The following is a 144,179-nucleotide window of genomic DNA, read 5'->3' as shown; positions in this document are numbered from 1 at the left end:
GCGGCCATCTTTTTATGTTTTTGTGTCGTTTATATGCTCGGAGGGGTTCGGTCGGGAAGAGCGCACTGAGATATTCATTCTCGCTTATCAAGTTCCAGTTCTTTACAAAAGCCATACTTCTTTCTGCTTTCAGCTCAATAGAAAAGGTCTTCACCCGCTCATTTTGCACTTTGCTACTTTGCCGGGAGTGATATATTCTTTGGCTGATTTAGTTTTATGATTTTTTTGGCTTCTTTAAAGTCTCCGCGCCATGCTCAAGCAGACTCTATAATTATGGTCGTGTATAGTCAGTGTTAGCTGAGCGAGTTCTGCAAGAGAGCGTGGAAATTGTGGTCCGGCTGAATTCCGTTGTGTTTATTGGGAAGGGGCGTAATCATACATGCCGCTACTACATCAAAAAATAAAATGGGAAGGAGAATGGTCACCACCATGAATTCTTATTAATCACAGACTTTAATTCTTTGAGAAGTGATTTTATGGCTGAGAAAATAGCAAGGAAAACCGGTCAGTGCAAGCAACGTTCAGGGAATAAATCGTCGATATTAATTTGTTGTAGGATAATTCCAAGATTATTCCAAGAGAGTTGCTGCCGTGAATCAGAGTTTATAAAGGAGAGGGAAAGTGGGACTCGCTATCAGCACCATCATGGCCGTTCTTCATTTCTTTACATTTCGTGGGATGCAAACGATTACGAGGACGGGAGGCTCTGTGAGCTGATGCATTTTTTGAAGAGGTATTTTTTCCTTCCGACTAGCATGCAGAGAAGAGTTCCGTTAGGCACACAAGTGAGCTGCCCAGAGTGTATGAGTTAAGTTTTTTTTTCTTTTTCAGTATATCATACACATCTAGGAAGTCACTTAAGGCTCTCCTGCAGGGCTGCGGTACTGGGTGGGTAAGGCTTGTTGTAACGGTCGGCACTCGCACCCACAGGGTTACTTTCATCGTCGTCATTTCAATCCTAAATTTCAGTTGTACCGTCATTAGGGGGGGGGGGGGGGGGTTCGCAAGTGTGCTGAATGGATCGAGGTCTAATGAAGTCAAATAAATCAAGCACAAAACGCAAGGGTCTCGACTGAAGCGTTTAGGGTCATTGTTCTCATGGTACTTCTTGGATATCACAGACACAATGATCCAAACTAGGTTCGCAAATTTCAAAAAGCTCCTAAAGCTCTTCAAACTCAAAGCTCCTAATGGACTCTAGAAGAAAGGCTCCTCAAAGTTCCCGAAATGCTCCCATAATGCTTCCATAATGCTCCGTGAAAACTGTATAGTAACAAAGAACAAAGTTACAAAAGCATTAAGTTCATGTAAACTAACACTAACAGTAATTAATAAACATACACAATTACAGGGTCATGTATCTCCACATGTGCGTACAATTTAGGGCAGGTTTTCCCAAGCAAAACACAAATAAAGACACCAAATTTCCCATTTCCAAACTAGTATGACAATAAGAATAGTTAGGTAGATTACCTCCTTGCGTGCACTGGATTTGTAGTTGACGAAAGTTGGTAATTTCGGACGACTTGTTACGCTTCTATCGCTAATAAAACAAAATGTTGCTTAAGATGGCGACCTCCATGGAAATTTAGACCATGCCGTTGGTGTTTGAGAGAGGGCGCTATAACAACTTAGTGGCAAGTTACATTTACACTTGTCAACACGTAACTCGCCCGCGGGCCCATTAGGTTAGAAATTCCCAGAGAGCGGGAATTTCAAAACTCTTCCCTGAACGTTGCTTGCACTGACCGTTTTTCCTTGCTATTTTCTCAGCCATAAAATCACTTCTCAAAGAATTAAAGTCTGTGATTAAAAGAATTCATGGTGGCGGCCATATAGTCCTTTCCATTTAATTTTAGATGTAGTGGCGGCATGTATGATTACGCCCCTTCCCAATAAACACGACTGAGTTGAAGAGAACTCACAAATCGAGAAATGGATCGTTCTATTAGACAGTTGCAACGCTTTCGACTGAGGAGGTTAGGCTGTGGATTTCATGTAAGGAACGTAACACAGGCGAAGACTTTGGATATAGAATAAGAAAGAAAGAAATTAACTTTAAAAAGGGGGGGGGTAAGGGAGAGACTCTAAACAAAGGAGAAGTGTTATTGTTCAGATGCACAGTTCTAAGCTCTTCTATATGAACATTTGGTGGCTCTGAAAAGAGCCGTTTGGTTTGTTTCGTTTGAATACAGAACTATTTGATGTCGGAAACAAACCCTCTTTCTGCCCTGCAGGCTGATTCTGCGATGATGTGGAAGACTGTCCACAGGGCAACTCATCATCGCTATCGCTAAGCATCATGAGGTCTTGTTCGGCTTCTTGGTTTCTTGAGCTGGGGGTGGGTGGGCAAATGAGTTCTAGGTTCTAAGTTAATTTCTTTCTTTCTTATTCTATATCCAAACTCTGGGCAGCTCAATTGTGTGCCTACACTGGTATACACACCGGTGAACTCATGGGTGTCGCCAGGATTTTTTTCTAGAGGGGGACAAAACATATTTTCCCCCAAAAAATCTTGTATTTCTGAACAAATTCTCGATTTCTCAGTTTTAGACGGGGGCAGGGACATTTTGCCCCCCCCAACTCATTAAATTTACACCACTATGACTTCGCACCTCTTTTTCTTTCCTTTTTTTCTCTTTTTTTCCCTTCCTTTTTTGATATTTTTTATTTTGGCTTTTCCAGGGGGGGGGGGGAAAGCTCCCCCTTGCCCCCCCCCCTCGCAACGCCCATGGGTGAACTAAGTCTCAAATTAACGTAGCTCTTCTCTGCATGCTAGTCGGAAGGAAAAAACCTCTTCACAAAAAATGCATCAGCTCACAGAGCCTCCCGTTCTCGTGATTTATTTGACTTCATTAGACCTCGATCCATTCAGCACACTTGCGAACACCCCCCCCCCCCCTAACGACGGTACAACTGAAATTTAGGATTGAAATGACGACGATGAAAGTAACCCTGTGGGTGCGAGTGCCGACCGTTACAACAAGCCTTACCCACCCAGTACCGCAGCCCTGCAGGAGAGCCTTAAGTGACTTCCTAGATGTGTATGATATACTGAAAAAGAAAAAAAAACTTAACTCATACACTCTGGGCAGCTCACTTGTGTGCCTACACACCGGTGAACTAAAGCTCAAATTAACGGAACTCTTCTCTGCATGCTAGTCGGAAGGAAAAAATACCTCTTCAAAAAATGCATCAGCTCACAGAGCCTCCCGTCCTCGTAATTGTTTGCATCCCACGAAATGTAAAGAAATGAGGAACTGCCCTGATGGTGCCGATAGCGAGTCCCTCTCCTTTATAAACTCTGATTCACGGCAGCAACTCTCTTGGAATAATCTTGGAATTATCCTACAACAAATTAATATCGACGATTTATTCCCTGAACGTTGCTTGCACTGACCGGTTTTCCTTGGCCTTGCTATTTTCTCAGCCATAAAATCACTTCTCAAAGAATTAAAGTCTGTGATTAATACGAATTCCTGGTGGCGGCCATTCTCCTCCCATTTAAATTTTTGATGTAGTAGCGGCATGTATGATTACGCCCCTTCCCAATAAACCCGTGGCGCTTTTGCTTTCGCCGTGTCGCTTTTGCTTTCGCAGTGGCGCTTTTGCGCTTGCCGCGGCGCTTTTGCGCTTGCCGCGGCGCTTTTGCGCTTGCCGCAGCGCTTTTGCGCTTGCCGTGACAGTTGTGGGCCACCGTAACCAGGCAACAAAAACGACACGAACTCATGAACACGATAAACACAACGGGGAACACAACATTATCAACCTTGTCCCCAGTGCATATTTCAAACCTCGTTTCCAATAGTAAGAGAGGGCAGGTAGAGGTGGGCGCGTACTGCTTAACACTCTGGGGACGAACGAGGTTGACACATTATTCGCTCGTACCCCCCGCCCTGCAAACAGGACGCTGGGATACTCTGGAATTCATGCTCTGATTGGTTGGATTTTACGTAACCTGTGACCTGCGCGTCATCACGGTTATGCCTCGGCAAGGTTTGAAACGGCCGTTAAGACTGATCCATTACTATTTTATTCCAGTTTAGAGATGGTTTTTTATCGTTGAAAAGCGTAATAATATAAGAAATTCTGTATAACTTATCTGTGTTGTAAATTTACAATTCCCGTGACTTGCTCAGGCTCCGTTTCGAACCACGAACGGTCGGATTGCATTATGCGACGCTCAAAATTTTGTCCACATGGTCCGCAATGAAACAGAAATCACATCCGGTATGGAACGCGTGCACTTATATGTCAGTTTTCGGATAGCATTTGCGTACATTGTCTAACTGCGGTGTTGAACAGCTGCAGCCAGATGTTTTATACATAGGTCATAGGCCATTTCCTTCACAAGATTCTGTGAAGCTCATCAGAGTATCCCAGCGCCCTGTTTGCAGGGCGGGGGGTACGAGCGAAGACACATTATTGCTTCGTATTAACGGCGCCCTCATGTGACGGGGAAAAAGGCCTGGCATTCGATGAACATTGAAGAACTCAATCGTGCACCGGTGCATGTACTAGTGACTACTGAATATTATTAATCTAAATTTAAGTCCCTTAAAAACGGTTAGCCCATGCAGATTGCTGAATATTAAGTTTGCTGGTATTGAAAACGAAGGCAAGAGAATAAGGCAGTTACATTTCGAGTTTACTGAGTCATCAATCAGTCATGGCAGAAGGTGGTGGTGATTCTAGAGATTCCCCGATGGACGGTCATGATGGTAAGCAGGATATAGGCATCTTTATGTACATTTTTGGGGAGCCTAACTTAACTGTTTGTTCTGTTTTTAACACTACTTCCAAACTAGCTTACTGAGTCATCAATCAGTTATAGAACAGACTTTGACTTCCGATTTTATAAACGGTAATATGGATTCAATTTTAGTTAATTGCAGACATCGGTGCCCGCAGCCAAACTCCACCACCCCGTGACATTGCTCTAGTAAAGGCATTATGTGAAAAGTTAAGGGGTAACCTCAAACAAATTGCAACAGAAACCATTTTAAAAGGTTATTCCTCAGAAAAATCTCCTCTATAACATATTAAAAGTCTTAAGAAATCCGAGTGGTGGAAAGTAGTTTTCTAATGTGTTTCAATATCCACACCCAGTACCACTTTTTTTGCTACTTTATAATGGAATATTTAGTGATGCTGCAACAATATATTTAATACTAAACTCAGAGAGTTGATCTTGTTTTATTATTGAGATGCCCATTGACTTCAGAAAAGATCTGTAGATGACTTATATTCATTTATTATGCTGTAATATATATATACTATCTGCAATATGATATATATATGAATCTATATATATATGTGTATAGTTAAATATCAAAATAGCGCGTTTACATCACTTTTAAAATTACATAGCAAGTTTCGTGACTATCTAATTGGCACTAATCGATGTTTGCACTGATGAACATCAACTTAAACATAATCAAATTACTTAACATATATATGTCACTTCCAAATATTACAAGTGAAATGTTACTTTAACAGTGACGAAGACAGTAAATTAAAAAATAGTACACTGATGTTACTTTTATAGTGAAGCTGCTTAGGTCCATTTTTTGGCCCAAATCGTGCACTTTGTGGTAAAAGCATGAAATTTGGCAAATGGGGTCAAAATGGGCTAGAATTCATTTTAAGATCGGGACCCATCCTGGATCTTGCCCATTTTGGGGGCGGAGCTTGATTTTTTTTAAAAGGGGGTGCAAACAATACAAACTCATAAAAACTGTATTTAACATCCATTTTCCTTGTTTTTCTATGGTTTGAAATAAACTTAAACATAAAATATAACATTCTAGCATTCTAACACCAGTTAATTTCCACCCATTTTGTGGGCGTGGCCTAAATGTACAAAAGAGGCAGTATATATCAGCAGTTTGGTTCTAATATGGAAAACATTTTTCGGTTGGGTAGTAAAATCCTGAAAATTGGCAGGTCCAGTTAAAATGGGCTGAAAATAATTTTAAGAGGTGAACACATCTTGGATCTTGCACAATTTTGGGGGGCGGAGCTTGATTTTTCAAAAAGGGGAGTGCAAAAAATAAAAAACTCAGAAAAACTGTATTTAACATCCATTTTCCTTTGTTCTTCATGCTTGAAATAAACTTAGACGTGAGAAATAACTTTATGAGAAATAACACGTTAAAATAGTGCAGCAGCAGGATTCCAGTCGAACCAGTGAGTTTGGTGGTTTGAGACATCATCTTACATTGAAAGACATCATCTTACATTGCCAACGCGCATGGCTATGGCGACGCGCGCGCATACCAGAAACCAGAGCCTTTTTTGGGCCAAATAATCGTTTACTTCGTTTCGTATGAATAAAAAGGAGTAAATGCTTCAGATTTCAAATATGCACTTGTCATTTACAAGGCTGGGTTGGGGCAACCTTGAAATCATAAAGCAAAATAATTCTGCGCATAAACTACTGTATTCATAAAGTTCATAAAGTACAAATGATACCATATGTTTGTATGAATAAAACATGGCATTTGCTTTTGCTACCACTTTGAAGCATTTACTCGCATCTGTATGAATGACAATTAAGCAAACACTTTTACTAAAAACCGTTTGCTAAATGCTGAAAATAATTACTTTTTACCTTTAAGCTTTTGCCACACTATAAGCGTTTACTTCGTTTCTTATGAATAAAAAGGAATAAATGCTTCCGATTTCAAATATTTATTTGTCATATTTCAAGGTTGGGTTGGGGCTACCTTGAAAATATAAAAGTACATAATTCTGCGCAAAAATTACTGCATTTATTAATGTTAATCGCGAAAAAGTACAAATAATACCATACGGTAGTTCGTATGAATAAAAACTGGCATTTGCATTACTCCCATCTGTATGAATAAAAATTAAGCAAAGGCTTTTACTGAAAACCATTTGCTCTTGAGTAAATGGCCTGCAAAATGTAAAGCTTTACACGTTTATAGGTTTGCAGAAAATAAAACTATCGTAACCGAAACGGAAAGCGGCACAGGGGAGGGTCACGTGCTGGAGGACCGATACAAAAAAAGCGCATCAAAAGTGACGAACGCAATGCCGTTTACGTGCACAATGCGCTGTGCATCGGCACCCATGGTCTACACGTGGATTGGGTTTTCAGTCCCTACCTGATTCCGTGGGTTTTCCCCAGACTATTCTTCTGGGGTTTTCCTCCCACCTCTAAAACTGTAAATTTTTGCTGGTAAAAACACAACTTTTCCATCGGTTAACTATGTTTACCATACACTGTAAAGATAAGTTTAAACGGTTGCAAGACTAATTGTTGCCCTTTAGGGGTGGAGCTACATTTTTAGGTAGGCGGCTATAAAAAAAATCATATCTAAATTGGTATGATTGTCTACAAGTAACTTACACAGGGTGAATCAAAAAAAGGAAACCCAAATGGCAGGACACATTTTTTTAATGAAGTTCTGCATGAAGCACTATCAAAATCAAGATATGAAAGCCCAATTTATAAGCTTTGTTTTAGTACAAGAATCATTCAAATCACTTATGTACTTTTCAAGTTACAGAATTTTAAACACAAACACCGTCTTCAAAGTTCTGTCAGCAAAACGAAAACACTTCACATATAGGGGGATGCGCTGGAATTGTTTTCGTTTTGCTGAAAGAACACACACCATTTTTTGTGATACGTGGACAGAACTTTGAAACAGTGGTTGTGTTTAAAATTCCGTAACTTGAAAAGTACATAATGAGTGATTTGAATGATTCTTGTACTAAAAGAAAGCTTATGAATCGGCTTTCATATCCTAGATTTTGAAAGTACTACATGCAAAACGTTATTACAAAATAACATTTTGCACATAATATAAAAAATGAAGACCCTCGATAATTCTATCATATCCCACGAAAATCATATTGATTTTATATTGATTTTTTTTATATTGATTTTTAAAGATCAAATCTATTAATCTCTAACGAGACGTCACGTAACCCATTATGACGTCATCATGAGTCACTTCAATTTTCATCTATAACACATCCCGGTCTAGGTACATACCAACTTTCAACCCAATCGGACCAGTGGTTCTGTAGATATTGGCCTTCAAAATATGCAATTTTAATATGGCGTCACATGTCACGTGACGTCATATTAAAAAAAAAAAGATGAAACACCATGTCTGTTTGCAAACAGAACACAGGGCTTTTGGCATTTTACAAATGTTTATGTTTCGTTGGTCCTTTTGCAGTCACTTGTCATAGTGCTTCATGCAGTTAAAGGTTGTTCAAATGCTTAGAATAATTCCTAAAATATACTGTTATCACATGACGTCACATGCCCTGCAATGACGTCATCTGTAAAACCCTTCTCAATACACATTTTGTCATTGTGGTCTTGGTTTGAACCAAGTTTAATGGTTATCCGATGAAAGAAAGAGTGCAATTTTGGAAGCAGAATAAAATCATAAATATTTAAAAATCATTAAAAAAAATCAAATGATGACGTCATCGTGACGTCACTTCGGACTTTGCATACTAGTACCATTATCTACCTACCCAAGTTTTTCAAAAATGTTGTGCAAATACCTATTACCTAACAAACCAAATACAAAAAAGAATTTTTAACTTTGCATGTTGCGTTCGTGAGATATGGCTAAACGGTCCAAAAATTCAAATATTCATAAAAAATCTCAGGATGGTGTCATCATGACGTCACTTCATTTTTTTTTACCTATAACACATCCCGGTCTGGCCACATACCAAGTTTCAACCCAATCGGACTTACAGTTCTGTAGATAAAGAACTTCAGAAATATGACAAGTAAATATTTGAAATCTGAAGCATTAATTCTTTTATATTCATACTAGTAAACGCTTATAGTGTAGCAAAACCTAAAAGGTAAAAACTAATTATTTTCAGATTTTAGCAAATGGTTTTGAGTAAAAGTGTTTGCTTAATTTTCATTCATACAGATGCGAGTAAACTGCTTCAAAATTGGAAGTAAAAGCAAATGCCATGTTTTATTCATACGAACATGGTATCATTTGTACCCTATGAACTTAGTTAATATTAATTTTACGCGATTAACATATAATTATTTGCTTTATAATTTCAAGGTTGCCCCAACCCAGCCTTGTGAATGACAAGTGCATATTTGAAATCTGAAGCATTTACTCCTTTTTATTCATACGAAACGAAGTATAAACGTTAAATAATTTTTTTCTGGTAATGAAACCAAGGATTTCTCAAAAGTGCATGCCCCAGGCACTGTAGCTCGCAACCCCCCCCCCAAAAAAAAAAACCCTATAGAGAAGACAATGAGAAGAAAGATGATTTTCCCTCGTTTGAATCAAGCTGCTCTAATGTACCGCCTCTTTACATATTTAGGCCACGCCCGCAAAGGGTGAAAATAACACGTGTTAGAATGTTAGAATTTACATCCACTTTGTTTCAAAGCATGAGAAACAAAGTGGATGTAAAATACAGTTTTCTGAGTTTTCTATTTTTGCACTCCCCTTTTGAAAAATCAAGCTCCGCCCCCCAAATGGGCAAGATCCAAGATGCGTTCACCTCTAAAAATTATGTTCAGCCCATTTCAATTGGACATGCCAATTTTTAGAATTTTACCACCAAACTGAATGATGTTTTCCATATTAGAACCAAACTGCTAAGATATACCGCCTCTTTTACCATTTAGACCACGCCCACAAAATGGGTGGAAAATAACAGGTGTTAGAATGCTAGAATGTCTTATTTTATGTTTAAGTTTATTTCAAAGCGTAAAAAAAACAAGGAAATTTGATGTTAAATACAGTTTTCATGAGTTTGTATTGTTTGCACCCCCTTTTTTTGAAAAATCAAGCTCCGCCCCAAAAATGGGCAAGATCCAGGATGGGTCCCAATCTTAAAATGATTTTTAGCCCATTTTGACCCCACATGCCAAATTTCATGCTTTTACCACAAAGTGCACGATTTTTCGCTTAGCAGCTCCACTATTAAGCAGCTTTCTTGTGAAGCCCTTACACAGCTGCTGAAACAACTTGAAGGGAAAAAAAAATGAAAATTACATAATTATAAACAAACAACTGGTAATGAATAAGTTTCATAATGCATAACCCAATTTATTGAAAATAGCAATGTTCAGTGGTTTGCTATACTACTTAGGTGGGAGGTAGTACAGGCAAAATACTTCATTTTTTGAGTGAACGTCAAACAAATTGCAACAGAATTTATTTTTTTCACCACAGTGCATTTCTATAAGGTCCCTAAATTGACATACTAAAAGTCTTTAAAAATCCAGGTGGTGGAAATATGCCTAATTTGCATAAATCCAAAATGGCCGCATATTTTAGGACTTTCGCACTGATTTGGTCATATTTCATTTACTAGGTAGCTTTTTGAGGTATTTTAAACAATAATTTTAGTCCTTTTACATTGATTTACTCATTATTCTAGACCTTGGTAAGTTTCAATATCCCTATGTTTCCCAAATTTGCGATATGCCGATAATAATTTGCATAAATGCCATTTATTAATTTGCATAGATTAAAGTTAAGATTATGGCTGTCATGTGTGGACATGTCACAATTATATTTTCCCTGATAATCCAATTTCAGTCATGTACATAAATTATTTTCACACCATGGTGCATTGCTATAAGGTTCCTTAAAAAAGGAAAGAAATCCAAGTGGTGGAAATGTGCCTAATTTGCATAAATTCAAAATGGCCACTAATTAAATGATTTTTGTTTTGTCCATAACTCTTGTCCTGCATTGCTTTTTGGAGTACTTTGAACAACAATTTGTCCTTTGACATTGATTGCATCATCATTCCAGTCCGAGGTACCTTTTGAGATCCTATGTTTCCTATGGGGTATAACATTTTTTGTTAGGTTTCTAGCTCTTGTCAAAGTTGGTATCCCTCAGACCAAAAATCATAGGAATAACTCATAGAAAAGAGGATTCAACACAGGAGTTACAAATCACAAAAATTAAATTATATATTACGGGAAATAAATAAACCAAAAACCGCAAAACTCAATCCGAAAATACGTGGGCGAGGGTTTTATACCCCTCCCACATGAGTGCAAGCTCGGAATTGGTATGCAACAAAGGAAAAAGGAATTACGATTTGCATAATTTACCTAGCACCCACCTCCGAAGTTACATAACACTTCACGGCCGTAAAAAAAATAGTGATTGATAAATCAACTCAGAAAATAAAAGGAATAATATTTTAACAGTCTTGTGACACCCTGTACATTAACACATTTCAGGGACAAAAATCCCTACTTTTAATCCACTAGTACACTGCAAAGGGATATCACATTTTGCAACACGTATGCCAAATTTGAGATGAGCCAAAAACCGAACAAAATATATTGTTCCCAATTGTTTGATATTTTGTAGCGAACATCTTGGGGTTTAATTTTCATCCAAGTTTGTCTCAATGTCGGGTGATCCACTAGGCTAAATTCAAGGTCAAATTAAAGGTCAAAATGTCATTATACTTCAAATAACCCCGACATGAAAAAAAATGGTAAATTTGGATTTCTCATGATGTAAACTTTCAAAAGAAATTAAGATTAACAAATTTGGCTCACAGATTATAGAAATATGGTCATTTAAAATGGCAGCACTGTCCATTTTGATTAAAATTGCCTGGGCGGTAGCACGAAAACTGTTTGTCCGATGGTGCTAAAACTTAAAATTTCGGCTTTACAGCCGAAATTACCCCATAAACTAAATATGATCCAATTTGAAGAGGTTGGGGTTTCAAATTTAAAAGGTTTTTTTTTTTTTTGGGGGGGGGGGATTTCACACTGAATGGTCTCAATGTCAAATGACAAAATGTTGTTTAAAGTACCCCGAAAAGCAACTTAGGACGAGAGTTATTACTAGATAGCATTTTATGTCGTATTTTTGGCCACTGCATTTTTCTTTGTTAAAGAAGGAATTTTTCTCATATTTGGATAGACTTTACCTTCCTAAGCTGGAAATCTGTTGGTAACATTTTTTTCTATCTACCATGTGGCGGTCATCTTGGAATTCAAAATGGCCGCCATTTCGGGCCTAATTTGTATCTAACTTCGGACCTGATTGTCATAAGAAGTTCAGTTTGGTGGCAAACCCCATGTTTTTGATACCAAGGAACCCAAGAAAATCATTGTAGATGGGATATACTCCCAGTGGAGTACCCCATCAAAAATGATTAACTTGGGTTCCTTGGTATCAAGAACATATGCAGTTTGCCACCAAAATGGACTTCATACGACATTCAGGTGCCACCTTATTATTTAAATGAAATCCAAGATGGCTGCCATCCATTTGGAATGCCTTCATGTGCTAATTGGATTCCTTGGTATCAAATTTATGGGATTTGCCACCAATAGTGACTTCATACGACATTCAAGTCCAAAATTAATATGCAAATAGTTCAGAATGGCGGCAATTATGAAATATCGAAGATGGCTGCCATCAACTGTAAGTACCCCGTCCACAGTGATTTACTTGAGTTCATTCAAATACATGGACTTCATAGGACATTCAGGTGCAATGTTATTATAAATGAAATCCAAGATGGCGGCTATTTTGAAAAAAAATCCAAGATGGCTGCCATCCATCTGGGATACATCATCAGCAATGGGTCAATAAGATTACTTGGTATCAAATGTATGGGGTTTGCACCGAAATTGACTTTGTACGCAATTCGAGTCCAAATTTATTATGCAAATAAGCCGAAAATGGCGGCCATATATTTGAAATATCCGAGATGGCTGCCATCCATTTGGAGTGCACCATAAACAATAATGTACTCAGGTTCCTTGGTATCAAAACATGGGGTTTGCCATCAAAATAAATCACATGTGACAATCAAGTCCGAAGTTACGATACAAATTAGGCTCGAAATGGCGGCCATTTTGAAATCCAAGATGGCCACCACATGGTAGCTGGGAAAAAATGCATTTCCGGCTTAGGGAGGTAAACTCTTTCCAAATATGGCAAAAATTCCTTCTTAAACAAAAAAAGCAAAAGTACATAACGGCTTTTATACTATTATGGCCGCAAATCATATGAACATCATGTAATTAGCGGCCTTTTGAATTTATGCAAATTAGGCATATTTCCACCACTTGGATTTTTAACAACTTTTTAGGGACCTTATAGCAATGCACTGTGTTGTGAAATTTGACTTGGATCACCAGGGAAAATTCAATTGGTACATGTCCATACATGGCATCCATTATTTTAACTTTAATTTAGGGAAATTGATATACGGCATTTATGCAAATTATATGGCATTTGGAAAATTTCGGAAACATAGGGATCTTGGAATTTACCTAGGACTAGAATAGTGAGTAAATCAATGTAAGAAGACTAAAACTGTTGTTTAAATTACTTCCAAAATTTACCTAGTATGAGAAATATGACCAAATCAATGCGAAAGTCCTAACATATGCGACCATTTTGGATTTATGCAAATTAGGCATATTTCCACCACCTCGATTTCTTAAGACTTTTAGTATGTCATTTTAGGGACCTTATGGAAATGCACTGTGGTGAAAAAAATTCTGTTGCAATTTGTTTGAGGTCAAACCTTATATTGCCTGTACTAAAACACAAAGCATTGTCCTCGAGAGTATATTAAAACAAGAGTGTGTACATGTACTATGTGCACATACTATCATTTGCTCACCTGTAGCTGAATATACATGGTATTTATATGATGATAGAGGTCATGATGTATGTGCGTTTCCAAGATGGCTTCCATGCTCTCTGCGATTTATCTGGATGTCGTCATCCTACTCTCAGGATGTCGTTATCCCCTAATAAATTATCTCAGGATGTCGTCATCCTACTCTCAGGATGTCGTCATCCCATAATAAATTATCTCAGGATGTCGTCATCCTACTTTCAGGATGTCGTCATCCCATAATAAATTATCTCAGGATGTCGTCATCCTACTCTCAGGATGTCGTCATCCCATAATAAATTATCTCAGGATGTCGTCATCCTACTTTCAGGATGTCGTCATCTCCTAATAAATTATCTCAGGATGTCATCATTTTATTTTCAGGATGTCGTCATCCCGTAATAAATTATCTCAGGATGTCGTCATTTTATTTTCAGGATGTCGTCATCCTCTAAGAAATGATCTCAGGATGCCGTCATCCTACTTTCATGATGTCGCCATCCCCTCATAAATTATTTCAGGATGTCGTCATCTTGCCTGTAATATTTCGTCAACCTGAGATAATAAAAGTCAGTATCTGAACAAGTCGGATGGCTCTTCCAGAGCTTCGTACATTTCAGTGTACAGTACTTGTCAACATTTGGTTACATATTTGTTTGGAAGTTTCTTGGAAATGTAACTTTGGCTTTCGCAATGAACGATACTTCTGTTATTCTGTTTAGAGTTTCCTGGTTTGTATATTTGTGTTTAGTTTCCAATTAACATTTACTCTGTCAGGTTTTTTTCACAACCAAAATCAAACGGCATGTGAATACGTTAACTTGAATTATCTTTTAATGTGCAAAATCTGTACAAGTTATTCTATAAGTTGAAATTTATCTGGACTGGAATAACTTTCTGGGGAACTTTTGCAAATATTAAACAAAGGAGTGAACATATCACTGCTGCATGGTGCATTGTACGCGTAGTACATGCATTTCTCACCAAAAACACAAGTTTACTCGTAAGAAATTCGGCAAAACTCCATTACAGTGAACATACATCTAAAAGGGAAAAGAATAGTGATATTATTCATAGTTGAATTTCTCTCCATGTTACTCTTTGTGTCAGCGTTTTAATATATATACATGTACATCACATACTTTTTACACTATGTTTACTCACTGGTCTTGTCTTTCTATTCACATTTCTTATTCATGATCTGTTAACGTTCCCTCACTCTTTTAAATCACATACAAAAACAGTTATTCTAGGGTCATAAAGGTATCAATACAGTATAACCTAAAGAAGACGACAATGATGTAAATGAACGTTTCCTGTGACACAGGTAAGTTGATATTGAAAAGGGTTATGGTGTCATGGTCAAGGTTGCGGGGCATTTATGCGTATTTAAAATAAAAGACAGTATCCCGTGTCTCTTCAGCGAGAACCCCCCTCCCTCAAAAAAGAAGAAGGAAATGAAATAAGAAAACCGTAGAAAACATTTTCAAAAGAAAGAGAAGGAAATATCACTCTTCGTGTGCCAGTCTATTTTGCATGTTGTTGAATGTTTTTAATATTGCATGTATTGCATGTTTTTAATACTCTATGCATTATATGTAGATAATGGAATGCGTCAGAGCCAGCGCCAGCACCCTGATTTCGGTGACCAAACCACTGAGATACTAAGTGTTTTCTTGAATGATCAGTTTAAGAGAGATTCAATCCGGGGTGCTCCTAAACTGGATGGGCATGTAGGCTCTCTCTCACCTGAACAGATAGAGCAGTGCAGGGAAGTGGCATCCTACCTGAGAAAAATTTGGGACACCGTGAATCAGGACCTGGACGTGAGGTTTAAGAGGTACATATGACATAAATTTGCCTCTAATCTTTTAAAATCAACCAGGCACTTTTGGAGGATGTTGTGGGATTGAGGCTTATATAAAGACCGTTCAGTGCCTGTTGATTTCGGTGCCCAACTCGACCGTTGTAATACTCTTCCGTTGCCCAACCTGACTTGACACGTCCGATCAACTCGACCGCCCCGTTAATTACCAACTCGACCGTTTTACCAACCCGTCCGATAAAGTCTTTAAATTGCTATATTCGGGACAGTTACTAGAAGGGCTCAAGAACTGTTTCAAGAGGTTTTTTGTGTAATCATCATCAAAGTGGGTTGATCTTGCGGTGGTCCTGAGAGACATGTCGCTTCTCTATGGAATTCGTAGCTTAGGAGTGATTAGGCCTGCAGGCTTCGCGCGTGAAAAAAAATAATCACGCGATCAAATCAATTTTTCGACAAGAACCGCCCCAAACGAAGCAGATTTCTGATAAAGTAGCATTAAGTTTTTAGAGAACATATACAGTTATTTAAGGGAACTGAGTGAACAATAAAATAAAGACAACTTGCGAAAAGCGCGACTGCACAAACATTCAAGGACAGCACTCACCGAATGGACTGACTTTTGACCCATCACAGTAACGCCACATAAAATCGATTGTCGTGCGTATTGTTGGGTGGGTGTCATAATCATGAAAATCCGACTCCTATGATTTTCAGGACTCGGACTGGACCCAAGTGACTCGAGACTCGGACTGGACCCAAGTGACTCGAGACTCGGACTCGACCCAAGTGACTCGAGACTCGGACTCGGACTCGGACCTGACCAAGTGACTCGAGACTTGGACTTGGACTCGACCCAAGTGACTCAAGACTCGGACTCGGACTTGACCGAGTGACTCGAGACTCGGATCTCGAACTCGATCTAAATTACTCGAGACTCGGACTCTGACTCGACACAAGTAACTCGAGACTCGGACTGGACTAGATTGACTCGATTACAACACTACATGTCTATACAAGTGAACAGTTATATGTTTCCCCGGCTATTTTAAAACATTCATCATTCAGATTCACCAACTCTAACATTCTTTTAACAAAACCAATTTAGTCATTTACTGTTCGTCATAACAGATCAAATCTGTCTATAAGCTGTTGCCGAATGGCAGCATTCCGAGATCAAATTCGTCTTTTATAAATCAATTAGACGAATTTGATTTCTGAATAACACGATTCGGCGTAGTCGAGACGAGATCGAATACACCGGGTCGAAAACGTGTGTTCATTGTTTGAATTTGTTTGGAAAAAAATTGGAAATTGTCTGACAAAAGACGCAATTAAACATTGAAAATGCACTAAATCGATGTTCCTGGACGAAATTGAATATAAGAATCGGTGAATTCGAACGAAACATGATTTGAAATAGCCGGGAAAACCTATATTAAGAGAAACAAAAAATAGTAAATGAAGGTCACTGCGAACGCAACTTTAATATACAGGGTGAGTCAAAAAAACCGAGACCCAAATGTCGGGACCATTGTTTAAATGAAGTTCTGCATGTAGCACTTTGAAAATCTGGGATACAAAAGCCCAATTCATAGGCTTTCTTTTTGACAAGAATCATTGAAATCACTCATGTACTTGTTGGGGTTTTAAGTTAATTTTAAACACAACCACCGTTTTAAAGTTCTGTCCACGGATCACACGAAGGTAAGTGTTCTTTTACCAAAATGAATTTAGAATTCCGTAACTTAAAAAGTACATGAATAATTTCAATGATTTTTGTACTAAAATATGAATTGGGCTTTTTTATCCTAGATTTTCAAAGTGCTACATGCAGAGCCTCACTAAAACAAAAGTCCCGACATTTGGGTGTCACCCCTCAATCCTATACTTATTAATATCGGTATATTTTATTTACTTCATTTTGGGCCAGACACGTCATTGATGAGTTCTAACAAACGTTTGTCTTGAGCAGGACAACTTGTTTTTATGTTGTCCCAAATATATTATAGGTTTTCCCGGCTAATTTGAAACGCTTATCAATCGAATTCACCGTTTTCTAATTTTCAAATTCGTCCATCAACATCGATTTAATGCACTTCCAATGTTTAATTGCGTCTATTTTCAGAAAATTTCATGATTCCGTTCAAGCACACATTCAAACAAAGAACACATGTTTTTGTCCTGAGTATTGATTTCGTCTCGTCCACTCCAAACTATTCAGAAATCAAATTCGTCTATATAATTGATTTGTATAAGACGAATTCCATCTCCGAATGCTGCCATTTTCGGCAACAACTGAGACGAATTTGATCTGCAATGACGAATATTCTCGACCCGGGGACTAAAGAGGGTGACCAAACTTTGAAATTGAATGGCAAATGACTAAAACAAAATTTTTTTAAAGTTTCTCAGACGAAATGGATTGTTAGAGTTGGTGAATTTGAATGAAAAATGTTTTACAATAGCCGGGAAGACCTATATTAAGCCAGTGGCGCACCCCGAATTAGGCTGGGGGCTCACAATATTTTTTTTTTCTATTTTTTTTTTTAGAATGTAGATTTTTTCCCCAAAAATGTTGCCCAAAATTGTTGCCGCATTTTTTTTTTGGGGGGGGGGGGGGAGAGGTTGATTTGGACTATTTTGGCGTCGCCATTTGCACCCCTGTTATACTACTGGAAAAATGTATCGCCCACGTACATATCACCCCGGTCAAATCGTGGGACAACAAAAACAAATTACCCCCAGCGACACACATGCCGGTTGTGCACGGAGTCCATACACTCCATGTTGTACTCTCCGCAGGTTTATAGATTCAGTAACCCCAGATGAACCCATGAAGGCTATCATTGCTGTAGCTGAAGTGGTATTTGCTGATGGTGAGATAAACTGGGGACGGATTATCAGCCTGTTCTACTTTGTCTACAAGATAGTATGTGTCAAGGTGAGACAAGATGAAACAAATTACAATTGTATCATTTTTACAAGGAATCGATTTTCATTCCCGAGGAATTGAAAGAACAAATCGCCGGGTGCCCGGCAAAAGGGCATATGAGCGTTCTGACGCAAAAATCATTTACAAGAAAATTGCACTGAAAGGCATTGTTCGCCCGCGTGTATCATGAATCCAATGCTCCCCCACACGTAATATAAATCTTACGAATTTGAAATTTGTCACACGTATGAATCAATTAGTTTTGGAACAACTTGTATTAATTTTTGACGAACATTATTAAATGTCATTAAAATAATGGCAGTTTGCTGCATATGCCATTTTGCTGGGAACATTTTGGTAATTAAGCGATATTGCATAAGGGTATACGTACATATGCCCTTCTGCCGGGCACACGACGCAATATGGGAGTATGTTGATAATTTATTTTTCTTCATATTGACTTCCTGCAGCACGAATAAATACATCCCGCGATTCAAGAATATAATTATTTTTCATGCTAATTACGGTTTTCATTTTCTCTTAAGTCCATGCTCTCACATAGTCGGGGTGCGTGCGTGTGTGTGTGCATTATGTATGTAACACAGGTACCGAAAGCAGCCAACGTCGTACGTTGTGTTGTGGAGTCGCGTATATTAACCATTCATCAATCAAATTGTGTGTGCAAAACAAATCTATACGGCAATAAACTGGCTGTAGTCTTTGCAAACAGAAGGATAACAGCGCGACTCCACAACACAACGGTTTCGCTGTACGTGTTCGATGCCTTATGTACCTGTGTTGCATGATGCACAGTCCCGACAGACTGACTCTGTGAGAGCATGGACAAGAGCATGCAATGAAAATGAAATATGCGGGTAATTAGCATGAAAAATACATGATAGTAGTTGAGGTAGACTGTCTGGTACACTTTGACCTTTTCTAAAGAAATATGTAAAGGTCACATGAATATAATATGTATATATAAATATGAATTAATGGGGTTAGGAAATTCTGGCATAGTTTGACCCCTAATGAATGGATGGGATGAATAGGAAATAGGTGTGGGTAAGGAACCGAGTACAGTTTGACCTATTCTATGGGAAAGATTGCATAAGGTATGGGAAAAATATCAATTTGTATGGTACATTTGGATCTTAGCCCGAATATGAGTTTCATATGTTAGTCCCGGTGAACGAACAGCTGGTCGGATCTTTAGTAATCCCCCAACAATAGACGGGAGAGGGCGCGTGCCAAGTCAGCGCACTAGTATTGTTATCGATACAAAAAGTAATTGGATTTCCGAATGCTCGAAAGCAGAAAGCAGTGATAGATGGCAAAAATGAATTTTGCGTTGATCAGACCGAAACGAATACGATTGTCTATTTGAAGAATTATTTTAAGGTCATTTTTATTGGGTTTATGGGTATTGTGCACGTTGCGTTATAAACAAACACTCACCGCAGCATACTTGCAGGGTACAACCTGTGTCGGCCATGCGGGTAAATGATAAATCCACGATCCATAATCCACGCGTCTGTACGGAACCGGTGGTCGATCACCCCTCGATGATCGCACCGATCATGGAGCAAATAACTCCGTCCGTGCGCCTATATTCCTCTTGTTAATCGATACAATACCAATGGCACTCTTCTACACTGCCACCAGAATCATCCAAGTAAAAATATATGTCTGTGCGCGGTGATCGTAGAAAAGGGAAGGTTTTGGCATCAGCCAGAGCAAATGCTAGTACACATGCACACTACTGTATACATTACGGCCGTCCGATCAGATAGCGCTCAAGTTTTTATAATCCGTAACGGGTAAATTATCGATTAGGCTCTATAGTATGCAGATGCGCGTACAATAAGGAGTGGATTCAGTGGTTTAAAGCCATAACAAAACGTGCGGGCATGTGGTTTTTAAAGGGGAGCTGCTAAGCGAAAAATCGTGCACTTTGTGGTAAAAGCATGAAATTTGGCATGTGTGGTCAAAATGGGCTAAAAATCATTTTAAGATCGGGACCCATCCTGGATCTTGCCCATTTTGGGGGCAGAGCTTGATTTTTCAAAAAAGGGGGTGCAAACAATACAAACTCATGAAAACTGTATTTAACATCAAATTTCCTTGTTTTTTTACGCTTTGAAATAAACTTAAACATGAAATAAGACATTCTAGCATTCTAACACCTGTTAATTTTCCACCCATTTTGTGGGCGTGGTCTAAATGGTAAAAGAGGCGGTATATATTAGCAGTTTGGTTCTAATATGGAAAACGTCATTCAGTTTGGTGGTAAAATTCTGAAAATTGGCATGTCCAATTGAAATGGGCGAACATAATTTTTGAGGTGAACGCATCTTGGATCTTGCCCATTTGGGGGCGGAGCTTGATTTTTCAAAAAGGGGAGTGCAAAAAAAGAAAACTCAGAAAACTGTATTTTACATTCACTTTGTAAATTCTAACATTCTAACGTGTTATTTTCACCCTTTTGCGGGCGTGGCCTAAATATGTAAAGAGGCGGTACATTAGAGCAGCTTGATTCAAACGAGGGAAAATCATCATTTTTGCTGGTAAAAACACAACTTTTCTATCGGTTAACTATGTTTACCATACACTGTAAAGATAAGTTTAAACGGTTGCAAGACTAATTGTTGCCCTTTAGGGGTGGAGCTACATTTTAAAGTAGGCGGCTATAAAAAAAATCATATCTAAATTGGTATGATTGTCTACAAGTAACTTACACAGGGTGAGTCAAAAAAAGGAAACCCAAATGGCAGGACAATTTTTTTAATGAAGTTCTGCATGTAGCACTTTCAAAATCAAGATATGAAAGCCCAATTTATAAGCTTTGTTTTAGTACAAGAGTCATTCAAATCACTTATGTACTTTGCAAGTTACAGAATTTTAAACACAAACACCGTCTTAAAAGTTCTGTCAGCAAAACGAAAACAATTCACATATAGGGGGATGCGCTGGAATTGTTTTCGTTTTGCTGAAAGAACACACACCATTTTTTGTGATACGTGGACAGAACTTTAAAACAGTGGTTGTGTTTAAAATTCCGTAACTTGAAAAGTACATATGAGTGATTTGAATGATTCTTGTACTAAAAGAAAGCTTATGAATCGGCTTTCATATCCTAGATTTTGAAAGTACTACATGCAAAACGTTATTAAGAAAATGGTCCCGCCATTTGGGTTTCCTTTTTTGTTCACTCACCCTGTATACTTACAATGGCGGCATTTCCTAATTGTGCATGTATTATAAACACTATGGGGATCACAAGGAGAGGGAGGGGAATTAGGGGCGGCCCAATGAAGGATTTCTTGAAAGTGCTCTTCTAATATGTTTAATATATATATAGGCATATAAACATAAAAATGTGCACAGAATATACGTCCATTCAGGCGCGGTTCTAGAACCAATTTTTTTTTGTTTGGGGGGGGGGGGGCTAGCACGGTGGATCCAGAATTTTTTCAGGGAGGCGTGCTGAAATGTTGACCGGTTATTTTTTCCAGACACTTAGGCCTCCGAAAATCGATAGGTGGGGAGGGGGGGGGGGGGGTTCATGCCATATTTTCAATGGGGAGCGCCAATAAAATCCTAAAATCATTCACGCTATATTAACTAATGTACCCTTGTCACAGCTATTTCTTCTTTAGGGGGAGACCGTTCGCATGTACATCACAATCCTTCTTTATGCTAATGCATTTTTTTTTTTACGGAATTTATTTTTGGGGGGCTAGACAAAATTTTGGGGGGGCTACAGCCCCCCTAGCCCCCCCCCCCAGCCCCCCTAGCCCCCCCCCCCCCCCCCCCCGTAGAACTGCGCCTGCTTCCATTCCTTGCAGTGTGTACTGTTGGATTTATATTAGATGGATGTTGGGACTTGGGGGAGTAATGTGTTACTGACTGAAAAGGAGGGAATAATGTTGGGTTTTTTCGAGAAATTATGTAACTTCTTAAATAATGCATTAGCAATGTCACGAAGCCTCACGAAGTCATTATGTTTTTCTATATAATATCTAAGGGTAAGTTTGGTAAAATTTGGATGAATGGTTTTTAAATTAAAAATAGTCTAACTTTCTTGGAAGTGCTAGGGGGTGCCCTTTCAGGCGTTTTTATGCCCCGCGGCGAAGCCGAAGGGGCATACTGTTTCCGCCTTGTCCTTCCGTGGGTGGGTGGGTGTGTGAGTTTGTCTTACATTACCCATGTGGACTTGTGAACAAAAGATGTCCACATAATGCAGGTTGTGTTAACGTTATGTGGACTAAGCCGTGTCCACATAACGTTTTGCCCTTTCTGGAAAACAGGTTTAGAGGCATTTTTGGGTTAGGTTTATCCGTAGCAGAATGAAGAGAAACACTATAGGGAATCATAGAAAAAAAATTGGGTTGAAAGAGTTTTCACAGTTTAAGTAAAGTTATTTTTTGTACCGAGTTTTCTTAACTACACGAAAACAAAGGAATGTCCACACAAGGTATGTAACGTAAACCTGGGTGTGTGTGTGTGTCCGGACAAATCTTGTCAGCGGGATAACTTGAGAAATACTTAAACATATGAACTTCAAATTTGGTTCGTGTATTGTTCTTGGTAATCCTAAGAAGCCTATTGCATTTGGGACCAAAAGGTCAAGGGTCAATGTCACAGTGGCTGAAACAATAGAAATTTTGTCAGCGCGATAACTTAAGAAATACTTTACATATGAACTTCAAATTTGGTTTGTGGATTGTCCTTGGCAAACCTAAGAAGCCTTTTGCATTTGGGCCAAAAGGTCAAGGGTCAAGGTCACAGTGGCTAAAACAAAAGAAATTTTGTCAGCGTGATAACTTGAGATATACTTTACATATGAACTTCAAATTTGGTTTGTGGATTGTCCTTGGCAATCCTAAGAAGCCTTTTGCATTTGGGGCCAAAAGGTCAAGGGTCAAGGTCACAGTGGCTAAAACAAAAGACATTTTGTCAGCGTGATAACTTGAGAAATACTTTACATATGAACTTCAAATTTGGTTTGCGTATTTTTCTTGGTAATCCTAAGAAGCCTATTGCATTTGGGGCCGAAAGGTCAAGGGTCAAGGTCACAGTGGCTAAAACAACAGAAATTTTGTCAGCGTGATAACTTGAGATATACTTTACATATGAACTTCAAATTTGGTTTGTAGATTGTCCTTGGCAATCCTGTGAAGCCTTTTGCATTTGGGGCCAAAAGGTCACGGGTCAAGGTCACAGTGGCTAAAACAAAATAATTTTTTTCAGCGCGATAACTTGAGAAATACTTTACATGTGAACTTCAAATTTGGTTTGTGGATCGTTCTTGGTCATAGGCCTATCGCATTGGGGGTCGAAAGGTCAAGGGTCAAGGTCACAGTGGCTAAAACAATAGAAATCTTGTATTTATTCTGAGATCATAGGGTTTAGGGAAACCTACACGAACGTGTTTGCTTAATTTTCATTCATACAGATGCGAGTAAATGCTTCAAAATTGGAAGTACCAGTAAAAGCAAATGCCATGTTTTATTCATACGAACATGGTATCATTTGTACTTTATGAACTTTGTTAATATTAATTTTTCGCGATTAACATATAATAAATGCTGTAGCTTTTGCGCAGAATTATTTGCTTTATAATTTCAAGGTTGCCCCAACCCAGCCTTGTGAATGACAAGTGCATATTTGAAATCTGAAGCATTTACTCCTTTATATTCATACGAAACGTACAGATGGGAGTAATGCAAATGCCAGTTTTTATTTATACGAACTACTGTATGGTATTATTTGTACTTTTTCGCGATTAACATTAATAAATGCAGTAATTGTTGCGCATAATTATGTGCTTTTATATTTTCAAGGTAGCCCCAACCCAACCTTGAAATATGACAAGTAAATATTAAAAATTTGTAGCATTTACTTCCTTTATTCATAAGAAACGAAGTAAACGCTTATAGTGTAGCAAAAGCTTAAGGTAAAAGTAATTATTTTCAGAATTTAGCAAACGGTTTTTAGTAAAAGTGTTTGCTTAATTTTCATTCATACAGATGCGAGTAAATGCTTCAAAATGGTAGCAAAAGCAAATGCCATGTTTTATTCATACGAACATGGTATCATTTGTACTTAATGAACTTTAATAAATGCAGTAATTTTTGCGCACAAGTATTTTACTTTATAATTTCAAGGTTGCCCCAACCCAGCCTTGTATATGACAAGTGCATATTTGAAATCTGAAGCATTTACTCCTTTTTATTCATACAAAACGAAGAAAACGATTATTAGGCCAAAAAAGGTTCTGGTTTCTGGTATGCGCGCGCGTCGCCATAGCCATGCGCGTCGGCAATGTAAGATGATGTCTTTCAATGTAAGATGATGTCTCAAACCACCAAACTCACTGGTTCGACTGGAATCCTGCTGCTGCACAATTTTAACGTGTTATTTCTCATAAAGTTATTTCTCATGTCTAAGTTTATTTCAAGCATGAAGAACAAAGGAAAATGGATGTTAAATACAGTTTTTCTGAGTTTTTTATTTTTTGCACTCCCCTTTTTGAAAAATCAAGCTCCGCCCCCCAAAATTGTGCAAGATCCAAGATGTGTTCACCTCTTAAAATTATTTCAGCCCATTTTTAACTAGACCTGCCAATTTTCAGGATTTTACTACCAAACCGAATAATGTTTTCTATATTAGAACCAAACTGCTAATATATACCGCCTCTTTTGTACATTAAGGCCACGCCTACAAAATGGGTGGACATTAACTGGTGTTCGAAAGCTAGAATGTTATATTTTATGTTTAAGTTTATTTCAAACCATAGAAAAACAAGGAAAATGGATGTTAAATACAGTTTTCATGAGTTTGTATTGTTTGCACCCCCTTTTAAAAAAAATCAAGCTCCGCCCCCAAAATGGGCAAGATCCAGGATGGGTCCCGATCTTAAAATGAATTCTAGCCCATTGGGACCCCACCTGCCAAATTTCATGCTTTTACCACAAAGTGCACGATTTGGGCCAAAAATGGACCTAAGCAGCTCCACTAGGCCTGGAAAGTGCCCGATTGAGTGTATCGGAATAACACAACCATCCAGTTCCTTTACAACTGTGCATTTTGTAATATTTCGTACTAGAACGACCCCAAAACCAAGCTTATAGCCTATCCATAGTTAAAAATTCAGTCGTAAAGTGGTCGTCTTTTTGCGGACGTGTGAGAAACCACTTTTTGGGGGTTGAGGGGGTGGGGGGGATTGGCGTTCGACGGGAAAAACGATGCCCCTTTAACGCTGTCTGTACAGGAATGCACCGAACCCTAGTTGTACCTCCGTGCCGGATTTGTTTACAAAATCGAGGATGACTGGGTTTCATTTACGACCATTTTTATGTCCAAGCACTAATTGTATGACTGAGAGTAGGCTTTTCCGATTGATAAGACAACACAAACAAAGAAAAATACAACTGCAGAAAGTATATACGTTATGACATTATTGCTTTATTGACGTCATTTCTCGTTGAAACACTCGTGTTTTTATTTGTCTATCCCAAGATGTCGTGCTCATCCTACTCCATTCCGTGCTCATCCTAACTCCATTTCGTGCTCATCCTACTCCATTTCGTGCTCATCCTACTCCATTCCGTGCTCATTCTACTCCATTCCGTGCTCGGCCTACTCCATTCCGTGCTCAGCCTACTCCATCCCGTTAATGTAAACTAGTTTGGACTTAAAAAAAAATAGAAAAAGAAAATGGTGTCCCATCTCAAACATGTTATTATTGCAAATACTTCAGCGTGTATACATTAAAGGTTGCAGAGAATAAGTGAATTATCAGAAATGAGCACGGAATGGAGTAGGCCGAGCACGAAATGGAGTAGGATGAGCACGAAATGGAGTAGGATGAGCACGGAATGGAGTAGGATGAGCACGGAATGGAGTAGGATGAGCACGGAATGGAGTAGGATGAGCACGGAACGGAGTAGGATGAGCACGGAACGGAGTAGGATGAGCACGGAATGGAGTAGGATGAGCACGGAATGGAGTAGGATGAGCACGGAACGGAGTAGGATGAGCACGGAATGGAGTAGGATGAGCACGACATTAAGAGTGCACAGGCACACAGAGAGCATGCGCAGGGGGGAATGTGGAAATGAGCTCAAACAGACAGGTCTCGGCACAATATATATTAAACCAATTCATCCGTTTCTTGTCATTCGTGAATCAGCCTTTATATCTTCAAAATGAATACTCTTTCTGCAGTCAAACCCCATGCTTGTAACCAGTGTGATAAAAGTTTTGGACGGAGATATAATCTCTGGAGACATACCGAAAACGCTCATGCTGAAGATGAATCTAAAATGAATGGGGTTAACGATGATTCTGAAATTGAGGTTATTCAATCTGATCATCCGGACGTGGATAAATCAGGCTCGGAAACGGACTCGGAGGTAGAAGATGACGATGAAGATGAGTCTAGTTCTGAATTAGAAGACAATGCTACCTTCCAAGACTGGTTGGAAGAGTCTAAAGAAGCGACTCGTGAAATGTGGAGCGAAAAACATGAAAAGTACATCAACGAGGGTATGGGTGAAGATCAGGCCAAGGAAAAGGCCGATAGGAAGACCCTCTGGGCAGTCAAGCAAATCTTTTTTGACTAGTACAAGGATTTTCTGTCAAGCTACCTACATCTGAAAGATAACGATATTCATCAAGATATTGTGGACAATCTCGAAGAAAAAATGTATAAAGGCATTAGCGTACAAAAGGCTCTCAGCAGAATTATGCCTAAACACCAGATGAAATTTGACGGACTGTTCCATCAAGATGACGAAGACGTCAGCGAGGAAGACAGTGATGATTAAAGACTAGTCAACATTACAATGAGACAAATAAAAACACGAGTGTTTCAACGAGAAATGACGTCAATAAAGCAATAATGTCATAACGTATATACCTTCTGCAGTTGTATTTTTCTTTGTTTGTGTTGTCTTATCAATCGGAAAAGCCTACTCTCAGTCATAAAATTAGTGATTGGACACGCCCTCTAAATAACCCCCGTAAAATGGTCGTAAATGAAACCCAGACATCCTCGATTTTGTAAACAAATCCGGCACGGAGGTACAACTAGGGTTCGGTGCATTCCTGTACAGACAGCGTTAAAGGGGCACCGTTTTTCCCGTCGAACGCCAATCCCCCCCCCCCACCCCCTCAACCCCCCAAAAAGTGGTTTCTCACACGTCCGCAAAAAGACGACCACTTTACGACTGAATTTTTAACTATGGATAGGCTATAGCTTGGTTTTGGGGTCGTTCTAGTACGAAATATTACAAAATGCACAGTTGTAAAGGAACTGGATGGTTGTGTTATTCCGATACACTCAATCGGGCACTTTCCAGGCCGTAGTTCCCTTTAAAAACCACATGCCTGCACGTTTTGTTATGGCTTTAAACCACTGAATCCATTCCTTATTGTACGCGCATCTGCAGACTATAGAGCCTAATCGATAATTTACCCGTTACGGATTAAAAAAACTTGAGCGCTATCTGAACGGACGGCCGTAATGTATACAGTAGTGTGCATGTGTACTAGCATTTGCTCTGGCTGATGCCAAAACCTTCCCTTTTCTACGATCACCGCGCACAGACATATATTTTTACTTGGATGATTCTGGTGGCAGTGTAGAAGAGTGCCATTGGTATTGTATCGATTAACAAGAGGAATATAGGCGCACGGACGGAGTTATTTGCTCCATGATCGGTGCGATCATCGAGGGGTGATCGACCACCGGTTCCGTACAGACGCGTGGATTATGGATCGTGGATTTATCATATACCCCCCATGGCCGACACAGGTTGTACCCTGCAAGTATGCTGCGGTGAGTGTTTGTTTATAACGCAACGTGCACAATACCCATAAACCCAATAAAAATGACCTTAAAATAATTCTTCAAATAGACAATCGTATTCGTTTCAGTCTGATCAACGCAAAATTCATTTTTGCCATCTATCACTGCTTTCTGCTTTCGAGCATTCGGAAATCCAATTACTTTTTGTATCGATCGGATTAACTTTGTAACAATACTAGTGCGCTGACTTGGCACGCGCCCTCTCCCGTCTATTGTTGGGGGATTACTAAAGATCCGACCAGCTGTTCGTTCACAGGGACTAACATATGAAACTCATATTCGGGCTAAGATCCAAATGTACCATACAAATTGATATTTTTCCCATACCTTATGCAATCTTTCCCATAGAATAGGTCAAACTGTACTCGGTTCCTTACCCACACCTATTTCCTATTCATCCCATCCATTCATTAGGGGTCAAACTGTGCCAGAATTTCCTAACCCCATTAATTCATATTTATATATACGTATTTACATATTTATGTGACCTTTACATATTTCTTTAGAAAAGGTCAGAGGGTACCAGACAGTCTACCTCAACTACTCATGATGGTCACAGGTTTACCACACCAGAATAGTCTACGATATGTAGAAGGCTGCATGTCGTGAGCTAAAACTCTCGAAGTTCAAACTTTCCTTCAAAAATGGGTACGAGTTCTACCAATCCCCACGAACGTCAAAGTCTATTTTTTTACCACACCAGAATAGTCTACGATATGTAGAAGGCTGCATGTCGTGAGCTAAAACTCTCGAAGTTCAAACTTTCCTTCAAAAATGGGTACGAGTTCTACCAATCCCCACGAACGTCAAAGTCTATTTTTGTCCCTCAGCAAAATTAGAAATAGCAGCGAAAAAAACATAAACAATAAGGGAGAAAAATATTGTTTTGCATATTTTTGAAAAACATTTGAGTAAAATGTAACGCAACATATGTTTAAAGTTTTACTCCATATGGAGTGGGCAAGGCTTAATCAACATAATGAGTAAACGAAAATATTACTCAATTTGGGTGTACTTTTTTTAAACATGTTTTTTGGAGTAAAAGTTTACGTCTTTTCTGCGAAAAATGGTTACACAGTGCAGGATTAAAATTTGACACAACAGAAGCTGTGTCAAGTTTACCCCCATAACGACCGTGTTCCCGTCTAACTGCCATAAAGAGTACGATTTTACCCAATATTGCTTATTTTTCCTTAGAGTGCAGACTGTTTCATATTGTAAAGTCATAGTTAACAGTCCGTGGTGCATTTTGTGGCGGTGGGAAGGGGTGTGGAGGAGGACGTGCTGGAAGGAGTTTTACTCCCGTGGTTATCGGAATAATGCGTGGTGTAATTCCTGGCGTGACCCTGACACCCCCCCCCCCCCCATCTACTGCGATTCAGTGTTTTATAGCTCCATTGTGGGGCTTAAAGAGTTGCAAGCAAAAGTGGCCCTGTACAATTTCAAGGAGGACATTTCACAGTGGATACAGGAAGAAGTTGCAGATATGTTGAATGAAATTGGACTTCGGCGCGTTCTTCAATAGCCAATATTCACAAATTCTGTCGTGAGCAGGACATAAATGTTAGGAGGGCAATTTCCCAGGCAGTGAATCGATCCCAAGGACACATTAACATTCCAAGGTGCATTGCTTAGTTGCCAAACCTGAATCCAAAAATGGTCGACTAGACTCTTTTAATCGTTTTGTCATTGTCATGTTTTTGCAAAATAACACTCTAAAAATAAAGCAGTTAAGCGTTTATCGCTCTTTACAATTTAAAAAAAAAAAAAAAAAACGTATTTTTTTGGTGACTTGGGCTTTGTGGATTGGGCCAGAAACACAAAAAAATTGACCACGACATGAAGCAGAAATAATTAAAAGTTGAAGGAAATGAAAAGCCTAATAACCCTAAACCAAACCGACTGCTAAATTGAATGATCACTGAAACCCAAGGGCGGATCCGGGGGGAGGGGGGGCACAGGGGGCCATGCCCCCCCCCCAAAAAAAAACCCACGAAACCAATTTTAAAAACAATTTATGTGACATCGCAATAAAGGCAGGCAATGAGTACACCACCATCTTATCCTCAAAAAAACATTGGTTAAAGTGGTCAGAAATTACCTCAGATCGCATCACAGAGCATCTAGAATCCAAAAATGTTGACCCACTTTTTGGGGGGCCAACATTTTTTTTGGCCCCCCAAAAATTGTGCTCTGGATCCGCCCTTGCTGAAACCGAATGACAAAACTTCAATTCAGGATTTGTTACATATAAAAAATGTCAGGTCTTAAAACGAATTTGAACACCTGAAATCTAATATGAACCACGGGAATGACAGCAGGGCGCTACTTCGCTTCAAATTGGCCACTATCAAGTTGAATTCGAATGCAATTGTTGCGAAATTGGCCGGGAAAACCTATAATTGCCCAATAGATGTTCATGTTGACTATTTAACCAACGTTGGGCAATAAAATGGGCATTTTGTTTTTGCCCAACGTTCTAACAGTGTAACCTTTTCCTCAGTTAAACATGCTTCATTTCAGTAATATGTACTCTTTTTTTGGCCATAAAACGTGATCAGTACGGTCATTTTGTGGTTGCTGCTTTGTAGCCGAATCTAGTGGGAAACATTTAGTTTTATGTATTTTGAAATTAGAACAAAGAAACAAAGAACAAAGTCGAACAAAGTAATTACATGAACTGGTTTCGAATTCCTTTGCTCACACTTCACAAATGATTATTAATGGTAAAATCGAATTCCCACACTGACGTAATGTAAAGCTCATGCGAATTTTCAATTTGAATGCATTATCTTTGAAATTGAATTGTTGAAAAGTACAATGGCATGCTTTACTCTTATTGAACGATGTTCTTAGTTAAATGAATGTTAATCTGAACGTGCATCCAAATTCGTGCGAAAATGGGTGATTCGTCATCAATTTGGCTGCCAAACCTATTAAATTGAGAGGGAAAACCTATAATAAATATTAAAAAAATACTTATACATAAGATTAGATTCAATGCTAATAATGTTAAAACAAATACACAATAGCAGGTTTTATAGTATTCCTCAGTTCTTTTCGTAGTTTTTACTTAATTTTCTATTTTTGTTTTACCTTGCTCCTACTTTTTTCTTGAAATTCCTACGATTTTGTCCCACAACTCCGAAAAGTGAAATCTCATTGACTGTTCATAACAGGGCCTGCCTCATTATTATGCGCTCTCATGGGAGACCTTACGGCGACCAAAAATATAGGTTTTCCCGGCTATTTTAAAACATTTTTCGTTCGAATTCACCGATTCTTTTATTCAATTTCGTCCAGCAACATCGATTAAGTGCACTTTCAATGTTTAATTTCGTCTTTTGTCAGATAATTTCAAATTTGGTCCAAACAAATTCAAACAATGAACACACGTTTTCGACCCGGTGTATTCGATTTCGTCTCGTCTACACCGAATCGAAGTTATTCAAAAATCAAATTCGTCTAATTGATTTATATAAGACGAATTTGATCTATGAATGCTGCCATTCGGCAACAGCTTAGACAGATTAGACCTGTGATGACGAATATTTTCTACATGATATGTGGCCAAACTTTGAAATGTAATGGTAAATAACTACATTGGTTTTGTTAATAGCATGTGGCATTTTTCTCAGAGGAAATTGAATGTTGAAATTGGAAATCTGAATGGAAAATGTTTTAAAATAGCCGGGAAAACCTCTATTAAATAAATTTAACAATCGCAGCGATTGTCTCAAGTGGCCAGAACGGTAGCTCAAGCTACACTCATACTGCGCTCATCTTGCGCTTAAGTACGATGCGCTCAACTCGCTCTCTATGCACCCCTGTCAACTTAAGCCCAATTACTCGATCTAGTCGCCACCGCTGCGCTGTCACTGCGCCCACACTATGCTCTGTTGCTCTTAAAGCGTCCTAGTAGCTCGCGTCGCACTCACTGTCCGACCAAAATATGCTCACGTGACGTCACTTGCGCTGTATAAATGCCACGACAAAACGGTCAATCCAAAGTCCAGTTTCAAATATATTCTACAAGTTCATCGCAGTCGAGTTACTTTCTCATGGAGACTACATCGACTGCCTTGCGCGTAGGCTGCCTCAATGCCACTTAAATGTCGCACGATTCACGCTCGCACAGCGCCCGAGTTGCGTCATTACGGCGCCCTGGCCAGAGCGCAGAGGTGTGGTGATTGTTTTGAGCATGTTTAAAAACTTTGGCGCTCATCATCGGAGACCATTAAGACCCTCCAGCGTCCATCAGGCGACCTATGTAGTTCTCGCTGCGAGCTAGTAGTTGTTGTTGCACGCCAGCCATTTTTCAAGGACGCAGTAGGGGTGCAAATTATGATCGCAGACAGTCTGACAGGGGCTTTACACACTATCATAATGTAAATCACACAATGAAGGGCTTTGGAGCAGGTGTGTTGCAACTGTACATCCTAGAGCTTAGTTGAGGATGGAGCACAAGTGTCGTGAGCGCAGAGCATACGGTATATGCCAAACGAGGCTTATGATGATATGAACATTCGCGGGTATGTTTTTTATTTATTATTTCTTTCTGGTAATGAAACCAAGAATTCCCCAAAAGTACTCTAAGCACTGTAGCTCGAAAGTCTGAAGAAACCCCTAGAGAGAAAACAATGAGAAGAAATTTCAGTTTTAGAGGTGGGAGGAAAAGCCCAGAGGAATATTCTGAGGAAAACCCACGGAATCAGGTAGGGACTGAAAACCCAATCCACATTATTGGCCCAGGTGGGATTCGAACCCGGGTCACAGCGGTGGAAGGCGAGGAAAGTACCGCTACGCCAACCTGACTCCCCCTGATATCAACGAATACTACTCCTCAAAGCCCGCGACAGTCCTACTAATATCCGGATTTAGTCCTCCAAAGTTTTACTTTTGTCCCGTGCCTTTGTTGTTTTATATTGTTATCCTACCGTTTTCCTACTTGGTCTCCTGGGGCTGCTTGAAAGCCTGCATAATATAGGTTTTCCCGGCTATTTAAAAAAAAATCATTCAACTTCACCAACTCTAAAATTCAATTTCTGAGAACAGAATTCACATGCTATTTACACGCTTTTACCAAAGCAATTTAGTCATTCATCGATCAATTTCAAAGTTAGGTCACCACATGTAAACACAGTGTCCATTATATTCGTCATTGCAGATCAAATTCGTCTGAGCTGTTGCTGAATGGCAGCATTCAGAGATTACATTAAGTCCCTATATTCGCCAGTTCCTAGATTTTCAAACTATAATCATAACCCTAACCCTAAGGATTGGGAAACATAGGGACTGCAGTGAACATTGGGTGGACCCCGTTTTGACAACTTGTGTAAAGCAGGTGCAGGAAATCAACGTTTTGGATTTCCTTAACTCCTAAAGGGGCCGGGCGGAACGCCCCCCCCCCTCAACTTTTTCCGCGATAGCTTGAAAAAAAAAATTTTTTCGCGATCCGAGCTGTTCGGAATTTTCAGCCTCGAGCCTTGCGCATCTTTTGTAACCAAAAACATAAAAATCGGACCACTTCTCCGGCGCAAAACTAAATTTCCCCATATACGTAGTGTACACAGAGCAGATTTACCATTCATGCATATGAATAATTAATTAGCCATAATTCCAAAACCCTTTGACCTATAGTCATGAAATTTCTTGGGTAGGTTTATGAAGAGTTTTTCCATGCATGTACCGAGTTTCAACATTTTTCGTTACTTAATGGCCGAGATCTTAGGAGGAGCCCCCCCCCCCCCCCCCCCCCCCCCCGGCTGAGAGATGATCAAAATAGCCCGGCCCTGTTAGGGTTAATGAATCAGTCTATTGACTTGTAATTGACTCGATTACATTTCAGTGTATAGGTTTTCCCGGCTACTTTAAAACATATTTCGTTCGAATTCACCGATTCTTATATTCAATTTCGTCTGGCAACATCGATTTAGTGCACTTCCCATGTTTAATTTCGTCTTTTGTCAAACAATTTCAAATTTAGTCCGAACAAATTTAAACAATGAGCACAAGTTTTCGACCAGGAGAATTCGATTTCGTCTCGTCTACGCCGAATCGTGTTATTGAGAAATCAAATTCGTCTAGTGCTACACAATTTAAAAATAATTTGTTCAATTTCGTCATACTCCATTGCGATATCTTCAAAGGCATACATGCATCTTAAGAATAAGTCTTTACTACTTATTTATTTCCTTACTTCTTCATAAATGTGTCATTTCTTTTGATTGTATCTTCGTAAAATATGTTAGACTCAATATTTTAGGCATAATATGACACGGGTATTTATGGGTTATTGATTTGTGGCTTTTGACGTTTCCTTTTTTGCATTCTAAGACTTTTTCTTTTCTTTTGTTTATTTTAAATAATGTTGTATTGTTGATCTTGGTAATTTTTACTTTTTTGTAACTCTTCTTTGAGATCAGTACTCTGCTTTGGTTCGAAAAAAAATGCCGGCGAATGTGCCAAATTGTGCTTGGGGACAGAAGAAAAATTCTCTAGAACACACCTGACTAATTTACTTTATACAAGTTTTGAATTGATTGATAACAGACGAATTTGATCTCTGAATGCTGCCATTCCACAACAGCCTGGACGAATTTGATATGTAATGACGAATATTCTCGACACGGTACACTAAAGAGGTTGACCAAACTTTGAAACTGAATGATAAATGAATAAATTGATTGTGGTAAAAGCCTGTGTTTTTTTCTCGGACGAAATTGAATGTCAGAGTTGGTGAATTTGAATGAATTTTTTTTTTAAATAGCCGGGGAAACCTATATTAAAAGAATCGGACTCTATTTAAATTGAACTCGAAGCCACAGACACAACTTGGGGAAATTAATTGGTAAGACTCTGTTATTGTCATGTTTTTGTTTTTGTTTATTTCGTGTTTAGGTCTTGAAGCATCTGCCGAATGTTTCTAGCTGGGTCAAACAGCTCATCAAAGATATAGTCAAGTTACTGGTCACCAAGGCTGCTGACTGGATAATCAACAAGGGAGGCTGGGTAAAGACCAATTTTATAAAGCTACAAATTAAACAGAGAATGTTGCTCACAATTTTATTTGCGTAGCAAGCATCAGCTGGGAACCAGTCACAAACAATATGTATTGCATGACATTTGGACTGGTAGCCTGCTTTTGCTAGGCAAATATTTTCTGATTTTGAATTTAGCCAACGATATTTTTCAACCTGCGGTGGTAAGTGTACCGTCTGCCGCTTGGGGGTGTCATCGCCATAGGGTGGAATACAGGGCAGTCAGCCCTGTATCAGCTTTTCGCTGATTTCGCACCTGAGAGTGAAGCCCAGTGATATTAATTTGAAGCCTAAGACCAGACTGGTACATATCCAACTTTTTGAGAAGATTGAGCCTTCGGTAGTCTGATGGCATATGACTATGGAAATGTGTAAAGATAGAGACTGGGTATACCAGATTTTTTTTTTTGACACAGACAGTTGATTGATGCAGTACAGTTGATTCATACGCCAGTTTTGTTTTCGTGTTATTGCAAATGAGTTGTAGCAAGCCCATATGGGTGGCATATGGGCCCCATCGGGGCCAAGATATGGGTCCCATATGGGAGGACCCATATGGGACCCAGATAATTTTGCACCTAAGATTCTTATGGGACCCATATGGGCCAGCCCAGATAAACCCATATGGGTTATGTCTGGGGCCCATCTGGGCAAACATCTGGGTAAAATATGGGGAAGCTTTAATGGGTCCCATCTGGGCCAAGATATGGGTCCCATGTGGGCGGACCCTTATGGGCCCCAGATAATTTTGCACCCAAGATCTTTATGGGACCCATATGGGCCAGCCCAAATAACCCATATGGGTTAGCTGTGGGGCCCAGCTGGGTAAAATGTGGATTGTCCAAAATATGTTAATCCTAATCTTACCTTATTACATTCTCATCCACCATAATGTCCAAATCACATTATATTTCTATTAAATCATTTGCATACCCTAGTCACATTCTTCGCTAATACATCTCACAATGCTCCATCCAACTTTCCAACTTTACTTCTCCTAATTAATTCCTTAATCCTCCCAAATAACATCTACAACCATAATATACCCCGTAATCACATCCCCCATAATCATCCCTCCCTCCCTCTATGTCCTTTATAATTACATCTTTTGTGTGCACACTTCCTATATATATGCCCAATAATTTCCATTTTCTAAATCACAGTAAGCAAATTTTCAAGCTCCTCCCACAGCTTTGTTTCACAAGTGAGCATGCTCAGTTACGTAATAAATATTCATGACTATTTGCATACCAACTCTTAATGATCAACAAGACATTTTCTAAACAACTTCTTTAGCTTATAACTCTTGACTAACACCGTCGATCTTGTGAATACTTTCCCATTCCATAGACAATTCACTGAACATCAACTTGGCAGTGTACACGACCTCGTTTGACCTTAACTTCCGGCTCTACCGGATGTTCGAAATATGATCAATTATTTCTCTTATAACTGTTCAACAATATCACCAATCGTGTTCATACTTTGCAATGCGATGCTACATTCATGGATCAACATGTGCGAACTGTACATGACCTCCTTCGACATTTACTTCCGGATCGACCGGAAGTTCAAACTTAGATCAGCTTTTCCCCATGTAACACCCATATGGGCCGGCCCATATTCTGCCCACATAAGTTTGCCTAGGTTTTTCCAATGTGACACCCACATGAGCCCACCCGTATTCAACCCACATTGGATTGCCGCTTTTCCCCATATGACACCCATAATGGGCCAGGCGGTGTTCTGCCCACTTGGTTTTGCCCACAGTTTTCCCATGTGATACCCTTATAGGCCAGCCAGTATTCCGCGAACATGGGTTTGCCCAGCTTTTTCCCTAACGACACCCATGGGCCAGCCCGTATTTTGCCCACACACCCGGTTTTTACCATTTACCCCCATATGGGTCAGTCTGTATTCTGCCTACATGGAGTTGCCCAGTATTATGACACCCATACGGGCCATCCCGTATTTTGCCCACACATGCTTGCCCAGGTTTTTTCCATTATGACACCCACATGGGCCAGCCAGTACTAGTATTCCGCCTACATGGGTTTGCCCAGGTTTTCCCCAATGACACCCATATGGGCCAGCCCATATTTTGCCCATTATGAGCGTGCCCAGGTTTATCCCATATGACGCCCTCATGGGTCAGCCCGTATTTTCCCCATAATTATGGGTTTGCCCAGGTTTTTTCCCAATGACACCCATATCGGCCAGCCTGTATTTTGCCCATAATGAGCGTGCCCAGGTTTATCCCATATGACGCCCACGTGGGTCAGCCCGTATTTTCCCCACATGGGCTTGCCCAGCTTTTCCCCTTATGACACCCATATGGGCCAGCCCATATTTTGCCCATATGAGCGTGCCCGGGTTTATCCCATATGACGCCCACATGGATCAGCCCGTATTTTCCCCACATGGGCTTGCCCAGCTTTTTCCCTAATGACACCCGTATGGGCCATCCCATATTTTGCCCATATGAGCGTGCCCGGGTTTATCCCATATGACGCCCACATGGATCAGCCCGTATTTTCCTCACATGGGCTTGCCCAGCTTTTTCCCTAATGACACCGGTATGGGCCATCCCATATTTTGCCCATATGAGCGTGCCCGGGTTTATCCCATATGACGCCCACATGGATCAGCCCGTATTTTCCCCACATGGGCTTGCCCAGCTTTTTCCCTAATGACACCCGTATGGGCCTGCCCATATTTTACCCATATGAGCGTGCCCGGGTTTATCCCATATGACGCCCACATGGGTCAGCCCGTATTTTCCCCACATGGGCTTGCCCAGCTTTTTCCCTAATGACACCCACATGGGCCAGCCCATATTCTGCCCGAATGGGCTTGCCCAGTTTCTTCCCATATGACACCCATATTGGTCAACCCATTTCCTAGCCCATATGGGTTTGCCCAGTTTTCCTACATATTTTGCCCATATGAGCGTGCCCAGGTTTATCCCATATGACGCCCACATGGGTCAGCCCGTATTTTCCCCGAATGGGCTTGCCCGGCTTTTTCCCTAATGACACCGGTATGGGCCAGCCCATATTTTGCCCACATAAGCGTGCCCAGGTTTATCCCATATGACGCCCACATGGATCAGCCCGTATATTCCCCACATGGGCTTGCCCAGCTTTTTCCCTAATGGCACCCGTATGGGCCATCCCATATTTTGCCCATATGAGCGTGCCCGGGTTTATCCCATATGACGCCCACATGGGTCAGCCCGTATTTTCCCCACATGGGCTTGCCCGGCTTTTTCCCTAATGACACCGGTATGGGCCAGCCCATATTTTGCCCACATAAGCGTGCCCAGGTTTATCCCATATGACGCCCACATGGATCAGCCCGTATTTTCCCCACATGGGCTTGCCCAGCTTTTTCCCTAATGACACCCACATGGGCCAGCCCATATTCTGCCCGAATGGGCTTGCCCAGTTTCTTCCCATATGACACCCATATGGGTCAACCCATTTCCTAGCCCATATGGGTTTGCCCAGTTTTCCTACATATGACACCCATATGGGAAAGCCCAGGTAGACCCCCATATGGGATAACCCATATGGGTCCCATATGGAATACATAGAGGTTTGCCCATACCCAGGTTGCCCAGATACTTCCCATATGGGCCCCATATGGGCTTGCTACCTGGAATGTTAATTTCAACAAAAACTCTAGAAAACGGCCAGTTTTGCATTGAGTCAATGTAAATTTACAAAATTTAACTTTTGCCGTTTGGCATTCTTTCTTTGCTTCCTAGGCGGCTATAAAGGACTACTGGGAAGCGAATAAAGACATTGTAAATCAGGGTTTTTATATATCGTTTGGCCTGACGCTTCTCTGGGTATGCTACGTATTCTTTAAAGTCAACAAAGAGTAGCAGGTAAGATATGATGACAAAATAAACCAATAAATGAGAATACAGAGTGAGAAAAAAAGGAAACCCAAATGGCGCCCCCTATTGTGTAAAGAATCTAGGATGTGAAAGCCCAATTGATAAGCTTTCTTTTAGTACAAGAATCATTCAAATCACTGGTACTTTTTGAGTTATAAAATTTTGAACACAAACACAGTTTTATAATTTCGCCCATAAATCACTGTCAAGGTACGTAATATTTCAGTAAAATGAAGCCATGTCGTTTCATGAAAACCGTATTATCAGAATAATCGCACAAGTCTCCTGAGTGGCCGAGTACAAGGCAGGGCAAGACTATAAACTTTTGACCTCATAAAGCATGTTGTTTAAACATAGGAAGCAGACGGTGTTGAAATAAAGGTTATGGTAAGTGCCAGTTATCATTGTTATGAGAGTGTTCTAATGTGTTTTTGATACATTAAATGTTTTTGTTTTGCTGGAAGATCACTTACCTTTATTGTGATCCGTGGACTAGATTATAAAACAAAGTTTCTGTTTAAATGTCCATAACTTGAAAAGTACATGAGCGATATGAACGATTATTTTACTAAAATAAAGCGTATAAAAATTGGACTTTCATATCCTTGATCTGGAAATCGCTAAATGAAGAACTTCTTTCAAAACATAGGAGGCGCCATTTGGGTTTCCTTTTTTTTTTTATTATTCGCCTATCATTTAACAACCTGCAGTTCGGTGTTTGGCGTAATTAACAGTGTTGTCGAGTCAATCACATGTCTTTTGGTCAGAAGTAAATCACATGCCCCTTTACAAGCCCATTCACAAGTAACAAGGGATCAACAATGGCAAAGAACTGTTTCGGTCACAGTTCATTTGAACATCTTGTGACTTGACTTTAAAATAAAGAGACTTACGATGGATTTGACAACAACAGTTAAAAAAAGAACAATTTTAAAAAGTCGAAAGGTTAACAAACGTCTAACATTTGTCGTTCTGCCATTTTACTCCATGTTCAGGCCATTCCTTCGGTGTCCACGGTGGATGTGTTCAACATCTAGTATGGAGTCATATACAAGTGGTTCTCTTGCGCTTGATCGTTGCCAACGTTTGCGGTGCTTAAAATGGGTGTTTGTTGCGTTGAGCGCAAAGCAGCGTAACCACTTTTAAGCACTGCCACTTAAACAGCGACCCAGGTCGTTTAATTTTGTCATTTTTCTTTCTATTTTATCCTTTCAAAATAGTTGCCACATCAACATCGTTTGTAATATACAATTGTGTGGCCATAGTTTTGGGGCTTTTTGGTGTGGAGGTGGTCCACACCGTTTTCATTTCAGTTATCAATATTGATTTTGATCCGAACCTTTGTAATTTAACCTTAATTGTAATGAGGGGTATGGATGATCACATCATTTGATGACAGTTGTTATACTTTTGTTCATTCCATGACAGCCCCTGCTTACATTTTAGATTGTATCCTTTAACTTAACGTCTAAAGATCGAACATTAAAAATATAAATATTGATATCCGTTGGTACTGCCTTCTCTGATGTCAATAATCAGAGTCTTAAAAACCCTTTTCAAACCTTTTTAATATTTTTTTCTACTGGCTTTTGTAGTAGCTTTTAAGATTTGTACTGCATTAATGACTTCTTTAGATATATCTTCGGCAAACTAATAAAAATATAAACGGATAATATACTGGTTTTTTATATAGGTTTTCCCGGCGAATTTCGGAATTTTTCTAATCAGTTTCATTATCAGCCATTCAATTTCGGGTGAGTTTGGCCCATGTGGTCAAATTGGGGTTTCTTTTTCATTTTGGGTTCATTCAATTTCATTTTTAGGCAGCCAAGATTTTGCTCTGAATGTTCATTTTCATTTTCGAGCATCCTATTTCGTTTTGCTGCATTCAAGACTTAAATTGTAGCAGTCTTAAATTAAGTCTTTGCAACCTTTAGACGGTTGACCCATGCAAATTAGCGAACATCTGTGCGCTTATAACGTATAACCATGCTTTTCGTTTCTTTTTCGTTTATGGGCAATCGCTTTCATCTTTTGGTCATTTTAATTAGTAAGGTTTTTGTAATCGATATATTTTCCTAGTTTCCTCCGAGGTTCATCCCCCCCCCCAAACAATCTTGATGACTGTAAAATTTACAAAGTACATATTAACTGATATGAGGGAAGCAAGATGTAACGATATAATTACTTGAAAGGGACTAAGATAATTTCTTTTTCACTGTTGATCTTTTCTACTTGTTTAAACGTTTGAGCAAGGGGCAAATTTACGTTGACGACTTCTTGAAGTGCAAGACATCGGTATGGTTGTATCATCGGGAACACTTCTCTTGTGTTGTTTCGTAAATGTTTTCTTGCGTATGTTTGACCGAACACTTACCGTATTTAAAGGGCCCATGCAAAGTTAGTTTTCAATACAAACCTTGAAATATACACATATGCCTTCTCCGTTTTATGCTAATGCAACCTTAGTTTCACATTCATTAGAATACCTGTGATGGCATTCCGGGCATGATTAATGTTACATGGCTATTTAAACACAAAAAGTTGCTAGAATTTTGGATATTTTGCTGTTATAAATTTCTTTCATTTGGTGATTCTTTGATGTGTCAGTATGCATGGCAGTAAGCCAGTGAGCAACCCTTTCCCACAAATGTTTTCAATTAGAAAATTTTGGGATGAATAATTTGAAAGAAAACCCCCAAAACTGAACAGTGTCTTCCTGAAATGACATGACAGTAACAGCGCGCTCATACGTAGTCCGGAAAAGCATGGAAACTTTTAAATGTTTAACCCTAAAAGGGCCGGTTGTTTTGACCATCTCTCAGCCGGGGGGCAGATTCCGCCCCCGGTCCCTTTAGGGTTAAAGAAATGCACTTTTGCAATAAGATTAACCCCAAAAATGTTATCAAATGTGTAGTTTTCGTACATTTCACAGTAGTAAAGAGTTGCACAAAAAAAATTCCTGAGAAAAATTCATGATTTACGCTAAGGAATACGTACACGTATGAAGTCTCAAAAGATGTTTGACAAAATGTGAAATATGTTTGCCCATTAATGAAAACGAATGCCCGATCAACCCCTTACTGCTGGTTTAGACAAAATTGAAGGAACAACGCGATACTTTTAATATGAATGCATCTTTTACAGGGAGGAGTGAAGCTAAAAGGCGATAGATTGCTCGGATAGTGAAATTGAATGATTCTTTTTGATTGTCGAATGCCGATCTGCGTGTTCTTTCAATTTCAATCTAAATCGAATGAGCCAGGCGTTAAATTGAATGATTGAGGCGATTGAGCCAATCGCCTTTTAGGGTTTATAAGAACAGTTGCTAGAGGATCCTCCCCTAAAAAAGGCTATTTTTGCTTTGTACAAATCGCTAGTCCTCCCCATCCTTGAGTATGGTTTGCCAGCATGGCACCCACCCACCTCAATTCTACAACGTAAGCTTGAGAAAGTCCAGCGGACTGCTACTCGTCTTGCTCTTGGTCAAAGGCGAGGGGAAATGTCGTACGAGGACAGATTGCAGCGGCTTAACTGGCACCCCTTAACCCTGAGACGTAACTATTTGTTATGTTCCTTTGTTTTTAAGGTTTTGTACGGTCTTTCAACATGTGAATCCCTTAGAAGCAACACTGTTATCAACACTCGTCACATTGACTCTCTCACATTCCGCCATCTTCCTGCGCGCACAGATTCACTGCTTCATTCTCCTTCCCGTCGATTCCCAAGGTTGTGGGATAATATTCCATCTCACATCCGGGATGCTGCTGTGATCTGTCCTCTGACAACATTTCTCCGCCAACTGAAAGATGTCTGTTTAAACGTCTGATTTGGTTTGCCATGATTTAATTTTATCCTCCCGGTTTTGACAGGGAGCATGCAAGTGTAGGAACTGGTCCTTCCCCCTCCCCTCGACTCTGTGTTAATTTGTGTGCTATTTCTCGTCCTTGTATTATGTCTGGGACAACATGCTTCCGAGCAACAGTAATTTAGTTTACTTTTGTTGTCCCTGACCCGCATAATACTGTTGGTTTTTTTTGTGGCAGTTTACTCATTGTGTCCTTCCTAAGATTCAGCCCCTTTACTTGCATGCCCCCTCTCTTACCCTCTTATACCCACCTCTTTTTTTTCCACTGAATCCGTTCTCCATGCTCGTCTGGCTGCCCTCCGCTCATTTGTTCTGTTTTTGCCCTTTTGGCTATTTGTTGTATTCGGTTATTCGTTCTTTTGTCATTTAATTGTTTACAGTTTGTGCCGTTTAGATTGCTTGTTGCTGTTCTGTTGAGGTCGAATAAATAATAATAATAATAATAATGAAAACTTGGTGAAATTGGCCGGGAAAACCTATGATATAGGTTTTCCCGGCTATTTTAAATTGTTTATCATTCGAATTCATCGTTTGTAAAATTCAAATTCGTCCATCAACATCGATCCAGTGCGCTTCCGATGTTTAATTTCGTCTTGTGTCAGACAATTTCAAATTCAGTTCAAGCAAATTCAAACCGAGCACGCGTTTTCCTCCCGGACTATTTGATTTCGTCTCGTTTACGCCAAACCTGGTTATTAAGAAATCAAATTCGTCGAATTGATTTTATATTAAACGATTTCAATCTCTGAATGCTGCCATTCGGCAACAGCTTAGACGAATTTGGTATGTAATGACGAATATTCTCGACCTGACAACTAAAGAGGGTGACCAAACTTTGAAATTGAATGGCAAATTACTGATTCATAGGTTTTCCCGGCTATTTTTAAAGATTTTTCATTCAAATTCACCAACTGTAACATTCAATTTCGTCCGAGAAAAATTCCACACGCTTTTACCAAAACCAATCTAGTCATTTACCTTTCAAACTTAAAGTGTTTAGTCACCGTGTTGAAAATATTCGTCATTACAGATCAATGTCGTCTAAGCTGTTGCCAGTAGGGAATCCAGTTTTGGATGTTGGGGGGGGGGGGGGGGAGCAACCGCACATCCGTGCCGAAATATAGACATGTTTTGTTTTCCGGGCACTTGGCCTCCGTAAAATCATAAGGGGGGAGGGGGGGGGGGCTGCTACCCACATTCCAAATGGGGGCACTCTTCAAAAATTACCATTATTATGCATACTGCAAATTATATACCCATTTTCACGGCGCATTGTAATAATTTTGAGCGGGTTTTCTTTTTTGAGATTTGGGATGTCGGACTATTAATTTAAATAGGCCTAAGTAATGATGAACAAAAATATTATAACTCCTTTTTTGAAGAACTTCAGAATTAATAAGTAATAATTCAAATTAAAGGTTTTGCCCTTAACCAACGTTTAAACACTGTACACTCAGTGTGTTACCTCCCGAGTGAAAGTTGGAAAAAATCACTCGGCTGGGACTCGAACCCACGACCTCCTGCTTTCTAGTGCAGATGTCTTCCATCTTATAATTGATAAGTAATAAAGAAAATAAATTGATGATTGAAAAACTACTGCTTTCTGAATACCCTGTGTGGATATAATTGGTGGTTATGAAGAACTGTCATTAATGTTAATTGGCTGACCAGGGCACAATGGTGTCCATCATTAACATACTAACTTAAAAACAGACTGACACTTTCATTAAAGCTAAATATACCATGTAATGGGTCTATAACAATATTGTGCCATTGGGTAAAGGTTTGATGTTTACATATTTTAACGTTTTAAATGAAAACAAATTCTGAACCCGTTTACAAATTTCACCCCCAAAAAAGTGACCTACGTTCACGTGATCTTCATTTGAGTTAAAAATACATAGCACAAATAATTAACGATGTTTTCAAACCTATTTATTTCACAAAGCCTTGGAAGCACCACAGTGATCGATTATATTCGGGGTCCACTTTAATGGAACACACAACACACTTGTTTTACAGACAATAACTCGAGAAATACCTCTTGTGATGAATTGAAATTTTGTTTACTGCTTATTTGTGATGTCGTTAATAAGTCTGTGAAATTGAAAAAGGAAATGTAGGACATTCAATCTGATGCCACTAAAACAAGTCAATAAGGTCAGCACGAAAAATAAATCCGAATTAAAATCAACTTTTGATGGAACAAAAGCAACATGCCCATTTTTTAGACAACAACTCCATCGATACCTTTTGAGATGAATTGAAAAAATTGTTTACTGATTAGTCGTTATGTCGTAAAGAAGTTTATGAAATTTCATAGGGAAATGTCTAACAGGAAATTAAATACAATCAATACAAAAGAGTGTTGTCAGTGCGAAAAAATCCAAGCCAAATCAACTTTGATGGAACAAATACAACACACTCGTTGTGGAGACGATAACTCCAGAAATACTGTTCATGTCCAATTGAAATTTGGTTGGTGCATTTGTTGGGATGTCGTAAAGAATCCTGTGAAATTTCAGAAGGAAATGTCAAACACTAAATGTAATACAACTAAAACCATAGAGTGTGGTCAGTGCGAAAAAAACACACAACAATCCAAATTAATGTCAACTTTAATGGAACAATACACCATACTATGTTGTGGAGATGACAACTCCAGAAATACCTCGTGCAGTCAATTGAAATTTGATTTGTGCATTTGTCGTGATGTCTTAAAGAAGCTTTTGAAATTTCAGAAGGAAATAATAAAGACTAAATTTAATACAACCAAAAACAAAAGAGTGGGGTAAGCGCGAACAATCAAATCGAAGTTAATGTCAATTTTAAAGCAACAAAAACAACATACTCGTTGTGGAGACGATAACTCCAAAAATACCTTTCATGTTCAATAAAAATGTGGCTTGTGCATTTGTCGGGATGTCGTAAAGAATCCTTGTACATTTCAGAAGGCCACATTAAATACTAGATTTACTACAACCAAAACATTAGAGTGAGGACAGCGCGAACAATCCAATCGAAATTAATGTCGTGTTTAATGCAACAAAAACAAAACAACATACAAGTTGTGGAGACGATAACTCCAGAAATACCTCTCATGTTCAATTGAAATTTGGTTTGTTCATTTGTCGTGAAAATTAACAAACAAAATTAAATCACGGTGTCCAGAAAATCGACCTTACAATTAAACAGAAAAACATCCCACCTATGCCACACGATAACTCAACAACTATTTGTTGGATTGGATTAGATTGAAATCTTGTCCAAAGGTTGAGCATGATTGGCAACACAAGCATGTTCAATATTGAGAGAAAACAAATAGATTATCGGCGTTAATAGAATTGTTAGTAAAATATACAGACGATTGTGACACATTATGAACAATTACTCAACAAAATATTGAGTTAATACATTCAGTATTTCTTGAGATATTGCCCGAACCATGGGTGTCTTCTTTCCACTCCGAACTAGTGAGGCATCCGTGTTGACGCTGTGCGGGCAGTAGTGCCCAAAGTGCATTTGGAAAAAGTGTTTGGGTAAAACATCCTTGAAAAAAAGTGAAACAAAGAACTCCTTAGGAATTTCTTGGGTTATAGCCCAAAAAGGAGTGTGACTTTTTTTTTTTCATGAGCGTTGCTTTCATTTGGATTTTATTCTTCACGTTTATAACACTATCATATTTTCTTTCTTGTTAGACTAGTTCCCATGAAAATACACTCCTCGATGTGATACATTATGAAGAATTATTGGACGGAATTTAAAATATATGCAATCAGTATAAAATCGGGACCTATCACCCGAACCATTGAGTAGTTTTGTCATGTAGGATGACATCTATTCGGAATTTATTTTCCAGGTTTAACACACTAAGTTGTTTCTCGTCAAATTAAATTTCTGAATGTGACACATCATTACAAAATAACTGGACGAAATTTCAGTATGATATATGTGGTACATGTATTTCACAAGTTATTGCTCTAAACAACGAGTGGTTTGTTGTATTGGACGTTGACTCATTCGGATTGTTGTTCACGGTTAAAACACTCAGTTGTTTCGGTCATATTTGTTTTGTTGTTTGACGAGTTCTCGTGAAATTATACTAGCGATCGTGACACATTAGGAAAAATTACTCGACGAAATATCGAGTTAATATATTTAGTACTTCTTGAGATATTGCCCGAACCATGAGTGTCTTCTTGTTACTCAAAACTAGTGAGGCATCCGTGTTGACGCTGTACAGTAGTGACCAACGTACATGTGGCGCGCCCTCTATTGAAAAAAAAAAGAAGTATTAGGCCAAAAAAAAAAAATATTCGGTCTCTGGTCAGACCAAAGTTTCGGAATTGACGCGGCCACGCGTTTTTTTTTTTTTTTTTTGGCTTTGTTTTTTTTTTCTTCAAGCTTGGATTGTACAGACAAGGTGGTTACTATTTTGCTTTTTTGGTGTCCTCATGTACATTGGTGTCCTCCATAATTTACCTTGGTGCTTTCGATCATTTTGCCTTGGTGTAATTTCTAATTCCTTGGTGCTCTTTGGTAAAAAAGTTGAGGAGGTGCGGAAATAAAGGGCGCTGTTGGAGCTACCGCGGAACATTTTGGAAAAACAAAGATCGACGCGCATGATTAAAATCGACGCGCGCGCTGACCACAGACCGACTTATTTTTTTGTTTTGACTTATTTTTTGTTTTGGCCTTAAACCGCTCGGTACATTTGTCACCGTGCAAGAAAAAGAAGACAGAAAAGTGAAGTTTGAAAATGTGTTTGGGTAGAACGACCTTGAATAAAAGTGAAACAAATGAAATTCTTTGGAATTTCTTGGATAATTGCCCAAAAAGGAGTGTGACTTTTTTGCCATAACATTGCTATCATTCGGATATTATTTTTCACGTTTAAAATACTAAATTGTTTCGATCTCATTTTCTTTCTCGTTGGACGAATTTCCATGAAAACATACTCCTCAATGGGATAAATTATGAAGAATTAGTAAATCGTGACTTATCATCCGAACCACAGAGTATTTTTGTCATGTACGATGACAATCATTCGGAATGTATTATTCAGGTTTAACACAATGAAGGCAAATGTTCTGTTTGGACTGTGACTGCAGATTCGCAAGCGTTTCTCACTGATGAACCAAAACATTATTGATGGAGAGAAAACCAGTATTTTGTCTCAATATTGTGTCTTGTTTGTCTATTTTTCATGACCAATCGTCTGGCCACAATTCAATTCTATGCATCATTTAATTTTTGAGCGAGCGTGCCTCGAGGACTGTGTCGTTTCTGTGCAAAAGTAAGGCATATGTTCTGTTTGGACTGTGACTCCAGATTTGCAAGTGTTTCTCCGTGTTGACACAAAACACTACTGACGGAGAGAAAACCAGTATTTTGTCGCAATATTCTGTCTTGTTTGTCTATTTTTCACGACCAATCATCTGGCCACAATTCAATTCAATGCATCATTTAATTTTTGAGTGAGCGTGTCCAAGAGGACTGTGTCGTTACTGTGCAAAAGTAAGGCAAATGTTCTGTTTGGACTGTGGCGTTCAATATACTCGTGAATATTTTCGGTACACTGAGACTTCCTTTTGGTGACTACAATATTGGCTTGTCTTAATATTTTATAGGCTTATTCTACCTGTCCCCAACAATAATTAAGAAATGTTTCAAACCAGTACGACAGGTATTTAAGAACTTATTGTTCAAGCAATGCGTGGGCTGTTTCTGCGCGTTCAATACTCCGGAAGATTTCTGTACACTGAGATTTCCTTTGGGTTAAGTTTTTCTCCGTGATGACAAAAGAGTTTTTTGGAGACTTCAACATTGGTTTGTCTTAGTATTTTATAGCCTGATTTTACCTGTCCTCAACAATAATTGAGAACAATTTCAAACAAGTACAACAGGTATGTATTAAGTTATTGTTCAAGCAATGCGTGGGCTGTTTCTGCGCGTTCAATACTCGGGAAGATTTTCTGTACACTGAGACTTTCTTTGGGTAAAGTTTTTCTCCGTGATGACAAAAAAGTTTTTTGGAGACTTCAACATTGGTTTGTCTTAGTATTTTATAGCCTGATTTTACCTGTCCTCAACAATAATTGAGAACAATTTCAAACAAGTACAACAGGTATTTATTAAGTTATTGTTCAAGCAATGCGTGGGCTGTTTCTGCGCGTTCAATACTCGGGAAGATTTTCTGTACACTGAGACTTTCTTTGGGTAAAGTTTTTCTCCGTGATGACAAAAGAGGTTTTTTTTTAAAGACTACAACATTGGTTTGTCTCAATATTTTATAGGCTCATTTTACCTGTCCTCAACAATAATTAATAGAAGTTTCAAACCAATACGACAAGTTTTGAAGAACTTATTGTTCCAGCAATGCGTGGGCTGCTTCTGCGTGTTCTGTACTCCGGAACATTTTCTGTCTACTGAGACTTCTTTAGGGTAAGGTTTTTCTCCGTGATGACAAAAGAGTTTTTGGAGACTTCAACATTGGTTTGTCTTAGTATTTTATAGCCTGATTTCACCTGTCCTCAACTATAATTGAGAACAATTTCAAACCAGTACGACAGGTATTTATCAAGTTATTGTTCAAGCAATGCGTAGGCTGTTTCTGCGCGTTCAATATACTCGGGAAGATTTTCTGTACACTGAGACTTCCTTTGTGTAAAGTTTTTCTCCGCGATGACAAAAAAGGGGTTTTTTTTGGGGGGGGGGGGACTATAAAATTGGTTTGTCGTACTATTTTATAGGCTTATTTAACCTGTACCTCCACAATAATTAAGGGAAATTTCAAACAATTACGTAGGCGCGGTTCTAGAGCCAATATTATGGGGGGGGGGGGCTGGGGGGGGGGGGCTCGTCGCATATTTTTAATGGGGAGCGCCGATAAAATCATACAATCAGGCACACTTTATTAACTAAAAGTGTACAAATGCACCTTCTCATTTAGGGGGTGACGTTCCCATGTACGTCAAATTCTTACATTTTGCTAGTCCTCAACAACAATTAAAGGAACATTTCAAATCAGTACGACATGAATACTTGATAGGCGCATTAAGCACATCATACGACTGAGGACCGTTTTCAACAAAAGACCCAACGCTCGATCGAGGACGGAAAGGATATTTTGTTCTTCCTTTGTGTGTTTATCCTCGATCGTAAAGCTATCACAATCCGCAAACTCGTCATGTCTTGGTCTAATAAACATTTTTATTCAACAGCTCACACATTTTCAGCGCCCATTATTATTGTTCCAACAAAGAGAAATAAGGTGAACTATTTTCGGCCCCTTTTGAACCAATGGTTCGAAATACATAAATGCCCCAAAAACCCACAGGACGAATATCTGTTATAATACACATTAAGTGATTCCTTACCGTAATGCCTCAGCACACTTCGTCAACGATGTGCGTAATTTAGTGCAATTCCAACGTATTTAGGGCTGATATATATTTTAGTACAAAAGGTTACAGAAAACGTGTTTCTACATTAAATACAAGTCTATAAAGCCTGTCATGTGACAAATCATGTGACAAATCATGTGACAAGTCATGTGACAAGTCATGTGACAAGTATGTGACCAGTCACGTGATCAGTCTCTTGCAACCGTTGCCATAGCAATTACGTTGGCTTCATGTGACTTCGGTTTAAAACTACACAATAAAGGGAACTTATAATTACTATTTATGTATAATTCATTTAACTTCATGAATAGGCAAATTGTTGGGGCAAATTTTAAATTTTTCCGTGCAGTACACTTTTGTATCCAGTAACATTTTATAATTACATCTTCTGTTGCTTCTTTAATATCAGAATAATCCTATTAAAGAGCTTTTCTGGTAGAATTCGGGTGTTGCCTTTCAAAGTGTGACGGTGAAAAACACCACTTGGGTTAGCAGGTTTCACTATTCCAACTTGGCTAACGCAGACAAAAAAGCGCCTTTGCTTTTGCCCAACTTTAATATGACAGAGTAAAACTTTGAAAATCCTGGCACCGTTTTATTTAGGGGCTAGAAAAGAAAAAAGCCCGAAAATCATTCTAGTCCCAAGATTTACTTGAAGCGAACTTATTTTTTTCAAACCAAAAACCTCTCCAGAAATTTCAAACCAGTTCCAAATAATGAATATTACTCATTCCTGCAATGAAAACGCAGCTCAATAACTTTTTTTTTTAAATTCTGGAACCATACCCCAGAGAGATGTTACGAAAGGGTAAAGTTTTGTAACCATTACATCAAATCCAAATAAAATAGTTTACAATGTATATCCACATATCGAAAAAAATGGTGTTCTATTTTGAATAAGAATTGAATAAGATAATATTTATAACCAACCATTTGAGAACGTGCTCTTATCAGGAAGCATCAAAATTGTGACAAGTTTGAAGACATTTCCAGGCTCCGAGACAATTACCTCTTAGGGGCCTACCAAAATCCAACAAGTTCTCACAATAAAAAGAGACGAAAAAAGGAGAAAATATTCAACAAAGACCATATCTTTTCAGTATTGGATATGAAAGACAAGTTCCATTTCAAACCTAGGAATAAAGTCAAAATATCAGAAAGTTCATCAGTAAACCATAACGGTAACCATGGTGACAAACAAAATTACTAACTAGGAATGTCCAGACGAACTCCCAATGCTACATCATATAGACATCATCTGAGGAATTCATTTTGTTGGGGTGTTTTTTTTTCTTTTTCTTTTTTTTTCTTTCCGTACGAATTATGCTACATGCTGAATACACAAGCAACTAAGTTTATTTACTGAAACTACGGGGAGTAAAACTCGAAAATTAATATCAGCATTTAAAGCACATGTATACATTGACACTATGTATAACGTTTCAATAAATTTCTTATTTTGATTTTAATAAATCATTGCTCCGTTTTACTTTATACAAATATAATCTGTGATTAATCAACAATGGTTATAGCATATTGTAGATACGCATGATTCTAAACATACTAACTTACAGTTATGGACAAAAACAATACAGTTTATTTAAACACATAGAAATTGCAGGGAAGGTTGTTTTTTTTACGAGATATCAAGACCTAATAATCAGTTTCCATTTTAGTTTTGGACAGTCAGTTGACCTCTGACCCAATTCAGTGTGGTCATGGCAACAACAAAGGTCAAAGGTTACCGGGAGTCGTACATTTGCCAGCCAACATTTCAGAGTACTATGAACAAATGTTCTGCCAATAAAAAAAACATAATTTATCTCAATACTTGAGAAAAGCCTTTAAAATTTAGGGAAACTTGAAAATATTCTGGACCTCTGTACAACATGCTTAAACTATAGGTGGACAGGCCACAGTTAATAAACAGTGTAAATGTTCAAAACAACTGCAATTCACAGTATTTACAGAACTTGTCTGTTTTGGGGAAAAGGAAACCCTCACCTTGTTTTTACAAACAGGATTAGTGTAAATTTATATGTCATTAGGGGGTGCGCATCTGAACCCGATACCCGGGCACCCTAGTACCCAAGTACCCGGGTACCTGATGTACCCAAGTACCCGGGTACCTGATGTGCCCAAGTACCCGGGTACCTGATGTACCCAAGTACCCGGGTACCTGATGTACCCAAGTACCCGGGTACCTGATGTACCCAAGTACCCGGGAACCTGATGTGCCCAAGTACCTGATGTACCCAAGTACCTGATGTACCCAAGTACCCGGGTACCTGATGTACCCAAGTACCCGGGTACCTGATGTGCCCAAGTACCTGATGTACCCAAGTACCTGATGTACCCAAGTACCCGGGTACCTGATGTACCCAAGTACCCGGGTACCTGATGTACCCAAGTACCTGATGTACCCAAGTACCTGATGTACCCAAGTACCCGGGTACCTGATGTACCCAAGTACCCGGGTACCTGATGTACCCAAGTACCCGGGTACCTGATGTACCCATGTGCCCGGGTACCTGATGTACCCATGTGCCCGGGTACCTGATGTACCCATGTACCCGGGTACCCGACCAGTGATGTCAGGAACCGGTTCCAGATAATGGGATGGGTACCCGTTACCAACTTTACAAATTACTTAGTAACTTTTCAGACAATGAAAAAGAAAGGTTTTGAATGCCATTCGTGGGAATTTAGAAATGAAAACCTGGCTATGTACATTGTAATGTGCAACACATGACACTTTTGAAAGTTGCAGTTTGCACCGTAAAGCTATAAAGCCCTTCAAACAACTTTTGGGATTTGAATTTTGGGGTTGGGTTCCTTTTACGGGTACCCGGGTACCCATGTTTAGCTTCAATAGGGTACCCGGTTCATGTCCTATGCACACCACTATATTTCATACATTTTTCATATTCTTCGATTATATTGTGCATATATACGCCATTCAAATCATATGAACATGGACATATTATTTGTTATTGAAATGAAATAAGTTCAGTGGATTATAAAAAGTGATGAAATGGGGTTTTGGTAAAATTCTAGTTTGTATGTTTTCTTATTCAATAACGCTAGAAGAGTACGCTGACGGGAAAGTGTACCTTCAATATATCACATTGGATATACAGACATGTACATGTATCATGAACTTAGCAATATCAAATATGAATATATGATAAATGATGCTACCAAAGAACACAAAAAAATTGAAACCTGTTGGCCTTTTGTTCAGTAAAGTATTTATAGAAATGCACGCCAATTGAAATTAATAAAATCCACCGTAATACCTGACGCGTCCCGTTTTACTTTTTAATACAAAATTATAACAATCTGCACAGACACAACATATCCCCAGTGGTTAACGCAATGTGCTGCTTCAAACAGGTTTGAACCGGTTCATACCACTTCCAGCTGGATTACACACAGACGCAGAGGTGCAAGCTAGATCAAACCAGCATGAGCTGCTTTCAGACAAGCCTGGGTGTATATGGAACCAGATCAAACTAGTTTGAGCACATTCAAACTCTGGCTTAACACCCATGTGCATACAGGAAACAGGCTGCACAGAACCAGTGCAAACCGGTTTGGACCAGTTTCAGCTAGCTCTCATTATACATTGAGTAAACAATACGCAGGGATATGTAGTTGGAACCAGATCAAGCTGGTTATAGCAGCTCCAAGCTGGCTTTTACATACAGATACAGCCTGTCCAATGGAACTAGTTCAATCCGGTTACAGCTGCTTAGAACTGGCTGGATAAGAGTGTTCCCAACTCCTTGGCCACTTCCTCTTTACTGCTGCGTAACGTCAAACGATACATCTACAAAGACAAAGAATGGAAAGAGTGCAAAGTCTGCGGCAAGTGTTTCTGCTTGGGATGGCCCGACTATAATTTTCCTGGACTAAGCACAGTTTTCATGGCAGAACTCATCAAGACTTGTATACAGGGCGAGTAAACAAAACCAACAGAAACCCGAATGGTGCCCCCTATTTTTTTTAAAGAAGTTCTGTATGTAGCACTTTCCCAATCTAGGATATGAAAGCACAATTCATAAGCTTTCTTTTAGTGAAAGAACTACTTTTCTAGTAATGGAAAGTAAGTTTTATTTTTTAACCTTGTCCTAAGATCACAATAAAGGTAGGTGATATTACAGCAAATTGAAAAACACACACATTCTTGTTCTGTAATTGTGGGGACTTACACTCGTCTGTGCAAGGTATTTGTGGGGACCGAAAATGCTGTGGGGACAGCAGAAAGTCCCCACAACTCGGTCCTAATTCGCCTAACAATAAAAAACTTCCCCATAACGCGGTGTATGCCTACCCTTCAGAACACTCTCATAACCATGATAATTGGCACTTACCAAAACATTTATTGAAAAACCTGCTGCTTCCTATGTTAAAATAACATGCTTTTATAACGTCAATAGTTTATAGTCTTGCCCTGCCTTCTACTTGGCTACCCAAGAGACTTAAGGGATCATTCGGAAACAGTTTTCAGGAAACGACATGAAATATCACATACCTTGAATGTGATCCATGGACAAGGTTAAAAAACAGTGTTTGTGTTCAAAATTCCATAAATGGAAAAGTACATGAGTGATTAGAATGATTCTTTCACTAAAAGAAAGCTTGTTACTTGGGCTTTCATATGCTACATGTAGATTTGGAAAACGCTACATGCAGAAATTCTTGAAAAATAGGGGGCACCATTTGGGTTTGCTTTTTTTTTAACTCACCCTGTATTTGCCGTTTCGTTCATGTTGCAAACACAAATAAAGAAATTAAATACAAGTATGTTTTTCAGATATTTTGCAGCACGTGTGAGCAATGTGTACATATGACATGATTTGTAAATGCATGCTCTCTAATGTGCCATGCATGAGCACAGAGTAGCAGTGTCCCAACTATATACTTGGGATGGCCCAACTGCAACATTTGCGACCCAACTGCAACATTCGAGACGGTCCTAATTTTAAATGAGACGGCCGTAAAGTTGGGGCCACAGACATTGTAATATCCCAGATCTGACTTTCCTATACTTTTAAGTTGGACGTTTCTGGCACTGAAACCCTGTATCCTATAACCACCATGTTACGCAAACGCTCGCTGTGATCATAAATAATGCACGTCATGTGCGCAAATTAGCCTTTGTGTCACATGGCGGTTATAGGAGTCAGCATTTTGTGGTCAGAAAATTCAGCCGATTGTCGGGCCTCAGTTTTCACAAAGTGCCCTCTAGAGTTGATCACATACAACTTGATAATTACAAGTGTACTTACCAGCGCAGCCTTGTTGGGTTCCAAGCGGAGTAAGACGCCAATTTGTGCAGACTTGCAGTGAACGATACCAGCACACACAAAGTTGTCAGGGTTGGGGTCAACGCCCTCCAGCAGACCGATGCCAAAGCCCATCAACTGTCAGGAAAAATCAATTAGTTGTGATCACATCTGAGGTACAGTGAACTCTGGCTACGTCGGCACTCTCGCGACCCGAGAATTTGTGACGGCTTACGCGAATGCCGACATCTGCTGTGTCCATGAATGGCCTTTTGCACACATGATTCATTGCACCTACTGGCTTTGATTTACCCTGGTTTATCTCCTTAATGCTTGAGTTGAATCCAGCAAATTAATCCTCGAATTGTATCATCACGTTTGGGATATTGAAAGTGGAGACCACGTGTACAAAATAGTAATACATGTACGTGCACAGTAACGAATTAGATGCGTACATGGTCAGGTTTACCACGCGCATTGACTGCAGCACTAGTCATTCAATAAGACGACCCCCAAAATGGACAGAGCGCATGCGTACAGCCTAGAGGGGGTACTGGTATTGATATGCTCACGATGCATATGCAATGTATGCAGTAGGACACCATTTTGCGACACCGATGCACGCAGCGATCACGGGCCGTGCCAAACCACTTTTCACTCAACACTTCTTGCCAACCACAGTACAGGAAGTCGACGCCAATGCGTTATTTGTTGAATGCCGACTTACACAAAGCATTTTGTATTGCTTTTTATAGAAAGGGGACTGAGAGTAACACAACAACTTGAGCAAAATGGCGACTTATAAAAGCCGACTTAAAATTTAAAAATTCAATGGAAATGCATTACGGACAATCGGGACTTTAGTCAGACGGCCGACTTGAGTGATTTGACGAGTTGTACGATGTCGGTTGAGCCGGAGTTTACTGTATATAGGTGCGAGTCTATGCACCAGTACCATTTCCCTAGTACTATTGACTGGTTGGGCAAATATTATGTCTTAAGTAGAGTAGACTATTTGTAATTTGTGCATTTTTTCTGATTTGCAACAACAAAAGTGTTCAAAATCTAAAGATGGATGCTTAATATCCTGATGAAGTTTGAGCTATGATAATGCTGTATGTTTTCAAGAAAACAGAGCAACATATTATCACAATATTTTGGATCTCTATTTTAATTAAAAAGTTAGAGAGAGGGGTGGGATAGAGAAGGGGGGGATATACTTACTTTGGTTTTGTTGCCATCTCTGTCCATTGGGAAATTGGCCTTGAAGATATTCTGGTACTCATGCGCTGGCCTGCAATCAGTAACCAAAAATATGTGAATTGATTACTTATGGATACAGAATTAAATAGACTCTCAGTGTTGCCCACGACAGACTGGCCAAGAATATTTCCTGAAACCTCAAAGTACTTGGAAGCTCCATTTTAACAACTCCAAAGGACTGGAAAGACAAGGTACTGATTTTCACATGGAGCAGTGTATTGTGAGATATTTTAAACATGTAACTTGTTCTAGAACTTCAGCAATACAATCTGGCATATAATAGAGTTACGTCATTGTTTAAAGGTTCTTGAAATTGCAGCTGGCCCTGCTAAATACAGTCCCAATGGAGATGCCTTTGACTCATACAGCTACATTAAATTACTGACGTTTTAACTCTTCACTCTTCAACCTATTGCAAGGTAAATCAATCATGCACAGTTTTCTAATGTGGAAAGGGTTCATGTTCATGATGTGACGATCTCGTTGCCTTTTACTTTCTGTGTTTCCTATTCCTTTCAATCCACGTAGACCACACCTTAAATGAATTCACAATACTACACCTTAAATGAATTCACAATACTACACCTTAAATGAATTCACAATACTACGCCTTAAATGAATTCACAATACTACACCTTAAATGAATTCACAATACTACACCTTAAATGAATTCACAATACTACACCTTAAATGAATTCACAATACTACACCTTAAATGAATTCACAATAGTGTTCTTTGTTTCAAGTTCAATTTTGAAATTCACATGCAACCTACTTGTATGTATATGTACCGGTACCTATTCAAAAAGCGCACTTAAAGTGCGACTCGAGTTTGCATCTGATGTACCGCATCATCGATTTCCCTTGAAAATGGTCGAGTTTGTTTTTGACATGCCTTTATTTGAACACAAATAATTTAAAAACTCTTTTAAATATCAAATCAATACTTGCCAGGGATAAAATTAAGATTCCAAGCTTTAAAATGGTATATAAATAATGGCGGTACGTGTTTCTGCGCTGACAATAGAGCCTCGCACAAAAAGTTGCTGATATTTTGGGACGTCCTATCAGTGTTTCCCCTGGCTAATGCACTGAGCGAGGTGGTAACAATTCAAGTTGATGATTGAAACGAAATTTATGCAGTCTGCAAACTGAAAAGTAATGCAGCGCTCACAGAAATGCGCGATGATTCCAAAAACACATCAAAACTGTGAGTTCTTGATACATGGAGGTAAAGGAAAATGCTCATATAGGACCTATTACACAAAATGAAAAATTTTCAATTGATATTTCCTTTTTTGCCAATCTTCACAGCGAGGTGGTGATATTGGCAAAAACTGAGCGAGGTGGTCACTGAAAGTAGCGAGGTGGACCACCTCACGTTTGAATGGGCAGGGGAAACACTGCGTCCTATGGTATACTCACGCAATGAGTTGGTTCCAACGTGAGAAGAAGTCTGATGAGGACATGGTGGTTGGCTGGAAGAACTTGGAGACCATTATGGGGACCTTCAGGTTGACATATTGCATGGAGCCTCCACAGCTGCAAAGGCAACACAAAGCAAATCATGCTCAATAGGTCATCATTTGTAAATGATGTCTTATTCTGGGTAAACAATGGAAATATCACACTTATTGAAACAATTTAAAGGGAAAATACAACATTTGCAAACATCGAAAAATAAAACTACCAAGTTGTTACGGAATACCTTACTAGGATGTTGGTAAATGACATGCTAAAGCATCCTGTCAAATTATGGCACCAGGTGTGAAACCATTTTCAAGAAAATTGAATATTTGTATACATTTCCAACGCTGGTCGGCCGATCACCGTTGGAAAAACCTAACTATCCTTCAATTACTGCTCTAAATTTACCAATTTTTTTTAGTCTAAATTTTGTTTTGCTAGCTATTGGTTCCATGTTCATGAACGGGTGCAGGCCAGCTAGACTGGTTCCCTTACCTTACAATTTTCCGGTATTTTTGATCCATTTCATCTTTAGTGGAGTCAGGGAACCAGACTACTTGAATATTTTCGTTTTTCTTGGTTTTTCCAGCATTTTCGAACACAAAACTTCATACATGTCAGTGTAACAATATTTGATCTATTATACTAACTCCCCAAATAGTTCATTCCTGAAAATTACAGCAAAAGCCAATGATGTACATTCCCTTTAACAACTAAAAGGTAACATACAACATTTGTGTTTGCTGTAATTTTCAGAAATGGACGGATTTCAGGGTTGGTATTTTATAGGGAAATGTTACACTGACCTGTTTAAAGTTTTGTGTTCTTAGATGCTGGAAACCAAGAAAAAAATACTGTTCTTGTAGTCTGGTTCCCTGACTTTACTTCAGACGACACAGAGCAATTAAAAGACATCGGGGAATTGTCAGGTCAGGGAACCAGACTAGCTGGCTTGCACCCATTCATGGATGTGTAACCAATTGCAAACAAAATATGGACTAACTATATGGTTTTCCAACGCTGGTCGGCCAACCATCGTTGGAACTTGATACACAATTTCCACTTTTCTTGAAAATGACAGCACACCAGGTGCCATGATTTCACAGGATGCTGGAGACTATTATTTGCTTACAGTCAAGTGTTGTATTTCATAATAAAATGGTAGTTTTGTTTTTTGATGTTTGCAAATGTTGTATATTCCCTCTAACTCAAATCTAAAATCAAAGGTTTTAAAATGTCCATTGGAGAAATATGACTTACATCCTCTTGTGGTATGATCGCAGTTTGTCACTCAGGAAATTAATTCTCATTCATGGATATGTAACTGATTCCAAACTAAATGAAATTTGGTCATTTGAGAGCAGTATTCGGGAAAAAAAACTGCGTTGTTTCTTGCAATGGTTTGGTCCTAACCATCGCAAAGAAATGCTGGTAATTCCTTTCTTCTTGAGAATGACAGGATGCTTGATCCTATTATTTACTTGAGATCAAGTAGGATATTTCGCAATATTTTGGCAGTTACCGTTCATAAATGTTTGCAAATGGCTTTAGCACCTCTGAAGTATGCATGCTGCATAAAAAGACCAGCATGCCCATGCAGGAACATGCACCATTCCCTGACTGTTCTTAGCAGAAACATTATGTGTTCCCCAAAACAAATTGAAGTACGTGTCCTGGTTTTGATATGTACACCTAATCCCTTAACCAAAATAATGCATGCGTTTTTAAGATCTTTCCGAGTTGGATATTTCAAATCCATGTGCACCAAATGTAGAAATTTTGAGAAAAATGTGATTTGGTGGTTGTGAGATACCGTCAGTCAACTGGCAAAAAAACCCATTGTTTTCTGGTACATGTAAAACCAGTGCATTCTTGTACTCAATGCATGCGCAAAAAAAACCCTCTTTTTTCAGAAATATAGTTTCATCATCTGGTCTTTTTGGCCCCCCCCCCCCCCAAAAGTCTCTGGTTTCTGGTATGCGCGCGCGTCGCCGTAGCCATGCGCGTCGGCAAAATGAAAAAGTTTTTTTTCAATGAAAGATGATGTCTCAAAATCGTCAAACTCACTCGTTTGACTGGAATCCTGCTGCTGCACAATTTTAACGTGTTTTTAGATGGGGTTATGGTCGAAAATAAGCTTTATGTGGCCTCTCTGGACTCCCATATATTTGCACTAAGTGTAGTCGGGCATCATTTGCAGTCATCAGCCGACATTTGAAGCAAAAAAAACAGGTAAAAAAAAAAAAAAGCCGCGTCGCCGCACCACTTTTTGGGCAAGCTCCATACCAGAAACCGGAGACTTTTTTTTTGTGGCCTTTTGTTACTGAAGTTAAAAAAAACACATGTTCCATTTTAATGAAAATCTCTTGTTCCACAGAGATTGGTCAAACCTAAAACATCTCAATTTGAAAAATAATTCTAATTTGAACAAAGCAATTGACTAGAGCAGGGTTTGAACCTGCGACCTCCAGATTACCGTTCCGGTGCTCTACCAACTGAGCTATCCAGCCCTATATTGGCAGTTCCCTTTTTGTCAATGTCTTTTTCAAGAACTAGTCAGAAGCCATAAACCTGTATATGCCATGTAGCCAGGGATCATACCTAAAGTCACGATGCTAGCAACATTAGCAATACTGCAATCTTATGGTCAAATGAAAACGTGCGTGTGCATCTTCTCAATTGCAAATCGAAAGAAAATAAAACCAAGTAGTAAAAGATGCAAACAAAAATGGTCAAACTGAAAAGCTGTGCATTATGTATGTAGTTTCATCTTGCCATGCTTTCAATGCTTTACCTTTCTCTGGTTGGGGCATGTGGAGGTTCAACATGCGCTGGTTGAATCCTACATGTACAGTCATGTGCACAACATGAGAAATTAGGTACATGAACACACACTCTTGTTTTACTATACTCCCAAGGACAATGCTTTGTGTTTCCCTTTGTCCCTGTAATATAACACTCTCCCATAGACTAAGCACAAAAAACTCACTACAGAGGACCGTTTTCAACAAAAGACCCAACTCCCGAGGACTGAAAGGATCTGTTGTTCTCCCTTTGTCTGTCTGTCCTCGAGGGTTATGTAGAACAAGTACACACTAACCCGAGCACCTTATCACTGGGATCGGGGTTAGGGAAAGCATTGCCCAGATATTGTTCACACGGGATAGCTTATTTTGTACAATAGCTATCATGATGCTTCCATCAGTGTAAGGGCCTCCGTGAACATTAATAAATTGTAATGCTTATATACCGTAGCGCTTTCCATCGTATCAACAATCTCAAAGCGCTTTACAATTATTCCCCCGTTCATCAGGCCAGGAGACCGCGCAGCAGTGAATATCGGCGCACATGTTCAGCCTCTACCCTCACAGGTACCCCTTCGTACTCCTGGGTGGAGAGAGGCAATTGTAGTTGAGTGTCTTGCCCAAGGGCACAAACACCACGTTCCTGGCCGGGTTCGGACCCACGTACCATCGTACATGAGTCATACACCGTAACCACTGGACCATGGTGAATGTATAGTGAATGCATGCTCAGATTTGTCTATAAATAGGCCTACATGTATGTCTATGTTTTATGTTTTCAGTTTTTTGTTTGTTTTTGGGTCTCTTGTTGTTTGTTTGTTTGCTTGGATTTTGAGGTTACAGATTAATCGTCTTCACACTTTATAAACAGACAATTTTTGAATCGCTTGTCTACTACATAACATGGGCAAATGCTGACAACTGATGTAGATATAAAGCACTCAACACTGTTATGGAAAACACATTATTAGAAGAAACAGCAAGTTAAAAAGATGCACTGTTTGTGCTCTAACCAAGTTTCACCCGGAAAAATACATTTTTAAAAAAATTGCTACACTTCTAGCACTTCAAACAATATTCTCTTCTGAACAAGACATCAAATGAAAAATGAAATGGTTCATGATGATTATCGAAAAAAAAAAAAAAATTCAAATTTCAAATTTAAACATAAAATACTTATTTGCATCCTGACTGATACCCTTTCTCCTATCAAAATTTGCAGAGAAATCTAAAATAAAATTGTAGCTTTGGAAAAGAAATGTCACCTCAGACGTTCAGGCAGAGAACCAAACAAACGTAAGCCCTAAGTAACTAGTATTTTAGATTGCACAACACCTAATAAATCCCCGTCATCTGACTGGTGGATCGTTGGTCACACTTCATTGAATTGTTCGCCTAACCCACGGCCCGGCCGCACCGCAAAAAAAAGAAGTTCCATTCCACGGTTAATAGAAGTTCTATTGCACGGTTAATAGAAGTTCTATTGCACGGTTAATAGAAGTTCTATTGCACGGTTAATAGAAGTTCCATTCCACGGTTAATAGAAGTTCTATTGCACGGTTAATAGAAGTTCCATTCCACGGTTAATAGAAGTTCTATTGCACGGTTAATAGAAGTTCCATTCCGCGGTTAATAGAAGTTCTATTGCACGGTTAATAGAAGTTCCATTCCACGGCTAATAGAAGTTCTATTGCACGGTTAATAGAAGTTCCATTCCACGGTTAATAGAAGTTCTATTGCACGGTTAATAGAAGTTCCATTCCACGGTTAATAGAAGTTCTATTGCACGGTTAATAGAAGTTCCATTCCACGGTTAATAGAGGTTCTATTGCACGGTTAATAGAAGTTCCATTCCACGGTTAATAGAAGTTCTATTGCACGGTTAATAGAAGTTCCATTCCAGGGTTAATAGAAGTTCCATTGCACGGTCACACTATTGGCGGCTCTGACCAATCAGATGACGAGGATTTATTCAGGTGTTATTTAAAACAAATAATCAATGTTTCACATCCGTGCATTGGAAATACTGATTTCGTTCGGTGACAGATGGAATGTTCCAATCTACTCAGCTTCACCTCGTGGAATGGAACATTCCATGTCACCTAATGAAATTATTCTTACCATTGCACTCAAAAACATTCATTGTTTTTATAGAAGTCAATTGAAAGCAATTCAATCCCAAACTCAGATCTGAAGGAAATTTATTTTTTCTGTCATTAACCATGATAGAGAGCAGCTACTTAAACTACAGACTGCATTCTGCTATCCCCACAGTACGATATCAAAGTTTTCCGAGTTTTGTTGAAGTCTTTATCAGAAACTACGCATGTTTTTCTAAAGCGATGAACTACACAACAAGTAGACAAGATGGAAGAATAAAAAAAGTTAGTGAAGCCATCGAGAGAGCCCATGTTGAATGATAGCCGCCTAGACCAGGAATAAACAGACTGCATAGAAGCATCCCTTTTCTATCACACTAGAAATCTATAACTAAAATGAAACTGTACTGCCTATGATTGTTCAACCCCATGGCATTAACCCATCAGCAATTTTATATTACTTTGTAATTCTATTATAAAAGTTCTTGAAGAGTCCATAAAACCAAATTTAGGTCTTTTCACACTAGAGCCTCTCAACCAGGGTTGACTTAACCCTGGGCAAACCCAGTGCCGCGGGGGGTTGAGTTTTTTAATTTTTCAACCCCGCGTTCAACCCCGCATCGTTTAACGCTTATTTTGATCGGTCACAATACTGATTTGAACCCTGGCAAAAGTTTCAACCAGGGTTGATAATCTCAACCCTGGTCTGGAGCAGGGTCGAGTTCAACTCGGGGTGAAATCAAGCTCAGGGTTGACGCAGGGTTGAACAATTTCAAGTGTGAAACGCCACATGTTTTCAATCCTGTGTCAACCCCGAGATTCTAGTGTGAAAGGGCTTATTATAGGATACATGGGTGGTTTGGGGCGGTACAGGGAATTAATGGGTAATTACAGTGATTAAGGATCACACAGCAAAGCCAGCATCTTGTTTCATTCATTCATGTATGGGACTGTAATTGAAAAAGTTGCTTTGGAGGAACTCATGGTATTGTTTCTTGAATTCTGTTAGATTTAGCAAGTTTTAAACTTGGCAAGTGCAAGACTTGGTTTGGGCAAACTTAACACATAGCTATTTTTGGATTCTGTGGGAATGAGGAAGCTTTACATTGCTTAGTTTGACTCGATTGTGCATTGAGCGAGCTCCACAAGTTGTTTTTGCTGGAATCTGTTGGAAGGGGTCTAGAAAAACTCATAACAGGTTGCAAGTTGCTTGGGCTGCAATGCCGTGGGATTGAGAGAAAAACAAAATAAGCAGGGTCATTGCGTATCAAATCTCCTAATGGGTTAAACCGCAAACCCTTCAAATTGGTTCATATTTTATGTATGGAGTATTTTGGCTGTAAAAGCTGAAATCTGAAGTTTAAGCGCTATCAGGCCGACAGTTTTCGCACTACCGCCATTTCAGGGACAAAAAATTTCTGCTTTAAGTCCACTAGTACATTGCAAAGGAATATCACATTTTGAAACAGGTATGCTAACTTTGCGATGAGCTAGAAACCAGACCAAAAATATGTGTCCTCCAATTTTTGGATAGTTTGTAGAAAACATGGTGGGGTATAATTTTCATCCAAGTTCGTTTCAAGGTGACGTGATCCACAAGTTCAAATTCAAGGTCAAAAGGTTATCATACACGTACATCAAATTACTCAGACATGAAAAATAATGGTAAATTTGGATTTCTTATGATGTCATTTTTCCAAAGAAACAAAGATTAACAAATTTGGCCCACAGGTTATGGAGAAATGGTCATTTGAAAATTGGTGGCCATCCCATTTTGTTCAAAATTGTCAAAAAACGGCAGGCACTACATGCACTAGCGCAAAAACTATTGGTCTGACGTCACTTAAACTTAAAATTTCAGCTTTTTCAGCCTTAACTACCCCATACACTAAATATGAACCAATTTGAAGGGGCGGGTTTTAAACTTTTGCGGTGATTTGACACAGAATTACCAAGCACCCGTCAGTCAATCAATTAATAGACTTGTATTCAAACTACACCGCATAAAGTTAATGAAAGAAAACAAAAGTTTGGCAGAAAATAAAGTTTTCCGTGCTTCGTCCTATTACCTTGGGTCTGGGTTAGAATCAGTAGACTGGCTACCTGTCTGCTGTAAGCTACATGAGTGGCGAGCAAATAGGTTTAACGATTAATGCAGAAAAGTCATGAAATGAAGAAATGTAGTCTGGCACCAATGGTGTCACGAATCCCTGATGTTAGTATAAAAGCATAGGGAGGGATAGAGTGGGTTATGGTTACAAGACTTGTGAAATGTTTTGGGTGAATTAAGTGAAGGGAGAAGCGATATTGCAAGCAGGGGAATGTTCATGCTGAATCAAATCTTTGAAAAATATTGGACTCTCCACGCCCTTTCACCCTGAAAATAAATGTTAAATGCTTAACTGCATTACCAGTCAGTCAACTGCCGTGTCATGCGTAGCTGCTCTATTTTCTCGTCCACACAACTGACAGCAATGCGAGGCCAGCGAACGATGGCCGTAAAAAGGGCTTCATAAAATTCGCAATGTTCATGGCAAACCACAACCGATCCAAACAAACAAAGTTGTTTTAGGTAGTTAAAGACCTATTTAATACATCCATCAAGGTATCTGTTCTCAAAAAAAGGATTTCGATGCATTTTGACGATATTATTTCACGGACAAATCGACTAAAAATTAGGTCATGAAATTTCCGGGTTTTTTTTCGAGAACGACGAAAGTCTCCCAAATGTTGAGGTAATCAAACGAAAGAATGAACCTTTGTGTACAAAAAATCTTGTGAACGTGATGTCGTTAATATTTTAAGAATTCGATGTACACCTAAAGTTTCCAATAACTTCCATTTTTCACAACGCGAAAAGATCGTCGCCATTGTAAAGCATAGGGCGAGGAACCCAAACACGGTGTGACCTTGTGACCCATACGCCCACTGATTGGTCGAGCTCAAGTATGGCCTGCTTAATATTCATAAGTCATTCATTGCACGTTCGCACGTGCTTTTCACAATGTTTTCAGGCCAACATACGTCAGCGTACTTATGTTCGTTTACGCGTACATGTGATTGCAAATCATGAAATCTCGTAAAAGTCTTCATTTTTTTAACCGGCGATTTGGACCAAACATACGAAGTCTCCTGCACGTGTTTCACATGAAAATGAAGCATATACTTTCCTCCATCTATTGAGCCTTGCCGTTTCTTTCCGCCTTTTTTAAGAATCGAATGTACACCTAAAAACTGTCGGCCCTCGCTTTTGTTGATAAAAAATATGATTTTGTTTGACAGGCCGTAACAACACTTTATATTTGTCAAAAGCAGTTATTTTTGGTATCACAATAAAGCACACGATTTCAACTTTTCACTTATTTAGCCATTCTGGCCAAACAGTGCATTTCTCCAGGTACTTTTCGTGTTTTTCTGTAGCCTTGAATAAATCTCGTAAATTCTCGTGTACGATTTTGGGCCATGCGTGCGTGACCTCGGGACAAGAAACGGAGGTCAAACAGGGCTGTGCGCGTGACACGGCCACTGAATGCAGTGTTATTAGATCAAATGAGACAACCAGAGTTCTGTTCTACATTTTGTACAATTAGACAATTGGTGGGAGATTCATCTGCTTCTCACGCATTTTGTTCATATGTGACCTGTTCTGTCAAAATCAGACTTTTCTGGGCAAAAGGTCAAAAATGAGGTTCTTGCATATTGTTAAAATATGTTCTGTTTCCTTTTAATAGGTGGTTTAATTTTTGAAACCGGTCATTCCTGCGCAAAGTTATGCTATTTTGAAGTTCATTGGGTCGAAAAGTAGAAAACGGAGAAAATGGACACGAACGTCACAAAACAGACATTTCTTTAACTGATATACTTTAACAAATCATCAAAAATACTGTAATTAGAGATCAAATTAGGGTTTCAAACTTTTATAGTATATTGTAGACATGCTCAGGATTACAAATATGCAAAAATTAGAAAATGGAAAAAAATCACCCCCACAGCGTGTTTTGGCCCTATCTCAATTTCAACCTCTGCCCAGAAGCGTCTGCTTTTGACAGAACAGGTCACATATATCTAATAATGACACCACTCAAAATCCAAAGACGAATGTTCAAAACCCCAACCCGTCCAAGTTTCCACTCAGTGGATACTACACTTTGCGGGAACAGTGAAAAACCATGCACCAACTTTTGATCACGAATTCAAAGGATTCATCGTTATAACTCGTTTAGTAAAAAAACTGACTGATTATTGTTACATTTCTTGATTTCTTCTGGAATGACAGAATATCATCAACTTACACAAATCGGATATTGAGCAGCGGAGCATCGCTGAATTCCTGCACACATTCAGCTGTGATGAGTTGCTGTACCTGGGCACCGCCGTCCAGAACGTTGTTGATTGGGGGCGCCTTGACAAGCAGCCGTGAGGTCAAAGGTTAAGGTCAAAGGTCATTGAAGTGTTTTACAGGATGGAATGTACTTTTGGGAGATGAGATGTGGTTTGTGAGATCGGTTTCGCCTTTCAACAACATATTTTTATAAATACTGTGAACCACCGCCCAGCTGTGCCCGGCAAGCTCGAAGGTCGAGTGGTAAGACATCTGCACTAGTAAGGCCCAAAAAAAAAAAATATTCGGTCTCTGGTCAGACCAAAGTTCCGGAATTGACGCGGCCACGCGGCTTGTATTTTTTTTTTTGCTTTTTTTTTTTTCTTCAAGCTTGGATTGTACAGACAAGGTGGGTACTATTTTGCTTTTTTGGTGTCCTCATGTACATTGGTGTCCTCCATAATTTGCCTTGGTGCTTTCGATCATTTGCCTTGGTGCATTTCCCATTCCTTGGTGCTCTTTGGTAAAAAAAATTGAGGAGGGGCGGAAATAGAGGGCGCTGTTGGAGCTACAGCGGAACATTTTGGAAAAAAAAAAAAGATCGACGCGCGCACTGAACAGAGACCGACTTATTTGTTTTTGGCCTAAGCAGGAGGTAATGGGTTCGAGTCCCACCCGAGTAAACTTGTGCAATTTTTTCTAGCAACCCTTAGACAATGAACATACAGTGTCTATTACATACATCAGTGAAGGGCAAAACCCGCTGTTGAATACTTGGCTAACGACAAAACTGGCTAATTTTGTGTTACAACTTGAACAAATCTTGCTTAATATAAACCAATAAGAACTGAGTGATTCTTTCGAAAAAGGTTCTTTCAAAAGCACAGGAATTTGGCGAATAAAAAGTGGGAACTGTGTTGAATCCTAACCCTGCTCAATCCTACAAAGTCCTCCCGGCGGTTTTGGAAGATTTTGGAGGATTGAGGCTGAATGCAATGTGCAATTTTGGAGGATTGTTGAGGATTGAGGGCACATGGACAATCAGTATCAGTTGATTTTGGAGGATTGAGGCTGAATGCAACAAACAATTTTGAAGGATTGTGGAGGATTGAGGCTGAATGCAATATGCAATTTTGGAGGATTGTTGAGGATTGAGGGCACATGGACAATCAGTATTGGTTGATTTTGGAGGATTGAGGATGAATGGTGTAAGAGGAAGAGGAGGATTTTGAAGGATTGAGGCTGAATGGTGTATGAAGAAGAGGAGGATTTTGGAGGATTGAGGCTGAATGCATTTTGAGAAGCACGGCTGTTGGAGGATTTTGAAGGATTGAGGCAGTAGGTATCTTCATTTGAACAAAGTGCAAAACTTTGGAGGATTTTGGAGGATTGATGACATTCCTAACAAAAAAGGCCTACGGGTTACGGTGAAGGCCATTTCTAGGGATAAAATAAATAAGACGTGAAGGAACGAGCAGCTAAGGATATTTGAAGCCAGTTCTCCGGGTGTGATGACCGTGGAACTGAAATCAGAGAACTGCATGCTGGTCTTGTTGCCGAAGAAGAGAACCAGACGACAGTACATGGACTTGCTCTCTGACTTGACTCCAATCTGAAGCAGGTCATTCTCAAATAGGACGCCGTTGTTTTTACAGATGAATCTAGAAACAGGAGAACAAACATGAAGAATGGTGGATTGGCGCTAACGGTCAAAATATATTTACTGACAGATTTCACGCAAATTGTTTACTTTCATTAACCTCGGACACTTGCCTTAGAGCTGAGAGATTTCAATTCAATTCAATTCAATTCAATTCAATTGCTGAACATTTATTTCAACGTTGTTATGTCACTAAAAATATTAAATCGTTATGAAACATTTAAGCATACAAAATATAATACAAAGTAATTTTACACAACACCGTTATTAACATAATGAGAATATATACATAATCCACATAACAACACGGGGATAGGGTGAAGCGATCGCTTTTGTTCCCTGACCCGTTGGACACTTACAGACTGACGGACAATCAAGTACGAACTAAGGACAATGACAGACAAACAAACAAACAGGAGTATCATTAAGCTATTGTTGTATGTTTACAAAGTATCAACAGACTACGAATAAACAAGATAAGTAGACACTAGTAAAGCTGATCCTAGAGGACACACAATTCTTAGAAAAGCTATGCACTGGAATATTTGCACGCATGTGTGTACGGAATGTTACAGGGTAATCCTATATGATAGCACTGCCCGACTCACCAGTGACAATCAGTGCATGATTTACTTGTGACCGGCATTGAATGCTCTTGTGTTGGATTGGACTACAACAGTGAAAGAAACTCACTTGCAGAAATTCTCCTCAGCGCCCGGGGAGAGGGCACTGGCGTTGGCCACAGCTGGAGCCTGAGCTGGGGCCTGAGCTGGGGCCGGGGCCTGGGCGTCAAAGATATCCAGCAGAGTGCTCTGGCCAGCCGCCGGTGGAGCTCCAAAGTTATTAGTAGCTGGCGGGGCACCGGGCATGTTGAAGGTCTGCGCTGGTTGTGCCGGGGCTGCATCTAGACCTAGGAGGTCTGTAGACGGGGCTGCGGCTGTAGGGTTAGGAGCCTGGACCATTGGGAGCTGGACTGGAGTAGCTGTACTCGGCGCCTGAATTGGATTAAAATGATAATGATGGTCACAGTCACGGTAACAGAAAATACATATGAAGCCTTTGAGTGACTAAAAGAGGGCCTCATTTCCACCAGCCGCTGGCTTCATGCAATATGACTATCTTATGGTCACTCACAGTCCATCAAGTTAAAGCTACAGTCCATCATTTGTAATTTGTGCATTTTGTTCATTTGAAGCAACAAAAGAGTTCAAAATCTAATGAAGGATACTGAGCAACTAACCTGATGAAGTTTCAGCTAAGCTTCAGCTGTACATTCCGAGAAAAACAGCATTCTAAGATCTCAATTTCAAATCCAAAGTTACTGAATCATGTTTTGAATTGTTTTGAATTGCAGCTATACGCGACGTCTCGCATTGATCCGACGAATTATAACAACCGCGCGCGCGTGTGCGTCGTTCCAATACTTGTGCGCGCTGCGCTGAATAACAAAACGAACTACTAATTTAAATTTTCCTACGGTGCTTCTTAAGAATCACCGTTGGAAATGCCTTCTTTCGTTGATTACTTCAAAATGACAGCTTCCCAGAAAGAATAATTTCACAGGGAGTTTAGTCCCCTTACTATCTTTCAACCAAGTTTGTTTTTCAACAATAATTACGCCAGTTACTTTTCGGATGGCTGCAAATGATGGACTATACCTTTAAATATTGTAGATGCCTACTTGTGACCTCACTGCCAGTCAATAGGTGCATATTTCACTGGGAGTGATTCCTCATCAGTGCTGTTGAGAGCCCTATTTCCCTCAGCCTTTGGCCTCATGCAATAGGACCATCTTAAGGTAGCTTACAGTTCCTCAAGGTGCATAGATGTGCACTATTGACCTCACTGCCAGTCAATAGGTGCATATTTCACTGGGAGTGATTTCTTACATCAGTTCTGCTAAGGGCCCTATTTCCCTCAGCCTTTGGCTTCATGCAATAGGACCATCTTAAGGTCGCTTACAGTTCCTCAAGGTGCATAGATGTGCACTATTGACCTCATTACCAGTCAATAGGTATATATTTCACTGGGAGTGATTTCTTACATCAGTGCTGCTGAGGGCCCTATTTCCCTCAGCCTCTGGCCACATGCCATAGAATCATCTTGTGGTCACTCACAGTTCCTCAAGGTGCATAGCTGTGCACTATTGACCTCGGTGCCGGTCAATAGGTATATATTTCACTGGGAGTGATTTCTTACATCAGTGCTGCTGAGGGCCCTATTTCCCTCAGCCTCTGGCCACATGCCATAGAATCATCTTATGGTCACTCACAGTTCCTCAAGGTGCATAGCTGTGCACTATTGACCTCGGTGCCAGTCAATAGGTATATATTTCACTGGGAGTGATACTTACATCAGTGCTGCTCTCCCCAGCTGTATTATTGACCTCCACCGTGATGGGTTTGTTGGGTTTCTTCTCTTCCACCACGGCCGATGGTTTCTTCTTCTTCAGCTTGGCAAGGAGGGAGGACTCTCGCTCGGGGAACGGTGGCATTTCTTCCAGCACGGTCGCCTTGGTTACACAAAGAAAGGGAGAGATATTATTAGCTATCCCATGAGCGATATTGGAACAAGGAATAATGTAATGTACAGGCGTGAGTTGGATAACGAATTTATCGTCAATCAAACTTGGTGCTTAGTAAAGTTTGAACAAGCGCGCAGTACACAAACTTTTTAGCGGTTATCTACGCGTGCAGCATAAATGGTGCGAGCATCTTGGAATAGCGCGATACGCGTAGTGCGATGTGGACCGTGGTATATGGGATAATGTAGCATGGTTTGTTGACATTGATCGATCAATCAGGATCGAGTATTAACGATAATGTTAGTTATTCTATGAGCGCGATTGGAACACGGAATAACGTAGTGCGTCTGTACCCCATATACCACGAGGCCGAAGGCTGAGTGGCATATGGGGCACAGATGCACTACATTTTCCATGTTCCAAGGATGTGAAAGGATTTATCTTCATGCAAACTTGACAAACAGTCAAGCTGCAACGAGTACGCTGTTGTAACATTTCAGCCGTTATCCCACGTGTTTGCAGCAGGAAAATGCGCACATCTTAAAACAGTGATATGCACAGGTTTTTTAATAGGAATATTGAGTTTTGCTTGATCCAAATTTGGGTTACACCATGATTACCCTATTTGCATTCAAGTTGAAAAAACACCAAGCATTACTATTTGTACCAGACACAGGGTTGAATTTCAGTCCTTCTATTGATTCCTTAAAGAGGTTGTGGAATGCTCGAAGACATTTCCGTCATTTTTTTGGTATATGTAGCCTAAGGTGTGATGAAATAAAAACGACTATTGTTTCTGTCATGAAATGAGCACAAAGGGTACTTTTGAGAGCTATTTTTCAGGTCCTGTTTCGACCCGAACGTGCAATTTGTGTAAAAGTCGTCGTTGCGGGCAGCAAACAAAACACAGTAAATTGTGACGTAATAAACAGGACTCGTTTATGCTACTCTGCATCGGGAGTCCTGTTTATTACGTCACAATTTACTGTGTTTTGTTTGCTGCCCGCAACGACGACTTTCACACAAATTGCAAGTTCGGGTCGAAACAGGCATGACAGGACTTGAAAAACAGCTCTCAAAAGTACCTTTTGTACTCATTTTATGACAGAAACAATAGTCGTTTATATTTCATCACACCTTAGGCTACATATACCCGAAAAATGACGGAAATGTCTTCGAGCATTCCACAACCTCTTTAAATATTCAGAACCAAGCACACGTTTGTAATATGCCTAGAAGTACAGGATCAGCACATGACATGAAATTGTCCCCCCTCTCTTTTGTGCTTCGGCTCCGCCCCTTTCTTACCAGGACATCAGAGGAGGTTCTGACGCTGAGACTTAGATACTCCACAGCTCGCTGCTGCAGCTCAGCGTCAGCATTCCGCAGTTGATTATCACTCTTCAGAACCTGAAAGGAAATAAATAAACAACAAATACAATTTGGGGGGCTAATCGCCATTACCCACAGCAGAAGCTGAATTGCTAAGGACGCAGCTACAACGTGGTCAAGCCGCTGGCATGTAAAGGCGCTTTAGGCAGCTGCCATATGACCCATGTCTAACAACGGGGGCAGCCAGAGATCAAAAGTGTTGATTTTTAACCAGTTCGCGATGGATTATGTTTATAAACGCAAAGGTTTTGCGGTATTCGGAACGGATGACAGATAAACACGCAGGGAGCGAGGCCGGAAATATCCGTCAACGACCCGCTCGCAGCGAGCAAGGCTGGAAATATGAGTGTGCTGCCCGAGGGTGATGGCTTCAACCCGCCTGGCTTGAGGTCGAGTGAAAAGTAATCCTTCGCCTCGTTCCGTTCTTGTCAAACTATTCCCGGCGTGAACTGGTTAAGGAGGGAGATAAACCAAAGAACCCGGAAAAAAAACCCTTGTGGCACAGGAGAGAAACTACGAACTCTACTCACTTATGACCCGAGTTGGGAATCGAACCCAAACCACAGTGGTGAGAGGGGAGCGCTTTACGCACTGCGCCACCTGCACATTTCTAGTTAGTTTTCCTTTGTTATTTATTTGATGATGTGTAACAAAAAGCCGTTTCCTCTCCGTGTGATCCCATTTGCTATTTCCCAGGTTTGCAGCATTGCTAATGTTGCTAGCTTTGTGACTTTGGTGTGATCCCTGGCTACATGGCATACGGGTTTATGGCTTCTGACTAGCACCCCTTGAACAAAGACGATGACAAATTGGGAACCGCCAACATACAGCTGGGGGCAAGTTCGCGCAAGGACTATAGTTAACCATTGGTCGACTAACGCTTGCCCGAACTCTGTCTAGTCGACGATGGTTAACTACGCTAGTCGACTATTTGGAACCAACCTACTGGGGTTGGTTGCTTCGCTGGTAACCATAGCCGCGCGCGTTCATAACGTACAGCAGGGAGCCAGGATCCAGACGTTTTGCAATGACATTTTGACCAGCGTTCGACTAGAGACGTTCGCACTTTGCTATTAGTGCGCAGGCGTAAGGTACGTCACAAATCAACCACTAGTCGACTAATGGTCCTTGCCCGAACTTGGCCTGGATAGCTCAGTTGGTAGAGCACAGTACGGTATTCCCAGGTTGAAGAATAAATTCCACTCCAATTAATTTGTTTGTTCAACTTCACATTTATTACCTCCGTCCAGGAGGTTATTGGTTTTGTTTGTTTGTTTGTTTGTTGGTTGGTTGGTTGGTTGGTTGGTTGGTTTGTCTATTAACAAGTTAACTCAAAAAGGTATGGACGGATTTTCATGAAAATTGTTTTAGGGGTGGTCCTTGGTACAAGTACAAATCGATTAGAATTTGGAAGTGATCCGGATCTGGGTCTGGATCCAGGATTTTTTTAAAGGATTCTTCACCATTTATGCGAGTATTTCTTTTAGGTGTACTGGCAATATGGCGGGGAATTGTTCAGCCTTGGCTGAGGTTTGCGCTCTCTGAGTGCTTTCTAGTTACGTATGTCACACTCGCTTAAAGGGAAAATGGAACATTTGCAAACATCAAAAAATAAAACTACCAAATCATTTTGAAATACCTTGCTGGACTGTTAGTGAATGACAGTATAAAGCATCCTGTAAAATCATGGCACCTGGTATACTATCATTTTCAAGAAAAGTGGTATTTTTGTATCAATTTCCAACGCTGATCGGCTGATCAGCGTTGGAAATAACTGGCTTTTTTTTCAAATACTGGCCCCAATTGACCATTGCACTTGTTTGCAATCGATTACACACCTATGAATGGGTACGAGCCAGCTAGGCTGGTTCCCTGACCTTACAATTCCCCAATGTATGTAAACTGCTCTGTTTCTTCTTATATGGAGTCAAGGAACCAGACTACAGGAAAATGATCGTTTTTCTTGGTTTTTATAGCATTTTCAAACCCAAAACGTCAAAAAAGTCAGTGTAACTATATTTGCTATATATTTCCAACCCCCCCAATTCCATCCATTTCTGAAAATTACAGCAAAAGCAAATGATGTATATTCCCTTTAAAACATAAAAAAAACAATAATACGCAAACTCACATCCTGTATTATCTGTTTGATCTCCGGGAACAAATTGATGAACTTGACGTAAGTTGAGAGGAGAAGGCCTCTTGTAGGGGGGGAGCAAAGATGGAACTTGGAATGAAGGAGGTTGAACTGCACCTGAGGGCTGAATGAATGAGAAATACAAATCAAAATACGCATAGCAAGAACCTGCTGTTTTATATTATATTTTAATAATAATAATAATGAAAATTTATATAGCGCCGGTATCTGCCGCTTGCGGCGCTCATGGCGCTGCACTGCACAACAACCAGAAAACAATAAGAATAAAGAAGCACCTGGTTGACTCGACCCTCCACCTGTCAAGATGCATCGTCACGCTAACAAGACGGCAACGTCAAGCAAACAGGTAGAAACCAAAGTCAACCAAATGCTTCCCTATGCAGGTAGGATTTTAAACTGTTCTTGAATGTGCCAAGTGAGTTTGAAAGTCTAACAGTTTCAGGTAGGGAATTCCAAAGTCTTGGTGCAGCAGTTTGAAAGCTTCTCTCCCCCCATCGATGATTAGCCATGCTTTCCTTAAGGAGTTTTTGTTGTGAGGATCGTAAGCCCCGATGCCCCGGGACATAGAGCTGGACAAGATCGCTTAAGTATGCTGGAGCGTCACCTTGTAAGGTCTTGAAGATGATGAGGCAGTTTATATTTGACTCGTTGTTGGATAGGGAGCCAGTGCAAGTTGGCTAACACTGGTGTGATGTGGTCTGATTTCCTAGTGTAGGTGATCATTTTGTTTGTAGGGGGTGGGGTTAGGGTCAACTTCCATACTGTTCTTAGAAGGTTAAATGTTGGATCAACATAAATTGTCCTTGTCCATTAACCCTAACTCTCTAGGCCTTTTTGCTAGGATGTAGCCTCAATCCTGAAAAAAAATCTTCCAATTAGCTTCATGGAAAAATGGCATATAGCCTCAATCCTGCAAGTTCCTCCAGTATTTCTTGAATGGTCCGTGGAGGGGTGGCCACCGCCTAAATCCTGCAAAATCCTGCGGCAGTGACTGTCAATATGTTGAGACTAGGCCAGTGACATTCTGGAGCAGTACGGAGGATGTCAAGCGTAATCCAGGCCTATATTTATGCATGGCTGAGCAAAAACAACACAAGGTCCAGCCCAAGACCTTGACAAAGTGCATCCTACGAAATCAGTAACGCACTTTTGCCGTGTAACCTCAATCCTCCAAATTCCTCCACTTTGGCAAAGAGGATTTTGAAGGATTCAGGGCGGTTAGGTTAAAAGGGAGGTTCTTGTCCAGACATTTTGTCCTTACCTTGACCTCGGGTCCCCAGCGATAAGATTACCGAACTCCCCCAGGATGTAACCTCCAACTTTCACCATGTTCTCATGACAGGCTGGGGCTTGAAGAGCCTGGGAACAAGACACAAAATAACAACACAAATGCAAGTTGGGGACTCTGACTATTTCTGATATGCGTTGTTTTCAAGTCTCTCACAAGTCCATCACAAGTCAAGTTCTTCAAATAAACTCTAACAAAAGCATTTATTTGCTACCTGTTTATCCCGTTACCAGAGTTGTAACGAGTCACTGATTTTTGTGACTCGAGTCGAGTCGAGTCATTTCAAAGAAGTGACTCGAGTCGAGTCGAGTCATTTCAAAGAAGTGACTCGAGTCGAGTCGAGTCATTTCAAAGAAGTGACTCGAGTCGAGTCGCGTCATTAGGTGAAGAAGGTCGAGTCGAGTCGAGTCGAGTCACAGAGTGTAGTCGAGTCGAGTCGAGTCAAGTATTTAGCTCGAGTCAATTCGAGTCACAAATATTTGAACACTATACAATAAATACACAGAGAAAGTCATTTTTGGCTTTTTTAATGTTACCAGGGGCTTTTACATTCAGGCTACAATGTACTACATGTGGTGAGTGACACCACATTTGACTCCTAATGAAAATAAAAAGGGGGTGCCAGCTGATTGTCATTCAACTAATGGGACACTTATCGACCACGTATGTATATGTTAACATTATTCGCGAACATTCTAACGTGACGTGAACAAAAACCGACACCGGCGTAAGTCGTTGCAAATATTTTTCGGAAAGTTTTGCTTTTATTTTTGTGACTCGAGTCTTATTAGCCTTGCTCGAGTCAAGTCGAGTCATTCTGATGAGGGACTCGAGTCGAGTCGAGTCATTTGCTCGCAGTGACTCGAGTCGAGTCGAGTCATTTGCCCTTAGGGACTCGAGTCGAGTCACCAAAAAATGTGACTCGAGTCGGACTCGAGTCGAGTCATTGACTCGAGTCATTACAACTCTGCCCGTTACTTGCGAAAAGATCTGTGATGGTCTAGCTCTGATCTAGACCACATGATGACAACCAAAACTGCAAATGTTACAAACTACGATAGTTTTTCCTATTTTATCGGCAAGCTCAAAGCAAGCACAGATAGAGTCTTGGCCCAAGACACTAGAGATCGATAGTGGATCATGCAGAGTGGTGCTCTAATGGCACAAAAATTAGACCAGCGGGCATACTCGCACTAACGTCTTAGCCATTTCGTATCAGTGGTTTAACTTTTTCTTTATTAGGCTTTCTTAGGGAAGGCTTTCTGTAGGCTTTCTAAGGGAACCAATCGGCATTGAGAAATGGTTCAATGGCACACCCAACAGTTGTAAACATACGGGCTAAACGTGCGGTGATCAAGCATCATCGCTTTCCCAGGGAATGTTGGGAACCAATCAGCAATCGAGAAATGGTTCAATGGCTCACCAGATGGTTGTAATTATTTGCTAGTCTGGTTCCCAGACCAAAAGATTCTGACTATTGCTGATGAATCTTAGGTCCGGTAGCCTCCGGTAATACATTGTATTACAATTTACGTCACGTGACTAAAACGGAAGGGAATTCCTCCTTTTTCCGAAAATTTCCGAAGTTTGCCGAATTCGTTTCGTCGACAATCAGATAGCGCCCGAGTATTTCCGAAAATAATATAGGTTTAATTAACTGCTCATTGCTTACTAAATTTTTTTTAAATGAGTTGATAATTAATATTCATTGCTTTCATTTAGAAAACTTGAAATTCACTGACGATTTTGTGCATCAAATATACTCGGATCGTATGGGCGAACTTTTTGCTGCGTCATGTACAATTTTGAATTTGACGACCGTTACTGAGATTTTCCAAAACTTGGTCTTCATTCGGCTCCGCCTGCTAACAGTGCTATTTGGGTGCCTAGTTTTGTAGATTCCAGATCAACATTAGTCAATGTTATCCGGTACAGAAACATCAAACTGTATTATCATAACTGTATGATATTACGAAGCAAGTGATTTACTTAAAAATTTGATCAGAACATTAAAAGCTAAAAGTGATAAAGCGAAATCGGAAACGAAGCTGAGCTTTGAAAAAGGGCCATCAATGTCGTCATGTATATTTTTAGCCACGGAGGCTGCCTGACCTAAGATTCATCAGGAATAGTCAGAATCTTTTTTTTATTTGCACTATACGTGCGGTGATCAAGCATCATAGTTACTTATTCAACGCAGTGATACCCCCCGCGCGAGGGCGCGACTACTGCGGCAAATGGGAATTGGTTCAAATTGATACAGACGGTCCTATTTACATAAAATGGCCACGCCCCCATTGCTACGAAATGACCAAGACGTTAGTGCGTGTAGTGTGAGAAAGTAAAAAATCAATTATGTAAGGCGCTACACAACAATGCAACTATCGCTTTTGATGACTGATGTCTTGGGCCGAGGCTAGCACAGATACTGTACACAGCACGTGTGAATGCACGAATGAACTTTTGAACGAAATGGCCCCCGTTCAGAGTTTATGGAGTCTTGAACGCACAAGTTGTTTTTGACTTGCAGATAGGAGGGTAGTGTTACTAATTTGGACCTACCTCAAACACCATCTTAGCTGCATATCCCTGCACGTCCTCTCTATTGATCACAATCTGGATCACACGATACCAAACCTGAAAGCAAGCACAAGGTACAATTTAACAGATATCAACAGTCAGTTAACAGCAATACAAAGCACATTTTGGCTGGTAACCTGTTTTTTGTTAAGCAAATCCCATCTACACTTTAAAGGTATAGTCCATCATTTGTAATTTGTGCATTTTGTTCGTTTGAAGCAACAAACGTGTTCAAAATCTAATGAAGGATACTGAACAACTAACCTGATGAAGTTTCAGCTCAGCTTCAGCTGTATATTCTGAGAAAAACAGCATTCTATGATCTCAATTTCAAATCAAAAGTTGCTGAATCATGTTTGAATTGGACCTGAATTCAGCGTCCAAGACACGCTCTCACTGGGTCGATTGCAGCTACGCGATGTCGCGCACTGAATTGACGAATTTAACAATAAGGGAATAATTATGATTGGTCGGTTCGGCTCGAGCCATTATCAGCGCCCATTTCCCTGATACTGTCTTAAATGTACTTGTATTCCCATTCACAAATATCTTTGAGTCAAAAAGTCAACACAAGTCAAAATGATACATTTCCAACATTTTTATCTAAATACCCCTTTAGCTATGGTATGGAATATCCTCTCTTGAGTAGTAGTAAATAATTTCCTAATATGGTGATTGACGCGCGTGGTGCGTACTGCGTGATGTTGCACAGAATGTGGCGCGCTGGTGCAGTGTGCTGATTGGCTACACAATGAAAAAAGGGCGATCTATATGCGCGCACGATGTCGTCGTAGAAGTTGAAATGTCTCTACTCTTGCGACTGTTGATTTTGTTGAGCGCCGACTACTTCCGATCGTCTTAATATCATCGCAGTTACACTCGGGTCGCAAAATAATCGGCGACTGAAATGTTCCCGACGGTCGTAACTCAGGCACAGCTTGATCCTGAAAAGTCAGTCGCCGACTGATCTGTGTCGTCACAAGGTCGACATTGGGGCAGCTTTACATAATTTCTGCGCTTACAAGCTCCATATAATTAGCACCATTTCTATGAAATCACACAAACTCCATTTTGACGCTTAACAGATTGTTTTCATGTGCTTACCTCCTCGCTTACAAAGTCTCCGGCTATGCGGATCAGGTTCAGTATCGTGTCAACGTACCACGTGTAGTCCACTGCAAACTTCTCCGCCAAGATGGCTACCTTCAGCACCTACACAGCAGATGAATCAAGAGGTCAAATGTCAAAGGTCAAGAAGTCGTGTCAACCTATAAGGCTCATCAGTTTAAAGGGAATATACAACATTTGCAAACATCGAAAAATAACATTACCAAGTTTTTACGAAATACCTTACTAGGATGTTGGTAAATGACAGTCTAAAGCATCCTGTAAAATTATGGCACCTGGTGTGAAGTCATTTTCAAGAAAATGGTATTTTTGTTTACATTTCCAACAGTTGTCGGCTGACCACCGTTGGAAAAACCTAACAATTTTTCAACTACTGCTCCAAATTTACAATTTTTTTTTCAGTCCAAATTTTGTTTGCTATTGGTTACATGTTCATGAACGGGTGCAGGCCAGCTAGACTGGTTCCCTTATCTTACAATTTTACGACATCTATAATTGATCCATTTTATCTTTAGTGGAGTCAGGGAACCAGACGACATAAACAGTTGTGTTTTTCTTGGTTTTTCAAGCATTTTCGAACACAAAACTTCAAACATGTCAGTATAACAATATTTGATCTATTATACTAACCCCTCAAATGGTTCATTTCTGAAAATTACAGCAAAAGCCAATGATGTACATTCCCTTTAAGGTTACAGCAACAGTGACATGCATGTGAGTTGACGTTCGATTCTCATGATTCCTGTATTTACCGCCGTTGTTTTTTTCGTGATTTTTACATCAAAATCCAAAGAATCCAAGACAGAGGTATAACAAAACAATTGTTGACTGCTGTGATGTGGGATATGACATTTCTAACACCCTCGGGGCGCACAGCACCCGAGGCGAATATGCGCCCCTCGGGTGTAAAAAAACGTCATATCCCACATCACAGCAGTCAACAATTGTTAAATATCACACTGTTGTTGCTATGGATGGACCAATCAGGATTCGAGAGTTCGAGTTTGCCGAAAGATAAAACTGGATTTGCATTTCGCATGTTGCAAATCAACACATCTCTCGGAGAACCTAATTGCAAGAAATCATGATTCACGCCAAAACTCCCTAGCAATTGAATATCCTCTTTTGTTGCCTAAAATGCCATTCACGAAAACGCAACATGCAAATCGTGAATGTCCACCTGCTTTTGATTTTCAATTGTACGTGCGTACCATTTCTTCCCTTATGGAATAATCAGCTTTCTCCAGATAGTCCAGCATTTCTCCTACAACCTCCTCTGTGTTCGTCCGATCACACATGGCGTACAGGAGGTCCACGGCTCGCTGGCGGACACTCACATCACGCTCCGTCTAAATACGGGATGAAAAAAAATGTCTTTAGAATAAAGATAAACCAATCAATTTGGCCAAGTAAAAAAATACACCAGTTTCTCGTCTGTGATGCTTCTTTTTCCTGCCCTGCCATCACATGTATCATGAAAGTACATGAACAAAGCGGCACCAGACTAATGCACATGTGGTGTAGGATGCTACATCACATACATGAATAGGCAAGCATTGTGTTCGCTCGTACCCCCGCCCTGCAAACAGGGCGCTGGGAAGGGCTGATGAGCTTCACAGAATCTTGTGAAGGAAGTGGGGATGGCATTCTGGGTAACTTATCATGACCCTTGTATAAAGCATCTGGCTGCAGCTGTTTAAGACTGTGCTTAGCCAATGCGCGCAAATGCTATCCTAAAACTTTCCCATAGAAATGCACACATTCTATACCGGAAGTGAATTCTTTTTTATTGCGGACCATGTGGACAAATTTGAGCGTCGCATAATATGCAATGCGACCCTTCAAAACGGAGCCTGAGCAAGTGACGGGAATTGAAAATTTACAAAATAGATAAGTTTTACAGATTTGCTACATTATTATGCTTTTCAATGAAAAATAAGCATTTATGAATAGTGACTTGATCTTAACGGCCGTTTAAAACCTTGCAGGGTCGTGGTCGTGATGACTTGCAGGTCACAGGTCACGCAAAATCTGTCCAATCAGAGCTTAAATTCATCAGCCCTTCTCAGCATCCTGTTTGCAGGGCAGGATGTACGAGCGAAATCATTGTTGAGCTGGTACCGACCCAGCAGAAAGCAAAAGTTAAAGATGACGTTAGGCTGGCCCTCGGGGACCAGCACAGCCAAATTGGACACACAACCATAGAGGAAAAGAAAGGAGTGGAAAAGAAGCCTTCAAGTTTAGGGACAGTGACCATTCACCCCTGGTATGAAAAGGGCCCCTGGTACCTCGTCCGGTCCAGAGCCAGTCCGGTCTTCAGCCCAGTCTTGTCCGGTACATGGTCCTGTCTGACCAGAAGTTTTGAAGTCAGTCAGGCGCATCAACGTATTGCCCTTCAGAGAACTCCAGAGCAGAACAATAGCAGACTTACCGGATTAAAGATAAAATCCTTCCATAACGCCTTGGCAATTGACGGTCCCATTGTGCGCGAAACCGCATGGCAGGGGTTTTGATCTGTGCCATCGAAAGTGTTCTATTGTTTCGCACTGAGAGATGAAAACCACAAGCAGGTTTCTTCTGGGATATATTACATGTGTCAATACTTGCAAACAATAGGCCCCAGGATAGAGGAGTTCCTGATTAGCAACCGGACCAGCTCCTGGGCCGGTAGCTGGGACGGTACGAGAGGACTTCTTGGGAGGGGACAAGCTTACCGGGGGGCCCTTTTCATACCAGGGCTGAATGGTCACGGGCCCTTACCTTTAATGCTGTAACGACCGTCTCCTGGTGTTTCTTGACAGCTTCTCTGGAGAATTCAGAGGATGCCAACAGGCACATGCTCTCCAGGGCAAGATACCTGGGGTGAGGAATGATAAAGTACATGTACGATGATGTGAATCTTGTACAAAACTTCGTAGCCCAATAGCTCCGTACATATCTGAATTTTTGTGTAAGAGCTAAGAGAGGACCTCTTGTCTCCAACAAGCTCCCAGAAACATGTTAACCAGAGATGAAACGTGCCTAAGGGGAAAAAAGCAGAAAATACGCCGAACAAAAATCCATGTCCGAAATCTTGGCTGCACGCATGATATGTAGGCCTACATGTACAATAAACTTAGTGCCCAATTTCCGGACACCGACTCCCATTTTATTTTAGATCCAAACAAAATGGACGATGTGAAGAATGTTCAGTGCTTTGAAGTAAGATCTAAGGTCAGAGTGACTCATCAATAATCAAGTTCACTCCTTTTCTTACTCGAGAAAGTCCAGGAAACATTCTATGCACGGTCCAAGACAAGTGCACCATTCAGTCAAGGTTTAAACACTAACGTACGTGGAAACAAAATCGGCACGATCGTTTTTTTCTTCCAACAACCGTCAATCTATCGGGTACTTTGTCTTTTATGCTCTCTTCACATTGCATTTTGCACAACTAAATCTGAAACCTCTGAAAAGTATGCAACCTTTTGGATAACAGTGCAATCGAACTCATGCAACGTGCAACATGAAACTGCAACATGAACCTGCAACATGAACCTCTGTACGTAGTTTCAGACATGTCACAGGTTAATGCTTCAAGGGGCACTAGGTCCTGAAATCCCTGAAAATGTTATGTTTTGGATTGTTTACTTAGCCTATTTCAAACATCTGGTTGAAAGGAAACCAACCTCATGTCTTACTGTTCCCAAGAAAAGACAAAAAAAAACACGCTTGTTTACATCGGACATAACGGAGTAAGAATACGTTTTTCGTGTCGTTCTCATGTACGCTATACACGTTGTGTGTCTCGGGAACAGCGCGCGGTGACCAATCACCAATGCAAAAAATTGTGGTTTCTTCAACGTCCGCAAAAGGCGAACACTTTACGCGTACGAATGAAATCACAACTAGCATCCAAACAGCTCAAATTTATGGGGTCGCAAAAGTGGACCCCGAAATTCGTTCTCGCACGTATAATACAGGAATAACACAAAAACGCCCAGTTTTGAAAGGATAGTTGTGTGGATGTTTATATCCTACTTTTAAAAGTTATTTCCGATTATCATCATCTCGTTCAAAGCGCGTTTTGTAGCCCAATTGGGCTGTTCCAGGACCTAGTGTCCCTTTAAACTTATGCCAGCCGTAAACTTCTCCCATCATGGCTTGCTAATGTGCACCTAACCATACAATCTGTGCGCTGACGACTGGTAGAACATATTACAATGCGCTTGCAATACAGATTTCACTGCACAATTTTCATCAAATGTGTTGAAATTTAATTTTAAAACTCAGATTTTGCAGGCAAAAGATCGTCAGAAAAAAAAAATCGGAATTTTGAAATAAATTTGAAAAAGTCGGATTCCCGATTAAAATCTGAAAAGTTTTGACTCTCTTAACAAGGAATGACACTACTCTGTCTCAGATGTAATTACGATGCACGGGAGATGGGCGGTCCTTTCGGCGTTGAACTGCCCCTCTAGGGTTTCCTAGATTTGTGTCAACGTACTCAAACTATATTTTTGGCAGGTACTATGCTTTTACATAATCACTCTTGGAGACAGAAGCCGTTAAAGGGAATATACAACATTTGCAAACATCGAAAAATAAAACTACCAAGTTTTTACGAAATACCTTACTAGGATGTTGGTAAATGACAGTTTCAAGCATCTTGTAAAATTATGGCACCTGGTGTGAAGTCATTTTCAAGAAAATGGTATTTTTGTATACATTTCCAACGGTGGTCAGCCGACAACCGTTGGAAAAACCTAACTATTTTTCAACTACTGCTCCAAAATTCCAAATTTACAATTTTTCAGTCCAAATTTTGTTTGCTATTGGTTACATGTTCATGAACGGGTGCAGGCCAGCTAAACTGATCCATATAAATTGATCCATTTTTTCTTTTGTGGAGTCAGGGAACCAGACTTCTTTAACATTTTTTGTTTTTCTTGGTTTTTCCAACCTTTTCGAACACAAAACTTCAAAAATGTCAGTGTAACAATATTTGATCTATTATACTAACCCCTCAAATAGTTCATTTCTGAAAATTACAGCAAAAGCCAATGATGTACATTCCCTTTAAAGGTGTCCTGATTTTACAAACTCTTACATCTGATGTAACACAAAAGTGGACCCCCAGTTATGGACGTGCCATGGCCTAGCGGTTAAGAGCACCGCACCGGACTCATGCTCTGGTGTTTCAGAGGCAGCAGAATGTGGATTTGAGCCTGGGTCTGGACACTTGTGCCCTGAAGAAAGGCACTTAACCATTATTGCTTCGTCCTTAGGATGGGACGTTAAGCCGTAGGTCGCGTATGTTGTGTAATGCAATGCAAGTAAAAGAACCCAATGACACTTATCGCTAAGAATACGGGTTTGCCTCGGTGTTTCTGGCCTCCTGTTAAAACTCCCATGCAGAGTATTTAGGAGAAGAACCAATAAGTACCAAGTGCGTACCCAATTACTTTCTGTACAAGACGTACCAGGCAAAAAAATGTGTTACAGAAAATGATGGTCACTATTTCATGATCTTGCACGCCTACTCACAAAGCGCTATTTAACTTGAATACTGACTAACTACCAGGGCAATATCTGAAATATTTCCTTATTAAAGGGAATATACATCATTTGCTTTTGCTGTAATTTTCAGAAATGGATGGAATTGGGGGGTTGGAAATATATAGCAAATATAGTTACACTGACTTTTTTGAGGTTTTGGGTTCGAAAATGCTATAAAAACCAAGAAAAACAATCATTTTCCTGTAGTCTGGTTCCCTGACTCCATTTAAGAAGAAACAGAGCAGTTTACATATATTGGGGAATTGAAAGGTCAGGGAACCAGTCTAGCTGGCTTGTACCCGTTCATATAGGTGTGTAATCGATTGCAAACAAGTGCGATGGTCAACTGGGGCCAGTATTTGAAAAAAGCCAGTTTTTTCCAACGCTGATCGGCCGATCAGCGTTGGAAATTGATACAAACATACCACTTTTCTTGAAAATGACAGTATACCAGGTGCCATGATTTTACAGGATGCTTTACACTGTCATTCACTAACAGTCCAGCAAGGTATTTCAAAATGATTTGGTAGTTTTATTTTTTGATGTTTGCAAATGTTGTATTTTCCCTTTAACTTTGGTCTCTGAATAGTTTGGACGAGGCTTCGCAGGTGATTCGCGGACATCACATGGGTGCATTAGCTTGAATATAGTATGCATAAGATATGCTCCGAATTGTCTGGGTAGCACTGCCAAAGTTCCCAAGCTTGATTTGATTCACCTTGTTGATAGTGCCCTTTACCTTTGGGGAATACATTCTAAACCCAGTCTGGGATCCAGACTTCATTTACCTGAGATTAGTCTCCCTATGTTGCAGGAATTGTCCCAGTTGATTGCAGGCTCTGACTAGCAGGTTAGGCTCACTGTCATGATGAATGATCAGATTGATGGCTTCAAACAAGACGGCGTTCTTGGAATTGGAATGTTGAACCTTCTTGGACTTGGGCGGCTCCTGGTAGCAAAAGAAGCCAGATTAACTCATGAGTAACCGTAGTATATGGTGTTACAGTGTGTTTACTCACTGATGAACCCATACCTACCGGTATGCAACCACAAAATGTGACCTGTTCTGTCAAAAGCAGACGCTTCTGGGCATAGGTTGAAATTGAGATACATGTAGGGCCAAAAAACGCTGTGGGGGTGACTTTATTGATTTTCAAATTTTTGCATATTTGTAATCCTGAACATGTCTAAAATATATTATAAAAGTTTGAAACCCTAATTTGAACTCTACATATACTATTTTTGATGATTTTGATAAGGTATATCAGTTAAGGAAATGTCTGTTTTGTGACATTCGTGGCCATTTTCTCCGTTTCTACTTTTCGACACAATGAACTTCAAAATAGCATAACTCTGCCCAGGAATGACCGGTTTCAAAAATTAAACCACCTATTAAAAGGAAAAAGAACGTATGTTAACAATATGTAAAAATATCATTTTCGACCTTATGCCCAGAAAAGTCTGATTTTGACAGAACAGGTCACAAATGCTCACGCAGTATGGGGCACTACATTTAGTGTGGATTCGGAACTACAAAACGCTTACACTGGTCACAAAGTGTAGATAAGGAACTTCGAATCTTTATCCACACTTTGAACATGTCGGAAAATCGTTCTCCATAATGAGCATTAATAGGACCGTCTGCATGAAAACTTTCCTTCCGAAAACTACCAAAGCATCTTCACTGTCAGATTCTCCGCCGTCACTGCAAAAACTCCCTTTTAGTCAGAAAGAAATCGTAGTCTGAACTATCCATGTTGACGTAAGGTGCCTACACACAAAATGACTTGGTTGTATGGGTGTGGCGATACACATTCTAAACACGCCACAATGCTGGATTACGTATAAGAGCCTCGAAAAACTCCCTTGCAAATTATCCTATTAAATGGCCATGAGATATGCAAGTCTTTTTATCTCCACTCACTGGACTGTTAATGACAATACTTCTTTTGACGCAATGGTTTAAGTCGGAGAATACACTCGCAAGTGTGGATTCTTAATTTACGAATTCACTCGGCGCTTTGCTTCTCGTGAATTCTTAAATTACGAATCCACACTTTTTCGTGTATTCTCCTTAACGTCAATCAGTATGATTGTGGGCACCAATCCACACTGTCCCAGCATATTCTCAATGACTCCAATCTGAGGTGCTTCTGAAATGGCTGCAAAGCCTTTCACCAACCGTAAGACGCTGTAGGCTACATGTCATGCCAAATAAAATCACGAGCCATTAAAACGTTGCAGTTGCAGGTGACCACACGCTAATTTTACATGCTGTACATATGTGATGCGATCAAGCTAAATGAGTCGTTTGTCAACCCTGGTGAACAAAAAAAATTATTACAGATTTGAAAAAAGCACAATCTCAGTATTACTGCTGTGAAAACCGCATGAAGGTACTATCTTTAGTTCACTAATTATGGAAGTTGAAACACCAAGAGATGTGATGAAGTGTCCCTAGTGTGGCCTGTATCTCCAAATGAAAATTCCCAACAAATGACTCATTAAACTTGATAGCATCACATATTTGGAACAAGTTGATGTCTTTGTGTACAACAGCTGTTTTAGCAATTTGGAAAAGTACGCATTCAAATAAAAGGCATTTTTTTTTTCTATGAATAATGATATTTGTGCTTGTCCAAGAATCCAGGATCAAAGATGGCAGATCAGTTGCTTTAATAGTGCACTGGCTAATTAGCATGTAGCAGTCAGTCAAATTAGTAAAAAGGTGAGTAGTAATATAATACATGTATAGCTCTATGGAAACACCACAGTGATCCAAATAGTCAGGAGCCCACAAGCAACATTCCACCATACCAACCTGTGCTTTATTGAGTATAGTCTCCAGACACTCATTCAGCCTGTTTCTGTTAGCGGGGTCCTCGGGTGGCCCATAGAACTGCAGAAGTCGCAGCAGTTTGACAGAGAGCCACGGAGCTGGCACGAAATAGTAGGTGTAATCCTGAAGATCTGTGTAGGATGATGTCACAATCTAGGACAACAAAACAAATTCAGAATGTGTTACTCTAAAAAACCTGCTGATTCCCCCCTTCTGTTTAAAGCTATAGTCCATCATTTGTAATTAGTGCATGTTGTTCGTTTGAAGCAACAAAAGTGTTCAAAATCTAATGAAGGATACTGAACAACTTACTTGATGAAGTTTCAGCTCAGCTTCAGATTCATATTCCGAGAAAAACAGCATTCTAGGATCTCAATTTAAAATCAAAAGTTGCTAAATCATGTTTCGAATTATTTTGAATTGCAGCTTTACGCGATGTCGTGCACTGATCCGACGAATTATAGCAACCGCGCGCGCCTGTGCGTTGTTCCAATGCTTGTGCGCGCTGCGCCGAATAACAAAACGAACAACTAATTTAAATTTTCCTACGGTGCTTCTTAAGAAGCACCGTTGAAAATGCCTTCTTTCGTTGATTTCTTCAAAATGAGAGCTTGCCAGAAAGGATAATTTCACAGGGAGTTTAGTCCCCTTCCTATCTTTCAACCAAGTATGTTTTTCAACAATAATTACGCCAGTTACTTTTTTGGATAGCTGCAAATGATGGACTCGGGCTTTAAAAGGTCACAAACAGTCAAAGGTTCCTTCCACTTCCCCTGCTATACTTTTAACACAGAACAGGCCCCAACATTGTAAAATTATACATTAGATAAGCACAATGGTAAGTCAAATAACTTTACAAATAACTTTTTCCTTCCTTTCTCCTGGTGTTTTTTTGCTCTCCTTTTTTACATTGTCTCCTTCTTATTTAAGTATTTAGAAATAACTTATTTCTCCTTTTCTTGTTATTCTTCTTTTCGGCTATTCCAACTCTGTCTTCTGGTGTTCTTATTTACAAATTGATAAACTTCTTTTATTGCTTTCTTTGCTTTGGAAACTTTTTCTTTTGGTGTTGCTATTTACAAAAATATACAAGTATTTTCTTTGATTGCTTTTCTTTGCTTTGGAAACTGTTTTCTTCTGGAGTTCTTATTAACAAAACTTAAACTGTTTCTTCTGGTGTTCTTATTTACAAATATAAACTTCTTTTATTGCTTTTCTTTGCTTTGGAAACTTTTTCTTTTGGTGTTGCTATTTACAAAAATATACAAGTATTTTCTTTTATTGCTTTTCTTTGCTTTGGAAACTGTTTTCTTCTGGAGTTCTTATTTACAAAACTTAAACTGATTCTTCTGGTGTTCTTATTTACAAGACTTCAATTTTGTCATCGGGTTTTCTTTAGGACTTCTTTATATTTTTTGGAGGGGTGTTTGGGTTAGGATGCTCCCTAATAATGCGGAGTGGAAGTCAAGGAAACATTTTCCAGAGCAAAGGTGATGTTGCAGGATGCTCAGCCGGAGCGTGTGATCAGGGCACGTCTCTTTGGTGTCTTCTGGTACTGCTGATGGCACTGCACACAGATCTTGGCCTTCATGACAGGCATGCCGATGCATTGATGGTTTGGTCCGTTGATGACTGGCACTGTTCTGAGACAAAGCTGTTGGTGTCGTCTGGTCAAGCCGTCGGCAAACCTGGCGATCAGCCTCTCACCAATCTCCACAGTGAAGATCCGGTGGGTCAAGGGACTTTGGTGGGCTCATCCTTGCTGGTGTTGGCCTTGTAGCATAGCCAAGCATTGACCCGATCGACATCGACAAGACAGTATAAGATCTTCTTCAATCACCTCATGGATTGTCGACTGCAGCTGTGGTAGGACCGGAGCTGGTCTGCGCGATCCACTCCACCCATGAATTGACGAGGGGAGGAGCTGTTCTTTCCGCTATCTTTCTTCTCCCCCTTGTCCCTGAAGTTCCTTGCCAGGTAGTCAGTGGTCTGATTTCTGTAGCCCCGGTGAGAGGTGGACAGGAAGGACACCACCTTGGTGTCACGCCATAAGCCCACGGTCATCTTCCCCTTCTGTCGGCTGGCTGCCTTCTCCTTCTGCCGGGTGGGTGTCTTCTCCTTCTGCCGGCTGGGTGCCTTCCCCTTCTGCCGGCTGGGTGCCTTCTCCTGCCGGCTGGGTGCCTTCTCCTACCCACTGGGTGCCTTCCCCTTCTGCCGGCTGGGTGCCTTCCCCTTCTGCCGGCTGGGTGCCTTCCCCTTTTGCCGGCTGGGTGCCTTCTCCTGCCGGCTGGGTGCCTTCTCCTGCCCACTGAGTGCCTTCCCCTTCTGCCCGCTGGGTGCCTTCCCCTTTTGCCTGGGTGCCTGGGACATCGTGCCTCTGGGTATCTTGGCCATGGCCTTGATGTGCTTGTGTCGAGTGGGGTTTCTGTCAGACTTGATGTTAAACTTATGATGACCTCTTGATGGTGCCAAACAGGTAGGTCTTCTTTTGTCGCAGCTTGGTGGCGAGGGGGACAGAAGTGTACAGCCTGTCACAGTACAGCTGGTGGTATTTTCCCAGGAAGGGATCCATCATGCGTAGGGAAATGTCCAGCATTTTTTGCTTAAATTCGGAATTGACCAACATGTTGAGATAGCCAGTCGTTGCTTCACACAACATAGACCTTAAATCCCATCTTGCAGGGCTTCAGGGGCATGAAGAACCTCTTGACATTTGCCTTCGCTCCCTTGTAGCGTATCATCCCCTTGTTTAGAGAGAGCTGCTGCTGAGGGTTGTAACTGGTTCGGCAGCGATCCAAGACGGTGTCCCAGATCTGCTGGAGCTGGTATAGAGGGTGGCTCTTCCCGAACATGTAACGGTCAGCCTTGCCTCTGATGGTGTGAGGACCCTTGGTCGGATTAGTGTAGCACAAGAGCTCTGTCAGGATAATAAATCTTGCCTTTAGCATGGTGGCCTTGATCACGCTGTTTCCGAGAGAGCCTGTTTTTGACCAGTCATCATCGCAGTTGTTGTTACTGTGAACCCCCTGAATGATTGTGATGCCGAACCAGGCTCTGATTTCTTGAGGGGTTGTTTCCTAGTGAATCTGGGATTCGGACTGCCATTGATGTTGGTCCAGCGGGCAATCTTTTTGAAAAGCTTCTTGTGGGAAAAACTGAAGAAAATACTTCAGGGGTCATCATCCTCTGGCCGTTGGAATGTAGGTCCCAGCTTGGTGTTTCCCTTGAATTTTGACTGGAAACTTTGTCAGGTCCCTGGTCCATCCGTGTTGATCTGGTTGATATTCTAATTCAGGTTGCTGCTGGCGGCGGGGCCTTGCTGAGTCGTTGTCTGATTGTGGATCTATAGATACTCATCATCTACCACGAGTGGCCTTAGGTGCATCACCGTTGTCATCTCCCGATGCAGAGGGGCTTGACATGAATTTCGACAGCAGGTCAGCCACAGATGAAGAATTGTCAAGGTGATCCACTGGAACGTAGGCCTCATCTTCATCATCTTCCTCCTCAAAAAAAGAAAGTCATGATGTCTTCTTCATCCTCTACCTCCTCCTCCTTCTTCTTGGCCTGTGCTTGTTGTGGGTCCTCTGACTCTGAAGTCTCCTGTTCCTCCACATTTGCTCTCTTTCCGTGGTCCTCAGACGGTGATGCATCTGGTCCCGCATCCGATCCTCCGTCTCGCTTTCTCACTCATGCCATCGATCTTGTGAATATCTGTAGCTTCCCTCCGGTCAAATTCTGCTGCAAGACTGCACTTCTTTGAAACTCATCCTTCTTAACACCAGTAGCATACGTGTGGAAGTACTATTCCAAGCACAGGGAATGAAGCAGCAGTACTGCAGCCCACTAAATCTTGACGTCAAAAACAGTTTTGCGTAATGAACCACCGAATCTGCTCGCATATCACAGACCCTTGCTATGCAAGGGGATGTTCCACAGACTAGCATTTCACTTGCCGTGGTTGAATAAATAATATTAACCCTAACCGCCCTGAATCCTTTTGCAAATTGGAGGAATTTGCAGGATTGAGGTTACATGGCAAAAGTAGGTTGCTGATTTCGGAGGACGCACTGTGTCGAGGTCTTGGGCCGGACCTTGTGTTGTTTATGCTCAGCCGTGCATAAATTTTGTCCTTGATTGTACTTGACAACCTCCGCACTGCTCCAGGATGTCACTGCCTCTGCCTCAGCCTATTGACAGTCATAGCCGGAGGATTTTGCAGGATTCAGGCAGTGGTCACCCCTCCATGGACCATATTCAAGAAATAACGGAGGAATTTGCAGGATTGAGGCTATATGCTATATTTCCATGGGGCCACTTGGAGGACTTTGCAGGATTGAGGCTACATCCTAGCAACAAGGCCTAGGGAGTTAATGTTAATAAAAACTTACCCTACTGAGCCTGGATACAGCCAGTGAGACGCATCCCTTGTAGTCATCAGGATTATCCAGGACTAGATCATGAATCAGACTCGTAGCTGCTGTCACTACGCCCTGGGTGGTCAAGAAACAAGTCATTCTTATGATCATGACGGGTACCGCATTAACCCCTAACCCTGCCAGACACAACACAGTGCATCAGGTGGAAAATAACTGGCGCACTTTGATACATTCAGCTACCAACACCAGTGCATGAATGGCCAGCTCTGAAACAATGAGAGCTAGGTTCCATTGAACAATGCCACAGTTGTATCCTGCTGCATCCGGTGACCACAGACTCTGAGGCAGTTTGGCCTTAAAGACTTTTCCCCTGATGGATCTTGCTACATTTGGCAGGCTTGTCACTTAGACAAGTGGTGCATGTTGCTACGTTTGGCACGGTTCTAGCAAACATACGCTGGAGGGTTAGGGTTAATGGCAAACGCCGCATCAGAGTTTGAAATTTGAACTATTTCTTTTGCAACACTATACTTGAAGAAATTTCAGCATAGTATGATGCCCAACTTCTCAGATACATAACAATCAAAAGACCACTCATCCAGACTTATTTCTCAGGCAGATATTATACAAATATTGAGTGGTTTAAGAGTGGAATGGGAGAAATATTATCGCAAGGTAAAATTTGGACTTTTCCATTTGACGAGGCGAAGCCCAGTGAACTGGAAAAGTCCAGATTTTACCGAGCGACAATATTCCTCCCATTTCACAATTTAAAGCCACTCAATATTTGTTTTATATAACTGACAAATAGATCCTTGTCATTTGGTATATTTGAACTTTTATTTCAATTCTAAATTGGTGGAAAATGTTTTTCTTCCTTTCAAACCACCCCTTCACGAAACTGTTTGAACCCAACGCTGTAGCGCTGGCTCTTTAGAACAATAGGCGCTACGCGTAACGCTAAATGCACAATGCTAAACGCGCACACCAGCATGCATTTGCACCCAAATACCGCGTCATGGAACAAGAATGATCGTAACTGTTCAATAGTATTTCCCATTCCCCATGGGCGAATGGGACTTTTTGAGCCCCGGCGTGATTGGGAGCAATAACGAATGTCACGTGATATGAGTTCTACCAATCAAATGATAAGGATCTGTGTGTCTGTGTGTCAGTTACATAATTAATAATGTGAAGGGTCCCCCTATCTATCTGTATGTGTGTCACCGTGTCTGTCCCCCCATCTCTTACCATGTGTTGATCATTCAGCAGGTGTATAATTCTACTCTGATATTCCCCGCTAGGGATACAGTGAGGGTCCGTCCTGTACAGGCGCAACAAACACAGCGCAGCGCTCTGCTTCACTTCATCAATGGTGTCCCTGCAAAGAACAAGTGGTTAAATGTTTTGTCCGAGATTTATAACTCCAATAGTACTTAAACTACATCATTAATTGTTATACACGGTAAAAGATCGTGAATTTGCATTGGTCGAGAGTGAATCACGTGACATGCAACAAAAACGGATCAGCATTGTACACCGTGGTACATGAGTGATTTACCCTACGGCATGTACGGGGTACATTACAATGATTTTTCCCACTATTGAAAGTGTTGTTTCCACCGCGTTTTGTTATATTTGTAATATCAAATAATTTTTAAAAAAAAGTAAAATCTGTCATGAGCCAATTTCTACTAGAATATTTCTTCTCCCCCTGGATGGGATGCTAGTCCATCGCAGGTTACTCCCCCGCTAATGCCGGTACCCATTTATACTACTGGGTGGAGAGAGGCAAGTGGGGGTGAAGTGGCTTGCCCAAGGACACAACATTATGACCAGCAGGTGGATTTGAACACCTGACCCTCTGATCATGAGTCACGAACCCTAACCACAAGGCCACACTCCCCTACAGACCAAATATAACTCCATTTAAATTCAGAGAGAACTATAAATCCAGGGACGAACGTGCCTGAAAAAGAAGGCCCGCGGATGTTCCAAGTTGTTTGTTCAGCTGATCTGCATATTGTAGCCCAGCTGTGTAAGATCACTTCGTACAGTACAGCTGTAGGAAAGATTTCCATATACGAAGTTCACTCAACACCCTGTGTACAAACCCTATGAGATTGGACTGAAAAATTCTAAGTGTTTTCTAAGAAAATGCTTCTATTTTCTCACTGCTCAAATTGACTTTAAGGACATGAAATTGCTATCTGGGGGCTTGTTAGTCAATACAGAGGAAAATTAGTGAACTTCGTATATGGAAATCTTTCCCAGTTGTTTGGTTTTGTTTGCGGTTAACCATCGATCATCGGACTCTATCATTGAACACCTTGACAAAGGCTTGTATGTTTTGCGCTTAGCAGCTTACCCTGATACCAGGAGCTTGGGCACCTCCGGTCCCAGCGTCTCGGCCATAGCTTTGCTGCCGATGTTAGCGATGCAATGCAAGGCAAGGTTGATATGGATCGGGGTACGGCTGCTGATATCATTCTTAATGTTCTGGATGACTAGGTTCATCAGCTCCGAGTTCTCGTTCACCAGGACCGAGATGAACAGGTAGCCCTGACAAGGAGAAGACAACATGAGAATTCTAGACCAAGTGCAACAGGCCTCGTGGCTTAGCATGCTTAGCGATGCAATGCTAGGCCAGGCCCAATTTCACAGCGCTGCTTAACACTAACAGTTAGCAGAAAAAATGTGCTTACTATAGCAGAAAATCATGCTGCTGCCGCACAATTTCACAGCTTGGACATGCTCAGGGAGCGTCTCATAAGTTGGAACGCTTGGAACGTTCCACCGAGAAACATGGCCTGTTTCGATTGGGAACGTGTGCTGCCCCCCACTGTGAACAGCCATGGAATGCCTAGCCTTGGTCAAGGCGCTAGTTGTTATTCATCCGGCCGTAACGCGGTAAACGATATCTTCGCTAGCGCTAAGCATGCAGTCATATGTCTATGCATGCAGTGCAATAAAAATACAGCGCGAACAGCGACCTCACGCGGCCACTATTTTTATGCAAATCAGTTGGACCCAATCTAGCGCCTTGGTTCAATCGTCCATGTGAGGTTTTTGGGGTGGTGCTTATTATGTTAATAGCCTTAGCTGACCTTAAATGTCGTTTTCTTATTGGTCGATCGTTGCGTGGAAACTTGCAGAGTGAAACGTGGCACCGTACATAATCCATACACGTACACGTTGTGTGTCTCTGCACACGGCACCAATGCCCAAAAAGTGTGGTTCCTGTCACGTCCGCAAAAGGTGAATGGCTGCAAATAATTTGATGACGTCCGGATTTACCAAGGTGTGATTGGACACTCCACATATTAGCCCCGCCTACACTTATCTGTATTCGCATACGAGGTCCTGCGCTAGAAATCCAGCGCAAAATAAAGAAAAACATAAGCTTTTGCCGACGATTGAACCAAGGCGCTAGATTGGGTCCAACTGATTTGCATAGAAATGGTGGCCGCGTGAGGTCGCTGTTCGCGCTGTACTTACATTGTAGCACCGCATGCATAGCACTAGCGAGGATATCGTTTACCACGCTACGGCCGGGATTAATAACAACTAGCGCGCCTTGACCAAGGCTATGGAATGCCAGGTGATCCCGTGTGAGAACATTGGTCAATGCGCGTGCATGCTTTATACTTGGGAACGGTCTGTTCCAGTTGGGAACACACTGGGAACATTCCCAAAGGAACATTCCATACAGAACGGGAACGTTTCAACTTCTGAGACGCTCCTAACGGTTGCGCGCATAGGATTTCTATTGTTACGTCACTGAATTCAGCAACTTTTTCCTCTAGGGTTAATGTTTTGCTGTGCTTACTGCTTTCGCTCTCTATGACATACGGTAGTAAGCACAAAATTGGCTGTTAAAGGGAATATACATCATTTGCTTTTGCTGTAATTTTCAGAAATGGATGGAATTGGGGGGTTGGAAATATATAGCAAATATAGTTACACTGACTTTTTTGAGGTTTTGGGTTCGAAAATGCTATAAAAACCAAGAAAAACAATCATTTTCCTGTAGTCTGGTTCCCTGACTCCATTTAAGAAGAAACAGAGCAGTTTACATACATTGGGGAATTGTAAGGTCAGGGAACGAGTCTAGCTGGCTTGTACCCGTCCATAGGTGTGTAATCGATTGCAAACAAGTGCGATGGTCAACTGGGGCCAGTATTTGAAAAAAAGCCAGCTTTTTCCAACGCTGATCGGCCGATCAGCGTTGGAAATTGATACAAAAATACCACTTTTCTTGAAAATGACAGTATACCAGGTGCCATGATTTTACAGGATGCCTTACACTGTCATTCACTAACAGTCCAGCAAGGTATTTCAAAATGATTTGGTAGTTTTATTTTTTGATGTTTGCAAATGTTGTATTTTCCCTTTAAGACGAGCTATGAAATTGAGCCCAGGTTGATATGGACCGGGTTGCGGTCGCAGACGTATTCCCGATGTTCTAGATTTAAGGGAAGAATGTAAAACAAGTATATACTTCAAACAAACCCAAAGGCAAAATGATAATTTTTTTTTTAAGGCATTAGTGAAGTAAAACTGAAACTACAATTCTAGATGATATTTTCGTTGCTTTCATTTTCATCTTTAACAAGCAGTTGTGTTTCAAGGCCCAAAATATACTGTGTGTTTCCGGTAACATGGCAAAAAAACCAGTTCGTTTATACATACATATGTACATGTACACAGCACCTAAATTTACATAGGACAACTGGACAAGTAGACATACAAGTTTGTAAGAAAGCTCTTTAAAAACATAAAAATAATCCAGATTTTAAATGTATTCGGGATATTTTTTCACTTCCAAAAAAAAAAAAAATAGTGTCGATGTCTACGGATAAAATTGAAAAAGCAATTGTCAACTATAAAATTAAAAGGGAAAAAAAATGAAAAAAAGAAAAAAAAACAATTGAACTGCTACCCAAACAATTTTTTAGGGAAGATCAGACAATACCAGAAATATTTATCTTTTTGCCTGGTAACTAACCCTCCCTCTATGGCTGGCAATTTCAACAAGGCCAGCCTTGTAGTCAAAATAAATCAGGTGACTGTTTTCAACAGTTGAGTGCTCCCTGCCTTCATAAAGCAGGATTAACTGGCTGTGATTGTTATGTAACCTGATACAGCTATGCTTTGACCGTAGGAGATTGATAAGCCAGCTGGGCCTAGCAGTTACCTGCTTTTGTCTGTTGATAGAATTTGACTGTCACAGTACCTACATGAAATATGATCTGACTGTTGGCGACTATCCTGTGTAAAAGTCATGGCAGGGAACAGGATTGAAGTTTTGACTGTCTGTGACTGATCAAACAAAAGGAGGGTTTTAATGGAAACGGGGATAATTTAAAAACAGAAAGGTGTGTAAGATTGAACATCATTTTGTAAGACTCACAATTTGTTTCTCTGTGTACTTGTTGGAGCTGAGCAGATTGACGGCCTCCATGTGACCAAAGTCAATGTCATGGCCGAGCAGAAAGATGAACAGCAGCTTGCACACATACTTCTTCTTCTGGTAACCGTCTAGAGTTTTATCACCTGTATTGACGAGGACAAAACAGAGAAATACTACAAGTTAAAAACCTGCACGATCCCCCTGGCATGCTGGCAGTATTTATTCAGTCAGTTAGTAAGCACACTTTTCTGTGTACCTAACCAAAATCAACAATGACCTCATTTGACCCCTAGATGACCTTTTGACCTCAAATGACTCAAGTCATCTGGAGTCTCCCTACCCAAAGATTATTGTCACCAAGTTTGGTTGAGAGCGAAGTCTGACTTTTCATATGACAGCACTTTTCAGTTTACCTAACCGAAAACAACAATGACCTCATTTGACCCCTAGATGACCTTTGACCTCAAAGGTCTCAAGTCATCTAAAGTCATCTTCAGTCCCCCTACCCAAAAATTATTGTCACCAAGTTTAGTTGAGATTGAAGTCTGACTTTTTATATGACAGCACTAAACTGTTAACCTACACTGTACATACATGTGTATTAAGTTGCCATCAGTTTGACCTTGCGATGACACTAAACAGTCGGTGACTGACTTTTCAGGATCAAGCTGCGCCTTAGCCTAGGCCATTGGGAACATATCAGTCACTGCATTTTGTTTGTGATCTGAGAGTAACTATATTAACCCTGCTATGCAAACATACATTCTGTGCCAAGTAGTCCTTGCGGTCAAAATCAAACAAGTGACTGTTTTCAACAGTTAAGAATTCCCAGCCTACATAAAGCAGGATTGACTGGCTGGGGCTGTTTCAGTAAATTGATACACCTCTGCTTTGACTCCCTGTGAGTGATAAAACAGCTGTGACCACAACTTGCCTGCTTTGTCTGTAGACCTAGTTTGACTAGTCACAGTGCTTGCTTGACATGTGATCTGACTGCTGGTGACTAGCCTTTGATAAAAGTATAGCAGGGGAAGTGGGAGACATTTTGACTGTCGCTGACCGTTTAAATAGCAGGAGTGTAAAGACGATTGGCATTAGTCGGCATTCAAAACAATCAACAGTCGGAGTAGAAACATTTCAACATCTGTGTCGTGATCGAAGATGCTCTCGACAGGCCTGAATCAATCGCAGTCGACTTGTGTGAATTAACAACGTCATGTGCAAATCTGGATATCTAATTTAATTTTTTGTGAATAATCGTCACGTCGCAGGTAACGTGAGCATAATTTTATTCTGTGTCAGGATGCGGCTTGTTCCACAATAATCACACGATTTCTCAGATTTGTGACTTGATGTTTGACATTTGTTTGATGCAGTTGGTGCCGTCGCGGCGCAAGCAAATCGCGGGTCGACCTGAGGCCGGCTTACGGTTCTAGCCATCTGCATCGAGGTTTGCCAATTGATACCAAAATGGGAATTCACTTGATCGACTAAAACTAAAAAGCGGCTTAATACAGTCGTGGCCAGCAGCAACAGAGCTACATGTAATCATGAATGGCAAATTACTGGACAGACTGTGACAGGCCTGTGCAACTAAGCGCAAATAATTAAGCCATCATGAATATTACGGCCTCAGCAATGTGCTCTGATGGTCTGCTCAGCCCACTTCTATAGCAGTCTGACTTGGCTACATATGGCTATCATACATGTAACGGTACATGTTTGGTGTACATGTATGTCCCATGTACATGTATGGTACATGCACATGTAAAGTACATGTATGGTTTACCGGTACATAGTATGTACATGTAGTACATGTTACAGTAAATGTACATGAACATGTACATACCATGTCCAGCTTGTGTAATTATATGCACATTTACAATGCACATGAACACTGACCGGTAATGTGCATGTTCATGTTCATGGATGTACATGTCAATGTTACGTACATGTACATGTACCATGCACATTTACAATGCACATGAACATGTACTGGAACTGTACATGTTCATGGATGTACATTGTACATGTACATGTACATGTACATGTACATGTTTGCGTACATGTCATGTACACATCGTACAGGCACATCATTTGCATGTGTGATGTACAGGTACATGTACGTGTATGTGCATGTTTAGTGAAATGGTGTAAGGTCCAGTATCAAACAGGTAGACAAGGTACAATGTAGAGTCAAATTACCATAACAAAAGCATCATGTTTATAATGTACATACATGTATACATGTGTACACATATATACTTTGTATGCATGCATTGTGACTTGGCAATTGAATCTGTCCTGACATGGTGTCCCAGTTGCATTGACATGTCCTGATTTGTGCAGCGCTGATGGAGCACACGGAGGACACATGATACAATTACATTGTAACTCACTGGATCCAATGAATGATCTGGCAAGCTGTGCACATAATGTGCAGTCAGACACAGTGGGCCTGTACCACCGTACTACGTTACATGCCACTAATGCAGGGCAGATGTACATGTAGCCCACATGAATGCATATGATCAATATGCATACTATGATCAATTTCATTTCTTTTATTTGTCTCACATCGTGGCCCAAAGGGCCAAATTCCAAAAGGATTTTACATTAAAAACAATTAATTCTAAAAGCGATTAAAACTTGCATAATACAAAAAGAAATGAGTAAAATAGGGAAGGCAATACATTAAAATTGTACATAAACAAACACCACATAACTAGGGAAACAGAACCATACAAGAATGGAGTGACAACATGCAGCCCCCCCCCCCCAAAAAAAAAAATGGGTATCATGTACATGATACCCATGATACACATAATACACATGTACATTACATGCACATGTATGCAATGTGCATTTACAATTCGTGACATTTAGCAGTTTACATGTGCGCATTGTACTGCAAAATAACTCTGTTCAAAAAACATTCAGTTAAATTTCCAAAATTCCTCTTCATATGTTGTTTTAAAACCTAACCGCCCTGAATCCTTCAAAATCCTCTTTGCCAAAGTGGAGGAATTTGGAGGATTGAGGTTACATGGCAAAAGTGTGTTTCTGTTTTCGTAGGATGCACTTTGTCAAGGTCTTGGGCCGGACCACAGAGCTATATTAAATTACTAGAGCGCTAACTTCGTGTACAAAGTAATGCCTGCTGGGCGCATCCATGTTTGTGCACAAACCTATGGAGACCTAGAAATTTTGAATGGCTATTTGCATATCTGCGTTTGTATTCCATACTGGTGCGTTACCGAAGCCAATACGCCCAAAACCGAAACGCACGATCAGCAAATGAGCGTGTTATTTTGCTCTACGCAAACAGCGCAACATGTGCGCGTATACGCTGCAGATGCTTTTTGCCGTCATGACGCGCTTAAGTTGTTTGCGTATCTTCTACTTGCGCGTTGCATGTAGAGTACACTTTCAAACTTCAATCTTTCTAATTTAATTATGTTCTACAAACACGCACATGAATTCAAAATGTCTGCGCCCAGGACGGCTTCAAAGCGTCTCCACGCGCAGAATGACAAGTTAGCGCTCTAGTAATTTAATATAGCTCTATGGGCCGGACCATGTGTTGTTTTTGCTCAGCCTTGCATAAATATAGGCCTGGATTATGTTTGAAATCCTCCGGACTGCTCCAGGATGTCACTGGCCAAGCCTCAACATATTGACAGTCACTGCCGCAGGATTTTGCAGGATTCAGGCAGTGGTCACCCCTCCACGGACCATATTCAAGAAATAATGGAGGAATTTACAGGATTGAGGCTATATGCTACCAGTATTTTTCTATGAGGCCAACTCATATGTTTAACTTCTTACGCGACTGACGTGACTCGCAGGGCCGCTGTATCTGTCCCATCACACATGTGACTCGTGTCTTGTCTGGTACGAACTCAAACCTGACTGATGTTGACGTACATGATCGACATTCTTCACAATCGAAGTTGGAACAATTCCTTTTAATGCATGTTTAGCCTAAGGTTAATCAAGCCTGATTCACCAAAAACATAAAGTTTAATGTTCGTTCGTAAAATTAATGAGCTTTCTAGACTATTACCTTTGAACTTGGAGCGTATGTTGGCCAGCTCCTTGTTGATTCGCTTGACTTCTGCTTCCTTACTCTTGCCTAGGATAGAAAGAAAATCTCAGATTACGCAACCAATTTCCTAATGGATAACTGAGAACACCCACAGCTATTCACAACTAAAAGTGTGACCTCACAGCCTACATGTACATGGTCAGTCACTTGAGAACAAAACAGTACATGTACAAAAAGTAAATTTCTAATTTTAGCCTTAAATATAGGGTAGATAATTTGAGCTTTTTTTTTTTCATTTGAAGCAACAACAGTGCTCAAAATCTAAAGACAAGTGCTTTTATCTAACCTGATAACTTTTTAGCTCAGTGAATGCTGTTTATTCTGAGCAAACAATTCTAGGATCTTGGTTTTAATTCAAAAGTTGTCAAGTCATGTTTTACTTCAATAGGGCACCGGTTTCCGTGCTACCCGTAAAATGCACTCCATTAGATCTATTTCACCAAAAAAAATCCATCTAAGGCCAAAAAAAAAGTCTCCGGTTTCTGGTATGGAGCTTGCCCAAAAAGTGGTGCGGCGACGCAGCTTTTTTTTTTTTTTACCTGATTTTTTTGCTTCAAATGTCGGCTGATGACTGCAAATGGTGCCCGACTAAACTTAGTGCAAATATATGGGAGTCCAGAGAGGCCACATAAAGCTTATTCTCAAACATAACCCAATCTAAAAACACGTTGAAATTGTGCAGCAGCAGTATTCCAGTCAAACCAGTGAGTTTGGCGGTTTTGAGACATCATCTTTCATTGAAAAAAAAAACTTTTACATTTTGCCAACGCGCATGGCTACGGCGACGCGTGCGCATACCAGAAACTGGAGACTTTTTTTTTTGGCCTAATGAAAAGTTATAGATCTCTGTACAATGTATGTCTTGGGCGCGTTCAGGTCGATGTGTACGATCAGTCTATCGCGTTGCGTTATTGGTCAATCATGACATTATCGGTTGATCCCACTGCCACCTGTCGATCATCTTTTCTTTCTAATTCACAACTAGGTAGGATTTTTTTTAAAAAGGTAAGTAAAGTCCGAGATATCCTACCGCATCAACCCATCGTGCAACGCGATTGACCAATCTTGCAAATTGACCAATTGCGCCCAACATACCAGACTTAAGGCCAGCTCACTGGTTGAGTGGTAAGAAGTCTGCACAAGTAAGCAGGAGGTCGTGGGTTCGAGTCCCACCCGAGTCAGCTTGTAAATTTGTTCTTGCAAACCCTTGGGTAACGCCGAGTCTTAAACAGATTTTGTTTGATTAGTCAGGCAATGCTACCACAACTTACAGTTTCGGATATCTGAAATGAAGACTGCGAGTCCTCGCATTCCATCTCCTTTGACTGTTGGCATGATGGCTCAGTACTGGCTGACCAGCGCAGGCAAGAATCAAGGTTGGACGTCTCACTTGAGGGACTGTGGGAAGAACAAAAGATAAGTGTCACCTGAAGTACCGACTGTTTTGTTTTGTTGGTTCAATTCAATTCCAATCAACATTATTTTCACAGTGACATCCTCGATGTCGACCATATTTTATTGTGGATTATTTTTTGTTTTTCCTGCCCGTATGGTCACTGTTGATCGTCTGGCAGTGGTACAGTTAAAGGGAATGTACATCATTGGCTTTTGCTGTAATTGTCAGAAATGAACTATTTGAGGGGTTAGTATAATAGATCAAATATTGTTACGCAGATATGTTTGAAGTTTTGTGTTCGAAAATGCTGGAAAAACCAAGAAAAAAACAAAAATGTTCAAGTAGTCTGGTTCCCTGACTCCACTAAAGATGAAATGGATCAATTTATAGATGCTGGATAATTGTAAGGTAAGGGAACCAGTCTAGCTGGCCTGCACCCGTTCATGAACATGTAACCAATAGCAAACACAATTTTGACTGAAACAAAATGTTAAGTTTGGAGCAGTAGTTGAAAAATAGTTAGGTTTTTTCCAACGGTGGTCGGCCGACCACCGTTGGAACTTTATACAAAAAATACCACTTTTCTTGAAAATGACTTCACACTAGGTGCCATAATTTTACAGGATGCTTTAGAGTGTCATTTACCAACATCCTAGTAAGGTATTTGGTAAAACTTAGGTTGTTTTGTTTTTCGATGTTTGCAAATGTTGTATATTCCCTTTAAACATTACTCATGACCCTGGCATGTCATATCTACATGTAAAAGGTTCCGATTGTTTAATTGAGCAGTCTTATGAACCTATTTTGAACAGTAATATTTGTGGGTGCATATAGACAACGCAATTTTCATAAGCATTCTCAAGATGATGCAATGCATAAATTTACATGCATCTCTATTTTCAGTTTCACAATCGTAGTTTCACGTTTTGTTTTGTCGTTTTCTGACTTCTGTTAACATGTTTAACCCTAACTCCTGGGGCTCTTTTACTAGAAAGTATCCTGAATCCGCCAAAATTCACCAATTTTGTCACGCAAAAAAATGCTGGTATCCCGAGTCCATCAGAATCTCCCAGTGGTGGTAAAAATATATTATTTCTCTGTGATTTAAGGCTACTGCGTGCTCTTTTTCATTGCCTAATTCTTGGGAATTTTGCCGGATGAATCTTGGGAATTTCAAATTTGATGAGTATCCACGCTGACAACAACAACACAGCCATACATGTACATGACAGTACGGTGCCACTGTTTTTCTCAAGAAGCTTCCGAAATCATCAATATTTCTCATATTTTGGTCACTTTCAAGTCGAATAATTAGCTTCGTGAATGACTGAGTGCAAACTATGAGGTACATGTATGTTTAAAGGGAATGTACATCATTGGCTTTTGCTGTAATTTTCAGAAATGAATTATTTGGGGGTTAGTTTAATAGATCAAATATTGTTACACTGACATGTTTGAAGCTTTGCGTTCGAAAATGCTGGAAAAACCAAGAAAAACAAAAATGTTCAGGTAGTCTGGTTCCCTGACTCCACTGAAGATGAAATTGATAAAAAATGCCGGAAAATTGTAAGGTGAGGGAACCAGTCTAGCTAGCGTGCACCCGTTCATGAACCGATGGAACCAAAGGGCAAACAAAATTTGGACTGGAACAAAAATTGTAAATTTGGAGCAGTGGTTGAAAAATAGTTAGGTTTTTCCAACGGTGGTCGGCCGACCACCGTTGGAAATGTATACAAAAGTACCATTTTTCTTGAAAATGACTTCACACCAGGTGCCATAATTATACAGGATGCTTTAGACTGTCATTTACCAACATTCTAGTAAGGTATTTCGTAACAACTTGGTACATGTAGTTTTATTTTTCGATGTTTGCAAATGTTGTATTTTCCCTTTAAACCCTAACCCACCTCACTCCTCCAAAATCCTCCTGGCGGTTTTGGAGGATTCTGGAGGATTGAGGATGAATGGTGATTGAATCAAATGAGGATTCTGGAGGATTGAGGATGAATGGTGATTAAAGCATATGAGGATTTTGGAGGATTGAGGATGAATGGTGATTGAAGCACATGAGGATTTTGGAGGATTGAGGATGAATGCATTTTGAGGCAGGACTGTTGGATGATTTTGAAGGATTTGGCATTGGTTATCCTTCATTTAAACACGAGTGCAAAATTTTTGGATGAGGAGGATTTTGGAGGATTGACGATGAATGCATTTTGAGGCAGGACTGTCTGACAATTTTGAAAAATTTAGGCGGAGTTGAAAAATTTTGGAGGATTTTGGAGGATTGAGGATGGTTCTTAGCAAAAAAGGCCTAGGAGGTTAGGGTTGGATAATACTTGTTGTTCTTGTAGCTCCAGGTCTATACACGTCAAATTCCTGATGAGCATGTTAGCTGCAGTTACTCTAGTCCGAAAATTTGGGACACTCAATACTGTGTATGAGAGTCCCAAAACTTACAATGACTTAAGGTATTTAAAACATGCAATGCAAGAAAATAGACTGGCACCTGAAACAACCAGTCCAACACCGCTTCAGTACTGCATCAACATGATCAATCAACTGTGCCAAAAGAAACATGGTATGAACTGGGAACTAGTCTCTATTTACTACACATTTCTCCATAGTCAGCTACCACACTTATGACACTGAATGAAGGGGTCAGTCTTTTCAAATAGTTGGACCATGGTTGGACATGTACCAGTCTAGTCTTTAGCCTCATTTTGGAATCACTTGACTTCCCTGTCATGTGCAAAATACTGAAGAAATGTCTCGTTTAAAAATTGAATTGAGCCTGCAAACTTGGTTGGTGAAATACTGAGGACCTTTTCTTTGCCCAATGGAATTTTTGGTGAATCATTCACAAAGCAAACGATCAACTTGAAACACAACAAAACTGACTAAAATATGAACCAAAAATGATGATTTCGGCGGCTGTGTTCTTGAGGCAAACTTTCACAGCCTCCGCCATTTCTAGACCGCTGGCTACAATGTACATTGACCTCCAGCTCTAAATGTTGAATTCCCGATGAGCATTGGAGCTGGAGTTTCTCATTCTCAAGCTAGGAATTCTCCCCAAAATAATCTTTAGTTATGATTATAAACAACCAGCAGGCATGGTAGGAATATAAACAATGCTGGTTTGGTCGCATCCACTGCCCACTGTAGAAAGACCATCAATGTATTTTCATGCCAACGCTGCAAAATGGGCGATCGTGTAGTGTAGGGCCCCTGTTTTGAACAGATCAAATTAAAATCAAGAATTTTTTGATTACTTAAAAATGACATTATCAACCTAAAGCAGACTTCTCTCAATGCACATGATGCAATGACACCTTTTTGGTAATTTTTGAACAGTTTCTTCATGTTCTTGGGGTAGAAATTACAATTTTCCTGCGCGGTTTACGGACCGGTTGGTGCCATGTAGCATGACTTGCGTGCCCACGGCACATCGTGCAGTGATCGCCATCTTTATTTTCGTGTTGCGTTATGTCATTGTCAATGATCCTCATTTTAGTTTTTACCCCCAAATTTCCCTCAAAAATTGAAAACCCTGCCCTTTTTTCTATGACTTAGGCCTGCCTGTATGTTCTTAATGTCGCCAACTAGTTTGGTTGCTCAAATTATTTAAAAGTGATTTTGTTCCCCTTTTGTAGGAACCTGGCCCGTAGATACACGATCGCCACAAAATGATTTCTTACTACTGTGGGGCGAGTCGTCACCACAAAGTGCCGCACAAATGAAGGGCAGTGGGGGCGATTCAGTTTGGTGAACAAACCCCTAATTTGCTAATATGCTAACGTTAACTTATCGCCAAAATCAGAACGCTGAATTACAGAAGAAATCCCACAAGAAAAACATTTCAAGCCCTCAAATCCTTCCTACTTACTGCTTACTCTTCAACTGATAAAAATGAGGCCGGATGTGGCAAAACGTGCGCCTGAAGATCGGTCGACGGAAGCAACGCCTTCAACCTCTGCAGGGCGAGTTGGCCGCCATTACCTAAAAGACACCGTCTTTAGAATCCATCCGCCAGAGTGCAGTGGCCAAAAAAAAAAAAATCGTTGAAATTTCGTCTGCTAATAATGCACAAAATATAATCCGCTTTTTTGGCCCCAATTAAGCTTACATTTGTAAATTAATTATTCCATCACCAAACGTGGACAGAGTTTTTCTTAAACTGCCTCATTCAATAGTTAATCAGTTTTGCATTGCTGGAAAAATAACTCATTTTTTTTGGGGGGGGTGAAATTCGAAAACAAAAGTATGGGGAGTGATTTTCAGATCAATCAAAGTTAATACAGTATGCTAATCGAAAGAAGGCAAAAATCGATTACTGAAATGACACTGAAATATATAATTTAGCGAGTAGTTTTATGAGAATAATGTACATTATTAAAGCGCACATTAAAAGTTATAACTCGATATTTAGTTAGATGTAGAAGGCCGGAATGTTGAGATCCCCCCACCCCCACCCCAGTGGATGTCCGTGCCAGTGGCGTATCCAGAGGGGGGAGGGGCACTCTGCCCCCCCCCCCCGGCGGATTTTTGTCACAACATGTTTTGTTCAGCAATTATTTCAATAAATGGTTAGAGAGTTCTGACATTAATCCCCAAAAAGAAAACCCGCTCAAAAACCATCACAATGCGCCGTGAAAATGGGTCAATAATTTGCAGTATGCATAATAATGGTCAGTTTTGAAGAGCGCCTCCATTTGGAAGGTGGGTACCCCCCCCCCCCCCGCTTTTTTATTTTACGGAGGCCAAGTGTCCGGAGGGAAAAACATGTCTACAGTTTCGACGCGGATGTGCGGTTGCCCCCCCCCCCCCTCCCCCTGATGATTCAAAGCTGGATACGCTACAGGTCCGTTGCGCTCGGTCTATGCCTTGCGTCAACGCAACTTGTGAAACATTGTCCAATTACAAGATATATAAATGGACGCGGAACGCGCAAAATCTGAGACAAACAAAACTGAACGTACACAATTTCATAGGGTTGTCTAAGGGGCGCGGCTAACTCGCAAACGACGATAGGTCAATAGACATAAAGAACCTTTATGTCTATGGTCTATGGTACGTCCATACAGTAGTAACGCGCGCCCTCATGCGTCAAATCCGGACCATCATGTTAAAAACGTACATGTTCATGTTATTTTCAAAGTCACGCCCCCCCCCCCCCCACGAAAAGTGCATAATTATGAGTGTTGTGTTTTCTTAAAACATAGAGTACCAATCTGAAACTTCAACAGCTTGTATGGACGAGTTAATTTTGTTGTTCCATCTATCTGCTTTAAGCAGAACAAAATCTGTCAATGTGGTTATGGAATTTTAGTGGATAGGAACTAACTTTCTACATGGGCGGAGCGGCACAGCGGACATGCAGCATGCATGTAGCACTGTGGTTTGCTAGAGTGCAAATCCACACACGTGTCATGTGACAATATGAAATCATAATGAGTTTTACAGGTGGCGCCCTTCTACCTTAATTGCAATGTCAGTGTCGGTAAGCAAAGCATGCAGTGAACGCAGCGTACATATCGAGGTTTTGATCCGCAGTCCGGGAGTCGAGTTAGGGGGCGGGGACAAATCAATATTTCTTTTTAAGTGGCATTTCTTCATATTTATAAACCGTGTGTTATTACAATTTCCAGTTCTGCGTTGATTGTACCCCCTCTCTCTCCCTCTTTGCAATAAAAAGTTCTGGTTGAGATCTATTGATCGAGCAACCCTCAAATTTATTTCGTTTTGGAGATTATACCTGGTTGTGAATTATAGGTTTTGTTTTAATATCATTTATAAAATGATTAGGTAAATACACTGTGTTTATGTATGTTCCGAGAGACCCAGGAATTTAGTTTGTGTTACGTACGTCATAAAAATAGCGTCATTCTCACCAGACATGATACATAATAAGATTATAAGATTAAGATTGATTTATTCAGATCAGCCAATGATTAAAAACAATCACAGGAATTTGTAATGTTGGACTCGCAAAAAAGAATAATAATTAAAAATACAATACAATTGAACAAATAAACACATAAAATCATAGTACAAAACAAATGTTCAATTACAATAACTGTCATATACACTTTAAAATTTGAACCCGCACGGCTGAAGGTATAAAGCTATTTCGAAAATGGTCTGTTTTTGCATAAATTACGTCACGCTTTGCACTAATGACGTCACGCTTTGTTTACATGTCAGGTGCTCTTTTGAACAGACGCAATTGCACAGCAAATTGACCAATCAACAGCTGAGGGCGTATTTCTGAACGTAATGACGTCACAATTTTTTAAAAGCGGCTCCGATTGGATGACGCACTTGGTTGCATAAAATTTACACGCAGGGATATATCAAACGTTTGTAGTGTATATATTTGTTTAGTTCACATTTATTTCCATTCTGCACAGACAATTGAAATATACTAGAATTAACAATATATAAAGAAATTATACAATTGCCGGCACATACATGGAGGCATAGAGTCTGGAAGCCGAAGCTTGTATAGAGATGCCTTTAAAAAATAACGAAATACTGAGTGAAATGATGAGACATACAAATCAGACGGAAACTACAGACAAACAGACATACAGAATAACCAAATTGACGGATGAGACAACACAAACTGATTACATGGACATACGTAATCTGGTAAGAAACAATGTACAAAAGTTGCTGACGAAATAAAACAAAGATATAGTGTACAAGATTAAGAAAAATAAGTTATATAAGTGACCATAAATCTAAGGTTCAAAGTAGAGAAAAAAACCCGAAATTTTCAGAAGCTAAGTCACTTAGTGGGAGATGAGGACGTTCTTGTAGGAGGACTTGAATCCGCCCACGGACGACTGAGTCTTTTAAGTTCCATCAATACAAGGGCGGATCCAGGGGGGGGGGCCAAAGGGGGCCATGCCCCCCCCCCCCCCCAAAAAAAACGAAACCAATTTTTTTTTTTTTATGTGACATCACAATAAAGGCAGGCAATGAGTACACCACCATCTTTTCCTCAAAAAACATTGGTTAAAGTGGTCAGAAATTGCCTCAGATCGCACCACAGAGCATCTAGAATCCAACAATTTTTCGGGGTCCTTAAGCGGGCCCCGAACCCCACGCCGTAATTTTTGTGACCCACTTTTTTGGGGGACCAAAATTTTTTTTGGCCCCCTCCAAAATTGTGTTCTGGATCCGCCCTTGCATCAATAGATTTCCAAAGGCGAGGACCGTAGAATCTCAGATATGACGTGCGGGCCGCGAATGGTAAAAATTCGATTGTTTCGGGATCGAGTGCGATGGGAGTGTGTGTCGTGTACAGGAGTGAAGTAGAACGAAAGACAGAGGGTGTGGCTCTGCATATGTGAAAGATGATCCTCATCAGACTATAGGCCAAGTTCGGGCAAGGACCGTTAGCCGACTAGTGTTTGATTTGTGACGTACTTTACGCCTGCGCACTAATAGCAACGTGCGAACGTCCCGGGTGCGTTCGAGCGTGCTACTCGTGTAACACGAATATACTCCTGAGCGCACGAACAGCAGGAGTACGACCCGCGGGTTAGCAAGAGTATATACTCTCCGTCATACCGGGGGTATACTCTTGCACCAAGAGTAATGCGCACGCAACATTTTCCTGCACTCGGGAGTAGCAAGAGTAACACGCTCGAACGCACCCCTCTACTAGTCAAACGCCGGTCAAAATGTCATCGCAAAACTTCTGGATCCTGGCTCCCTGCTTATGAATGCGCGTGGCTATTGGTTACCAGCGATGCAACCAGCCCGTAGGTTGGTTCCAAATATTTGACTTGCGTAGTCAACCATCGTCGACTAGACAGAGTTCGGGCAAGCGTACGTCGAACTACGGTTAACCCCATTGGTCAACTGTAGTCCTTGTGCGAACTTGCCCTTGAGCTGGGGAGGGAAGCCACGAATCTCCAATTAACGGCGCACAAAGAAAGAAAAAAGTGTGACGTCATTATGGTAGCAGACCAGTAAATAAACTTCCATAGACCCCAATGGTAAATGCTCCCACTTCAAAAATTCGGGAAAAATACTCACAACTCTCCAAGGTGTTCGAGACACACATCAAATTAAAGCTTATTTCATCATCTTTCATTTTCTTTTCAATTTTCGGGGGGTCAACTGATGACTTTTAGGAGAAATTTCCATCTGAAGATGATCACCCCTGAAAATAGTCCTGAAGCCCATCGCCATTTTGAAAAACGATGCCTACACTCCATTGCAAAGTAGAGCGCTTTTAGGGTCCAAATTACATCAAAATTACACAGAACTGCAAGCTCCAAGTCCTGTGCACGGTTTCAACCCATATTTTTTACAAACCCTCAAGTTCATGGCCCACAGCATGCTCAAATACCGAAGATTTTGAGGGCATGCAAATCGTGATTTGGCCGGCGCAGGCAATTTCGGACCGATTTACTGGTCTGCACCCTATAAAGAAGCGAGGTTTTGAAAAATTTCTCCAAACCACTTGTACGGCACGAGGAAGGATAGATGACTCATATTTCATTAAAAAATTGCGAGAAAAAAAATCTCTGACTGTGATTTCTGGCCTGAAAACAAGCCCTCTGTTTGCGGCTACCTTACTGTAGGGCGCCCCCAACGGGCGTGAATTGAGTTTTTGCTCCGTGAATTGAGTTTTTGCTCCTTCCGGCCCCAAATTACCCCCCCCCCCCCCTCCTTGTTCGCTCGAAATTGCTGTGATCGGAGGACGGTCTATCGGCCCTATTCAGATTTTGGGCGCATTTGTTGCGGAACCGCCATTGATGACCCTTTTGAAACGCTGCCCCCCCCCCCCAGGTTCCGCCCCCCTGAAAAAAAAACCACTCCGCAAACATTTGACAACAAACGGTGGAAGGCGCCATTTTGAAACTATAAAGAAGCGAGGTTTTGAAAAATTTCTCCAAACCACTTGTACGGCACGAGGAAGGAGAGATGACTCATATTTCATTAAAAAATTGCGAGAAAAAAAATCTCTGACTGTGATTTCTGGCCTGAAAACAAGCCCTCTTTTTGCGGCTACCTTACTGTAGGGCACCCCCAACGGGCGTGAATTGAGTTTTTGCTCCTTCCGACCCCAAATTCCCCCCCCCCCCCTCCTTGTTCGCTCGAAATTGCTGTGATCGGAGGACGGTCTATCGGCCCTATTCAGATTTTGGGCGCATTTGTTGCGGAACCGCCATTGGTGACCCCTTTTGAAACGCTGCCCCCCCCCCCCCAGGTTCCGCCCCCCTGAAAAAAACCACTCCGCAAACATTTGACAACAAACGGTGGAAGGCGCCATTTTGAAACTATAAAGAAGCAAGGTTTTGAAAAATTTCTCCAAACCACTTGTACGGCACGAGGAAGGATAGATGACTCATATTTCATTAAAAAATTGCGAGAAAAAAAATCTCTGACTGTGATTTCTGGCCTGAAAACAAGCCCTCTGTTTGCGGCTACCTTACTGTAGGGCGCCCCCAACGGGCGTGAATTGAGTTTTTGCTCCTTCCGACCCCAAATTACCCCCCCCCCCCCTCCTTGTTCGCTCGAAATTGCTGTGATCGGAGGACGGTCTATCGGCCCTATTCAGATTTTGGGCGCATTTGTTGCGGAACCGCCATTGGTGACCCCTTTTGAAACGCTGCCCCCCCCCCCCAGGTTCCGCCCCCCTGAAAAAAAACCACTCCGCAAACATTTGACAACAAACGGTGGAAGGCGCCATTTTGAAACTATAAAGAAGCGAGGTTTTGAAAAATTTCTCCAAACCACTTGTACGGCACGAGGAAGGATAGATGACTCATATTTCATTAAAAAATTGCGAGAAAAAAAATCTCTGACTGTGATTTCTGGCCTGAAAACAAGCCCTCTGTTTGCGGCTACCTTACTGTAGGGCGCCCCAACGGGCGTGAATTGAGTTTTTGCTCCTTCCGACCCCAAATTACCCCCCCCCCCCTCCTTGTTCGCTCGAAATTGCTGTAATCGGAGGACGGTCTATCGGCCCTATTCAGATTTTGGGCGCATTTGTTGCGGAACCGCCATTGGTGACCCCTTTTGAAACGCTGCCCCCCCCCCCAGGTTCCGCCCCCCTGAAAAAAAACCACTCCGCAAACATTTGACAACAAACGGTGGAAGGCGCCATTTTGAAACTATAAAGAAGCGAGGTTTTGAAAAATTTCTCCAAACCACTTGTACGGCACGAGGAAGGATAGATGACTCATATTTCATTAAAAAATTGCGAGAAAAAAAATCTCTGACTGTGATTTCTGGCCTGAAAACAAGCCCTCTGTTTGCGGCTACCTTACTGTAGGGCGCCCCCAACGGGCGTGAATTGAGTTTTTGCTCCTTCTGACCCCAAATTACCCCCCCCCCCCCTCCTTGTTCGCTCGAAATTGCTGTGATCGGAGGACGGTCTATCGGCCCTATTCAGATTTTGGGCGCATTTGTTGCGGAACCGCCATTGGTGACCCCTTTTGAAACGCTGCCCCCCCCCCCCAGGTTCCGCCCCCCTGAAAAAAAACCACTCCGCAAACATTTGACAACAAACGGTGGAAGGCGCCATTTTGAAACTATAAAGAAGCGAGGTTTTGAAAAATTTCTCCAAACCACTTGTACGGCACGAGGAAGGATAGCTGACTCATATTTCATTAAAAAATTGCGAGAAAAAAAATCTCTGACTGTGATTTCTGGCCTGAAAACAAGCCCTCTGTTTGCGGCTACCTTACTGTAGGGCGCCCCCAACGGGCGTGAATTGAGTTTTTGCTCCTTCCGACCCCAAATTACCCCCCCCCCCCCCCTCCTTGTTCGCTCGAAATTGCTGTGATCGGAGGACGGTCTATCGGCCCTATTCAGATTTTGGGCGCATTTGTTGCGGAACCGCCATTGGTGACCCCTTTTGAAACGCTGCCCCCCCCCCCAGGTTCCGCCCCCCTGAAAAAAAACCACTCCGCAAACATTTGACAACAAACGGTGGAAGGCGCCATTTTGAAACTATAGGTAGCAGACCAGTAAATAAACTTCCATAGACCCCAATGGTAAATGCTCCCACTTCAAAAATTCGGGAAAAATACTCACAACTCTCCAAGGTGTTCGAGACACACATCAAATTAAAGCTTATTTCATCATCTTTCATTTTCTTTTCAATTTTCGGGGGGTCAACTGATGACTTTTAGGAGAAATTTCCATCTGAAGATGATCACCCCTGAAAATAGTCCTGAAGCCCATCGCCATTTTGAAAAACGATGCCTACACTCCATTGCAAAGTAGAGCGCTTTTAGGGTCCAAATTACATCAAAATTACACAGAACTGCAAGCTCCAAGTCCTGTGCACGGTTTCAACCCATATTTTTTACAAACCCTCAAGTTCATGGCCCACAGCATGCTCAAATACCGAAGATTTTGAGGGCATGCAAATCGTGATTTGGCCGGCGCAGGCAATTTCGGACCGATTTACTGGTCTGCACCCTTATGTCTTGGGTCTATAATTGGCTGGAGCATGCGCAGATATGCGGATTAATTCCAGGACACCAGACTAGTACGCTAAGGCTTGGATTTCCCCCAAAATCCACAACCTAAATATACCGGATATTCCTATCTGCCTGATCACCCGTGTCTATTTGTAGAAATTATTTAGATTTTATAGCGCTACTACATGCATACAATGATTTGATGATTAATAAAGAAAGCACGCAGTAGACATGTCACAGTAGTGCACTATGGTAGGACATAGGACTGTGCAGCCAGATTGCGTACAAACTTTTGAAGCCTCCAAAAGAAAACACACAAGACGCCACAGACAGGTACAGCAAATTTGCTTTTTTTTTTTTTTTACTGAAATAAACAAAATACTCTATTGTTTGTTATTCAATATTACTCTTCCAACTCCTGTATCCATATAGGCCTATGTTGATGCAGGTTTTGAATATAAACAAAAAGAAATCGAATGGTTGGGGTTTTTTCCTCGGTGTTTGTGTGGTTTTTTTTTCGTTTTCGCTCATCGAAGCCGTTTCTTAGTTACATTTTCAAGTCCATATTCTTTTCCTTGAAATGGCAAATCTTATTGAAATATGAAGATGCATATTGTAATATCCGTGTTTTATGTATCAGAAAAAAAAGCTGGTCCAACTGGACACAGTGTTTTCGAATTTCGTCATATTCAATTGGGTCTTACTCGTATAGGGCCATGTGACCTGTCCACGAATCACAAAAAAAGGTACACTGCAAAAACTGCAGTGTTAAAATTACACCATTGGTATCTATCTAGGTACATCTGGTGTTAAATTTTACTGGTGTTGTCCTATATGGATACCGAACGGTGTTAAATTAACACTACAGTTTTTGCAGTGTAAGTGTTCTTTCAGCAAAACGAAAACAATTCACATACATCCATATGTGAATTGTTTTCGTTTTGCCGAAAAATAACCTTTTTTGTCATCCGTGGACAGAACTTTAAAACGGTACTTGTGATCAAAATTCTGTAACTCAAAAACGACATGAGTGATTTGAATGATTCTAATATACTAAAAGAAAGCTCATTGGTTGGACTTTCATATCCTAGATTTTGATAGTGCTACATGCAGAACTTTATTTTAAAAAAATGGTCCTGCCATTTGGGTTTCCTTTTTTTTTTGCTCACCCTGTATGTCAATACTATTAAACCATTCATATTTCAAGAGATATACATGAAGTGCAGAAAAGAACCGTTTACTGAAAGTTGGCGTCACGTGACCACAACATCTAATATTTAATTACACGGTGAATGCAATCGAACAAATTGACATTTTATTTGTTTTATTTTTTAAACACATCCAACAGCGCTGCGGTGGAACCGCCGATTACTGCTTTAAAGGGAAAATACAACATTTGCAAACATCGAAAAATACAACTACCAAGTTTTTACGAAATACCTTACTTGGATGTTGGTAAATGACAGTGACAAGCATTTTGTAAAATTATGACACCTGGTGTGAAGTCATTTTCAAGAAAATGGTATTTTTGTATACATTTCCAACGGTGGTCGGCCGACCAGCGTTGGAAAAACCTAACTATTGTTCAACTACTGCTCCATATTTACCATTTGTTTCAGTTCAAATTGTGTTTGCTATTGGTTACATGTTCATGAACAGGTGCAGGCCATCTAGACTGGTTCCCTTACCTTACAATTTTCGGCATCTATAAATTGAGCCATTTCATCTTTAGTGGAGTCAGGGAACCAGACTACTTGAACAGTTTTGTTTTTCTTGGTTTTTCGAGCATTTTTGGACACAAAACTTCAAACATGTCAGTAGGCCTATTAGGCTGGTTCACCCCTCACGCGAATGCGAAGAGCGATGCAAATTTGACGTTAGAATCATGCTGCGAAATTCGACGGAGTTTGAAAGTGTTCAACTTTTGAGAATTCGCATCGCGAAAACTTGCCGTGACGTCACACATTCGCGCTCGCATTCGTATGAACCGGCTCCAAGTTTACTGGTACGTCCTAACGTTATTGAGTTGATATCAAATATGGGTGGGAGTTGGGCGCACCTTGCTCCCATGTCCTCACTACCAGGCGACAATTTGCCAAGGAATACACTTCAGTCACTCGCAATACAAGCTTTTGATTATATTAGCAGCCATAAAATACTCGCTTTCTTTTGTCCCCTCCTTACGATTTTTGTAATAATCAATTTCGAAACACATTGCATTGCCGCCAGCTTCCCAGACGATATGGCTTTCTCAAGTGCTCGGCCGGGCTAATTTTCATTAATGAACCAAAAGTTTATTGCCAATTCGAGAATATTTAGTGTGCACAGCGCTCTAATGCTGGATGGCTGTGTTATTAAAAACACGCTGATGTTTAATATCTTCCATATCGTGCCCGCCCGCTTAAATTGGTGCCTGCGTTCGTTTAATGAGCGTCCTGAAGTACACGCGTCAAATTAAAAGTCAATTGCGTGTAGATTGGTATCAGCTGAATGTGTGCATAGGTCGCGCGGTATTCTAGTCATTGTTATTGTAACATGCAGCTGGTGAGTGTCGTTAGATCTCAAGTACTTATGTTACGGACATTGCCTATAAGGTGATATCGTATTATTTTATCAAAATGACATTTATCATTAAGCTTATCCATTTAAAGGTATAATTACTAAACGAGACAACGACTGCGAACCATAAAGGAAAACCTCGACCACATGAATTTCAGTAACTCGTAAAATCATAAACAGGAAAATAATGCAAATAAAGTTTTTGGAGAAAATTCAGTTCACTAGTATCTACTAAAATCTGCATCATAGTTATGGGGGGGGGTCAACAAGTCTTAGGCCTAATTCTTGGCGCTTGAAGCCTTCTACACTGCATCCGCATAATTCATTCAAAGAGCAACTTGTAGTATAATGGACTGATGGGTTGACGAAGTCCAAAACCCAAGGCGCCTATCGTGCTGCAGCTGTTCCAATTACGGAGAGGTTGGTGGGGTTGGGGCGTGGTTCCCCTCCACCATCACACTGTGAACGACATTTGCTGAAATAGTGAAGAACTATCCCCAAAAATTACCTTTACCCTATATACAAAGTCTTACTTTTCCTGAGACGTTTCACCAACTTTTTCTAAAGTGTTCTACCTATCTCACTGACTCACTCAATGAGTCTCTGTCACTCAAAAATAGAGCGTGCGAGTTGAACCTCAAAAACCTGCGAGATATTACCAGCACATCCGGGCACCATGTATAAGATTTATAACATTGTGTATTAAACGTCATATCTTTCTGTCCTGACTGGGCCCATCCAATCAAAAGCCAACAATTGAATTTTGGAAAGAAAAGAAAGCATTACAGGTTACAACATGTTGAAAATATTACGAATTGATGACTATTGTAAAATTAAAACACACCCTACCCCCACCCTGGCTACCTCCACCGTACCCCCACCCTAGCTACCCAGCCCCAGCCTACCCTACTCCCACCCTGCCTTACCCTAGCTACCCCCACCCTATCCCACCCTAGCTACCCCACCCTACCCTACCCTACTCACACCCTGCCTTACCCTAGCTACCCCCACCCTACCCCCACCCTGGCTACCTCCACCGTACCCCCACCCTAGCTACCCCACCCTACCCCCACCCTACTCCCACCCTGCGTCACCCTAGCTACCCCACCCTACCCTACCCAACTCCCGCCCTGCCTCACCCTAGCTACCCCCACCCTACCACACACTAAACTCGCCAGGCTAAACTTCCCCCAAAATGTCCTCTTGCGGTGCGACTGCCTATTTTGCAACCATGCACGGTTATACCTTGATTCCGAGTCCGAGCAACGAGACTTCAAAGGGACCGCCTACTAAAATCGGAAGACTTTAATAGCAACTCAAACATTGACATAGATAAATATTTGCTCTGTAGCTAATTCCGATCCGTATACATCTCGGTCACCGCTTCCCATCTGTAATGTAATTGATGTTGTTACCAAGAAAATGGAGCCCGTTTCACTCACCAGTAGGCATGTTAGGCCAAAGTAGGGATTAATTAAATGTGTCCTAGTAATCAATATTCGGAATTGGGCACGTGTTGATTCGGAATTGGGCACTCTAACAATGAGGCATGTTAGGCCAAAGTAGGGATTAATTAAATGTGTCCTAGTAATTAATATTCGGAATTGGGCACGTGTTTATTCGGAATTGGGCACTCTAACAATGAGGCATGTTAGGCCAAAGTAGGGATTAATTAAATGTGTCCTAGTAATTAATATTCGGAATTGGGCACGTGTTGATTCGGAATTGGGCACTCTAACAATGAGGACAAATTCAACTTCTTTGGCGAGAGAAAAGATTGGCACAGACAAAGCCTTCAGTCATGGGGGAAAAGATACGTTCTATGCAGATACGCACAAATTTGTCTCATGCCATTACATGGTTTTTGCTTCGTTTTGATAAAACATCATTTAATTATTCATAATGTAGCAGTGTTACCCAGTAAAACAGAGTCACTAAGTTACCTCATGTCTGGAGAGGCATTCAATGTGCTTTTAACAATTTGACAAACTCATATTTGCCTTTCAAAATTTGGAACGGTGGCGTGCCCCATAGTCCCCTCAGGTACTCAACTGTTTATATTGTGGAAACTGTTTTTTGTTTTCCAGAAGTTTCAGGCTGAAGCGCTTTAATTGCTTTTCTGGGAGGGTTTCTTTATATTGACAAAAAGAAATAATTAAATTACAAATAACAGAATTATCGTTTAGGAAAACAAAATGGTGTGCACCGTTAATTTCTTCGTACGGTTATTTAAAAAGTTGCAGTGAAACCAAAAAAAAAGTCATTGAGGTTTTATTTTAGCTGGAACCGTCGGAACGGTATGCCAACACTTTACAGAGAGATCAATTGACAGAACCCAATCGGAACCCCCCCCAAAAAAAATCCCCGCCCCCATCCTTAATTGGACCATGAAAGTTTGTAAGGTTCCCCTCCATTTATTATCCAAGCCCCGCCCTTGAAAAATACCCACATGGTTACAGACACCCTTGTTGAATGACTTGAGAAGACTTGAAACATCGAAGCAACTTTTGGGTGGGTGCATGTCAATGTTGTTCACACATGAATGCATTATCTTCTGCAAGGTCAAAGGGCAAAGGGCGTGGTACGTTTCCAAGAAGCAACACCTCCTAGTCCTTCATTCTAGCTCCACCCATTTTCTTGCTTCTTTTTCGAAGAACTGAAGAAAACTACATTTCAATCAACTGTTTCCGTTAGGAAGCTGGCGTTGCTACACTGAGCCAATGGAATTCAAGATAACGAACCCGGTCTTTCAATCACGCGCTATCTCCTCGTTTGTTTACCCAGCATGTTATAAGCCTCCTCCTGATTGGCTTACACACCCCTACAATCAAGCCCGCCTGCTCATAAGTCACTTACGCCGCGCTACTTTATTACCAGTTTACATAAAGTAAACAGTGTTTCGCATACAGTCGTATGTTGCTATCGTGCCATACTTTTTCACAAGAAGTGCCCCGCGTTTATGACTCCGTGGTCGCAATAAAAATCGGCAATTTCTTTTGTCCATAAAAACGGGGTGACACTCTAGATTTCAAGTACTTTGACGAATGTGATTTAGTATTTAACTTACGGTCAGTGTTGAATAGCCTACACATCCACACGTGTTCGGGCACTAAGTCGGTTCGTCCTATTCAGCTCGGAACGACACACAAATTCTATCCAAGATAGAAATCTGTACAATTATATTCTAACATTTACAATACATTTATCGCTTGGAAGGTCGACGTTCTGTTTGGCACAATAATCAGGTGAGATTTCAACTTTGTTGTCTAAGAAATTAGTGTAGATTCAGTGTATAAAGTAATTAAATATAGGATCATTTGCAATTACCCGAAAAAGTAGACCCTACCGATTTATAAATGACAGAAACGTGCTCACAGTAAAAATAGGACTGGTATCAAATATCCGATGAAATGATTCCGCCTGGAATGGTTTCGCTTGGAACAAAACTATTGAAGGTCGTTTCAAAATAGGGTGCCTGCGGTTTATTTTTTCCGTGGTCTGCAACTGAATGCAGTTACGAGATCATAAAGATTGTGAATATTTTTCTCCGTTTTCTCAAAATATATATCCACTTAGCTGAAACTTCAACAGGTCATTAGTATGTTGCACCTTATGAGATTTTGAGCAATTTTGTTGCTTCAAGCCAAAACCAAATGCACAAAAACAACGTGTTATTACGTACCTCTAAAAAATAACACACAAGTACAAAGGACTTTGATACCGGCACATTTCGGTGTGTCGCATATGTCATAGTTTTCGCCAAGGATGCGCGAGAAACAAAAATTGACATAGTAATTTTGATAAAACTTTTCATCAGAAATTGTCATTTTAGAACTGTCAGGGGTATGCTGTACATCACATGCCCCAAGGTCTGAAGTCAAGCATAGCCGTGAGGCTTGTGTCGTTGGGCAAGACACTTTATTGCAATCGAAATTTCTCTGTGGAAGAAAGTTTTCGACAACACAGAGGCATAGCGTGGTGGTTAAAGTCCGGTTCCTATACCAGGCGTATAAGCGAATGATAAGCCTATTTTGCACTGCCGTCTTTAACTCTGGCGAATTTCGTCGCGAATATTACGTCAGGTCAAATCAGCTTCGCGTTCAAGTAGGGATGTGCATTTACGGATAGTATGGGAGCTGGGTATATCTTTCGAGTTAAAGAAACTCAACCTCAAGATTCAAATCTCGAAAGTTGCTGCTCAGATTGTTCATAAAGGCCCACACGATAATACTACTACATCGGTGCGTCAATACAGCAAGATACAAGTGTGTACAGTGAGCTTAGTTTACGGTGTAAACTGCAACTTTTGCGAGCGTCATAAACGAGAAACCTGTTTTGTTTTTCCATGTACAAAAAACCCCAGTAACTGCGCATGTTCAGTGCATATCCGGCAAGCTAACGTTTACTAAAGGTTTGCCGTCTCCGGCTAAATATCCACTGCAAATAGAAATACTCGCATAAATGGTGAAAACCCTTAAAAACAAAATCCTGGATCCCCAGACCAAGATCGGATCACTTCAAAAATCTAATCGATTTGTACTTGCACTAAGGATCACCCCTAAACTCAATTTCATCAAAATCCGTCCATTTTGAGTTATCCTGTTCACAGACAAACAAACCAACCAACCAACCAACCAATAAACCAACGCAGATGAAAACATAACCTCCTTGGCAGAGGTAATTAACAACCGCCGTCAACTTCCACCATTGGCCTAATAGGGCCAGTTCTCGATATACCTTCTTCGTTCGTATATATCTCACTGTCTGACTGACTATGAATGACTGACACTTGTGAATAGTAGATTGGTTTGTAGAATATAGAGAAGATAATCGGGCAGTGCTGTCGTATAGGATTACCCGTGACGCCAATTTATGGACTAAATCGGTCCTTGTGAAGACCAGATGCACGAAAAGACTTCCATTGAGAATCTTTACTAGGCTTGCTTTGTTTGTTTATGTTTGTTTGGTGTTTTTTTCTTCAATCGTTTTGTTAGTTCCCTACTCGCTGACAGTTGGTTTTCGTCATGGCGACAACCTGTTGCACTTGGTGCGTCCAGTCGCCGCTCCTTAAGCATTCCATTCGGTCGATCCTCGCTGACAACCTCCCCGATCCTGAAGTCGTCAAAACAAAAGAAAAATCACCGGGCAGTCCCATTAGAGGCAGGCCGACCGGCGAAGCTTTCTCCCCCGCGAGTCCGGATGGATCTCCGCTGATCGACTACCACCGACAGTCCTCCGTGGACCGCGGTGAAAGCGAGGATGAGAAGGGGAGCAGCGGGACGCTTTCCCGGGTCAGTGATGTCGAGAGAACCGCTACCACGTCCATCACAAGGGACCGAGATCCTAGTCAAGAATCACCAGAAACGAGTTTAGATCTCAGCTTAACCGGTAGTAAGCTCCCCATCACCGAATATCCGGGGGCATTCCACCACCCCGTGTTTCTGCGAGATTTCCCTGGGTGGTATCAGCACTTTGGACCCGCCCCCCTGGCCGCTGGTGGCTGGTCGCCGCTGTTGTTTCCCGGACATTCGGGTTTGTCATCCGCTTACCACTCACTGGCTCTCACCGGGCGATGGGTCAGCCCTGACGGGGAAATGTTGCTTCATCCAGGCGCCTTGGTTGCTGATGGGAGGGTTGAACATTCTGCAGCGAAGGAAGTCCGAATATCTGGTAAGTCCATTGTAGTTCTCAATTCCTAAATGAAATGATTAAATATTGAGCAAATCGTCAAATAAATCAGAAAGGGAAACTGACCAGGTGGATATAATAATCAATAACCATAAATTGAACAAACTTGACTGGAGCGGGATTCGACAATAAATAGCACATCTACGCAACGTGACTGATTTTATTGAAAACAAATCTAGGAAATTTTTATCAATGAAAAAAAATACATTTACTCACAAAATATATCACAAGATTTTAAACTTTTAATACAGAACTTCACCTCTTTTATACAGCTTTAGAAAGCACTCACCAAGGCTAAACAATTCCCCGTCATATTGTCAGTACACTCAAAAGAAATACTCGCATAAATGGTGAAGAATCCTTAAAAAAAATCCTGGATCCAGACCCAGATCCGGATCACTTCCAAAATCTAATCGATTTGTACTTGTACCAATGACCACCCCTAAAAAAAATCATGCAAATCCGTCCATAACTTTTTGAGTTATCTTGTTAACAGACAAACCAACCAATTAACCAACCAACAAACGAATCAAATCCCACGAAAAGATAACCTCCTTGGTCGAGGTAATAACGGTTTATTTTTTGAAAACGGGCTTTCATTGGTTTATCTTTTTTGAAGGGGGATCCGGTTGGCGTAGCAGTACTTTCCTCGCCTTCCACCACTGTGACCCGGGTTCGAATGCCGCCTGGGCCAACATGTGGATTGGGTTTTCAGTCCCTGCCTGATTCCGTGGGTTTTCCCCAAAATGTTCTTTTGGAGTTTTCCTCCCACCACTAAAACTGTAATTTAATTCCACGTCTTCTATACGAAGTCTTATCCAGCCTGTTTTGGCGCTTGGGCTGTTGGATGTTGTCGAAATAAAATACAAAAATAAAATACAAATTAATAATTCAGCAACTCAAAAATGTCACGTTGAGATAGCACATGCAGATAAAGTTATCTGTATTGTTATGCCTGCAGCATCATTAAAAGGACAAAGTAAGAGTAAAATGTGGGCTTTGGATGATATCTTCTCTTAAAGGCAATTATAAAAAAATTAACAGGAAAACACCTACCGACTTAAAGAGAGAACCTTGCTTAAAGTGAAAATGTGGCTGGCCCCGATCGAAAGAAAACAATTATTGAAAGTGGTTTTTAAAAAGTTACCTGCGGACACACTTTTTAACGTGCTTTGGCAACGTAATGCTATGAAAAACTACTACCGATTTAAAGAGGGAACTCTTGCTTAAAGTGGAAATATTTCTGGTCCAGATCCCGATCGAAAGAAAACAAATATTCAAAGTGGTTTTAAAAAGTTACCTGCTGACACACTTTTTAACGTGCTTTGGCAACGGAATCCCATGAAAATTACCCGGAAAACACCTGCCGATTTAAAGAGAGAACCTTGCTTAAAGTGAAAATATGGCTGGTCCCGACCCCGATTGAAAGAAAACAAATCATTGAAAGTGGTTTTAAAAAAGTTACCGGCGGACACACTTTCTTACGTGCTTTGGCAATGGAATCCAATTACGAGACCCCAAAATGTTTTCTCGTAATAGTAGTTTTAAAAACTTCAACAGGTTAGTTGCTATGCACCCAATCAAGCTTTTAAACAATTATGTTGCTTCAAATGGAAAAAAATGCCCAAGAAGAAAAGGATCACACATTTTAACAAATGTCCTACGAACATTTTGCAAAAGTTTTATGCACAATTTGATAAACTTGTTAATAGTTCACGATAAACAATACATTACAATGTAAAAACTGCAAAATGGACGATCTGTCCCGGTAATTGTCTGTCATTATTTCGGTATACAATCTTACACGATTCTTAATTAATTTATCTCCAGTGATCTCCGTCGTCTTTCAATCCATTGGTTTTTTCTTTGACAAAACCTTTCTGTATGCTATGCCATCAATCTGTTCAATTCATCTTCGACTGCATATTTAAGATACATCCGTTTCTAAAACAAATGAGACTCGATCAATTTCCAGGCGGAAACGACAATGCCTCGGACATCGAGAGAAAAGTATAATTATCTGTTCCTCGTATGTACAGCAGGCATTTAGTCTGTAACGGTCCTCCATATGAAGTGCATGTATATTACCATTTCGAGTGGGCACAAAGAAAGCGTACCAACCATATCACTACTTAGACTCGAAACCAGCTCATATTATTGATTTAATGACAGCGAGATGAATTTTCCCCCGTGTTCCAAACTAATTGAGCGAAGCGCTGAAAAGCGTCCACTCGATATTACCATACGAAAGTTATTAGTTATTTATCGTTCATGTAATGAGCGTCGGTTGAATACGTTTTGTTTGTTGAAGTGGGCCTATTTCTAAAATTGTATGCGTAGGCGTGGCCTGAGGCCGATTATTTTTTTTGCTGTTTTAGGCCTCAATTGATATCTGCTATATCAGTGTTGTGGGCCTCGCGTCCAGGACTCGGACTCGCGTCTGTTTCGAGTAGCAATTTCGGTGACTCTGACTCGAGTCGAGTGACATCGGCAAAAGCCTCGGACTTGGACTCGACCATCATGACTCGAACTCGGAGTCAAACTCGACCCAACTGACTCGGGAGTCGGACCCGGACTCGACTCACGTGACTCGACTACAACACTCTCACAGCTTTAAACAAAATAAAATTGATGGACAGAAAAAGAGCGCCCTCGGTTGTCAGTGGAGCGCTGTGGTCCAATGGTTACGGTGTTCGACTCACGTGCCGTGGTACGTGGGTTCGAACCCTGACGTACGTGTGTTCTTGGGCGAGACACTTTACTACAATTGCCTCTCTCTACCCAGGAGTATAAATGGGTACTTGTGAAGGCAGAGACTAAAATGCGCTGATCTCGAGCTGCTGCAAAAACTGGTCTCATAGTGTAATGAACATGGGTAATAATTGTGAAGCGCTTTGAGACGTTTGGTATATAGCGCTATATAAGCACCAAATTATTATTATTAAAAGCATGAAAAATTTGAAATATTTAAACATGTACTGTGCGAAAATCGTAACCAAAAAGTGATGTCTCAAAAATTTTCATACATTTCAGAGGACGAAAATTTGCCCAAAATGTGTTCCCGCGTACATTCATGTAATACTCTTTAAGCACTCGTTGGGGCATTGGCGGCCCAGGTGTCTATTTAACTGCGATAATAGTGTTGTTTAATCAGCGAACTTTACAAGCGTTGCAGGACCCCAAACCCATTGACCAACACAAAAGCACACCGCCTTTTATTGACGCGCCCGTTCTGCACGTGGTTTGTTTTATAATTCTAACACTTAGCACTTATTAGTTTATAGCGGGGTTTCAATTCGTGCTGCGGTTGTAAAACGGCTATTTGAAAATGTAAACAAGATCGCGAATTGCCACAAATGGGGTGATGTTTCCTGGGTTCTCTCCAGTTTTCTAATGTAACGGAGAGAGTCTTGTTGTACTTTGGTATATTAAAAGTAACTAAGTGGCGAGCGATTGACTGCAAATGAAAGTATTACTAAAAAGAATATGCGCATGCGTGTGGGATGGGTTCAGTACGCAAACTCGACTTTCGATGACGCCATGCAATACTTTAGCTGTTGTTCGATAAAAATCACAACGAATCAGAAGAGAGATTTTTGTCGCATTAAAATACCTGTTAACACTAGATTAAAAAAGAAGAAGACACAATTCAACATTGATTCATTCAAAACATTGAAGGTTAATGGGAAAGTGTCTGCCGAAGTCACGTGATGCGACATGTGGTTTTCAAATGTGTCACTACAAAACATGAACAGCCTTTTTCAAGCTAATATCGTTGGTTCTCATATTTTGCTTAACTTACTTTCAAGTTTTGGCCACGACGACAGCAAACACGGGCAAGATCGACCAATTCCGACTTTAATCACCACAGTTCCCTAGCAACATTAATGGCCGCTTGATATTGACAGTTAATAGGAGCAATTGTGCCAAGTCAATAAGGGTCGGGTCGGGAACCAGCGAAGAAATCAAAGGTGCCTCCTTAATTGCCGCAAACATTGAAGACGTTTCACCCAAGCAACCGAGTGGGCAGGGAATTTACTACCTGCTGAACAGCCCAGTAAAGTTGACTTCCCGGCCCAAATTACATCCAATCTCGGCTCAGCGAATAACTTCCCAGCCCTTCCTGAATATGACATGGTTTATTGTTTTATAACTGTGCTGTAATTATACAGGCTGCAAAGTCGATAAATACCGTATAAAGTAATTAAAGCAAGCCATAAATAACTGGGACTAATAATCAGCTAGGGCGGCTACTTTGGGGCTCTCCATGCTAACCCTAGCAACCGGTTCTCTGTTTTAATCCAGCCGGCGAGCCTGCTCGGGTTTATAGCTGGCCGCCTATTTCCAGTTTATGTTTTGCGGCCCATGCACAGCGCGCCTTGTGTGCTCATCGTATTAATTAAGATTTGTTGGTAGTGATAAATTGATCTAACTAGCTACAAAGCTACGTCGATCGGTGGTTTAATTAAATCAACTATTTCCTTCATCAGCATTTATTAAAATTATGATACCCTTTTAATTAAAAGTTACTTCTTTTGTGGCGGGGATGCATGTACACCTGTAAATAGGCCCAGAATTTGTCACGCAGGCCACCAATATCATAATTTGTATGCCCTAAAATTCTTTGATATTAGAGCATTTTGTGGACCATGAACTTGAAGGTTTGTAACTAGCTGTGCTCAGGAGTGTGAGCTCGTATTTCTGTGAAATTCGCATGAACTTCGGCCCTAAAATTGCTTAATTTTTCAATGGAGCGCAGGCATAATTTTTTTTCTTCAAAATGGCGATGGGCCACAGGACTACTTTTCCGGGTGATCATCCGTGGATGGCATTTTCTCCCAAAAGTCATAAAATAATTGAACAAAAATGAACAGAAAATAAAAGATTATGAAATAAGCTTTAATTTGATGGGTTTCTCAGACACCTTGGCGAGTTGAGAGAATTTTAAAATAATTTTCGGATGTATGTGTAATTATCACTGAGGTCTATAAGAGTCGATTTGTAGGTCTGCACCCCTAGGATTTTTCCATTTTCGTCGGAAAAGCGGTCGCAAAAAACTCATGGAATCTTAAAGTTTTCAATAAACAACAATTTTGAAGGTTTTAAAAACTTTTGAAGTTACCGTATACCGTGTGTTGAAGTTGTAGATATTATTTCAATAATTAGACATTTTCGAGATATTCACAGTAAAAAAGTTGGATCTTAATGTCTCAACCCTCATTACAGATCTCGCTGTGTTTTTAAACTAGAATTGAAAGGTATTAGTTCCAGGTGAATTCTTCCTGCTTTCATTTGATTTCTTAAGACAGAAAAGCTTATCAGTCGATTGTTACTCGTTTGACACCACTTTAGATCAAACCAAGAAGTCACCACATCGCTCAGAATCAGTGACGTCACCACCTCCTCAGTCACCCAAAGCGCCTGGACCCTCAGGACGCCCTCACTCCAAACGCAAACACACAAGGGCGCACTCAACACCAGCTTCTCCAAGGTCTCAACCGTTGACAAGCCCAAGCAGTCATCGAGCCGCGAAAATCGAGTCTCACGAGAAAGGGAAGCGTTTCACTCACGTCCATCGAGAACAGCGCCCCCATGGTCACAAGAGGGACAACCAGGGGAATAAATTGGGAGAGCTGTCAGAATTGGAAACACTCAATAAAGAGTTGCCATGGAAACGGGATGACCTCAAGAAAGAAGACATAGATACAGCGGAAGATGACGCATTCAACGACTGTTTTGTGTCGGAACGTGGGGGAAATTTAGAAGCCACAGCAAAAAAGCGGGATATCAGCGAAGCGTTCCGTCATAACTCACCAGGTAAATAAACATCAACAACGCAAATTCGTCCCAGAATTTAACATTCGAATCTGTTTCTTTCATCATGTATATCACCATCTTCAGTTTCAGACGAGTCCCTATCGGACGAGAAGAGCGCCGCCAAGCGACAGCGCAGGATCCGTACAACCTTCACGCCAGAGCAGCTGCGAGAGCTGGAGTGCGTATTCCAAATGACGCATTACCCGGATGTGCAGACACGTGACATCCTGGCCGCCAAAACCTGCTTAGGAGAGCAAAGAATACAGGTAAAATAAGCCTGCAAATCTTGTGTTGAGCAACCATTGGCTGTTGTTGATATGGTCTCCGTGCATGCTGCCTTAATGGTTAAGTGCACTTTCCGAGCTTTTTTCCGGAAAACTGGGGGCCCTGCTGCTGTGATGTCATTTCCAGATGACACTTTTCGAATTGGGGGTTTTCTGTTCAAATTGTGAACCAAAAATGTGTTAATTGAAAACATTTGTGAGAAAAGTTTGCTTACAGACTTACATGTCATGTACTGACACAACGAATAATGAAAAGAAAAGAAAATTTACAACAGCAATAATATCCAAAATTCTGGCAACTTTTGGTGTTGATATAGCTGTAGCATTGAGGTTTCTGTCTGAAATGACATCGTACATTTTATCATGAATATGGAAATTAGCATTAGCATCAAAAGGCACCAAAGTACCCTTGAAAATGGCGAAACGAAAATTGAAAATACGGTTAAAGGGACACAAAGGTGTATTTTCAAGGATTGCGTTAAAGCTATAGTCCATCATTTGCAGCCATCCGAAAAGTAACTGTCGTAATTATTGTTAAAAAAAAAACCTGGTTGAAAGATAGTTAGGGAACTAAACTCCCTGTGAAATTATTCTTTCTGGGAAGCTGTCATTTTGAAGTAATCAACGAAAGAAGGCATTTCCAACGGTGATTCTTAAGAAGCACCGTAGGAAAATTTAAATTAGTAGTTCGGGTTGTTATTCAGCGCAGCGCGCACATGTATTGGAACGACGCACACGCGCGCGCGGTTGTTATAATTCGTCGGATCACTGCGCTACGTCGCGTATGTAGCTGCAATTCAAAGCAATTCAAAACATGATTCAGTAACTTTTGATTTGAAATTGAGATCTTAGAATGCTGTTTTTCTCGGAATGTACATCTGAAGCTTAGCTGAAACTTCATCAGGTTAGTTGTTCAGTATCCTTCAAAAGTGTTCAAAATCATTAGATTTTGAACACTTTTGTTGCTTCAAACGAACAAAATGCACAAATTACAAATGATGGACTGTAGCTTTAAACAAAAAGCATTGTTCGGCCCTTTTATCAATCTAGTTACTGGTCTGTGTTTTCTGTTTCTTTTTTCCCTTATCATTATATTTACGAAGTATATCCTGCCGTGTCGGTATTTTTTTAAATATACAGATTTGGTTCCAGAACAGACGCGCCAAATGGCGAAAGTATGAGCGCCTTGGTAATTTTGGTGGGCTGCAGGATCTCAGAATGACGCACATCGTACCAGCGCCTAAATCTCTGCCTCGAATCGACTTCACGGTAAATATCTACCCAGTATAATTTCACTAGCTTCATAAATGTGTCTCACATTAAAGGGTGAGGCAAAAATAAAGTGACAGAGTAAGAAAAGAAAATTCATAAATGCCTAAGTCAGTTTATCCATTCCCATTGGTCGAGAGCCCGTCACGTGGCCGGTTTTAAACGGTTGATAAAGGCATGGCTGGCTGGTCTGGTCACTTTTCCAGTGTCACATAAATTTTGACGCCTATGAAATCCCGTGCCGTTTTTTTTTGGTTGAACGTTCACAATCCTCACGTTTCAAGGAAAAGGGCAGTCTTTACAAAATATTTGGGGCAAATACCCACTTACCCCCCACCACCCCCGCGCTGACTACGCCTATGCCATACCTCTAGACGTCTAGAATATGCGATTTTAAAGGCTAACAATCTAGAGGAAGTGTAGTCTGGATGACTAACGAATTCACACTTTATTTTAAGTAAATTAGAACTGTTGCATTTACTGTTTTGTAGAAAAATATTATGGCACCCTGCGTCAACTAGTTGACCTAAATCTAGAGAACAGTACGCCCAAATTGTTCTGGTTAAATATACTGTAAAACTTTCGCAAGATACCAGCAGTCAAACGATTAAAGCTTGAGGTTTAACAGTGTCTGATTTGATTCAGCTCTGTTACTGTGTTGTATCCGTTTTTGTATCTGTTTTGTATTTCGCACGTGTTTTCAGAGACGAGATCCAAGTGTCCACGCGTTCTCCGAATGCTCATTGGCTGGGGAGTTCCCCAATATGGACGGACTGACGTCACCGTTTCCGCTCCTCCAATCAGCGGCCGGCATCGCCATACCAACTCCGCCCATCCTCCCATCCTTGTCACCCATGGGTCCAATGTCCAGCCTCGAGAGGGCGCCCTTGGCACTTCCGAAGATTTTCGGAGAGGAACGAAAGTGTTCGAGCATTGCTAGTCTGCGTCTCAAGGCCAGACAGCACGAAGCGTCAGCTGGGATAGAATCCATTGCCTCCTGATGAAATTCAGAGACAATAGACAATTACTAGATTATCTTATGCCGATGAGGGCGCACGTAGCTTATAGATAGGAGACCCACCCTTCTGTATATAGAAAAATAGACTGTCATATAAACTAAAATTGTAATACTTAATTGTAATTGGCCACAATGTTTGAGCAAATGTAGCGCCTTATTTACCACCAATTTGAGAGTACAAACAGACGCGAATCCACGGTTCATGAAATCGCTTCACATGTTACTAATAATTTTATATTTTGTTTACATGTTGTGTTTAAGTCACATCTACACATTTACAATCTTTCAATTAACATTTCATTAAAGTAACAGAATAATTGCTTTATAGCTGCTGATTTGTGGTAACTGGTAAAAACTCGACTGCAAGTCAATTCGTCATAATGTGCGCAGGCGTTAACCAAGGACTGTTCACCGTTGAGAAATGACAGCGCCCTCAACGGGTGTTGCACCTCCGATATAAGAACAGCAACCTCGTCCCCGTGAAGGGCTTACCTTAGTTTCATCCTCACTCTAATAGTTACCCCTGGATGGGAAAGTTTCTTCCTGTATCCTGATTCGACACAAGTACAGCAGTAGTAAGTAGTGGATTTCTATCGTGTACATGTACTTGGTGGTTTTTATTTCCAACGTATACCGTTCACTGTAAATTATTACGTCCACTCCACCATGGGAGCGAGGTTGATTAGAACAGCTATTATTAGAGCAACTAGAAAGATTTCACAACAAAACAGATGCACTTACATGCTTGCAGTTGTATGTATAGACCATTATCATGTTGCGGCCATCTTGATTTTTCCCAATCAATCAACGTAAAACCAAAGCGAGGCTGGAAAGAAAAATAGTTTGGTTTCTTCTTGTACAAAAAAAACCCTTATCATTCAGTACTATTATTGGATACAGGGAATATGACTGAAATGGTGGCAGCATGATAAAGGTCTATTGGTCCTTGTACAGACATAACCGGTACAGACTTATTTTGTCATTTTGATAAATAATAAAATTGTGCGTGCCTACTAAAAGAAAGCAATAAGGTCCCACCGAGATTCGAACTCGGATCGCGAGATTCAAAGTCTCGAGTGCTAACCATTACACCATGGGACCGTGCCAATGAATTCTTAATGCTCAAAAACGAGTTAACTAAAAAGAGCGACTATTGGGAAAGTCATGTCGCTGTAGATGATGGAAAGCTCCATAGACTGGTCCTTGCCCCAATACAATGGGGACCGGCATTTAGTTCCCATTTAAAGCCTTTGATTGGATCATCTCTGCGCATGCGCAGCATTATTTTGTATTGATGAAAACGATGTTTTAAGTTTGGTGCATTGATATATACACTAGAACACATGGCTATAAAAAAAACACCGACTCTTACCAAAACCAGTAGGCAAAATCGACAGTGTCTCCACGAAGCTTAAGGCAACTTCCAAGCATTTCAACGGCACAGGTTTCAAATACTGAAAAGCAGTGCCCCTCTCTTTATTAATAATTGCCAGAGACACTTTCGAATTCAGCTCATCACCACCCAAACTGCATCTTAGTGGTAGTCTTGTTGCCATTTTGCGCCAGCTGGTTCCGCGCTAACATTATCATTTTGTATTCAGGGGGCGCGAATCAGACTTCAGCCAGTCCTGCATATAATTTGCTTACATTATAGGAGGAAAACTTCTAGTTTACCTGTCCCTGCATTCGAAGTCCGAAGGACAACGGAGGGACCGGGTACCAGTCTAAAAGCTGTGACACGCCATGAGATTCCGCTCTCTACAATCACAGAAGAAATCAACCTCGTCCCCAGTGCTTACTTTATTTCCAACCGCGTTTCCAATAGTAAGCCCTGGATAGCAAACTTTCTTCCTGTATCTTGATTCGATACCGCAATTGGCTAGAAATGGATTTTTATCGTGTACTTGGTGTTGTTATTCAAAACGTGCAGTACGTGTTTTCACAATCATTTGTCCACGCCTTCTCGAAAATACTCATTTCCTCTCCCAATTTGTTCATATTAATATGAAATGTGATACTGCATGTTGTTTCGATAAGATGGTAATAGTTTAATTAAATGAATTGTGTTTTCGTAACTCACGCCATGCTCGTGCTGCGACGAATTGACTGGTTTACCCCAGACACCGCATACAGAAACAAGCGCAAATGTAACGCACATGCATGCACCAAACTATTCCTCATTTGCATACGTGTTCAACAATTTTGCACATGCAAATAATCCAATACCAGGGTGAGAGCGAACAGGTAGTGATGGGCGCGTACTGCTCGACACCCTGGGGACGAGGTTGAGAAGAAATAGATCTGACAAGTAATGTTTTGAGCGTTAGAGGGCGATGTAATGACTGATTTTGGGGATACAATCCGATGTGATTCAAAGACCATACAATCAATCAATCAAATCGAAATTTATTTTCACATTGACATCCTCAGTGACCAGTGGCGTAGCCAGGAATTTGTCAGTGGAGGGGGGGGGGGACGCTGGGGGGGGGGGGGGGGGGGGGTGGCGCTGGGGGGGGGGGCTGGACCATTTCATGGGGGTAGGGCGACTGGGGGGCGACAAGGTCGCTCCCCCCCCCCCCACCACGTTCCCTTGTGGCTACGCCACTGCAGGTCATACAGTTAAAGTTTATGTAAACTTGTATGAAAAGTCAAAGAAAAGTAACTCCCATGATCTATTTGACACCAAGTTTGTGTTAACTTGCCGGTAACGCCCTAAAAAATTATCCAGACAAATAAATTATGTTTATTTTGTAACATTTTATGTTCGTCTGTCAGTCTTCTATGGTACTATGTTTAATTAACCTGTTCATTTGTTTAATTAAACTAATAACGCACATATAGTTGCCAAATATGGCACTAACAAGTTTGCGGTCGGCAATTTTGTCTTTAAAAATCTGGGTACGTCGGGTTACCGTACACACAATTGTCCGGGAGACAACAGTACCAAAGATCAGAAAGTCGTACGCAAGAGCTCCCAAGCAAGTATTGCTGACGCCATTATGATCCCAAAATGTCTCACTGTGTCACACAGTGAAATAACTAAACAGCGTCGTTGAATTGTGAACACATAAAAGCATTCAAGTCGCGTTCTTGCACACTTTCTGCATGTCGACATAGATCCTTGAACCACTGCCCCTGCTTTGCATAACAAGTGCACATGAATGAACGATTCGACTTTTATTCAAGGAAATTTCTATTTACAGTCACCAGACTCTATTCAGTAAAGTCCCCGTCAAAACGAAAGTACACAATCCACGTGCATAACGCACGGCTACACCATCGTACAGTGTGGCAGGGACACCAACAAGTAACACAACTAAACAAAAAATCACCCCATCGCCATTTTGAAAAAAACAAACAAACAGATTCCTTCCACTCCATATCAATATAGATTCCATTCAAATGTTTTGTTCAGAAATCCAAATTCAGGGACATGGACCCTTCACTTCTACAAATACAGACCCTCAAGTGCAGGGGCCAAAATTCTGTATTATTACAGATAAACTAGTATACAAATCGTAATTTGGCCGGATTAGGTCGCGCCTATTTGGGCTACCTCTCATATGTACTGCGATCGGGAAATCTCCAGCGTAATAAGGACTTGAAGAAACTTTATTTGATTTATTTGATTGAATTATTTTATTTTAAACCTTAAAACATAAAATAAAAGCTAAAAGTTAGACAGGCTGCCACGGATATGTAAAAGTAAAAAAAAAAACAATTGTCATCAGACGATTATCCAAACCCCTGCCAATAAAACAGATTTAAAATTCCATTCATTAAAATTAAAGTACTATTGAAAAGTAAATTGTACAAATCATAACAAACCACACGAGACGAGACATGACGAGACATGACAAGACGAGACAAGATGGGGAGATGAGACAAGACTCAGCAAAAAAATCATATAGTGAAACATTAGACAAACCAGACAGATACAAAAATATAAAAACGAACTAATAAATAAATACTCTTACAGCCAAACAACCAAACAAACAAACAAACAAACAAACAAACACTTTCACTTTTCCAATTGAACCTTTAATTCAAATCAAATCACAAACCAAGTCCACTTAAAATTAAACATGGTTCAAAAGGATTAAACAAAGTATGTATATACAAAGAATAAACTAAAAAAATTTGGAACGTAGTAATTCACAGCATTCATGGATGAATGCAAACTTCATTGAACAAATATTGTTGAATTCACAGAACAAACAATCAAAAAAAAATCATACAAAACAAAAGAAACCCGAAAATCAAAAGCTGTTTGTTAACCACTTTCATCCCCGCAGGGAAGTAGTGGAAATCACCATGTTTCAAAAGAAAAAAAAATCAGTATCAAAAAAGCTTCATATCAGCCAGATTAATTTTTGGTTAATCATAGTGAACAATGCGTTGTTGTGATCCCATTTGTATTGAAACAAGCTAGTGTTGTTTTTGGCTGAGAAATAGTGAAAATCGATCAATATTTTACTTTTCATTCGATGTTTCCACACAGTGAGGAGATCGGTAGAGGACGAACGTAAGTAGAGGTAGTATATGGTAGCTTTCATGCTGATAATGAAGTAATTTGCCAGATTGACCATCTCCTTTGGCCGTCCTCTCCCGTGAGGAAGCAGACACCAGTAGAGATCAAAATCTTGGATGAGGTCCGGGAACAGACGGCTCAGAAGGCAGTTGAGAAAGTTGAGTGCTTGCTGGATAGCGCGACATTGGATGAATAAGTGTAGAATTGTTCCTCTTTCACCGCACCACTGACAAAGCGGCGAAATGTCCGGATTTATATGTTGGAGAACCGGTAAACTGGGTAAAATGTTGTGTAGTAGTCGAAATTGAATATCGCCCTCCTTCTTCGAAGATGGAAGATGATATATCTCCTTCCATTGAATCCTTCGATTCTCCGGAATGATGTTATGTTTGTGCCAGTAAGTTTGAATTGGATTCTTCAAAGAGTTGAGTTCTGCGTTGAGAGTTTTATAGATGAATTTTGAGGATGCACTTGAAGCATCAACGTCTGGAGGGAAATGGATAGCGAGAGGAAGTTCCAAGAAGGCTGGAATGTTCTGTAGGTTACGTGTGGAGAGATGGTATCCGGAGCGGTTGAAGAATTTCGGAAAGACACGTATGAGGAGTTCTCTCGCATCCATGAGTTCCGAATGAAGAGTTCTGCTTGAGTACCTTCGTATAGAGTTGTCGGAATGGAGAGCTTCCAGTCCTTTCCACTTCCCGGATGAGAGGTCTAGTAGGTCCGCGACTGTGCGAATTCCACGCACGCGAAGACGAGGCCAAAGGAGCTGGTTATCAATACCGGCAAATTTAACTAAATAAACAGAGTTTAATGGTAAATTCAACACAAACTGAATATAATCAGGTGGTATGATAATTTGGGCTCTCGAAAGATTCCAGGCTTGCAAAACGTTACTGTAAAATGTGGGTAGATGGACGAAAAACTTGGCATCGAGATTAATGAGAAAAATCTGAGCGTCAAAATTCAGCTTACAATATTGGCGTAGGAAATAGCTCATTAACGAGAAAGCAGGATGAGGCGAATTCTTGAAAAATCTTTGTAAGAAGGTGTAACGAAAGGTGAGTATTCGTGACTGAAGACAGGTTAGGCCCAAACCACCTTTTTCAGGGGATTGGTACAAAATTGTCTCCTTTAGCCAATGTCGTCCATCAGACCAAATAAAATTAACCAAGTTCCTCTGGAGTTCACTGAGAATATCTTGAGGTGGGGAGAGAACAGCAAGAACATGAAGTAGTTTGGAAGTCGCAAGCTGATTTGCTACTAGGGCTCTGCCCCGAAACAAAAGCAGCCTCGATAAGCCTTTCCAACGGGCGAGGACTTTATGTAATTTGTCGCGACAAATTTGCCAGTTTTGTTGAAAACAACTGTGCGAGTTTTCCATGTGAACTCCGAGGAACTTGAGGCCTTTATTATTCCACTTAAAGTCCAGAGGTCTGTCGGTTCTATGTACCCATGAACCAACCCACAAACCTTGGGATTTTGTTTGATTCAAACTTGCAGCAGAAGAGCGACTGTAACATTTATAAATATCTCTAATAATATTGAACGCTTTATCACAAGTGACAAAAATTGAGACATCATCAGCGTAAGCTGAAGTAATTACGGTAGTTTCACTATCTGGTATTTTAAAACCAAATTGACTAGAATTACATCTAATCGTGTGAAGAAATGGTTCTATGGCTAAGGAATACAGTAAACCAGAGAGTGGACATCCTTGCCTGATTCCCTTTTTAAAAGGGAATGGAGCGGTCAGGGAGCCACACACTTTCAGAAGACTTTGCGAATCGTTATATAATAACTTAACATAAGAAATGAACTTTTCTCCAAAGCCCATGGCTTTCATAACTTTAAACAGATAATTATGATCCACATTATCAAATGCCTTTTTATTGATCCAAGTTTAACACCGCAAGAGGAACATCGTGAGAATTGGCGTACATAAGAATATCTTTAATCAATATAACATTGTCATAAATGGAGCGACCCGGAACAGTATAACTTTGATCAGGATGAACGATATCATTAATGACATTTTTAAGTCGATTTGCCATGATTTTAGCAAAGATTTTATAATCTGTGGTAAGTAAAGAAACAGGACGCCAATTTGCAATTTCTAACAAATCGCCTGTTTTGGGAAGAAGGGTAATAACTCCCCTTCGGCAGGAGATTGGTAGACGCCCAGTAGAGACAGATTCATTAAGAACTGACATAAGGTCGTCTTTAATAATATTCCAAAAGGTCTGATAGAACTCAGCGGTCAACCCGTCCAAGCCAGGCGACTTATTGTTGTTCAACTGTTTCACTGCATTATCCATCTCATCTATTGTTATGGGATTATCACACTCGTCAGCGTCACTTTCACTGAGTGTGGGCAAATTCTTAACCAAGGGTTCTAAACTATTCGGATCAGTCTCAGCCTCACAATACAGGTTTTTATAAAAATTCCTAATGTGTGATTTTATTTCACTGGGATTATCGGAAACGTTGCCAGAGGAGAGGCGAATTTTAGAGATTATTTTGGCAGTGGAATTAGACTTCTCTAAGTTAAAAAAGAAGGTGGAACATGTATCGATCTCGGTCGTAAGTTGAAATCGTGATCTAATAAGAGCACCTTTGGCTTCATGTTTGTAACACTCATTCAGGGCATCTCTTTGTTCACGAAGAATTCTTTGAGTATCCGGGGTGAGATCAGGCGAAGACTGTAAATCATCAATACATTTTTGTAGAGAGCTAATTTTGTCTCGTTTTTCACGGGCAACCTTAACACCATACATTTGAGAAATAGTTTTAATGTGGGTCTTCCCTACATCCCACCAAGTGCTGATGTTGGAAAAGTTAGTTTTTTCAGTTTGCCAATTTTTCCAAAATTGCTTGAAAATAGCTTTGTACAATTCATCCTGAAGCAAGGAATTGTTGAAGTGCCAATAGACACTCCCTTTTTTTCTGAGTTCAGGAGATGTTATTTTGAAAACAACAGCACTATGATCAGAGAGGGAACAAGGTTGAATGTCACAGGAGACAACAAAAGACAAAAGATGAACAGGAAAATATATTCGGTCGAGTCTAGCTTTAGAGATATTTCTTACTTGACCAGTGTTATATCTAAACCAAGTAAATTTCGACAAGTTGGGATTATTTCTACGCCAAACATCGCACAAGGAAAAAGTGTTAATGACATCTTCCAGAGCGGAGGCAAGTTTGTGTCTCCTTTCAATATTTTGTGAAAAACGGTCTAAAAGAGGGTTATGAGTACAATTGAAGTCGCCACCAAAGATGACTACTCCATTATCTTGTGAGGAACAATGGTCCTCAATTGCTTTCAGACAGTTCATAGCAACACCATCGTCTTGAGAAATCAAAATATTGTAAATATGATAAGTGGTTGAGCGAACATCAAGTTTGACATAATGAACGTAACCAGCAGATATCGTGCAAGATTGTAAGATGTTGAAAATTGGATTTTTCTTAATGAGAGTAGCGACACCAGACCCACGGGTAATTCCAGTGGAGCAAGAGACTTTATAAGGCCAAGTTTGCCAACATAAATCTTCCTCTCTGAGATCATTTATTTCCTGTAAAAGAACAATATCTGGGTTTCCAAGGGTGCTGTCTAGATACACACGAATAGAATTATTTTTGATGGGCATCGAACACCCTCCTGTATTTAGCGTTGCTAGGGAGAGTGTCATGCAGATAAAGTGAAGATGAGATAGAATCATCACGGAAGAAGATGAATAGGATCGGTTGGGTCAAGATTCCTGATCAGCTTACGAACCCTCTGCTGCATGTTCTTCTTTAACAAAGGGCTGTTGCGAAGCGGTTTCAGTTGTTTGATGAGACCGGGGATGTTATGAGTGAATTTTCTGGCAACCTCAAGTGGTTTTCGGCGTGATTTGACACATTTGAGAAAGGCGACTACCTCTGCATTGTTTAATGGCCCTTTTGACAAGTGCAGGTCCCCTGGGCCATCTTCATCTTGGGCAAGTTGACTCAAACCAGAAGATACAGATTCCTGGTCACTCTCTGTATCCTGTTGAGATGGGTTTATTTGTGGTGACTCTACAGACATTTGAGTGCTGTGTAGAATTGGTGAAGTCTCTACAGATAGTTGAGTGTTATCTAGAACTTGGGTAATGTTTTCCTCTGTTTCCATTTGAACTATATTTCTTTGTTTTCTCATTTTTCGTTGTGGAGAGGGAGATTTGAGTGTCACGAGAGAGATTGGGATATCCTCCTTTGCTTTAGGTGTTTTGTGTTTTCTTTTTGCCACCACCTCAGAAAAGAGAGGGGAAGTTTCCCTAGTTGGTGCTGGGGGTGAGCCCCAGATTAGGGAGTCATTTTGATTGTTGGTGACGTGTGGAGGAGAGGATGTACTTTGCTTAGAATGTTTTGGAGTTGTGTTATGTTTGGGTGTATCTGCTAGATTATCTTTTTTGTTCTCAGATCGTTCTGGATGTTTCATTGAAGGTCGAGCTGCAAATACAGGTGACTTCTGTGAAGCTTCCGTCTCGGTCGGCTCATCTGTGGTGACTGATGGTTTGCTTTGGACACCTGTATCATTTGTAGCATGTCTATTGTTTTTATGTAGATGTTTTAGATCAGATTTCTTTCCATGCATGAATACTGGAGGCGGGTTTAAAGGGTTGGAGTGCTCAGTAGTAGTTGCTGGTGCAGGCACTTCAGATGTTTTGGTTTTCTTACAGTGTTTACTTATATGACCATTTTCTCCGCAGTTGAAACATTTAACAGAGTCGTTGGAAATGAAAACCCTGTAGTTGACTCCCGAGTAGGTGATGTTCATGTGATCTGGGATAGTGACATTGGTTTCAATGATGGCATGAACTTGGCGTCTAAAAGACATTACATGAGACAGATCTTTGTCTTTTATCCCTAGGGGTATCGGTTTGATCGGTGATACTAATTTACAGAAACTCGACAAATTTTTGACAAGGATTGCGTTAGGCAGTTCTGGGAACACATTAGATAGCACCAATCTCTCTGTTGGTTGAACCAAAGGAGTGACTGGGATAAATGAGTCCTTATATTCTAACCCAAACGAAACAGCGTCGTCGACCGCCCCTCTGGACTTCAGATAGACGGCCACACGCCCATTCGATATGCGAGAGGCTGAGACTATTTCATTGGGGTCCATACCTGAGACGGATAGAGCATTTACATATGACTGGACTGAGACATTGTCTTCGGCTTTAAAAGCTTTTCCATTGTTTCGAGTTATGTTCCTGAAAGGATCGGCGTTACCCACGGTAGGTATGGTTTTTGAAGGGCCAGCCAACTGATCGCTCGACTGAACCCGAACACTGGAACGTGCAACAGCCCGACTAGCCATGGTGGCCAGCCCAGCTATCTAACGTTAAAGAGTACCCGAAGGTACGAAAGAAATAAACTCAAAATATCTGAAAATGGTAGAACGTAAAACCACCAAAGTAGGACCAATAGAGTCTACAACAGCCTACAATTACAACGGTATACAATTTTAGACCAACCTTGGTCTTAAAACAGTGAAAAACTTACGTTTTACGAGAGCCCAATATCACACCACCTTCAAAACAAACAAACAAACAAACAAACAAACAAACACCCCAACAAACAAACAAACACCCCAACACCCCAACAAACAAACAACAATCATCCAATGGCATTTGAGCACCCACGAAGACGAACCATTGAGGCCGGTTACACTAAAGTTACAGACCGCGCAACTTTGTCCACAGGACTTACTTTATTTCAAACCTCGTTTCCAATAGTAAGCCCTGGGGTGGGAACCTGCTTCCAGTGTATCCCGTTTCGATAGTGCCTGAGACCTAATGACGTCACGCTTTGTTTACATGTGCGCTTTCCTATGTGGTAGACTGTCCCCACTTTATCCGGCGTCCCGACTTCGAAAGCGCATCAAAGCCATTACGTCATTAGGTCTCAGGTCTATTTGGCAGGTAATGGATTTATATCGAGTTCCAACGAATACTACGTGTTTTCACGTTCATTGTAATTATTACGTCCATACCTTCTCAACAATAATCCTTTCCTTTCCTATATGCTCATATTATTATGCATTGTGATACTGCATATTGGCGGGATAAGAGTGTAACATTTTAACTTTGTTCTTTTTTTGTTTTCGTAACTCACGCCGCAATGGGTACGGATTGATCCTATTTTCACCCCAGACACCACATACAAATAAAAACGCTGATGTAAAGCACAGGCAGGCACCAGACTATTCCTCATTTGCATACGTATCCAACTTTTTTGGATATGCAAATGATCCAATACCAGGGTGAGAGAGCGAGTGGAAGCGTACTGCTCGACACCCAGGGAACGAGGTTGTTACAGCCGACCTTTAGCTCACGTTCCTAGATGGTGACGTCAGTCATACCACATGGGGATTCCCCGTGTTTTGAAAACAAGCTCATTCACGTGCTCCTAGCTGCAGAACAAGGTATGGGGTAGATTTGTCTCAACCGTGTCGACGAGTTGGCGGGCGGAGGGCTGGGGCGCAAGAGCGGAAGCTATGCCGATATATTTGGTGGGGGGGGGGGAATTAGCGGGGGGGGGGATCAAGGGGGTGGTGGTGCAGGAAGAGGGTGTTGCGTACAATAAAAAGAGGGATGGTCTTTCAGCCCCTCCTATCTCCCTGTCTCCAAGACAAAAAAATGGGCGGGGATAAATCCTTATATCATGGAGATTTACTCCCATGAGGTGCAAACCGGTTAAAGTTCAACTTGCTTACATCCTAAAAATGTCTACTTTTATTGCAATGCGAAAACACAAAGTGTAGAGCACAGTTTAACTTAAAAGTTATCTTAAAATAGGGCTATCTGGACAACAATTAAAATAAAAGCAACTGTAACAATATAACACTAAACACATTCATATTTCAAGCGCTAAAACTAAATTTATTCTACTTCCAAGTAAATATTTTCGGATATAACGTAAATAAGCTGGTTATAGTTATAAGTCAGGAGCGTTAACGATTCTTAATTAGCATAGCCAAACAATTTACACACACAGAAATGAAAGTTGCCAATTCATTTTTTTACCGGGAAATACACTGCCGATTGTTTAGAATTTAATTGTTACTGCTGGAAAAACGGTGCCCGAAATTAGTCATGTAATATTGTAGACGGTTGCCTCAATTTTAGTGGAGAAAAAAAGTGCCCTTACATTTTACAAATCTTTGGCGAACACATGCTGCCAGCTAAATGAGTTAATTAAACATGAACTTTTTACATACATGGACTTAATACAGTGTATTATAGTGCAATAAGACTTTTATCTGTCGATATTTCTTTGTATTCTTTTTCACACAGCTTATTCTATTAATATTGAGCAAATTCATTTGGAGAGAGTCGTTGTGTGACGGATATTATGATGAAGTCTATA

The 144,179-nt window shown here is 40.6% G+C and overlaps 2 protein-coding genes, 1 long non-coding RNA gene and 2 other non-coding genes across 12 annotated transcripts; 1 reads left to right on the top strand and 4 right to left on the bottom strand.

Moving 5' to 3' along the window:
• Window positions 1–50,295: 50,295 nt before the first annotated feature.
• LOC119723717 lies at window positions 50,296–53,348 on the bottom strand. Of its 5 annotated transcripts, none has more exons than XR_005270568.1 (3): window positions 52,859–53,348; window positions 52,775–52,824; window positions 50,296–52,740 (listed from the first exon to the last, which is right to left on the bottom strand). It is a non-coding gene; the product is annotated as an uncharacterized LOC119723717 (long non-coding RNA). The 5 variants fall into 5 exon arrangements; XR_005270570.1 differs by having other exon boundaries at window positions 52,775–53,042; window positions 53,093–53,348; XR_005270571.1 differs by having other exon boundaries at window positions 50,296–52,715; window positions 52,758–53,348.
• A 24-nt stretch (window positions 53,349–53,372) lies between these two features.
• LOC119723697 (AP-2 complex subunit alpha-2-like) lies at window positions 53,373–108,184 on the bottom strand. Of its 3 annotated transcripts, none has more exons than XM_038194494.1 (25): window positions 108,049–108,184; window positions 104,035–104,161; window positions 102,722–102,790; window positions 98,656–98,798; window positions 95,611–95,804; window positions 94,494–94,623; window positions 93,255–93,356; window positions 88,846–89,016; window positions 86,813–86,973; window positions 83,247–83,343; window positions 81,698–81,835; window positions 80,463–80,570; window positions 79,341–79,415; window positions 76,752–76,849; window positions 75,464–75,593; window positions 73,249–73,350; window positions 71,770–71,928; window positions 70,110–70,411; window positions 69,245–69,417; window positions 67,728–67,851; window positions 65,505–65,552; window positions 58,491–58,607; window positions 57,027–57,096; window positions 55,806–55,940; window positions 53,373–54,343 (listed from the first exon to the last, which is right to left on the bottom strand). In XM_038194494.1, exons 2-25 carry the CDS (start codon window positions 104,096–104,098, stop codon window positions 54,266–54,268), a joined length of 2,988 nt encoding a protein of 995 aa, XP_038050422.1. In that variant the 5' UTR covers window positions 104,099–104,161; window positions 108,049–108,184; the 3' UTR covers window positions 53,373–54,265. The 3 variants fall into 3 exon arrangements, with proteins under 3 accessions (XP_038050422.1, XP_038050430.1, XP_038050439.1); XM_038194502.1 differs by having other exon boundaries at window positions 108,056–108,184; XM_038194511.1 differs by lacking the exon at window positions 65,505–65,552.
• Trnat-ggu lies at window positions 60,970–61,042 on the bottom strand. The gene has a single exon. It is a non-coding gene; the product is annotated as a tRNA-Thr (tRNA).
• A 7,684-nt stretch (window positions 108,185–115,868) lies between the features above and the next one.
• Window positions 115,869–132,249, top strand: LOC119723682 (homeobox protein ARX-like). Of its 2 annotated transcripts, none has more exons than XM_038194483.1 (6): window positions 115,869–115,948; window positions 123,169–123,844; window positions 129,215–129,679; window positions 129,764–129,945; window positions 131,104–131,232; window positions 131,937–132,249. In XM_038194483.1, the coding sequence occupies exons 2-6, from the start codon at window positions 123,199–123,201 to the stop codon at window positions 132,231–132,233; spliced, it is 1,719 nt and encodes a 572-aa protein (XP_038050411.1). In that variant the 5' UTR covers window positions 115,869–115,948; window positions 123,169–123,198; the 3' UTR covers window positions 132,234–132,249. The 2 variants fall into 2 exon arrangements, with proteins under 2 accessions (XP_038050411.1, XP_038050403.1); XM_038194475.1 differs by lacking the exon at window positions 115,869–115,948 and adding an exon at window positions 121,115–121,419.
• A 1,030-nt stretch (window positions 132,250–133,279) lies between these two features.
• On the bottom strand, window positions 133,280–133,351 carry Trnaq-uug. Its single transcript has one exon. It is a non-coding gene; the product is annotated as a tRNA-Gln (tRNA).
• Window positions 133,352–144,179: the final 10,828 nt, after the last annotated feature.

Source organism: Patiria miniata, unplaced genomic scaffold, assembly GCF_015706575.1.
Source record: "Patiria miniata isolate m_02_andy unplaced genomic scaffold, ASM1570657v1 HiC_scaffold_1, whole genome shotgun sequence".
In the NCBI taxonomy this organism is placed as follows: Eukaryota; Metazoa; Echinodermata; class Asteroidea; order Valvatida; family Asterinidae; genus Patiria; species Patiria miniata.
This window is presented reverse-complemented; position numbering and strand designations above follow the sequence as displayed.

Bases quoted from the DNA above. Each gene is read 5' to 3' on its own strand.
- LOC119723697 (XM_038194494.1), bottom strand. From the start codon at position 104,098: ATGCCAACAGTCAAAGGAGATGGAATGCGAGGACTCGCAGTCTTCATT. The intron at 102,791-104,034 runs GTAAGTTGTGGT...TTTCTATCCTAG, and splicing joins CATTTCAGATATCCGAAACT to GCAAGAGTAAGGAAGCAGAA. The intron at 73,351-75,463 runs GTGAGTTTGCGT...ATTTCCTTTCAG, and splicing joins TCAAACAGATAATACAGGAT to GTTCTGAAGAGTGATAATCA.
- LOC119723682 (XM_038194483.1), top strand. From the start codon at position 123,199: ATGGCGACAACCTGTTGCACTTGGTGCGTCCAGTCGCCGCTCCTTAAG. The intron at 123,845-129,214 runs GTAAGTCCATTG...ACACCACTTTAG, and splicing joins GAAGGAAGTCCGAATATCTG to ATCAAACCAAGAAGTCACCA. The intron at 129,946-131,103 runs GTAAAATAAGCC...TTAAATATACAG, and splicing joins TAGGAGAGCAAAGAATACAG to ATTTGGTTCCAGAACAGACG.